Raw genomic sequence first — 142,740 nt, forward strand, 5'->3', positions numbered from 1 at the left:
ATACTGAGTATCTATTCTATTCACATGATTTGAAAGGAGGTTGCTTTTGTGACCAAATTTTCAATACAACATTTGTTTATTAAGACATTCAAGTATTGGACAAATTTATCTAGAATCCTGACTATTCATTTTCACAATCAAACTTGAAAAAATCATTCATTAAAAAAAAGAATGTTTCATTATGATTGACACACTAAGAGAGGTATTGTTTTAACAGTTTATACAATGTATGTGTATATGTTTGTATATATAACGGCTGAGGAGAAGCACCTGTGGCTAAAGACAAGACTGTGGCAATGTTTTTACTTTCTGGACCTGGATTTGACACCTCTGTCAGATAGGAGGACTTGCATTTTGGTCGTCAATTTTTTACTATTCATACATAGGCTACTGAGCGAGCTATAAAGCTGGCATGCCATCAGTTATCTCAAATACCTCTAAATGCAAAAATGCACTGCAGTGTGAAAGTCATTAGCACCGTTTCAGTGTCTTTGTTGTGCCTCTCAGGACAATGTGAGGTAATCCAAGTGCTAATTTATCACAGGGCCAGTACTGAAGTCCAGGCAATGAGTAGGGGATCTCGTAGTTGGCATCCAGGTAGGCTATCAGTGTGCTCCCATATGCCACAGCAATCACAATTAAAATGTGCCTGAGGGATAGTTCAAGTGGATCAAGGGCTCAGTGTTTACAATAGTGAGGCAGACACAACACAAACTTACCAGATACTGTGCAAATAGCAGAAGTTTAGCCTCTGCCAAAATCTGCAGCCAAAGCGATCACTAATCCAGCAGGAGATAGCCAGTATCCACAAGGCTACCGACCATTTGGCCAGTCTCAACGCCTTCTGGTCAGTACAGCTAAATAAATAGGATGAAAAAAAATGATGTCACTATCAATTAGTTACTGTATGAAAATGCCCAGACATATCAAGACAAATAGTCTTTGATGCTAGCGTTTACTCCAGAGCGTATTTTAGCAATCTCCAGAGACAATGCAAATGTCTGTGAAATACATAAAATTAACTCAGCAAGTGCTATGATTTTCTGGTGTTGACATTGCTTTTCTGGGCGTAATCTTGCGTCTGATCTTTTTATTGAAAATAATCTGAAAGTAGTGTATTATATTAAAAACAGTTCAGTCATCCTAAAAGATAAATCATTTGATTAATCTGTGAAACAACCAAGGTCCTCTTTCAACTAGACCTTGCAAAATTTTAACCTAATTTCAATCCCATGTAATATCTGACCAAGCCAGGTGACTGGGAAGATGTTCCCTCTTACAATTCTCAATACCGTAGTGAAAACAGAAAACTGTGAAAACCGCGCCATGTTGAAATTTATAAGACGGAAGGAATCACACTAACAAACAACAATGAATCGATTGTTAGCATGATTTCTTGGCATGCTGCTTTTCCCCATAGTCTGCAGATTATTGCCCACATTATTCATCTAAAATTACATGTATTTTTGTTACAATGTCACAGTGCAAGTGACGCCAAATATAGTTTGTCCAAAAAATATGGTTCTGATTCTGACTACAGAATTACAGAGACAAATTTCATTCAAGAAAAGACTGTGGGCAGTCAGAGGACTGCAGCAAGGTGGAGACTGCAGGGAAAAATATTGCAGTCCCTGAACCAAAGCAAAAAAAAAAAAAGGGTAAGATATCATTACATTTGTAGTGTGTCTTCCAATGAGTGCAATTGTGAATAGGTACTCTAGTTATCGCTACTGAGAAGGTTGTTTTTTCTGGATGATGGGCATCTTTGCAAAATGCTTAAATTGAAGCAGTAGGAGCGGTATTTAGTGTCGAAATAAATCACAACTGTATTCATGACCCAATTTTATTCTTGCCCAATTTCTTCCATCCATCCGTTATCTGAACCGCTTATCCTCACGAGGGTTGCTGGCGTGCTACAGTCTATCCCAGCTGCCTTGGGGCGACTAGCCTGATTTAGTTGCCAGCCAACCACTTTTATTTCTTGTCTTGGTAATATCACATCATTTTCACAAATGCAAGTTTGTGCATTCATGCATACATCAAGGTTATTCTGTTTATTTTATATAACTTCTTCTTGTTAAAGTAGCTGTTCAGCTGGTACTTTCCCGGCTGATTCTGGGCGAGAGGCTAGGCTCATTGTTATTCGAAACCTCATAGAAGCGGGCACTAGAAATAGGACCTCGTCGGAACTAGTGTTGCAATGAAAAAGTTTTGATAGCGAGTAGACAGAAGTCGAGAGTACCTAAATACTGTAAATCTCACAAAAGTCATACTTAATCCCAGAGAAGCTGCGATTTCAATATTAGTCTCATACCATCTCATCTCAATAGCCAGAATGTAGAGCATGTGCAGGCCGAAGCAGTTGAGAGCATAGGACGACACTGAAATGATGACAGTTACCACCAGGATGAGCCTTGAGAAAGTGGACCTGTTCATGACACAAAGAGAAGTCATCAAGAAAATCAAATATAGACCCACAGGATAGTTTCAGGCATTCTTTAAAAATTCATTCAGCTTTCCTAGTCATCTCAGGGTTAATTATTAATAAAGGTTGAGGCGGGGCTCCATTGTAATAAACCCAGTTTCTGTCAGTTTCTGTTTAAGTCTTGTTGACAGTGACTCCTGTTGGAGCTGTCGGACAGGCTCCTCAGCCAGCACAGGTTAGGTTTCCGATTGTCGTATGTATAATAAATGAATAGCTTTTCCTTTTATAAGAAGGCATTAGAGCAAGCAAGTCTAAACAGAATGATGACACGGATAATAAGTTGCTGTTGGGTTGTTGTTGCTTTACCTGTCCTTTATAAAAGAAGGGAACAGCCTGCGTGGGAACCATATGGCATATCCCACTGCCAACACCCATAAGATTGACAACTCATCCAGCATCTGGCCAACAAAGCTGAGAGTCATGTGGAAATAGGCAGAGAAGATACCTGAGAGAAGAAAGAACAAGTCAACAAAAAGCCCAATTTAACTGACATATCACATCACGTAGAAACAGTAGTAGTAGAAGTATAAGAAGCTAGGCTAACTGTTAGCATATCTTTTACATTACTAGTGCATTGCACCGCAAAACCCTCCTCCTTAATAATAATAATAATAATAAATTTGATTTGGAAGCACCTTTCCTTGTCATTTCTATTGTGGTAAATGACTTGGGAGATAACATTAAACCAGCACTTATTTCAACTAGTTGCTCCTCCATTTTTGAAGTCCAGCAACGGCACAAGCTTATGGTCACTTCCTATTTGGCTATCATTTTGTCTCATGTCACAATCACAGAGTCTGTGAATTGTCCATACTTGGTACTGACCAAACCCAGCAGGATTTTTGATCATAAATGTTGACCATGTTTAACATTATGATAGCCAGCCCAGACTTTTTTTTCTGAGCAGATCAGGTAAACTATGAATTTAATTAAGGATGGATGTAAGAACATAACTTACCTACAAATAACATCATGACCCAAACCAGGTGGATTGCCAAATTCCTTTCTTTGGCGTAAGGGTGAAGAAGATAAAGCATGATGGGAGATACAATGAAGAAAATGAAGCTGCTCATCTATGAGGAAAATACAAACAAACAAGCTTTGAAGACAAGCAAGTCCGTTTGTCATCTTTGGACTTTCAAAAGAATCTCACAGTGTTAAAGAACTCCACCACATGTTCAGAGTGTTTGTAGTTGTCTTCACACCAGTCGACTTCTGAGCTTTCATAGGAGAAAACTCCAGCCATCCTTTCACTGGAGTCCACACCTCAGAGACAGATAGACAGATGCTCTAAGTAAACAAAAACCTGAACAATAAATGGTCAGCTGCATATAAAAAACAAACATGGAGGTGGATTGGGGGAGTTTTTGTTAGTGGTTTATGGAAATTGACTCTCCTTTTGTGTCCCTGTATTCAAATATGCATTTGTTCATTTTCACAAAGCCTTTGTGTATTTAAAATGTCCTGCACTGAATGAAAATGCTTCTTTTTCTCCTAGCTGAGAAGCTGTGTTATCAAAGCACAATGTTATAGTGAGGATTTTAGAATTTATGATCACTTATAACTGTCATAAAGTCATTCACTACCAGCCGAGTTTAAAAAATAAATAAATAAAAAGGATCTTTGACGTCTTTAGCCATCAATGGGAGTTAATGAGTTAAGGTATTTTTATAAGTTTGGATCTTGAGATTAAAAAAAAAATTCTGAAGAAACCATGTTCCGTATGGTTACGTACAAAGTAAAAGTTATGTAAAATCAGTTTAGAATAGATACAAATTTTTCCTCTACTGCTTTGTATTGACTGTATCTAGCGACAGACCGACCTAAACTACCTATAAAGATGGATGAGCACAAGTTTGTAATTTCGTACCTCAGTGGCAGCTCTAATTTGAATGCAATACACGAACAGAATCGAGTGGGGAATATTTTACCTACCTCCCATGCCTTATTTCTTGCTTTCAGTGAAGAAGTGCTGCGAGGCTCCAGGTGACTCAACAGGTGAATTTTGACAGGGTGGAGCACTGAAACGCTCGCGATCCTGTTGCACCAGACTGTGACATCACTGATGAGCATGCACAGCATTTTGATGCCACTAGACAATCCATGTGGAAAAGAACAACGCCCACCCCCACACTCCCTTTTAGGTTTCTTTGCTGGACAGGCAAGCATTATAAAGTAAAAGAGACTAATAAGTGCATCTGCACATCCCAGCACAAGTCTTTGTGAGGAAAGAAGGATCAACCGGTCCATCTGCCTGTGTTGTGTTTGTGCATGTGCGTGTGTATCTGTCTCAAGTATTCCTCATATATTGGGGCCATACATTTGCAATCTATTGAATAGAAATTTGACGTACGGTTTATAAAAAAAAAAATAAAAAATAAAAAAAACTAACTAATGTAAGGTTTAGGCAAATCTGTCACACTGTATGCAATACCTTGATTAACAAAAATTATCTCAACATATTTTATATAATGAGCAAAACTATAAACTACACTTGGTTTTTTTTTAAGTCAAATGTTGAATACTTTCCGTATGTACACAAAAGGTCTATTTCTCTCAAATATTGCAGAGAAAAAAGATGTCTAAATCTGTTTTAGTGAGCACGTCTTCTTTGAGGAGCTAATCATCCACCTCTCATGTGGCGTATCGAGATGCTGAATAGATAGAATGATTATTGTATGGAAATGATAAAATACATAAATAAAATGGTGCAACAGCAATACGATATGGGTACAGTGTACAGATAAACAAAAGTTTAATTTTATAAAACCAATTTTAATATCACACTTAATCAACAAGGATATATAAAATGCGGTTTCTAGATGATGATTTTATTTACCAAGGTAGGGAAAACTATACAAACCTAACTGGCCCTATGTGAAGTAATTGCCCACCCTTTGTTAAACCACCAAGCAAATGCGACTCGCCACAATTTTTTGAAAGCTGAGCTCAATTTCACAGGCAACACTCAACCACCACATTTGTTGAATCAAGAAAATCACTTAAATAGATAAAGTGAAGTAGGCTACAAAATCTCATCAACGATCCAAAGAAACTGCTGGGAGAAAAAAATTGGAAAAGAAAAGGGATTGAAATCAATCAGTCTGGAAAGGGTTACAAAGTCATTTCCAAGGCTGTGGGGCTCCAGCGAACCTCTGTCAGAGCCATTATTCACAATTGGAGAAAACTGTTCCCAGTCAGTGACAAACCTTCCCAGGAGTGGTCGACCAACGGAGATTACTTCAAGAGGGGGAACGACGACTCATCCAGGACGTCAGAAAACAACCTAGAAAAGCATCCAAAGAACTTCAGGCCACGCTGGCCTCAGTTAAGACTCCACTACAAGAAAGACCCTGGTCAAAAATGGCATCCATGGCAGGGTTCCCAGGCAAAAACCACTTCGGTCACAAAAGGACACAAAGCTTTGTCCCACAGTTGCAAAAAAGCATCCTGATGATTCTCAAGACTTTTGGAGTAATATTCTATGGACTTTTGAGTTAAGAACTGAACTTTGTGGAGGCTGTGCAGCCCATTACATCTGCGTAGAAATGGCACAGCATCCGATAAAAAGAACATGATGCCAACAGTAAAGTGTGGTGGTGACAGCGTGATGGGCAGGGGCTGCTTTACTCCCTCAGGATCTGGACAACCTGTTGTGATTGTCGGAAAAAATAATACTGCTGCTTACCAGACGATCCTCAAGGAGAACGTCCGGCCATCAGTTTGTGCACTCAAACTTAGGTGCTCTTGAATCATGCAACAGGACAATGATCAGAAAAAGCCGACCAGCAGGACTCAAAAAGAACAAAATTAACGTTTTGAAGTCCCGATTTAAATCCAAACGAGATGCTGTGGAAAGAAATTCAATGGACAGTTCATTCAAGAAAAAACTCCAATATGGCAGCATTGAAACTATCCTGCAAAGACGAGTGGTCCAAAATCCCCCCACAGCGGCGTGGAAGACTCATCATCAATTATTGCAAACGTTTGATTTCAGTTATTGCTGCCAAAGGTGGCAGAACTCGCGATTATTTTGACGGGGCAATCACTTTTTCACATAGGGCCACATAGGCTTGAATTGTTTTTTTTTCCCCCTTGGTAAATAAAGTCATCATTTAGAAAATGCATTTTATGTATCCTTGAGTTGTCTCAGTGTGATATTAAAATTGGTTTGATGAAATTAAACCATTGTGAGGGATAAATATGAAAAAAAAAACAGAAATCAGCAAGGGGGTAAATACTTTTTCACAGCACTGTAGATAGATGAATAGAGAGATCGATAAAACATATGCACGTGTGTGAGTGCGTGAGTGTGTGCATGTCACAATCTTCAGTCATTTTTGTTTTGAGAAAAATTAGGATAAATTGAATCTACTTTATTGGGAAATACAAAGTCTCCACAACCAGCTCTCAGCTAAAGGCTTTAATTTATTCCCAGATTATGTATATGGCTAAACTGTTACGTTGCTCTTTCCGTCATAAAAACATGAATAATTGAATTCTCAATCCAACATACAGTACGGATGTAAACAGTGTTGACACCATAATGCAATGCAGCAATTAGGCTCATCTTTCTTGATGGTCTGTAACTGAATCTTAAATCCATAGAAAGCTGCAAGGCACGTTTCATGGCAAGAGGGGGCGGGTAGTCAAAGATCTTGTTGCTAGGTCATTTTGAACAACATCGTGCCAGACAACAACACAGATGAAACCTAACACGTGTGGTTGAAGGGTCTATGTTTTAACCGCCGGGAACATTTTGGCACTGTTTTCAGTCTTCTGAGCATCGACCACCCAACCAGGTTCGATTTACTTGACAGGCAGTCCTCGTTAAATCTTTTCCACATAGTTACCAGGGAAGAGACCTTCTCTTCCTCTAATTCTGCCGGTCCACCATCCTGATGGATCTAGAAAATGAAACGACACAAATTATTATGGTAACTTTATTTCATCTCAATATTATTTGTAGAGCACTTAAAAAACAACCATAGCTGCACATCTCCCATATACGCTACTCCTCCCAAAAATTGGGGACATTGGGCTTTTGGGTGAAATGTCAGGTTGAACCTAAATTGTACTATAACATTTACATGTAAACTTAATGTGACCTGGTCCAAACGTTTTAAAGCAGGTCTAATTTTAATTTATTTTGAATAACTAAAACTCTTCATCCTCCATCTTAATAATCCACACACCTTCTTTGACGAGGTCAAACACATCATTCAACTCAAAGCTGATTTCGTCTGTGTCCTGGCCGATATACTGATATAAGGCCCGACAGCGGGGTCCCTGAGGGCGAGGCTGAGGCTTGGGAGCAGGAGGGGGCCGCTGACCGATGCTTTGCTTCCTTTGTTTTCTGTAATGGAAAGAAAGCAGCGTATGACGAAGTCGCTGCAACACATTTCAGCTTTCCTCATTCCATATTGACAACTATGCGCAATGGCCAAATAACACCTTGCTACAAATTTTTAAAAAAAGCAAAACAAAAAGCAAAAATTGCTACATGGATAAACTTGCAATTGTAATGTGAGATTACTTTGACCGCATTTGAAAAACGCTTCCTAAACAATAGTTTTGGTCGCATGAGGCTTGAGAGCTGCAGATGGAAGAAAAATCTAAACTTAACTTTAAATGTAAAATTGTATTATTCTACTTTAAAGGTATTTGAATTAAATTGTTCATCATTGCCCTTGAAAAAACTGAATATTTCAATCATTTTAAATACAAAAATTAAATATTAACCTAAAATCATTACACTCTGGACAATCAGTTGCATGGATTTTTTTCTTGTTGGTCAAATCCAACATTAAGCAACATTTTATATCTCAATGACAAAATCCAATTAGAGGCAAGTGGTTGACGGAATAAATATGAATATATACTTTTGGGTAGAGTTAAATTTTTTTAGGGGTTTTCTAACCGGAAGAATTGATAACCAAATACATTCTAACATGCCATATATATCAAGGTGTGACGCTCCATCATTTCCAACTTTTCTCACCCGGACATGCCCTGGTCGGGCACATTAAGGAAGTCCATGTTCCCCTGGCTAATGCGATTTTGGGTTGACATTCTGGGAGCTCTCTGAAAGTCCAGTTTGGGCAGGGCCGTTTGAGGAGGTCTGCTCTGTTTATGCGGTGAGGAATACATAATATCCGATTGTTTGTGTCCTCTGGAGAACTGGGTCGCGCCATTCTGGTGTGCTATGGAAAATTGGAATAGAAAATGGATTATCATCAATCTTCCAAACAATAAATAACTTTGTACGGTGGTGCAATGATTTATGAATTTAATTTGTACCGTGACCATGCTCGTAATTCAAAACATTCATATCCCAAATCATCTTTCGCCATTGGAATGAATGGGAATGGCATTAATCCATTCCAATGTCACAATAAACACCAGCAAAAAATGTTAAACTTGCATTTTGGTAAGAAAAATAGCATTCTGTAGCTTTTTCTCCAAGCCGTGTTTTAGAAAATAAATATGCTGGAATAATATGTAGTCTCAAATTACTCACAAATTGAAATATTGAATGTGAGTCTCTTCGTATATATTCCCATGAAGTATTCTGGGCATTAATGGGAACAGGTGGATGCACAGTTTTATTGTACATTCTGACATCTACGGTAATAGAGGGGCATTTAATGGTTTGTTCTAGTAGATAATTTTCCACAGCAGCGCCCCCCCTATCAGACTCGTCACCACAGGTGGGCCATAGGGGGGCCGTGCCCACCCACCAAGTTGATCGTGTCCCACCCATTTGAAGCCCGGATTTGTAAAAAGAAACTTTATTAATATTTTATTTTATCATAGTAGTTATTTTTGTGTCATGTAAAACTAATGATGAGTTGCTTATCGCTCATATCATCTAATCACCATATTGCCTATAGAGTTTATAAAGGTTTTATGATGGTGATCGTTCCAATGGAAAATGTTTTTTTTTTCCAAATTGCAACAACCTGCAAGTCAATCAGTGTCACAGAATGCACAGTGTTCAACCTTTAAGGTTCGCCTTCATTACCGTAAAAAAAAGGTAATACTCATATTTGAATTCAGGACTTTACCTTTACTGTGATTTCGGCTTCCACCGCGTGACTGCTGAGCGCCCTTCCTTGTTGGTTCTGGTTAAACAAATGTTTCATGTTTTGAATTTTCATGAATGGCATTATTTTGGCATTATTTATGTACAGTAGACTTACTGGAAGACTTGGGTAGTCCATTCCTGATTGTGATGGTGAGCGTCTTCCCTGAAGGTTTGAGCTGGGCCTGGTCCCCTATTCCGTTCTGGATCATCACCACCCTGGAGCCGCCTCCACCCCAGCCATCTTTCTTCACTTTGAACTCCAGCCTGTGCAGGGAGCAAACGGAGTCCATGGATGTGATTTTTGAATGCAAACCAATTCTTAGTGTGTGTTTTCGCTTCACCTGTCGGTGAAGGATATTGCTAGCTTTTTCCTGGTCACGTCCTCGTAGCGTTTGGACAGCAAGCTGAGAAACTCTGTCTTAAAGTTTGATTCCAGCAGACTGTCGTACTGCGTCTCATGCAGAATAAAAAAGTCATCCTGTTTCGTACTGAAAGCAAAACCCACATCATGCTCTGAGAATTTCATTGTATTAGGCAATAAATAAACATCATTTTGTTTAAACGACACACTACACATTTTATTTCATTCTGTGGCAGTTGTATTTTTAAAGCAATGAAATTGAGCACACTCAGTAGACCAAGCACTCTATTGGATGTAATGTTAACCATCTTGCAATTCTTTATTTTATAATTCATTATCCTTATTTAATTACTTTTTTCTTCTTTGGGTACTCTGGTTTCCTCCCACATTCCAAAAACATGCATGGTAAGTTAATTGAACACTCGAGATTGTCTCTAGGTGTATGAATGTGAATGGTTGTTCGTCTATGTGAGCCCTACGATTGGCTGGTTACTAATTCAAGGTGTTACCCGTCTACTGCCCGAAGACAGCTAAGACAGGATCCAGCATATCCGCGACGCTTACGAGGTTAAGCAGTTCAAATGGATGGAATTATTATGTGAGGAATTTAGTAAAATTGAAGTGAAACATGACAAATTGTCTATAAAGACAATATGTATAGCGTAACACCTTAAAAATAAGTCCCGGACCCTAGCAGGCAAACTGATTTCACTTTTAAATCAGATTTTAAGATTTGTAACTGTCATTTAAATTTAAAAGGAAACTAATAATACAATGTTAAAACAAATATGACATGCACTCAATCATCCATCCCTCAATCCACTTTCAATAGTGCTTATCCTCATAGGGTCAAGGTGGGGTACACACCTCCAAGACTACTCGCCAGCTAATTGCATGGCACATACAGACGAACAACCATTCACACTTCACGCGTATTGTCAATGCAGCTATGATTGGAATTTGCATTAAATTTGGAGATGTCTTAAAACAACATTTTCGATGTCTCTACCTGAGTGAGATGCCATTTATGCTCCCAAACTCCAGCTTTCGTTTCAGCACTTCCTTAATTTGCCCTTTCTCCGGACCTTTCTTCACTTTCTCTCGACCAATCAGATAGATGCCCTTGGGTGTCAAGATCAAATCTCTCTTGATGGCCTGGGTTGAGAGAAACATGAGCAAAGTCAGAAAGAAAAGGCTCGTCCTGCCGGGAAATGTAATATCTGGTAACAGCTGGTATTTCCAAATAATCTGATATATCTAATATTCACCTTGAACCGTCGATCAAACTTGTTGACCAAGTCTGCAAAGTCAACCCGCTCCCTCTTGGCCAGGAACTGTCGCAACTCAGGCCTTTGTTCCAGACCCAGGTAGTCACCCACAAAGTTTCTGTTGATACTGTTTTTCCTCCGCTCTTTTGAGTTGTACAGGATGTCTGAAGCTGTTATGTCAGAATAGACCAAGATTAATAATATATGTGAATGCGTTGAACCGCCCCCGTACTGTTACAAATGATATATGCATTGTTGCATGCTTGGAAATGTGGCATTCATTCATATTCAATAGTATTGTATTTGGAATTGTGTTGTTTTCACAGATATTTTGTTTTGATTACTAGTGCAAGCCATGTTAAGAGGGTGATAGTTTCATGTTATTGCTTATTCGTACATTAGTTGCAATGACTAACTCTGACCACTAGAGGACAGCGTTCGCTGCTTGCGTGTGTGGCAAAAGGGGGCCAGCGCATTCTAGAGCGAAGAAGAGCTACACGTAAGCTGGAAACAGCAGTACAGAGCGAACGTTGTTTATAAATGTTAATATTTTGTGTTTCAGCAACCCAAAATAAAACCCTTCAAAAAAATTAAATGTGTAGCGACAGATTGATAAGGACATGTCATTCTGCACCCCGCTACAGAAACTTACCCTCTTCTCTCATCTGCTCATACTTCTTTCTGGCGATATATCTTCTATAGGCCTTCTGAATGGTCCTGGCAAAAGTGTCAAATTTCCTCTCCCTCATCTCCTCAAGAAGAAACAACTAACAAGAACACATTGTACATGTTAATCATGCGTCCAAAATATGTGCTCTTAATGTCGCCTGTTCCTGTTCTACACAAAGTGCAGTGTGAAGAGCTACAAAACCATGAACACATCACAACAAATTTTTAAAAAGCATGAACAGTATTTCTTTTTACCGATTCTGGGTTTTTAACAAAGACCTTAGTACGGCCCATCTGGTACTGGTCATTATCCATGTTAACAGACCGCAGTAGGTGAAGGACCCCCTGCTGCTCTGGACCCCTCCAGTGTGGCCATGTCTCAGCAGTCAGGATGGCGTATCTGGATATACAAACATTCGGTATAACAAGCAGCAAAAGTCAGAATGGGAGTGCACTGTGTTTTTGTATGCAGGCATTCAGTTCAATTGCAACCAATTCAGATCACAGCGATAAATCCTGAGCTGACCTTTAACTCCGCAAACAGTGTGACACCTCAGAAAGTTGCCAGAGTTTACGACTCCAGTAAAGAAAAAGAAGGTCGGAGGAAGTAGGTTGGGTGCCAAATAGTGGTGTAGTACAAATCAGTTATTTTGGTACCCTCCACAAACAGAAATTAAATGTACTGATCCAAATGGGCTTTTTCAGACCTTTGCAGGAATTTAGTGAAGACCCTGCGGTATGCAAAGCCAGCCCTCCGTACACGGATGTTTTCTCGTAGTCCGAGATATTCCACCTGATGCTTCGCCCTAAAAATACATAAAAGATGTAAAAAATGGTTTTGCGTGTGTGCGTTTGCGTGTGTGTTGATAGCACTAACCTGCTCTCCTCCCAGTCTTTGGGCCTTTTCGTCTCGTTGGGTTTTATACAGCGGATGTAATGAGGAGTACACCTCATAAGCGTGTTCACCAGGTCATTTGCTTGTTTCTGCGTGAAAAGTAAAAGAGTCAGCCTTAGCAAAAATGTCATTTCGCTTGTCATTGATTCTCCTTGTCATTCCCACCTTGATTTTGGATCCTGCTGTCGTTGGCCTGCTTTTCTTGTCTGTGTTGAGGTTTTCAGGGAACAAATAGCGGATGAAGTCACTGTCGAGGCCGCAGACAATTTTTAGAGCAGACTGTATGTTGCACGTTGACTAATGAGCGTGATTCTAATGGTGGAAGAGACTCACTGATGACTGCTTTGCAGGAGCTCAATAAGGTCAGGGAAAAGCACGTCACGGTTTCGCTCGCAGAAGCCGTTGATATCATAAGACACCTAAGGTAACAGGAGAGGGACTGGAGCTATTCCAAAATTGCAAATCAGTTTCAACTCAACTAATATTAAATAAACACATGACAGGGTCATTTTAGTTCAAATGTGTAATATTTGCCAACAAATATTCTTGCACCTTTTTCAGGTCAGTTTGAAGTGAAAGCATATTCTCAGACAGAAATAGACGATCGGTATTGCTGCTACCGGAGAGTCCGTCTGTCTAATTGGTTGCTGTCACAGTAAGTACCTTTCCAGCGTAGTGATGTATAACAAAGCCTGAGTTCCAGCTGTTGAAATGCTCGTGTGTTCCCACGGCAGCCTGCAGTTTTTGCAGCAGAGTAACATCTGCGCCCTCGCCTTTGGCATGCATGGTGGCACACACATCATCCAACACGCTCATCACACCTGGAGGGTTCTGAAAGACGCCCCAACAGAAGCAATATATTACTTTCAGGCAATGGCAATTGAAGTCAAAAAATAATTTTTTGGAGTTGTTACAGTCCTACGCTTTTCCAAATCAATGATCAATCGGAGATTAAACAGTCATCAGTGATCGTTTTAGAATCGTACCAGTTTATTTTCAATTAGGTCACAAACAATCTTGTTGTTAAAGTATTGAATTGCAGTCCACTTGATGCCCTCCTGAACATACTCCTCCTGTAGAGTGTTAAAAAAGATTTTAGTGAGCATGTTTTGCAAAAGGACATGACTGCAATTGGATATGAATATAGTAATAAATATGATGGATGACATCACAGAGTGAAAATGCCATAAAATGGAAAGTCACTACATTTTACAGTTAAGGCATAAACACAAACCAATAATAATAAAAAAACAAAAAAAACAATAATTATGTCTTAGTGCCCTGTGACTGTCATGAGCATAGATAATGAATGGATGGATGGATGTGTCTTTGTGGAATGCCTACCTAAGTTTGAATTTCTTTTAAAACCATGTCAGTACACCGCAAGACTCTATCTCCTTTAGTCTTTAAGATAGTAAAATAATAAAACGGTCAACCCACCAATCTGATCGTTATCGTCAATCAGCGCTATGCTTTTTGGGTGATTCCTTGACATCATTTCCAGGCACCATGTGCACCAAACAGCAATATGTTACCCACCCACCTGCTCTGCCTTCAGGGTCAATTCAATGAAGATTTGTTGAAGCTTCTCATTGACAAAGTTGATGCAGAATTGTTCAAATCCATTTCTCTGAAGAGGAAAATAAAAGTGATCAGTCATTATTGGAACATAAAGCCTTGTCCATGTTTTATACACATCAGTAATTTTAAATTGGGCGCCTCTGAGTATCAGTCAAGAAGGCCAAGGTGGTATTTACCTGGAATATCTCAAATCCATAAATGTCAAGCACGCCGATGCTGAATTCTTCATGCGGTTTTTGGATGGCTTTATTGATAGCCTGTACACGGCAGATAGATATATAGAAAAAGCATAGAAGCGATAAACTATCAAGTAAATCAGAAGATTCATCAATCATTCTGTAACTGATGCGCCATGTTAAATTTGACAACCTCAACCAGGTAGTCAAAGACGCGTGCGTAGAGTGCTTTGGCCAGGGCGTCTCTTGTGTAGTTGGCCTGCTCTTGGTTCAGGGTCACATTGATGGACTCGGACTTCCCTCCCCACTTTGAGTCCATTTTACGGCTGGTCAGCTTCTCCTGCAGACGGTTTGGGTCGACGGCAAACAAGTAGGCTGGGAAGGCGAGCACTGCAGTGAAAGCAAAGAGAAGGCCGTTACATGTTTTGTTTTATCTCAGTGGAAATTGAATGTGATGTCAACAAAGGATTTTAAATTGCGGCTAATTGATATTACACGACATTTTGCAGTGGGTGAGCACCAAACATTTTCTGTAGGACTCATTAGGGTTGCAGATGAGGTGGAGACTAACCCAACTGACATTTTTGGACCGTTCTCATGTTTGTGATGAGGGAGAATTCAATTGACCTAACTTGTGTGTTTTATTAATTAATGTCGGATCAAGCCACAGTACTGATTTTATTTTACTCTACTTGTAGTATTATTAAGTAAGAACAGAATCGCATAAAAATTGGTTTCCCTATGCGATGCGTTATTTTTTTTTTAACCTATTTTGTCACTTTGTTTCAGGGTCCTCTGTTCAGTTGAATCATTATTTAAGCATTGGCTTGTGTCAGAGGTCACCATTATTGTTCCAGCAGGCACTAGGACCCAAGGACTGCATGGGTCTGTTAAAAAAATTCTCACACAAGTCATTGTGATGTCCTATGAATGTTGTAGATGTGATCATTTGAAAGAGATCCATAAAAATAAAATGAAAAAACAATGATATCTATTTGTTTAAATCCTTGCTATACCATTGTTGACCATTATCTTCAGGAACTATTACCACGATAAGGTTTTCACATAGATTAATAAAACTAATTATTAATAGTAAGATGTCATTCAAGGTTAATTATTTTTTTAATTTCAGAAGTGTGTATCAAACTGGTAGCCTTTCGCGATTAATCAGTAACCAAGAATAAGCTCTCATCTTAAAAAATGTTTTTTTTTTTTTTTGTTCTTGCACGATTACATAATTTACGTCAACTTAATTGTATTTATAAAGCACTTTAAGACAACCACTGCTGTATACAGTCTTGTACATGGACCGAGATCAAGAAACTCAAACGCCGGTCCTTGCAATACCACTTTCCTAAACGTTTTAAAGGTTTCCTCCTGCAACACACCTGATTCAAATTATCAAGATCATAGTTATCAGACCGCTGCAGGACTTGCTGATGAGTTATTCATTTGAATCAGGTGTGTTGGAAGTGGGAAACTTTAAAAACACGCAGGGGTTCGACACTCCTGTCCTAGATCATATTCATTATCTCACTTTGTTCTTCATAACTTGGAATGTTGTGTAAATCAAGCCCCGCCCTCTGTGGTACTCTAACACTGTTGCAACACATGAGCAATAGTCAATATTACCGGAAGAAATAGTGGGCCTAAAAATCAAATTTTGCTTGGGGCCCCAGAGACGCATGGTCCATCTCTGCCCAAACCTCATAACCTTTAGCTGACATGCTAATCACTTGTCCATCGTGCTGCCTGTGAGTGGCCTCCCTGGTTGTAAACAATCAATTTTCTGTTGAGGAAGGCACTGCCATGCAACAACCACAGCCAAACAAGTGCTGCTGTGTATAATTTACTCACATCCCTCTGTGGGATGAACCAGCCAATTATCTATTCCCTGAGGGACTACATGTGCACTTGCATGCATGATACATGAGCAGGTGTGCGCGTGCGCCTATGTACAGTATGTTGGTGACTGCCACTCACAGTCCATGCTCTCCACCTGTCCGTAATTGCCAGCCTCTATGAAGCTGATGTTCCCCAGGTGGAGGATGCCGGCAACAATCTGCAGCACCTGGGCCCGGATGTCACCTGGGATTCCAATCACTTGCATGGCTTCCTGCAGACCACACAAATATTGAGGGTGCCTCTTTTGGGGACGCTGTTATCTATTAGCATTTGGAGTGGCCACAACCTTACATACACAAGCACATTTTAATAAGACCCAATACAAGAAATGCCTTCACAAAGATAGCAATGGTTCTATCTAATGAAACAAGTATTCATTAAACAATATACATGAATTAGATACATTTTGCAACCAAGAGTAGAGTAGCGAGAACAAATAAAATTTACTTGACAAGAGTATTGTAAAAATGGGAATCTTCTTTCAAATCTTTTGACCCACGGGGTTCCATAAAATGTATTATTTTATTTTACTTCATTTTGCTGGCTACAGACAAAGACACTTTTCTTTCGAATCATCCGATTTAACAAGATGCATAAAAGCTAAATCAGGGATGTGTGGTCAGGGGAGGCACATTTGGGAAGATGGGAAGTGATTCAGCGCGCTAATAGGCCCACCTATGATAACAAAATTTCCTCCAAAAAGCAGAAATATCACAGTGCATTAGCACCATCTAGTGGTAATATTACTGCACTACAACAACTGAGGATCTTGACAACCGCCTGTTCCGTAATATATTTGGTATTTGCGTTTCATATTTACTTTGTTGATAGCAGAAAACAAATGCAGATAAGTGAGGTGAGGCAGACAGCATTCTGCCTTCATACTGAGTCAGCCACACTGACTCGGGGCATCTGAGTGTACACAGGTTTAAGGTACATCGGTGCCATTCTTCTAAAAGGTTAATCTCATCAGGCTGTAGGCATACGACAAAGGTTGGGAATGAACACTAAACTCCAGTACAGCCTGTCATCATTTGGGGTGAAAAGGCTTTTGGATTCATTTTAGAATTTTTGCAGAAGTATTTTTTTAAGTGGCTGGCTGTTAATTTAATGGAAAATACACCACTTTGTTTGACAACAATGTGTTACACTGACTAATATTAGTGATTAACCACGTACCTCACCACAGGTCACAGATCTAAGTTTAATGTTATACTTGACTTCTAGTTTAATATTTAGCTTTATCTTTTTTCCAAAGTTAGAATACGCTCAAATACCACCATATCAGTGTGCAGCATTTATCCAGCCATCCATTATCCAAGCCACCAATCCTCACAAAAGTGTGGAACCTATTTCAGCTATCTTCAGCAAGTAGGCGGGGTGCACCCTGAACTGGTTGCCAGCCAATCGCAGGGCACACAAAGACAAACAACCATCCGCGCACGCAATCATACCTAGGGACAACTTCGGAGTGTTCAATCAACCTACGATGCTTATTTTTTGAATGTGGGAGGAAACAGGAGGGGGAATCAGGAGTACCCGTAGAAAACCCACGCAGGCACAGGGAGAACGTGCAAACGGCACACAGAAACGCCACAGCCCGGAATCGAACCCTGCGCCTCTGTACTGCGAACCAACTTATATTTTTGAGGAAATCAAATTTGGACATGGCAAAAAAATAAAATAAAATCAAAGTTGGTTATATATCTGTCGTATCACATATTGAACATTTGTGAAACTTTGTGAAGTTGGTTAGAAAATATATAATAATTTGAATACATCATTGGAATTGTGATTGTCATTTGTTTCAAGAGGACAATAGATACTCGGATATTCAAATTTTAAATTACATGGAATTTTTCCAAGTTAAAGACATTATCTGTCGAATACGTACCATAGTCTCATGGAAGTCCTTGCTGTCATTAGTTCCATCCACTTTGTAGGTTCCAGACTGGTTGAGGTAGAAGTAGTAATCCGGAGCCATGATGCCCAGGGCCTCCTTTTGCTGAGCACTAGCGCCCTCTATCAGCTGAAAGCCGGTGGTGCAAGGGACAGAAAAAAATCATTTTTTATTTGCACAAGAGGAAGACGTTAGATGTGTCAAAGCCTGGGGAAATGTGACCTGATCATGCAAGCCTCTCATCTGACCTGATAATAAATGTGGAAGTTTCTTTCGCTGTCATTCTGGCTCACCACCCTCGACTTCTCCAGCAGAAAGTTGGAGATTTTGCCCCCGTCAGGTTCTCCCCCTCTGCTGAACTGAATCTCAAAGTATTTCCCCTGTCAGATGCATGACACAGCACAAATGCTCAGTCCGATATTTTGTCTCTGCAAATATTGCAATAAAGAGGAAAAACAGGCGAGGATATAAATGGCTTTTATTAGCTTATATACACTACTTAAATGCTCTCATGTACAAAGAAAAAAACTCATACAAGCACTACTGACATCCTTCAGTGGTGTGACTTAATGCATTTCAGTAATGTGTATGAGAGCATGTCAGTAGTGTGTGTAGGAGTGTTTTAGTAGTGCAATTATGTGTTTCCATAATTGTGTGAGAGCACAGTGCAGGGCATAATTTCTATTGTGTATACAACGGGGGAAAAATACATTTGTATATGTGAGAGTGTTTCACTAGTGAATGTGAGAGGTGAGTTATGTCCCTAATGACTTTGAAGAACTCTTTTAAATAAGGTATAAACTGGACTTCATTTAATTACACACATGTAAGACTTTTATGTCTAGTCACGGTCAACCTTTTTCTTGTGGTTCTTGTATAAATGCGAGATTAAGGACATTTATACATAGATAGGTCATGTTGTTGAAGGTTGCACCAAACATGCAAATAAGGGTGCACTAAACACTTCCCGCAACTACCTGATGAAAACAACCAGTCTTGAGTACCAAGAGGAAGCAATGTGATGCCATTTCAGATACACAAATATGCTTTGTGTTTATGTTTTTTTGGCTGTTCGGTAAGGATATGATTCCCCCTGAGATCGCTGAATGCCTCACCGCCAAAATAATGTTTGTAATAGCAAGTCAAGTCAAGCATTTTATTGTCAATTGTGCAATATGTGTTAGAAATACAGAGGATCAAAATTTCATTTCTCAAGGGCCCACATTGCTACAATAAACAAGTACATTAAGTATAATAAATTGTTTCTTTGGTACGTGTCATTGCGGGACTTGTCCTTCCCTGAATGTCCATCTGGCTCCTTCTCCTTAATGAGTTTCTATTCCTTGAAGCATTCTCTAAGCATGTCATCCCTTGGGGGCGATCATCTTGATGTGCTCTTGGAGGCCTCTTGTTTCCGTCTATACAGTGCTCATGATGCTCACTAGCCCACGTTTCCCCCTCTCTGTAATGTTGTGCCTCTGTTTGTCCTCAATGCAGTAACGATTCAATAGTATTTATCAGGGAAAGCTGAAGCCAAAAGAGAAAATAAATGGAGGACCAAAATGTGCTTCCTTAAAAGGTAGGAAAAAGTATAAAAGTAAAAGTCTAAGCAACACTGACAAGTACAACAAATAGTTATTTATGAAGTACTAAAACAGAATGAAAAGAAAGCGTTAAAAAAAGTATGAGGAAAAAATTATAAAGCACAAACAAATTATGATCAATCAAGATGGAAATAAATCAAGTTTTAATACTAGAAAAAAAAAAACTACTACTAAGAACAAAGGGGACTAGACTGTAACCAAACAGGAGTAAACTAGAGTTCACACAGGACAAAGAAATGATCCCGCAAAAAGCTTTTGTGTTGGGAAGCCTTAAGACAGGTTTGCACGCCCCGGCTAAACAGCACAGGGAAACAGATAAAGAAAAAATAAAACATTAAGGAGACTGAACATGACCCTCTCTTTCTGCTTTGTGTACATCTTCAGGATACTGGATTTGGGGTGGAACCCTCGTTGCATTAAAAGCAGCTTCCTTGTTTCGATATCAACGGCGTGCATCTCTTCGATTGGCCAGGCTAATACGTCATAAGGGGGATCAGATTATTGACAGGGCGTAGGTGTTAATGTCTTGGATCTTATTCTTGCCGCACAGCTGTCTATTCAGGATTTGCCTCACCACCCCGGAAATTCTGGTCACCCAACAAGCTGCCTCCTTATGGTCGCTATTTGCCTGTGAAATTCCACGGTATTTGGAGTTGTCCTGAACACCTGTTAAGCTGCCTTCAAGTAGTTCAACCCTCTCCGGTTGTGATTGTCTTCCCTCACCGAGATATCATTCACCCGCACTCATCTCCAAATTGTCATTGCGGTATAGCCTTTTGCGGCCATCAGGGAGTTGATGTCACGCCCGTTTTTGGTATACAACTAGACATTTTCTATATAAAGGTGGTGACTGATCATTGTTCCACTTGTGAACCAGTACCCAAAGCAACTCTTGGTTATGATCGGACTAAGTGGGTTCCAGACTATGCAGAACAGACGGAGCATCTCCTTGGATTATGCCACATTTGATATTCACCTGTGCAACTGGTGTTGAGTTGGTCTCGAGAGTTTTATTCCACAGTCTCTTTGATTTCTTGATGAAGGTTCTTTGGATCATGTTGTGGTTATACAGTTGCAGACGCTCTTGTATCCACGTGTGGGGCATTGAGTCACAGTCTTTCTTATCGTCAAGGAAGACAGTGCATAGGTTGCTGCTTTTGGTTTTACAGTATTGGATGATTTGATTGTCATGTCAACCAGTAGTTGGTATTTTGCTCCCCTAGTATTATTATCAGAGTGAGTTTGACACCCCAGCTTTAAAGATAACTTGTGGTTGTTTAAAAAACACATTTTAAAAGACTTTGTTTTATGTTTAGTTTGATCGTAAAGTTCAACTTGGAGTGGCAGAAAACATCTTGAAGTCTTGTTTTAGAATTGTTTGTTATCTGCCGAACTGCTGTTTGTTGCGATGTTTTTTGCTCACAAGTGAAAGAAAAAAAAAACAAAACAAAAAGAAAATCAGAATGATGGCTTTCGTCCTCAAAAATGTATAAGTTGCATCACTGAAAGCACTACAACAGACTTTTAATTGTCTGTTTTCAATTGTCTGTCAGAAATTAATAAAACTCCCAAAATTAATAGGACACAGAATCAGAAAAAATACCTTACAATGCAGAACCTATGTCTTGCAGGGAAGTTTGATGGACTGAACTGTGGCCCGATGGCATGCGCCATTTATTGCCAACGACAATTATGTGTTAGGCAAGCAGTCAGACTGATTCAATCCCTGCGACAAAAACTTTACATATCGCTGGTTTGGAAGTCTTTCTTTTCCGACAACTCAACAAATGACAATCGCGTTTTATTAGCAGAGTTGACTTCTGTACTGGCCAGACATACTTTTCATGTTTCTCTTTCCTCAGACAGCAATTTGTAGACCTTATTCCAGAATATAGCCCCAAAAAATAGAATAATTTTGTTTTCAGATACAATCCACTGTTATTTTAAAATGCATCACCAATCATTTTGTATACTTCATCTGTCAGTTATAAATCGCACCAACACAATCCCATAAAATCAAAACTACGGCACATCAATAATGGATAATATATGAATTGACTGACTCTGCAGTCAACTGGGGAGAAGCATGAAAAATAATGGAGTGACTAAAACAAATTAAGTGCGAGTTGTACTCACAAAACGGCTAGAATTGTTGTTGCGGACAGTTTTGGCGTTACCAAATGCTTCTAGTAGGGGATTGGACTGCAGGATGATGTCTTTTACATGCTGGAACACAATGAGAAGGAGACCATGGCAACATATACTCGTTGCAAAAATGACAACATGTCAAATTAAAGTCAGTGTCCCGACCTGAACTTTTGCTCCTCCTCCTGATACTTTGGATATGTAGCCCATGATGTACTTGGCTGCCACAGTCTTTCCTGCACCGCTTTCACCACTAACATAACACAAAATGAAGAAAAATGATGAGTAAAACACACTTAAAAACATACAAAGAAAAAACTCTATGTAATAACGTGGTAGCGACCTGATAATAACACATTGATTTTCTCCTTCGATCATCATGTTTCTGTACATGTTGTCAGACAAGGCATAGATGTGGGGTGGATTCTCGTACTGGGCCTAAACACACACAAAAATGATAGCGAGTTCAGGTAGAAGAATACAATATTCGTATAATGACAAAAGATAAAAGAAGCCAACTCACCGCTCCTTGGTAGAGTTCAATTTCTCTGTCCGAGAAATAGGGCATCTGTTTGAATGGGTTTACTGATATCAACACAGGGCCAATGTAAGTCTGTGCAGAATTGTTAAGAAGCAAAAAAGTAGCTAGCAGGCATTTGTTGACAGTGCTACTGAGCTCGATTAAATCCACTTATTCCTTGTCCTCTGTACTCTTGGATAAATGTTTTTCTATATGTGCAACCCTCATGACGATAAGCCGTGTAAAAATGCATGGATGGATTTACTATTAATCCATAATTCTGTGTATGCTAACATATTCACCCACAGGCTTGGCTGTTAGTGATTTACTTCCACTCAACAACACTGTAAAAAAATGGGGAGTGATATTTACTTGAAAAACGCTAGTAATTTTTTTTTCACTCAGAAATTTGAAGTAAATTTTACAAGAAGAGTTTTTAAGTAAATTTTTCAAGTTCATTACATTTAAAAAGTCACTCCAATCTTGAACCCATTTTATTTTTTTGTGCAAATTCATACACAAAGGAGCTCAATGCGGCAGGTGATCAAACCCATAACCTCAAGGTTGGAAGACGGCACTCTACACCTGAGACATGCCACTGCTTTGACCCTTTAGTATATTATTGGTGTCAGATGCAAACCTAAGAATCCTTCCTCTAAAGCGACTTTTTTGCCTCCTTTTGGAGAGGCCAGCAATATACTCCTCACTCCACGGCACAGAGCCGCAGCTTAGGCGTAGCGCAGCCAAACCTGGAGGTTGTCGGTTCAATCCTCATTCAAATTGAGTAACCTTGTGTATGAAATGACCTGCGTAAAGGCTAACTTCCCTGGAGTGGCTTTTTTTTTTAAAATTCAATAAACCAGTGAAATTTACTCAAAAAATCTTGTAAAATTTACTTGGAATGCCTGAGTGAAAAAACTTAGTAGATTCTTTCAAGTAAATATCACACCCCATTTAACATTCATAATTCTTTTGAAAAGTGACATCATGTAATATACATCTATAGCATGCAGCTGACACTTTGTTATATTATTGAAAAAGCCAAAGCTTGTTGTGGGAGTTGTGTGTCATTTTTTTGCAGTGACCGTCTGTAACAGCAATAATAATTACAGAATCACAAAGTAAGTAGGGATACAAAAATGTAATCATCCATGTATCGTTTCTTGAGGTTTTCCACGATGGCGTCCTCTGTGATCTTGGACAAGAGGACCATGTCGTCCACTCCGCTTTGCTTCACATTTTGACTTTGCCAGTGGTACTTTGCCTGTACCATGGAAGACACAAACGCAAACACACCAATTAAAGTAAAAAAAACAAAATTTTGTCGTTCAAATAGTACTTGACAAAACTTGAGATTTACTTAACACGAAGTAGAAGTTCAAAGTATTTGTGTGTTTTTACTTCATTTAGTTGCTTGAAATTCCTTTTAAATTTGAATGCCATTGTACATCCTTTGTCCAAATGCTCGTATGCAGTTCATACCAGAATATAAAAAGGTTTCAAATGTAGAAAATAAACAAACAAATAAGCCTGCATATTACTTTAATTAATTAGATGGCACTTCCTAAATATAAATGTGAATGTTACAAAACACTTGAGCGTTTTTGACATGTCAAATGTATCACCAATTATTTCCTGTATGACACGTTCCAGCATTTATTCCGTTTACTACTTTCTTTCAAGAACACCTTATTTAACTCACATTTGCCTTCAACATTGAAGGTTTTATATCAACTTAGAGCGATAGAGTTGTTAATGAAGGCTATAGACACTTTTATATGTTTAAATCAGACCAATCTGCATAATGTGTCAGCCCTCACTCTCGTTTTTGTTTATTTTAAAGAAACAGCCCTGCCATAAAATGATTTAAGATACTGTATGGACACTGCGCCAAGACATGAGTATGAGGAAGTGATGTGTCAGAAACTATAGGCCGCACTCGTCTTCCACTTCCTCCTCTGACACCTCATTGCAGCTTCCTGTGAAACTTGACTACGATTTTCTACAGACTGTATTCATGCCTCTCATTGTGCACAAAGCACAAATCACAAAACAGTTTGACATGCGTGCATGCATGACATATTGGATCACTGAATTAGTTCAGTGAGGTTAGGTACTGAGAGTTCCTGAAGAAAGATGGCGGATGTAGCGGCATCCGAAGCAAATATCGCAGAAAATAAGTACTGCGCTTGAAAGACACTGTTTGGAATACTTTTGAGTGAATTTAAAGTGGCAGTTTGGGGAATGGAGGTGGTGTTTGTCAGCCAAGGTGTCAAAAAAAAATAAAAAATACGGAAAACTATTATTTATAAATTACGTATAAATTCTATTGATGCCAGAGCAAATAAATGTTGGTCCATTATATGGCAGAAGATACAAAAAAAACAACAACAACAACCTGAGTCTCCACCTGTTGCCATTCTGACAGAAGTCGTCATTTCTACCGTTACTTCATCAGCTTTGTGTTAGATTCTACAAGGCTCGATTTCATATGAGTAAGATCATTTGAAAGTATAGTGAGATGACATCGTAGTTATTTCAGTATTCATACGCTTGCTAACTTATTTGTTAGATCTAAAATGGCTGAATTGGCCCAATACAAGTTGTGAAACACCGATTGAGTTCATAATCAGGACATACACCCTGCTGGGAGGAGCTTTTTGACTTTCTGATAGACAAATGTTCTTCATCGTTCCATTTGGCATTTTCATTTCGGACCTTAAATGATGATAAAATTTGACTCCAAATTTGATTCCAGATGAAATGCAACTAGAATATCCAACGAGTACAGAGCAAACTCTTTGGAGAATTGCTGAATCCTCAAAAGAGGAAACTGACTCCACTCCTTTATACAACCTAACAATCGCTTGAGGCTTGTGTTTTCAGAAAAACAGCTTCGCATCATTAGACACCCGGAAATCATTATGAATAAGGCCGGAAGTTTATAAAAAGGATAAAACTCTCATAAAAAAAAATAAAAAAATAAAAATAAAAAAAAGTGGTGCACTGTACCATTGTTCTTGTGGGTTTCTCCAGTCCTGCTTCAGCCAGGTGCACACTCCCTAGTTGAAAAATATCAGATGGCCATCATGCAGCAAGAAGCGCCTTCCGTCTACAAGACATCCAGTGTAGCTTTGAAACCTTGTTCCTCATACAGCCTCAGCCGCTCGATGTGAAACAAGAACTGCTCGAGGGTGATACGCACACAACATTGCACACACTTACCACACGAGCGAAAGTTGGGACTTCTCCATTTTTGTCGCACAGCAATTTCTCAGTTTAAATATATGATGAGCTAACTAGCAGGCCTGCAAAATATCCAGTACGGGAGGTATAGGCTACTTATTTTTTGAATCTTGTAAAGTGATTGTGCAGCCATCTCCACCCAGGCTGTGATTACTTCTTGTTGTTTGTGTCATGAGAGAATGCTGAGTGCAACGGCCACAGGAACTGAGACAGATGCACAGAAAAGGGCTGTGAGTGAGGCGACGTTAATATCAAAATTCGACGTAAAAATGTAACACTTACTGGGAGTGGGTTACAATGCAGTGGTGCGATGGAGGACACAAATTAAAACCTGATTATGGTTTAGGGGATTTTCTGGTAACACTTGATAATAAGTACACACTAATATGCAATAGCTAAGCATCTGTAAATACTGAAGTAATTGTTTATAACGAATGTTTCTGACATGTATAATCATTTGCATATAGTTTAACTCTTAACTATAATGTTTAACTCATCATTAATAAGGATATTAGTAAAGCATTGGCACTTAGTGAGTTTAATAATTTATAATGCATGATAATGACTAGTATGTAGTTAATAAACAGTTCTAAATGGTTTACTCACTATTAATAAGCTCACCCGTAATATGCTTCATGATTGCATTTTCATACTTTATAATTGGCAGATTCAACATGATTAGATTATGCATTGCATCATTTACCAATCAGTCCTTTAGGAATAGTTAGTAGTTTGTAGTGCTTTGTAACCTCCAAACTCGATGAACTCCTGTGTTAAGTGTTAATAACACATTCGTTGGAAAATAAATATGTCCGTTTTTATAAAACATCAACTCATACTTAGCAACAAATAGAACATGTCTGATTAATTTGTGTATGAGTGCATGCATGTATATCTAAATAGTTTGTTAGTCATTTGCGTACGCTTTCCAAATGAGCTTACAAACTACTAACTATTCCTAAAGGACTGATTGGTAAATGATGCAATACATAATCTAGTCATGTTGAATCTGCCAATTATAAAGTATGAAAACGCAATCATCAAGCATGTTACGGGTGAGCTTATTAATAATGAGTAAACCATTTAGAACTGTTTATTAACCACATGCTAGTCATTATTCCTGTAAAAACATGCATTATAAATTATTAAGCTCACTGAGTACTAATGCTTTACTAATATGCTTACTAATGATGAGTAAAACATTTGTTGTTTGATTTACAAACTTTATGCAAATGATTATTCATGTCAGAATAATGCTTTATAAACAATTGCTTCCGTATTTACAAATGCTTAGCTAATCCTTATTAGTGTGCATTTATTATAAAGTGTTACCGATTCTTCCAATGGATCTCATTAGATTTCTTTTGTAATTTTTACATGCATATGGATGTATAATTCACACCAAAAAAGGAAGATGTACTTTTTCCAGAAAACTGAACTACTTGACATAAAAGATATTCTTATTGTGTGTGAACATAATATCCTACTAAGCCACAACCGTTAAAGTAAAGACACATGTCATTTATAAATAATTACATTTAATAATGTACCAAATTGGAGCACAGACAGCTCATTTTCATTCCACAATGTACCATGTTTAATCAGTTTAATATTCCATTTTAAAAACAATGCAAAAGGGCAGATTGGGGTTTTAAGAAGCTACAAATCAGACATTCTTCAACTTCAAGCTGGCCCTTCATGAATAGTTCCAGGTAGGATGGGGAATGATTTCTGAATATATGATTAAGCTGGAAAAAAAATATATAATTTGAGCACAAAATAATAGCAATGAATTAATAGCACCTTTCCAAAAAAGCACCACAATAAAGAAAAGGATCAATGCAGAGCTGCAATCTGTGAAGGTCACGGACACAAAGCAGAGTGATGCCGTCAGAGATGATTCTCTTAGCAGCATTTTCACAAATACAATTCAGATTTCAAGAAAAAAAAAACTGTTCCACTAATAACAATTTGGAAAAACATGGCAGAAACACTGAAGAAGTTCCAAATGTGTGTGTGGGTGCGTGTGCGTGCGTGTGTGTTTGGGGCACCAACATCACACTATATGGAGGTATTGGGACAAAGCGTCACCCTGGGAAGAATTTGGAAAGATAAATAATTAGCATATTATACAACTAAGAGGTCTTGTTCAATTACACTGCCCAACAGCAAATTTTAATCAGGCAAGAATTTATGGGTCCCCTAAAACATATGTTTGATGCCAATTTTAAAAATGTCTATACTTTTTTTCTAACTCAACAGCGTTTTGAAATACAGTATTTAAATTTTTTGAACAGTAGAGATTTGACCATGCTTGTGTGATTTATAGCTGAGGTTTCAGAAAATCAACCTATTGCCGAATCTGACCCTTAATTCACAAATATTAGTAAATATATTATTCTATGAGGCGGCACGGTGGACGACTGGTTAGCATAGTGGGCTCGCAGTGCTGAGGTCGCGGGTTCGATTGCGGCTGCGGCCTTCCTGTGTGGAGTTTGCGTGTTCTCCCCGTGCCTGCGTGGGTTTCCTCCGGGTACTCCGGTTTCCTCCCACATTCCAAAAACATGCATGGCAGGCCGATTGAACACTGTAAAATTGCCCCTAGGTATGAGTGTGAGTGCGGATGGTTGTTCGTCTCTGTGTGCCCTCTTATTGGCTGGCAACAAGTTCAGGGTGTGCCCCGCCTACTGCCCGAAGATAGCTGGGATAGCCCTCCCCCCCCCCCCACAACCCTTGTACAGATAATGGATGGATATTATTCAATGAGATATCACATTGTTTGTCTTATTCTGATTATTAAGAAAACTTGATGGGCTAGAGAAAAAACTAAAGCAGATTTGGAATCGGTGCAAAAAAAAAAAGAATCATGAAGAAAATTTTAATTGCATCTTTGATTAAATAAAAAATTGACCAGTGTTATTTTTGTGTAACACAAGACTTTTTTTCTTCTTACCGATTTGAATGATGATCATTAATCATGTGAGTAACCCACAGAGGAGACAGTGTATAATTAGAAAATGAGTCACAATGACTCGCTTACTCTGACACTGAATTTCCGCTTATATTTAAAGTCACTTAGACTGTCCAGCAAGGGATTTAATGTGACAAAAATAGGGAGTCTCAGCACGGGATTAGGCTTCATGACCTTCTTTTGGAGATTTCATTTTAAGCTGCCATGCTCTACTACAGTTGCAACATAAAATTGCATCCCATAAAAAATTAGATGGTAATGCTACAAATGTGGCTTTCTGTCCTGTGCGACAGGAAGGTATTTTCTAGAATTGATAGAACATACGAATAGAAGATGCTGAAGAGTGACAGGATGAATGCTGCAGGGTCTCTACAGACAACATTACAAATGATATCAAAACAAAGCAATTGTAGTGTATCCTGTACAAGTCCTGTGACTGATGTCACTTTGTGCAAATCAAATTCTGCTCAATTGACTTGATGAACATTTAAGATATACATAACAGACTATTAGCAAGAAAAAAAATCACTGTGGTCAAGTAACAACTATCTAGTAACTTGAACAAAAACTTCCATAATATATGATATTCCTTCTCATGAAGGTTCCTTTTTTACAAGTGGATATTTAAACACATAGCTGAACAAAAATATGCCCTCTTTACATTGAAGCCGAAGCAAACATAAAGTGGCCCTCTAAACACCGAAACCTGTCCTGTAGCCAACAAGCGGCTGCAGAAGTAGCACCAAAAATATTACAACAGAGGACAGGTTTCAACAGCCTTCCCGCCAGTGGAATGTAGAACTCAGTTCAGGCTGCTTGGGAATTGGGAGGGATCTGCTCTCCCATGGACTCTGGCTGGTAAGAGGTCCCTCTGAACTGTTAAGGCACCGGAAATGTGCCATCCTTCAGATTGCTGACACAAGGCTCATTTTGTGAGAGTGTGTGTTCTTGTGGGTGTGAGTTGTGAGGTTCATCGGTCCAGATCAGTGTCCTTGGCATGTCTTGCAGCACATTTGTCTAAAATAAGGCCGGCTGCAGAACTTGAACCTGAGCACTAGAGGGCAGTATGCCACAGTGTTCACGTCTTTGCACTCTGCAGGGAGACAAGAAAGAGTTTTAGAATAATATCTTTGTATGATTTATTTATCATACTTGCAATCCCGAATATTGGTTAACTATTTGGTAGCTCATTCTTGAGTAGTCAAGCTTTAGAACCAGGGACCAGAGTAATAGTTTGTGGCCCAAAGCAGAGAAAATATATCGCAGCTAGTTGTTAGAGAGATGCTCGTCTGCATCCTAACTATTTTTGAGGTTCCCTTGAGCAAGGCTCAAATCTGAAACTGAGCTCTGAGACTTAGCACACCCAGTCACATCTCTCCTTGCATGCCTGCCTGGAGACCACTTTGCATCCTTGATCATGTGCCAGAGTTTGAGCACCCACCCATCCATAATTGTACCATGCAGCACCCCCTGTGCTATTAAAATAATGAAGTGATTTTTACAATAATTCAGGGGGAGTGTCCTACCCTGTTGTCATATTTATGAATGACTAAAAATATTTGACCAAATATCCCATCAAATAATCGAGTAAACGAATAAAACTCATTTATGCATTAAAACATTGCCAATACAAAAAGTGCAGTGAGGTGCTTCTGAGACTTTGCATGTGTCTCGTTTTAAAAGGCAGTGTCTGGCCTTGAGAGTGACGTACGTCAGCGAATAAAAATGTAAGCTGTTGTTAGCTCACTGGACTGGCTTGGCTACACTTTTACCACTAACCATCAGGATTGTCTGTACTGATGGGCATAATGAGGTCACATTTGCTCTTGCACTGCTGCATGGAGGCTGGTTTCAGATGTTCCAGACATTCGTTGGATGGCATGCCGGTGTGGGTCAGACATTGCACGGATCGCATCTCCTGACCCAGTCCACACTTGGCAGAACACTGCGAGACAAAAACATACGTTCATGCCAACTGCCACTCAGAGTAACACCGCTATTTGAAATATGGGGTACAGGTAAGTTGAAAACATTCATGAGGTGACATTGAGGCCAAAACCAATATTTTATTCCCACATACACCGGAAAAAAAAAATCCAACATTAATCAAAAGGAAATCTCTCACAATCACCCAAAAACATCCCAAACATTTCAGTAACTCCCCCTAAAAAATCTCATCCACATAAAAAAAGAAAAAAAATCAATCACTCAATCTGTCTCTCACCCAAAAGCTCCTCTCACTCACCCACAAAACTCACTCTGCAAAAAAACAAATATATCTCTCACTCATATAAAAATGCTCTTTGTCTTTCTCGGCGTGGGGATTTTTATTTTAGTCAGGAGGTTTTGGGTGAGTAAGATATCTTTGATTTTAATAAGATTTTTTGGGATTGTCGAGTTGTTTTTTTCGTGTGAGTTTTTGGATGAGTGAGAGCGAGGCTACTGGGGGAATTGGAGTTATCTTTGGTGAGTGTGACTAAGTTTTTTGGGGTTTATGTGAGAGGTTGTTGTGGTTGTGAGATTTCTTGGCCAACATGGCATGTCTTAAATCAGGGATTGGCAATTGGGGGGCCACATGCATGAACAAATAATTTTTAAAAAAATCAGCGAAAAATCGAATCCGCAGGTGCCGAACCAATAAATATACAGGGTTCCAACTGTAGTTTTAAGTTGTAATATTACCAATCACCATTAGATGGCAGACATGTCTTAGCATGTATTTAGCATTAGCATTAAGTTTAATTTAAGTTTTCCATCCCTGTCATATATGGCGAACCGCTTACCTCTCCCCAAGGGCCCATCAACCACTGAGGCGGAGGGCATCGCTTCAGGTTACAGCGCACTCTAGAGGTGGGTCTGCCATGCTTGGGGCACTTGGCATCTGGCAGCGCGTCTCTACTCTCCCCACTCTTGCACAAAACTACTCGGTGTCTGTAGCCAGGACCACAGCTGGGTGTACACTGCAGGCGGAGCACAAGAGGATAAAGGGAGAGAGAAGAATGGGGAAAAAAAAAGAACACGGGGTTCACTGGGGTCACAAGCAACACAAAGCTTTGTCCACTCAAAAGAGGGCAGCAGCTGTACAAAAACACAGAGGAAAGCCTGCTCAGTTTCAGTAAATCAGCTGGTTATAGTTATTTCTTTTGCATGCGCCTTAGTCTTCTTGCAAAAGACGTCAGCGAAAAGCCACACCACGTCAAAAGGCAGTTGTGCAACTCTGAAGCTTTGTTTAATGATTGAAGTTAGTCGTCTGCTTACTTGTTGTGCTGTTGTAGTTATAAAACAGGGTACAGAAACAAAGTGAACATATGTAACAGAGATTCTGAACAGTATTCGACCAGCAAACAAGCATCATCATCCTCATCAAGGGACATCCAAGGGTATGTTTTACACGGTGATGAACATATTTGAGCAAAATAGCTCATAAGAACCTGAGCTGGATACTTTCCGAAACATGTTAACTTGCAGATAAGAATGCGAGAAGACCCACTCAACGTTGTGTTACTGGAAGTTTGTTGATCCAAACTTAAATTTAGGACAAACATTTCAGGAGTGAGGAGAATTGTAGTTTTCTGTACATCGTTACACAATACTCAGTGATCTTGCACTCAACAAGTCCTTCACAGAGTTCTCCCACCTTACCTGCGTAGGTTTTTTCACGGTGCTCCGGTTTCCTTACACATTCCAAACACATGTGTGGTAAATTACACTCTAAATTGTCCCTAGGTTGTGATTTTGAGTGAATATTTGTTTGTCTGGGGGGCGTGTTCATCAGATTCAACCTGTAGAATCGGGTCGGGCTCGCAGAACAAATGATCACTGTGATTTGCTTTCAGCTAGCAAAATAGTGCACTGGTTAAGAACGTGAAGTGACGAAAGTGGACAAATGGTGAAATTTGCAGCTATTGCTCAAGAACTGAATCCGCTTTGCTCATTTTTCACATCTCCTCCAAAAACATAACGCTTGGCTGGACAGAAGAGCGCAAAGACAAATGAATCACTCTCATTCAAGAAAGACCGCCGTTATTGGACATCACTGTCAAAGGCCATCCTGTTACTAGAGCCACCAATAATATGGAGGCGTACTACTACTTCTCACGCAAAAGGGTGTAGCCTATCCCAGCTGACTTCGAGCAGTAGGCAGGATCCGCCGTGAACTGGTTGCCAGCCAATCGCAGGCCACACAAAGACAAACAACCAGATCGGTCCAGGTTGTAGTCCACCTCTCGCCTGAAATCAGCTGGGCTAGCCCCCAGCTCACTCACGACCCCCATGACAATAGTGGATGGATGCATGAATATAAAAATGTGTTTAATATGACATCCATCTGTACGTTGTAGATTACTAAAAGTAAAACTAAAGCAGTATAATTGGTGCCATGTTATCTTGTACTCTCCAGTTCCATCAGCAATTGCTGCCCCCATCAGGAGTTTATGAATGGACCAAAACTCAAATCCTACCTCTGACCAGTTCAGGGCCATCCATTCGGGAGGGCAGCTGTGATTGTTGCAGGGTTCAGTGAATGAAGGGCGTGAAGGGGGGCAGGCGGAGTCATCCAGGACTTTCTCCTCCGATGCAGAGATCCTCCTTTTGCATAAAACCTCACGTGTCCTCAGGCCGCCATTACAGCTGCGACTGCACTCCGACCACACTCCAGTCCACCAGCTGGCCAAGACAACAGCGCTTATTTAAATCAAGACTCTGCTGAAACAACAGTAGTACAGCACGTGCAACATGAAAAAAAATGTCCCAACACTCACGTTGGGGAACATGGCTCAGTATTGCAGAATCTGCGCCTCTCTTTGGGTTTGTGCTTCTTATCACAGAAGTGGTTGTAAACAATGGCGTGATCTGATAGCTTCCGACACACCACCTGCTGGATTTGCTCACCTGAAGGTGGAGGCAACACAAGCATGGAGAAACATTCAGCATGTCAGTTTCACTTTCACAGTAGTAGCAAGGTGTGATATATTTTCCAATTGACATTATTAAAGGGCCAAAATGAGTTTGCAGGCCGAGGCTCACTCTTGTCTCTGGAGATAAGGATACAAGTTTCTCCAGCATTCTTTTGGCAACTACCATGTGTAAATAGTTTTCCTTCTGCTTCTTTCTCCTGCAATTGATGTGTTCCTGCCAAACAATTCTAGCAACAGGCATTTGCTTTGTTTTAGCTGGTAAATCACGTCATTTGGTGTCCCCATGGATCTCTTTTGGGACTTCTGTTATTTAAATGTTAAATGAGATCCTAGGAAATAATAAGGCTTGATGCCCCTCGCAGAGTCACTCATAGTAAACAGGTCCTCGGTTAGGGACCGGACAAAGTATGCCTCAGAGACCCTTGATGATGACAAAAAACTGGTCCAAGATTTCCCTGTTGTATTGTATTGCGTGGACGCGGGTTACGGGGCCCCCATCGGGGGCAACAAACAGCAAAAGCCTTAAGGCTGGTAGATATCGGCTTATTTTAAGGTGTGTCTACCTCCAGCACAGAGAGCAGAGCAGTGTGACCAGGATGTATGATGCCAGGCAAAACCAGTCAGTGGTTCTCGGTTGACAGGAGGATTAAAACGATAGTGGATTCCAAGGTTCTCCTCCTGGACCATCACCTTTACACAGATTAAAATAAAATAACATCCACTTTTGTCTTCTTATATGCATACAGTGCAATTTCTAGTGAACAGATTTTATTGTTACCATGACAACAAGGGTCATGTTTGTTGGTCCCAGTGCCTCAAGTGCTTCTGGCCCATCAGTGGGTCTCCTGTAGTGGAAAGTTGTTCCCGCAGCATCAAACCTGTGTGGTGCCTCAGTGGCCAGCTTCTCATTGAGGAAGAACTGATCGCTTTTACTCTTTAGCACTGCAACACAGATGAGAGGGAAGTACAAGGAACAGAACAAGGAACAGTGGACAGTACTGAAATGTTCCATGTAAATTGAGCCTCCTGCGGCTAACATTGCAACATTGCAATTCAACCTTTTTCGCCAGGGGACCAGTTCATGGGAGTACAATGTTTTGGGACCATTGCTGTACAAGACAAAACTATGTGATCAAATGTATCAAGCCAATCCTTTTTTTGATTGATTAATTAATCAAAAATTTGTGTGTGTTTAGTTTAGAAAACATTATTTGACTTAAATTACCTAAATTCCAATGGTCTAAGATGAAGTACAGTAGCGCTTACCAATGTAATTGAGAGAAATGTTGAGCTCTTGTATGTGGATGAACACTGAGCCTTTGGGGATTCGGATGACCTCTTCATAACCTGAGATATAAACACATAGGTCAGATTACAAATAAATCCTAGCAGTGGACCACACCGCCTGTAATATCAGTCCGTATTATGACAAATATGAGCTTTGCCACTTTTGATCTCTCAAGTATACACCTGTAAATTTTGTTACTACATCCTTGCCAAAAAAAGAACACCAAGAGACAGTTACAAACGATTATGCACCTACACACGCTCACACACATCCTGTCAAAGCTGGTAAAAACGAAAGCAAGAAGGAGCTCTGTTTTCGGAGCAACGGGAGATGTGATGCATGAGTAGTGTTTAACTCTGTGGGATGCCGATGAACTGAGCAGAAAGCTTCAGATTCCGACTACATTCCCGGGCAGGCTGCCTCAGCCGCCCTTTTGGACACTAAATGCCAAGAAACGACCTCTTCACGCGATTCCCTCAATCTTTTTTCCTGTCCCTTTAATTTTTTTACTGGCATCAAATTCACTTTAGTACTTTTCAGTACCCTGCCAGCTCGCTGGCCACTGCAGCCCTGCAAATAACTTCAGTCTTACTTGAGGATGAAGGAATGAAAATGGAGGCATACAATAATTCCTTCCAGTGCTTCAACCACAAGAGGCAAGGAGAGGCTTGGCAGGAAATCTCTTTATGGAGCTCTGAGAGGTGAGAAAGGCAATGTTGTAAGTGTCTAGATGAAGGCGCGCGAGATCAGGATGACATAGTCCCAAGGTTTTGGCTGACGGACAGAATGACAGCGAAAGTGGATGGAATCCGTTGGTCTTTGTGGAGGACTTGGAGCGAAGAAGCAGCAAATCTTGAGCAACTCGCCACCGCTCACCACAGCTGTGGACTTGTTGAATGCAAAGAGTCTGACAGACAATATTTCAATGCTTTTATGGCACATTATAAAATAAAGCACTTCACTTCGATGGATGAATCCCTGGAGACGAGACGTGCTGTCCTTTTTTCTATTTTGTAATAGTTTGGCTCATTCACAATTATGGCCATTGTTGTCTTTCACACAAAGAAACCCGAAAGAATAGAGAAGGACTTTAGAGTATTCCAACTTGCTATTGGCATTATCGGGGGATTTCGCTGGTCATTAATTGGACTAATTTCTGCAGGTGTTACTTAAAGGCTCAGTGGTCGAGTCGTTATTTCCCAACCTAGAGATTGTGGGTTCAAGGATCCTTGAGCAAGATACTGAACCCCCACTTGCTTCTTATGCTGTGTCATGAGTAGGTTGATGCGACATCAGTGTCACATGCTTTAAGCGCTATACAAGTGAAAGACTATTTACCAGACATGAGTCAATCTGGGGATTGGCTTCGGGCTTTCTCAGACTACAACTTTTAGTTTAGTCGCGTTGTCAGACTACAAGATGAAATTCTGTCTTGGACTGGACAAGACATCACACTCCAAGTGCTTCAGCGACCACACCACTCCCAGTCGTCGCATGTTTCCGTAAAGATTCTGTCCATCAGCACAAGTCCGTCGGGCAGCTGTGTAGGCATGCCGACAGAGGCATATTCTGTGTTGTTGTACAATGTATGATTAAGCCACTGCTATGGAGGCAATCATCTTCCAGTGAATGGAAATAGGCAATGTGCTCGTAATTTCACTTTGGGTTAACCCCAAAAAACACAATAATTGAATACAATAATTAATAATAAATCATAAAAGCGGTGGTTTGAATCTGACAGGTATTTCCAGTTGCTGGTGTACCTCAAGGGTTCATGTTGAGCCCCTCCTCTTTTGTGCAGGATTCCCTTTTGTCAAAACAGTTCGACTGAATTTGAGTGAAACACAGATACATTTTCCAATCAAACACTTGATGGCCAACATTTTAAAAATTTGAGGTGACGAAGGACACAGGTGTCAATGTGAGTGTGAATGGTTGTTTGTCATGTGCCATGTGTTTGACTGGAAACCAATCCAGTTTACAGATAATCTGCAACGATGGATTCAAGGCTGGATGGATGGATGATAATGACTCCAGGGATCCATTTCAATATTGCCTGTCTTTTAATTGACTTTTTTTTTCTTAAATTGATTTACTGTGTGAACTATATGTTCTAGATATTGTGCGTCATGTTTTGCGCAAAGAAATGAGAAGCGTTTCACCTTCTTCAGCCAGAGAGTCATTGAAAACTCCCTCCACAGACTCGCAGCTGCTGCCGTCACCCCCGCAGAGCCGACAGCGGTCCTCACGAACCTCTGAGCTGAGAATGCGATCGCAGCCGACGTGCTGCGAGAATAGACGAGAGAATGAGCCGTGGGGTCACTCGGGGTCACGGGTAGCGGGGCGTAGTCGGTGAGTGGAGAGGTGTCAGAGACCAGACCGAGGGATTACCTCTAATGTCTTCCAGACCCTTTTCCCACAACACAACGAGATCAAATCACATATCCAGATGTGTTTTCTGATCCTGGGCATACATTATGCTAAAGTCTAGGGTGTTGACACCAATATACTTCATGATGAACAAAACAGGTGGTTTCCTCAAACTTCTCAATAGTAACAGCTGCTCTTTTATTAGTCCAAGTGACATTTGCTTATCATCAATTAAGGGTTCTGTTTATCATTATTTTCAATTGATTAGATCACAGTTTATCACCAGATTTCGAATTAAAGACTCTGAATTATCCCTAAGTTACATAAAGTATGAGTGATCTGGTAGCTTTAGAATGAGGGAAGTGAATACTCAAACTTTTACAGTACGTCTCAATTGGTCGTCACGGCTTGCCAGATATCGCTCAGGACATTACATAATTCTTATTTTACTATTTAATGTAATCTCATGCTGTGTTTGCTAGCGCTGTGTATTCCTTTCCAACATCGTGGAGGTCCAAACAAGTCAGACAAAAATGATGGTTCGCTCACAGGTGACCCTCTACCACCCGCTAACAGCAACATCAGATTATCAAAATATTACAGACAGCAGTTAGTATGATGCAGTGTCGTCGTACCGTCGCAATCTGCAACCACAATAAGAAAAAAACAGTCAAATCAAGATAGTGTCAATCAAAAAGGAGAAAAATTGGCAGCTCTATTCTGAGTCGTGTTTTGTATGGGGTTCTTTCCTCCTCAGTCTATTCATTGCGATGAATAAGTCTTCTTTCAAGGATGTGCCCAGTAAATGTGTATGACAGTATTATTATATATTTTTTCCTGTGTAAGCCTGAGTGGATATTTACCCTCTGGAGTCTTTTGGCTATCGTTGTAATAATAATGATACAGATATAATACTTATTTTGGTACCCTAACATGTACAGAAGCTCAATTGATTTTCAGAGGGATTGCTTTTTAAACAGTTCTTGATCTACTCTGTAGTCTGTATTTTACAGTGAATTAAGTCAGCAACAAATCAGCTTCATGTCTTTTTCAGTTGGGCCTGGAAACTGGAACGACATGCCTTTTGTCTGTAACAGCATGTTGTGTTTAACTGGACCATCTGTTTCTGGGTTATTTTCCTCCCTAGATCCGCCCCCTCTTCTATTTCTGCCTTGTCAGACTCCAACTTTGGAACTACAGTCAGCATGTCATTACAAAAGAAGACAAATATTTCTCTGTGTTGTCCCCAGAAAACCCACGAGCATTAACATAATGCAAAAAAAAAAAAAAAAGAAAAGCCTCTTTCTAGTCCCATACAGGACAGTGTATCGGTGTGCTAGAGGTGGGAAAAGAGATAGTGATACGATGCAACTCGGATTAAGACCTCAACAAAGAGATCAGAACATATTACTCCAGTCCTCCCAATTCACTGTAGAATATATTTAAAAATTCTACTACTGGTCCACAAATCACTTAATGGTTTGCGTCCTAAATACATGAAAAAAACGCTGATTGAATATAAACTTACATCTTCAGACAGTGGAGCACTGAGTTTAAAATAAACATGGTGAAGCTGCATATAGCTGTTATGCTGCACACAAATGGAATAAACTGCCTATAGAAGTGAAGTCATCCCGAGTGTAAAAACATTGATTTTTCCCCCACTCACACCTTTGATTAAGGTCCTCTAATCAATTTAAAATATTTTTCTTTCAGCTATTTTAGCAACCACCGTTTATTTCTTTACTTCTGAATTTTTTAAAAGTTTTCTTTTTATGTGTTAGAATGGTGTCAATGTACGTTCTAGTACGCTACTTTTGTTTTTCTCTGCTTTGCTTCTGAATGTCTGTTGTGTCTTTGTTTGTGTGAAGCACATTGAGGCGCCTCGTGTATGAAACGTGCTACATAAATAAAACTGTGTTGCCCTTGCCTTGATAATAACAATGAAAGTGAATGAAAAGCCAGCGTGCGGTGTGGACTGACTCACAGCTTAACTGCAAGGTCACAGAGTACAGGGGAAAACAGAGAAGAGGGGAGGAGGAGGTTGAGAGAACAAGAAGGATGCACATAAACAAAATCCTCGTGTTGGATGAGTGCAGGGACTGCAGCCTTCCTAACTTAGCCACTCTAAGAATGAGTGGCTATGAAAGAATGTGCTCTGTGTTCAATTCCTCTGACAAGTATTGACATTTCTAGCTATGGTGCGCTTGTACAATACACCTAGATGCCCAGATTGCTCCACAAGCACTGAAAGGCCGCCCACTGCTTCACTCGATTATAGAAAGGGTTCAGGTTTCTGATCTATAGACTAGTCCAGTGTATTCCATTGGATAAATGACTGGAGTACAAGGGAACTGTTGTAAGCTTCTCCAGGGTTAAGTCGAAGTCATGAGTTTAAAAACAGTGCCATTGTTAAAACCATAAAAGTAAAATGTTGCACAGTGAGAGTGTGCATTCACAACTGCGCGAGTCAAATGTCAAGCAATGCATGTCGTAGACACACATACAGCTTGTCTAATCTTAGTTCTGTTCCTACTGTAATTTGTATATTATGTCAGAGCACGGTAGTCTATCACTGACCGAAGATAAAACAGTATTAAAGCCACAATCATGCAAAAAACCCCAAAATGAGAAGTATGGCAGCAACTTTTCCAATCTGGGCAATTTGTCCCTGGGTCGCAACGGTCCTGCCCTCCGGCCTGGCCGGACTCCCATTTTTGGGGCGGGGCTTGACAAATTTGAAAAAAAAAAAAAAGGGTTCGATTAACAAAGGCCACGACTCGGCCCTCGTGTGTGTGATGAACCTACTCGCAAAATGGGCAAATGACAAAAATTCTCCGTCAAAAGCGCCACCATCAACTGTTTATGTATGAAGAGACATGAGACAGCAGTGTGCGTTCAAGCATGCCGATTTTTCCTTATTCTGGGGCAGACCATTACAAGAGGGGCGGGGGGGGGGGGCAATACCGCAATCCCTATAACACCAACTGTGCGTACTTGCTTGCATTGGGCACGTTCATGGAGAAGAAGATGAATAATAAGACCATAATATGCACATAATGTAAGTAGATTTGAATAGTAAATTAGCCAGCTATGATGTTTAAATAAACCTACGACGTTAGCATCCCTCCCATGGCGAGGTCATGCATGTTTTTTTTATGCTTGTTTTTTGTCTGGGGCCGACATTTTTTATGAATAAGGCCGGAAGTTCGAGGCCGGAACGGTACAGAGATCGCGGCCGGGGTACTCTGCAACTTCTTATCCATTACACTGTGTCTTAAGCTTCCATGCTAACAAGCTATTTTTACATTTTTAAAAAAAATATTATTTCCCATCCTTTTGCTGAGAATAATCACTTTGTAGTGTTTTCAGTATACAGTATGTTATGTGAAGAATGTGTGTATGGAACCGATTACAAGGAATGCAATTTCATAAAACAACAGTTTCTATTGGTTAGTATGACATCCACTTACTGTACATAATCCAGGAAATGAAATGGAATTTAATTGTTAACACCTTTATCTTGCTCTCCTGCTTATTGTTTTTACGGCGTCATCAAAATGACTGTTGTTCAGGTCAGTGAAGCACAATAGAGTACAGTACAGTGCAAGCACAATATTGCACATCTAAAAGAGAGTAAGAACAGTGGAAAAAAAGAGACATGAAAGTCACCAGACTATTAGTCTGATCCTTTAAATAAAAATGAGCTCAATATTTTGCTTTAATTTCATTCTTAATGAAATCAAAAATAACAATAAGCCACTAATAAAAGAAAACCCGAGTTTCCTGCCTCGGTTATTTTTTAAAATGAAGCAGCTGTTGTTTCAGATCATCAGTTGTGGCAGCTTTCCAACATGCAAAAACTGTAAGAGTGGATTCTTGAAATGTACGCCGTCCAAGCATATCTAGTCACTGTCAATCTTAAACTTCAACTCACCTTACACTCGCCATTTACACACACATCCAGAGAGTCATCTCTGCATGGTGTGCCGTCTACCACTGCTGGTGCGCGTTCTGTGTAGAAGTTGTATCCCTCCGCCTGGCAGTTCAGAGAGCATGTTTTCACCCCACCTACACACAACACGCACATTTGAAGTTCATTCACAAGGACTTCAAACAACTAGAGATACGCAATTGTGATTTCTTCAAAATTATCTACGAGATAAACAATAAAATCAAGTTGGCTTGAATTCTCTTTTGTTGTCAATGCCAATTCTGTAGCTGCAACCCAGGTGTGCAAAATATTTGTCATAATCCTGTTCATTTGTTCTTGATGATTTGCACGTTGTTGCTCATGCCCAAATGCCAACAACACAGAATTTATATGCATAATTACAATGACGGTATTTGACACAAGGAGAATAAAATCCCTTTTGCAATCAGTATTTGCTTATGTGAGTAAAAATCAGTGGAGAATACATAGTCATGTTTTAAGCAAAATATTATTGAAGTTGGTAAAGTCACTCTTCACCCGCTCAACTTATTCATACAGTACTTTTGATGCAATGACAACTTTGCACAAACTATTTAAAAAGTGCTTTCCAGCAGACTGGTGAAGTGGATTTTTTCATTGATGCTGCTCTGCAGCAGTTCCTCTGAGGGGCTGTTGACATCCGTCTAAGCTTGGTTTGTTTGTGCTGGCAGTGTTGAAGGAGGTAAAGTATGTACTGGCAGGGTTAAAAAATTATAGCGGTCAAAGCGTGGAAAACTGCAATTCCCATAGTGCCTAGCTTTGGCAGGGCAATCACTGCTTGCAGCTGTGAGTGCATTACAACTTGCAGGCTTGTCCCATGGTGTATGGGGGTTAAGTGTGAAGGATAATCGTTCTTAAATAGAGCTTTCACTGCGACGGCCTTATTTAATGAGCTGTCCTTGGCTGTCTGGACTGAGGGGTGACGGCTGTTTCTGTGCTGAGAGCGAGTGATTGCATAATCGTGAACTAAACACGGTGCGACAAAGAGAGCGGTTCAGCTAGAGGAGCAAGGAAGAAAACGAGTAAGAGAAATGTGATCCTGAGGAGTGAGCCAGGCCTGACAATGACGGTGCAGTGCGATCTGACCTGAACACACTGATCCTATTTGAACAGCTGCAACAGATTTGCATTGTAGGATCAGCTGTCTGAAGTTGCAATTGGCTTGCCACTTATCTCTGTGAGTCATTATGCTAGTGGAGGCCAAGATTAAAGGCACTTTTGTAGCTAAAATGATTTAACTGTCACATCCAGTGCAGAAGAGCAACACATTGTGGGTTACAGGGGTCTCCGAACGCTGCAGCATCTGCAGGTACTCTCTTATTTGGTTTTGAATAGCAGATGTGCATGTTCACACCCCCAAACGCACATGAAAAATCCTCCTGAGTATCACTTTGCCATTTTTAATGCATTTTCAGAAGTCAATACTTATGTAGCTTGGTAGGTGTTAAAATTGAGAATTTAATGACACATGAAATTAAATGACAAAAATGTGCCAGACGAGTCCTAACATATATGTTTAATCTTAATGTGTAACTCTTTGGCCACGGCAAATTAGTACTGTAGAAATAATTTTATGGAATTTGATTCAGTTGGCTTATTTATTGACTAAATAGCTGATTTACTATTGTTCACACATCAAACATACTCACTCACCTCCTCTGTATGGCTTCCATGTGTAGAATTTCCCTCTGAAAGTAACACTATCGAAGTTAGAACACTGCATCTCTCGAAAGTCCCGTGAGCCGACAGGGCAGTCCTTTTCGAGACAAACAAAGTTTAAGTTTTGGATCCTACATGATGAGCAAATGAGTGATGATGACAACGGGACTCACGTCAATATTACAGGACCTGTAGCGTTTTCTCTCCCCCAAACAGTACTTCCCACCAATGGTTGGCCTTCAATCAGACACAGACAAGCTGGCCAGTCAGACACATATGAGTGCAATTTAACACTTCAAACTTCAACACAGCGGTGGTTTCAGAACTGTATTCTGACTGTTTTCATAAGAGGATTATCAATCTCACAGTTATAAAAGACTTTGGCCACATCTCTGGCGACAGACCATTATATGGCTGAATTATGCCGAATTACAACCTATGACACTCGTACAACTTGGGTAGATGGGCAAAAATAGAAGCAGAATCTATTTATTATTATAAATTATATAGGCTTACTATAGGTATAATTGAAGACTCAATTGATAGTTATGATAAAGCCGATGTGTACCTCGGGCTGTCGCAATATCGCATAGAGGACGACACGCCACCTCCACAGGTCCTGCTGCACTCTTCCCAAGGCGACCATAGTCCCCAGCCCCCATCCACACCCTCTGGACGTGTCCCATAGGCCACACAGATCCTCTTGTAGCACCACTGAAAGACATAATACGCATTTGTGCAAAAGGCTCATATTCACAGGAAGGAGGAAATGGGTTCAAAATATCAAGGATGTAAAATTGAGCCAAGTGACTTCTATGTGATATTTTGGTTGTCTTTCATTGGATGCTTATATATTATTTACCCCTTTCTCAATGGTGTTGGTCTGACAGATGGTTCCCTCTGCAGCAGGAATACTACTGGTGATGCATCGGTTGCTCTTGCTCATGCACCATAGCTCACTGCAGACCTCCTGTGTGTGCGTGTGTGAGTAAGAAAAGACACACAGTCAAGGAATTGTAACGTTACTAGACAAAAATATTTCCAGTGCTATACAATCCGGCACGGTGATTGATTGGTTAAGATGTGCATGGTTCGATTCTGACTCTGGCCTTTCTGTGTGGAGTTTGTCTCTGCGTGCCCTGCGATTGGCTGGCAAACAGTTCAGGGTGTACCCTGCCAACTACCCGAAGACAGCTGGGATAGGCTCCAGCACGCCGCGACCCTCGTGAGGAGAAGCGGAATAGATAATGAATGGATGGATGTTACATAGTCTTCTTATTAAGTCTAATCGTACTGAGTGACCAGGATCCTAAAGACCAGGGGTCTTCAATCCTGTGCCTTGGGCGCACTGTCCTGCCTGTTTTCCATCTCTCCCTGCTGGTTCAAATGATCAGGATCGTTATCCAGCTTCTGCAGACTTTACTGATTATATGATCATTTGATTTGGATTGAAGACACTTTCTGAAGAACAATTGTAGTCAAACTCCAAAGTCGAGGGCAGATTTACTCGACCCTTTAAATTTTACATTAGCCAGCACGAATCGGCCACTTTACTTGTAAAACTGAAATGTGGGGCTGCAACAGAAACAGGAAAAAAATGCTGACAAGAATACTCACTGCATATTTACATTGTCGGGATCTGACTCCATACTGGAAGCGGCACTGTTCGTCTGCGTCGTAGGCTTGACCCGGAGCTGTGGTGGGGTAAACAAACTCCTGCTTTGGGGGCACGTTGTTCAGACAGGATCCCATACCTGAGCTGCAAGAGACCAAAAACACACAATTATGTGAGTATTTCAAACAGTAAAATTGAATATTTCTGGCAAAATGCTTTCACTGAGCCATCCTAATGAAGACGAATCATTGCTGATCTAAGCATACCACTGTAATAGGCGTAGTTTTCTGACCATAAAATGCTTAGGAGACATGTCGTGATTGTATCCACATTTTTGTGGTGTTGCTGATATCTAAGAGGCTGACTCACTCCAGAAAGCTGGTGATGTAATCCCTGCTGCAGGCCGACCAGATGAACGGGTTTGTCTTCATGGTGATGTGGTCGGCCATCAGCTTGGCCGTCTCCTGGGTACGGGGCCCACACGAATTACCAATACCGTCATGGTTCATTCCAAACCTTAAGTTTTTGAAAAAAGCAATGATAGATAATAATAGTTCCCTATTTTATATGTACAGTCATAGCCTTTAGTAATGACCTCTTTTGACATTTACATTTGAAGATTGTAAATTAACTGTTTGCAGATTCAGCGACCAATCCAAGGATACTTAACGCTTTCACTGCCAACCCAGGTAAAATGAATGTATTTTTTGACGTCTATACCCGTCAATGGCAGGAATAAAGAGTGATTAAGAGCCATGGTTCAAAATGCAGTACAATGTTCGGGTTGCTTCGGAAAAGACTAAATGGGTATTTGATGATGATATTTATGTCATTGCAAATTGTATCTGTCAAGCTTGGAAAGGAAGACGAGACCTTTTTTGACATGTTTGTAGTACTTTGATCCTGGTGCAGTCATTTCGTTTGGTGTCTTTTAAGCAAATGTGGGCTCGGTGCACTATTATATGCATGACTATATGTATTATATTCATTCATATAGAACTGGTCGCATGTCAATCACAAACATTTTAAACACAAAAAATACAAAACCACTCAACCCAAATCAGCTATATTTGTCTTTTAGTTCCATTCTGTCTTTTATTTTTTCTATGTTAGTATGCATGTGTGCCTTTTACTCACGTATGTCCAATTTCATGGGCAATAGTGAAAGCCGTTCCAAGGCCAATGTCTTCGTTGATGCTGCAGCTCCTCTCCGGCTCACACATTCCTCCAACGGGAGCAAGACCTGCACAACGCAGACACACATTCAAATAGACACTCCTTGGCGAATGATCGCGATAAGTAACAAAACAACAGATCAGGCCAACGATTGTCCAAGTTATGCAACTGAGAGAGTTGAGACACGGAAATATGTTTCAATTTAAGGCAGAAATATGACAACAGTCCACGTTTTAAAACATATCCTGTTGTTACCTAAAGTTTCACAGGGCTTGTTTTTTTGGATGCAGATGTCATATCTGGGGACAGTAAAGACACAAACCAGGCTGTTAAATGTTTCATACAATAAAGTGTATGCACAAAAGTACACAGTTGTACATTGCAAACAATATCACACTTTTGACATAGAGTAAACAACTAGACATATAGAATGTGACTGTATTTAAAGAACAATAGAAAGAAACTTGGAGCCTCATCTTGATTAATAACACACATTGCAGGAAACCAATTTGACTTCTAATATCCTGCAACATGAAATGTCCTGCATTCTATTCGAAAAGAATAGGAAAATATTTGTGCAAGCAGTGGTTGTGTTGTTTTGTGCAGCACATTCCAGAGGCAATAGCATCAGGTTTTTATCGGTTTAACATGCCATTGTCTTGTGTTTTACTCCAGCAGTAACAATGACCGAAAAAACTGTGAAAGCAATAAACAAGAAATTCACACGTGAACAAATTTGATTTACTTATAATCTTTAGTTTTCCTTTCCCCTTTTCCTGGTCTGTTTAAAAATACCGCATTTTCCTAGGTAAAAATGCTTCAGCCCGGTCACCCGGGAAGATTTTCCACATGACCTTGTGGCCACACAACAAGCAATCTGAGGGAGATTGAGCAACGTGAACCAAGTCATTCCCGAAATGCTTTTCAATGTCTCAATATCGATGATGACGTTGTGCGGCCAAGCGGGGATTGGCCAGTGTACGTGGCTCTGCGGCTTAAAACTCGGAAATGCATTTGTGGCGCAAGTGGAAGAAGGTTGGCGAAGGCAACCTTCACGAAATGTGCCAAACACAACTCAATTCTGGCCGGCTGATTTCTAACTGAGCCAACACAATAACGCGAGGTGGCCACAAGACACACATATTGGTATCTAACCAATCAGAAGAAAGCTGTTTTCCATCGCAAATCAAGATGAACCTAGACCCAGTAGGCGCAAAACTTCGTTGCAATTTGAATATTTTTTAATATGAACGAGAAAACCATTCAAAATCACAGTTATTTCTGACCAATGAAAATAGCTTGGAAAAGGGCATGTTGCTCATTTCTAACCCAAATTATCTTGAAAACCAATAAAAACATACTGAAGATCATAAAAATAAATAAATAATAAAATAAAAAAACATACATTTCTAATGACGTTCCACTATTTCTATATTTCAGCAAATAACATTTTTCTACAGGCCTAATAAATGAAAAGAATACATCTGTTTTTTGATTCCTTCCATCCTCATATAAGTTATTGCCCGTTATGCTGAGGCAAGCAGAGCAGACGCAGCTGTTGTCATAAGAGAAAGGACAAGACAGAGTCAGATTCTCTCAGGTAGGTCATCTTTAAAGAAACACTTGTTTGGAAACACATAAACATTTTCTTAAACATCCAGAGCCATTCTCTTCCTTGTGAGATTAAGACATAAAAACTGGTATTCCTGACCTGGTGATGAGTACCGCAGTGTCATGGTGAGCGATGCCATTGTCAGGAATAGCGTTCCCATAACTGCTCCGGTGCTGGATAGATTTCTGCCATTTGCAGAAGCTGTCTAAAGATTTGCCTGCATGGTGATTAATCTCTAATGTGGGCTGATGATGGAGACAGAGAAAAGAGAGAGGAAATGTGAACTAGTGGGAAAATCCAACTTGAATTTCACTCACTTTTGAATTATACTCTACTTTATCATAGCTCGCACAACCTGTTTAACAGACATCAGAAATATAACAGAAACATGATTGCGTGTCATTTTCTACCGGTGACAGACTGAACGCTGGCTTCAAACATTCATTTTAATGTATTATCCTTTCCCAGGTCTGCCTAATCCTATTTCCATCAAGCAATATAGAAGTAAACCTTATGGATTTAGCACCTGCGTCAGCCTACTTAAATAGTGTGGCTATGACGTCACACGAGCGTGACACAGTGGTGGGCGGTCAAAGCTGACCGAGCAAAATCAAGAAATCATGATCATATTCATGAGTTTATTTAATTGATATAGAATTCAGCCAGCTTGTGTTGCTTGTTTTGCTGTGTGCGTCAACGGGATTTAAGAGTTGATAGACAGTTGCAATAGCCAATCAGATCACAAGTTGGTTCCGGTGCGCCTTCTCGCAGGCCTTATGGTGAAGGTGCGAACGCATTCTGTGATTCGATACTCACTTGTGACAGGGAGGCGCCATGTAGAAATCAACACCAGACGGTCTTTCCCGGCGATCGTTCGAAAATCTAAAATATATTCTTGCTTTTTTAACCCACGATGGCCGAAGGAGGGATAAGTGAGGATTTTATTGAAGATATATTTGCCAGGCCATTCTGAAGACGAACCTTTCAAAAAGTGAGCCGAGATGAGTGCGTCTGTATTTATTTCTAGCCGTGGCATCATAAATGATGGTGCTATGAGGGGGATTTATTCAATTTGGGCTAAGTAGAATTTCACTGAAGGTCTTCGTCTGACCTGCACGGCCAGCCACTGGTAACGCAGTATATCGCAACACAGAATTAATTAGTGAGGAAAGGAATGTTACACCGTAATGACAACTACGGACACCCAACATTTTGGGCTCTATTTGCGTAGAATGGTGCCCATGCACTCAGCGTAAAAACTGGCATAACCTCATTTTCATGCCAGCATAAATCAAGTCTCGCGTGTTTGGATCCATGTTGTGCCCATCTGGGCCTTTCAGCGCACATAAGTTGCCTCGCTCCCAACACATCCATCATTTGGTAGTCTGTGCTCGGTGTAATGGATTGGTGTGTAGAGGCCTTTGAAAATATGAGTGAGACTCCTCTTTGGCTTAACTTACGGCTAGTAAGAAATTCCTTAATGGCACACTTGACTCCAAATGCTTAATGTCTGGCTGTCTTGGAAAAAACTCACGAGGTTTTGGAAGTATGTTGGAGAATTTGGACATCGTATTGGCAACTGATGCAACTGCATCAGTTGTTGTCGGGCTGTGTAGAGACAATCGGAGGCTTGTACAACGGTTAAGCATCTCAGTGTCATCACATTTGGCAGCAGAGGCTGCTGCTAGACCTCAACTTTCCATTTTACTGCTTTAAATCACTCTCTGCATCCAATCACACGCATGGGTGAATGATAAGTGATAGGGTCCGTTCTGGTTTAATGCAATTACATTGAGCAGAAGGAAAGGAGTATTCTGCTGGCCACAGCTGGCTACAACTTGTAACCCAGGAATGCATGTGGTGACATAAAAATGGAATTGTCTCATCCCGCAGTCCCTCTTTTCTGGGCACACTGCGCTCCTGATTTGTCTTTCCAAGGGCAGAGCACTTTTTCATACTTGGAAACTAGTCATAGAACCGTTGACCAAAACTGCTTTCAATATCCTCCCAACCTCAATCCAACAATCCTTGGAGCAAGGATAACGGCACTAATGAGTCTAACATTTATTTCCTCAAGCCAAGTGGTGAGTTATGGAGCTAATTTTTAGGCTGTAGGTAAAGAATAAATCATTATTCTTTCCCTTTTGGGACAGCTCTAGGAAACCTCAAAGCCACACAGTAATGACAGTTTAATACATCTTCATCCATGAAACCACAAGCAGGTCAACATTAGACTGCATTCTGCGGCACTGTCTCGTCACACACTGTTAATGGAAAGCTAATACATTTATTCATCCCTGGAAAAGGGCCACGAAGGCACAAGTTGAACGCGAAAAGAGAGGTGACTGTATGTACCTGGTCCTCCATCAGCAGAATGAGTCGCGTCACCACGATGTTGACTGCATTCCCCAGGCTAGAATCCTGGAACAGTTTGGCAACCTGACCTCCAGGGAAACAAGAAAAGACCAGTCTTAAAAAGCTGACATACTAGTTCAGTTCATCAAAATGGGGAAGAACTACGGATAAATGGTTATTGACGACCACAATCTCTCCTATTGAGTTTTTTGGATTTTTAAACACATTTTAATACATTAGTAAATAGGGATGTGATGATATCCATGCATCACAATGCGATCTTATCATGATATAAATCTTGCAATACGCTAAATATCACAATATTGTGGGAAGTTTGGCGATATTATTAAAAAAAACTCATGAGATTGTTAAAAAAAAAAAAAAGCTCATACTTGAAAAACAGCACAATATTGTGTTTTTGTGCATAACAGCAATGACAACGAATTCGGCTGGGACAGTCTTATTCCTTATTGACCCTTATTCCTATTCAGCGGCAATAGTAGATTGGCTATTTAGTTCGCAACACTGCGCTCAGCTGAAGTGGGCAAATATGACGACAACGATATCGTCGCAATTTTAAAATCGCAATATCGACTTTATTGCTACATCACTATAAGTAAATGAATGCACAGTAACACTGTAGCTGTTCTACAAAGACAAATTTCACCACCATTTCGACTACATTACTTACTGATATTTATCTGTTGACATCTCAACGACAGTAATAAACAAAGAAATAAACACTATGAATATGAAACTGGGACTTGTGTTTGTGAAGAGTGTGTGCGCAAATATCAATAGCTCCTAAATAAGACGACTATGCCTGTGAGCATTCCAAATTAAAGTGCCAACAGTGATGAAAAAAGCTGGTTGCCCAAGCTGCACGCTTGTCATTACAGGTATCAACTGCAACTTGGCATACTTTGCTCCATAGAACTACAACAGCTTGCTTTTCAACAATAGCTACTAAACAACCATTCATTAGGCGCATTCCAAATGTGTGTGTATTGGTATAAGTGAGGAGGTTGGTGATGAGTGATTCCAAATGGTACAAAATACAGTATACCGCCCATCCTTGGCAAGCCCAGTTTTAGCTTATACAGGGTGTCCCAAAAATGTATACACATTTTAAAGAATTGTTAGGTCGGTCTTTCTTATAATTTGTTTAATTTCCAACATGTAAAGGAATTTACAAACATCATTCTACTGTTTTGCCACCGCCTGTTCTCCAACTGATGTGCACGCTGGTCCAGGACACGAAGCAATGGAATAGCACACATCATGAAACAATTCCCATGGTATTTGCGTGCATTCATGCTCAATTGTTGCTCTCGGTTCAGTGACTGCAGCGGGTCTCCTTGCACAAGACTTTGACTTTGTGTGAGGTTTTGTGAACTTCACACTTATCTTTAATTCGAGTGATGTTAACTCGTGTTGGAAATTCTGCAAAGCAGCAGGTTAAAATTCCTCCACATTGTAACTGTTAACATGTATCTTGTGTGTAGTAAAACTTACAATATTCATGAGGGCCAGGATGTACTGTTCAATGTCCTTGCGGCCATGGTAGCCCACCATCATCTTGTCAGCCACCACCAGCGTCTCCACGTAGCGCTCCCAGCTCACCGAGCGCTTCAGTGGCAACTGGCCTCGACCCACATGATGAGGAGGCGTCTTCAGTGTCCGCTGCCACCATGACGAGCTCTTCACAGACTTCTCATCTAAGGAACAGGATCCACATGTCAATAATATACTGCAGACTGCATCGTCGCTCAACAAAGTCATAAGAATGATTTCTGAAAAACCAATTTCAAGAATAGTGGTTGGATAAAGGCTGAATTTGATGCTATTTTAACTTTTATTTGTCATAAACTGAATCATATATTTACTCAGCGACGCCCTGTAACACAGACTGGGTCACAAGTGGGAACTCAGACACCACCGCAGTCCACAATGCAGCTGGCCATGTGGTTTGAGTCTGGAACTCACTGCTACTTCTAAAACTAGCCAGAATGATTCCTATTCTTACCAATGACTCCACAAGATTGGCCCTTGTATTGATGGCGGAGAGATGAGCGCTTATAAACCACATGGGGGCGCCCCTCAGCCCGGTCCCCTCGCTCCGTTTTGGTTTGGTTAGCTGATGAGATAAGGGGTTCAATCAGGTACTCTTCTCCCCCAGCAACAATCACCCCCTGCTGCAGAGACAAAAACAACACAATCCAACAATCACATCAAAACGAACATGAAATTTTGAAATGCCGTGCCAGTCCATGAAAAACATTTGTATTTGAGAATCCTTATTTCGATGGTTTAATGCAAGTCAGCACACGATTGTGTCGTTAAGTGTCCAATCCAGTTTACAAGAAAAAAAAAAACGCATCAAGATAATTACACCATAGTAGATCTATTACTGTGTAGTCACAATAGCCCTCACCGATACACTCTAATCAGGCTATTTGTAGAAAAGCACATACAGTATGAATGGGACACATGCAACACATTCAGACAAACCCATGTGAAAGCATGCATGAGAAGAGCGAGATGAACCCATCACACACAGGGCGACAACACTTTTGATTCTGTTTAGAAGTGCCCGCCTCAATTCAGAGACAGCATCGCCGTTCCATCCACTGCGGCAGCTATCAAAGAGTATCTAATCCCATAATAAAGTTAGTGATGCTCCCATGGACATACCACCCGCTCGCTGGATGAATGTGTTCATGCTGGCCTGCCCAACAGTAATTAAGTGTGCGCTTTATTAACGCTTTGTGACCACATCTAATCCTCAGCTGCGCATGCAAGTGTTATTGCGGGGCCTGCTGTGTGTGGTGAGAGGATACACAGCTACACTGAGATATGACTGTAGGAAAATGCACTCGGACAAATAAAATGATCAGCGTCAAATTTCAAAATGGAAGTCAATGCCAACCCTCTGTTGTGCTGTCCGGAGGTGACTTCATCACAGTATGAGGCAGCACAGATGGAAATAATAGTTTACAAAAGGATAAACAAACCTACCGCTGCTTTGGAAGGTTGTTTAAATGTTCAGTGTTAATAACAGGTCTTCAGTACATATTTAAGTCTTTTGAGAGTTGTTTTGTTGACTACTGTAACTTTAATTAAAGGGGAAGTCAACCTTTACTAGTCTAAACTTGGCATTCTGATTAATATTGTGTTTGTGGAATATCACTTAAGCAGCAAAATCCACCCGTTTTTAGCCACTTTCTGTTGACTGAAAATGACATCACAATTGCTCAAGTCTCAGGTAACGATCAATCACGGCGCACCTGTTTTCTGAAGCTGAGCCATGATTGGCCGTTATTGGAGCCCTGAACAACTGACAAAACGGCTAAAACGCAGAACACAGAAATGAAACACAGAAATGAGATTTTACTGCTTGACTCATATTCTACAAATGCAAAAATTAATCAGAATGCCATGTTTTAAATCGTGGACCTGCATAGAACATATTTTCCGGATCACAATTTTCGGGGATGACTTCCCCTTTAATGATTTCCCACATTACCCAAACTGTCTTTGAACAACCTAAGAGATTCAGCAGTGTTTAGCAACGGGGTATGGTATATTGTGCAATTTTCAGAGCCTTTAGATGTGTCCTTGTTGTGGTTCAGGGTCGGGACAAAGTAAGAATGGTTTCTACTTTCTAGTGTGCCTGTAGTCGGCATACACTTAAAATCTGATCACAATACGCCATCCACTGGACTGTTTGTCAGCCGATCTCGGACGAGCAAATAGTGTAAATAATTTGTTAATCCATCGGTGCAATTTGCATGTTCCCCCTCTGCTTGCGTGGGTCTTCCACGCACTCCGGTTTCCTCCGACATTCAAAAGCATGCAGCATTCATTAGCGACTCAAAATGTTCCTTAGGTGTGAAAGTGAGTGTGGATAGTTGTGTGCCCTGCGCTTGTCTCGCCAAAAGTCATCTGGGGTAGGCCCCAGCTCACCATGACCCTCATCAGGATAAAGGACTTAGAAAATGGATCGTGAATTCAATTTCTATTATTTTATATGCTGAAAATTAATCTCAGATTCAAAGTCTAATATCTGTTTCAGTTTATGCATAAATGATTTGGATTTTTAATTTTCATCCTCACTTTGTCTCTTGGAAGTTGCACGCTTACCAAGCCGTTACAGTTGCTGAGAGCCACTTTGCTGGAATGCGGCTGGCCCTGGAGGTGTCCGACATAATGGCAGTTGGGCGAGTAAGGATGACTCCAGGCTAATCTGCCTCTTTTCCAGTACTCCACCCTAAACTGGCGGGATAACAGGCCTCCCTGCAGCGTCAGGTTCAGCAGGAAGTTGTTGCGTGACGTAGATAGCTGGTAGTAGAGCTGAGAGATAGACAAAAGTCAGGGCTGCACATGAAGCAACATTTGATAGCTATAATAATACGAGTTAAAAAAAAAAAAACAATTATACAGAAGTGTCAAGTGATGCTGTTTCTTCTGTACTGCGTCTTCTTCTGTGGTAATGAGAATCTTTTGTGTGCAGCATCTCTCCATTGGGTCCGACACGTACTGGAATTGCAATCTCATACTGGCCAAGACTAGACAGGAAGGTCGCTATGGAAGGAGGCAAAATGAGGACATAAAACTGAAATAACGTCAGGAAGAATTCAGATTTTGCACACATTACTTTGAAAATTGATGGTGAAGTGGTACATTTGCCTGATTTCAGTGCAGGCAGTTCCCACTCAGTGACAAGGCGAGCGTAAATGTTTGTCTGTCTTTATATTTACTACTCTGCGACTGGATGACAATAAACCCACAGTGTCCACCTTTTGGTCGAAGTCAGCTGAGATAGGCTCGAGCTTCTCAATAGCCTGGACAGTATAAGCGGAATATAAATTGGACGGAATGATATTTTAATATTATTTAGATGAGATTCAAGTGGTCAAAAACAATGCACGTTATACGTTTAAAATTATTGCTGACGCTCATTCACGCTTGCTGGCTCTTGGGGTCTGGTGGAAGAGATTTACAGTGTAAAAACATAAAGTAGCATTGATTGCATCCACACGGTTCAAGAATTTCTCCTTAAAAGAGAAGTATTTCCTATTCTCATGAACAATCAGACAGGTGCTATTATCCAAACACTTTTGGCAATAACTGGGAAGGTGTTTATTCGTAGTCATGACAGTTAATGAGACCTCACAAGAATAAACTCCACAAACTGTCTGTCACAAATAAGGCAACAATGAAACCCAGTCACGTGGCCTCTAAAACGTCTCAATTGAATTTCATTCAAATTAATTTGAAAAGATCCTCATGAGATGTAAGTAAAAAATAAAATGACTAAAAGGTAATAATTGTGCATGTGCAGCTTTTACAGTTGTTTGAAGTCACATAGCAATAAATATGCAACAGATGTTGCAGTGCAGTGCTGTTTCGGTATTTTAACAGAACAACACAACAGTGTCTTAACCACATTTAACCAATTAGAGGGAGACATTTACATGCATGGTTAGACAGTGATGACAGCTCTCATGTTCAAATATCGATTGGTTGCACATGATTCCACAGGCATGCAGAGGCACACCCCTTGACTTAATATTTAAAAGAAAAGAAAAGTGTGACAGGAACATCGGTTTTAAACACTTTCAATGATGTTTTCTGGAGAAGCATTTTTGCACAAGCCTTTTCTAACTAAGAAATCATTTTTATTTGCCGAAAAAAGATGTCCATCATCTGTACCACTTGTCCTCACTAGGGTCGCTGGAGCCTATCCCAGCTATCTTCGGGCAGTAGGCGGGCGACACCCTGAACTGGTTGACAGCCAATCGCAGGGCACACAGAGACGAACAACCATCCGCGATCAAACTCATACCTAGGGGCGATTTAGAGTGTTCAATCGATCTGCCATGCACGTTTTTGGAATGTGGGAGGAAACCGGAGTACCCAGAGGAAACCCACGCAGGCACGGGGAGAACATGCAAACTCCACACAGGATGGCCGGAGCCGGGAATCGAACCCACGCCCGATGCTGTCTCTCACTGTGAGGCCATCGTGCGAACCAGTCGTCCACCGTGCCGCCTCGAAAAAAGATGTGTATTATTTAATTGATTATACAGGGTGTTGTTTTTTTATTTTATTTTTTTAATTACATGTAATCTCATTTTTCAATCCTAAGATTTTTTTTATTTAATTTTAACAACATTACATTCTGTTTATGCGTGCACTATCCGCAGAGGATCAGAGGAAACTTTTGGATTTGACCCCACATGTGATCGCATCATCAAGATAAAACCTCAAAACACAAAGTACAGTTGTGTATCTATTTTGTTTGCCAAAAGCAAAATTAGAATGCTTTTTTTCACTGCAGTTTAATCTTTTCATACATCAAAACTCGTGAGAATAGAAATGTGTTTAAGTGCTAAATTTAGGCCATCTGATGAATGCTCCCAAACATCTATGAGCAGGGCATCACCCTGGTTTCTCTTATCAGCAGTGGAAGGAAATACTCTGAAAGGAAAATGGTCCTCCCTCTACGAGGGCCATGAGGTCAACAGCCACTCAGACCAAAAGCCTCTTTTCGAAACAATAGTCACCAGAGCTATAATCTACAGTGATACACTATCAACTCCAATAAATGTGGAGGGAGTTTTCAGCATATTAGATCCCTCTAACACACTTTCAAAGTACTGGAGCGCTTCATTTATGTTTGTAAAAGTATAGCCAATTAGTTTTTTTCTTTATTTTCAAGCAATTGTTATATTTGTGCATCTTATAGTCTGAAACAGTTTTAGCTGTCTCTATTCTTGTTGCAGCGATGTGAGAATGGTCCGCCTACTGTGCAGCTCAGTCAGTGTGTTTCCCTTTCAGAGTGGAGGGCAACTTGGTTACTTTGTGCTGATACAGCAAAGGTTTTAATCGGAGAAGCCAAATTGCGTCATTTTCTTATGCGAGTCAATGAAAAGCAGACCCCAATATTTGTGTATTTTGAACATTATGTACAATATGCTATGCAATATGTTCTTTGATTAAAGCTATCACGGATAAAAACGTCACTGGTACCGGCCTTTAACAGGCTTTTATTTTGTAATACTGATTTTCTTCAGCTGGAGAATTGCTCTAACTTTAAAATAGATCCTATTCATACAATACACTACATTTTGGAGTGGGAATGACATTGGTTCTGTTGTTCCAAAGCAACAAAAGAGCAATACAAATAAAGGTACCCAAAAAGCCCAGCACTTTAACTATCCGACAGAAATACACAGACAGTAACAAATTAAATCATAAACTGATCACCCAAAAACACAGAAAAGTCACTTTCAACAGCCTTTTCTTTTTGCCCATTATACATAATTTGCCACATGCTCAAACAGCGAACTTGACTTAATCTGTTATAACGTGTTTTAGGATTTGACAAAAATTACAGTAATACAGTTGCCAGGATGTTGCTTCCTGGCCCCGTCCCTCATGCTTCTCATGTTCTGTCAAGGCTTTCTAGAGATGAAATGTGGCTCCATAATTGGTGTCAGTGCAGGAGGCACACCTCAAAACATCCAAAAGAGCCCGTTGTTTACGTTGCACAGTGCGTTAACACGCATGCTTTTTCACACAAACACGTTCAACATTAAGCCTCATAAAAAGGTGAACCACAGTGAGCACTGTACAAAGTCGGTAAATTAATCGCGTGGCTTAGCATTAAAGCGTTTTAGGAGGCAAGTGTGGGATGGCAGTAATATATAAGCTTCCCACTCCATTATGGACCACCTCCAAGTTTTGATGCATGCTATTAAGTTCTGTTTTACTTTGGCTGACCAGGTTTCATATCCACACCGAGACTGACATGACAGTTTTTTTGGACATTTTAAAAATCTTGTAGAGCATCCACAGCAATCACGGATTGTCATGTTTGCCCATCTCACCACTAATGTTGTCTCCCATTCTATTTTGTCCACAGTGGCTGTCGTGGCTACGGCGAACGTTGTGTAAACACAGCCAAGTTGAAGTTAAAAACTTACTGTAGGTGAGCAAACACAAACACCTCTCTATTTATGTGTAAATTGAAATGAGCCTTTACCGTTAGTTACAGGTTTGAAAATTATTTCATTGTAGTCCCAGGATAAATACATTATTTAGTATTTAGTGTCTATGCTGAATCACTGATACTTCATATTAAACTAAAAAATACTAAATATGTGACCTCTAACAAAAACTTCCAGCAAAAGAAAACCTATAGCATGAAAAAGGTGGTTCCTTAAGAAGTAGAATGGCAGATGTTTAAGACAATTGGCTGTGAGGGGGTTAGATGTTATGTTTAGGAAATCTACAAGTACATCCTTGTTCTGGGTGACAAGACACATAGATTTGTTGTCTTTGGGGTATTTTGGTAATTCTAGACCAGGGGTGGGCAAACTTTTTGATTGGTGGGCCACAATTACTTCTAAAATGTGACCAGGAGCAGATGGATGGAGTGTTTTGTTAACCTCACCTCATCTGAGAAAAAAAATACATTTAATCTTAAATGAAAATGAACAAAAGCATTGCAACAAAATATCTGTGTTTGACACACTAGAGTATTTAGAAAATAAAACATTAACAAGGTTTAGTCATTAAATATTTTTCAAGTTTGGAGGGCCGGATTAAAACGTTTAACGGGCCGCATGTGGCCCCTGTGCCGTAGTTTGCCCACACCTGTTCTAGACTGAAGTATATGTGAGGTGGGCGGGCATAAGTCTGTGAAACGAATGTCAAATTTGTGAGGGGTGGGTTGTTGTCTGTAAATGCAGGGAAGGCAGGGGATTCAAGCTTCTAGATCTTTGGTGTGTATGAGCCATCAACCATTTAAGAAGCCCTCCATCAGAATGTCTAGTATTTTAGCAAGAGGAGTCAAAACAACAAAATAATTACACATGAAAGATGAAATATTTTGTTTGTTTATATAATATAAAGTGCACTGCAATTAGCTGGCAGCGATTACAGGCTGAAATTTTTTTGGGGGGGGAACCCATGCGTCACTGGAATCCTACAGGATTTCCACAGGAAGGGAATCAACTTTATCTTTAATCGCATGATTGGGACGTTGCAGGATGAAAACTTCATGTGATCTGATGGGAGCGGGATTATCCAGTATGGGGAAAAAAAACTTGGAAAGATGTGCCGCCATTTTTAATGTAGCTGACCTCCATAATGGGAGTGACAAGGGACTGGGAGTCATTGTGTCTGGGAGCAGGACAGCGGGAGGGAGTTATTTTCAGCCAACACATAACGAGGCAGGTTGTTTTTTTTTTTTTTGTTTTTTTTTTTTTTTGGTGGTTATGTTTTTTTAACCATGGGACAAGATTACTTTTTCTTCCGTAGAAATGGGATGGGAGTAACAATCCACTCCGGTGCCACCCTCTAGTGACCATTGATTTTGGGATGGGCTACAACACACCCGTGACCCTACTTAGAAAATAGAAAATGGATGGATGGAATTCTAATTCAATATTTTGACCTCTATAAACCTCAATTACATCAGATGCACAAAACATGATGACCTACAAAGCTACTGTAGATTCGAAAAATCATTCAGAATAATTGCAGATGTTGTATAAATGACAATATTAACTTTACAGTCAGTTTCCATTCCATGTTTAAGAGACGATTGCATAAGGAATATTTATTTGTTTGTTATAGATAGAATGTTTTGTCTACTTTTTATTTTTTTTCATGCAAGTTTTCTTTTTTTTAGCTTTGTTTTAATATGAATGGTCACAGGTACTGCAGGTGATTCTAGGGAGTGTAACCTCACTGCCCGAGTTCATGTTAGGGATTACAGATAGTAGCTAAATCGTAACCGTCTCCTCTCACCTTGTGACTGTGCAAACTCATCTCTGCGACCTCCTGCGACCTCTGCGGCAACCATAATGACAACGACAGTGCAGATCAGAGCAGTCCTCCATAGAGTTTCCATGGTTACTACAGAAGTAGCTATAGTAACAGAATTCAGTGCAGTGGTCCCCGGGCCTCGGTCCCAACATGTCTCCTGCCCTCTCTGGCGCCCCCTCGCCTAGCAGTGGGACAGCTCAACAGTCTGATTGGCCACGGCCTCAGGAAGTGTGGAGTCAGACATGGTAGTCTCTCTCAGCAAGTATTGATGGATCCAGGAAGAGGCCTCCAGACGTAAACAGACCCACGAGGAAACCAGTCCGGAGGCAAATGTAGGAACAAACTCCTCGTCGAAGCCCTGGAAAGGGAAAGTTTAACGACATGAGGGAAATTGGAGAAAGGGATGAAACAAGTCGAATGTTGGCTTTGTGAGAAATAAAGCTGTTCGTAAACCCAGACTGAAAGGGTGAGGGTCTTGAGCTCCGAGTATTGCGTGTCTCAAAGCTAATCAATCCTGGCTTTGGCAAAGGCCAAACACCTTATCTTTCACTCTGATGGTCAAAGACAACAGCAAGTTCAAACCTGAGGCCCCCTGGGCCTCACTCCTTAAGATGCCTGCCCACCGGAAAGAGTTCAAACACAAAGGAAGCATTGATGCTGTAAAAGCTGTGCTTAATGCCCAAACAGGGACTTAAGTGGGTATTATGTCAGAGATCTGGGGGGGGGAATGAGCCAATTTGAGAGGAGCAGCAGGTTGCCATCACCGCTATGCTGGCTGGCTACACTGTTGGTTGCATGGCTGAGTGAGTTGCGGGCTGAATGCTTGACTGTGCGGCTTCTAATTGGCTAACATTTAGGCAAGTCAACTGTTACTACAGTAGAAAAGATAAGAGTTACGACAACTGCAAGGCTGACTAGAATGACATTCAGAAGGGTGCATACCTCTGAGAAGTCTGAATTTTCAACAAAAGTGAACAAATATTTGTGGAGCACCAAGCGAGTTTGTTGATGTGTTGTCAGTTAGCAGGTTACTTGCTAGCACTCAGAAGATGATGTACATTACCAACAGACCGTTTAATTTGAAAAAATACATTTCTGAATATCAGAATCTATTTTTTTTAGTTCTTCCTTCACCGATATGCCATGCCTCAACACGCAACAAAGTTTCAGTTTCAATTACGTGGTCTAGCTAAAATCCTGTCAAAAAAATAAAAATAACTAAGCCACCGCACACCTACATTGAGCACCTCAACTCTACTGACGCAACCCTGTATCTGATTTTGAGGCTCCACGTCAGATATACTTTACTATTTTCTATTGAACCAAAAAAACATGTTGCAATTGTCACTGAAAAAGTGGATTGCTACAAAAGAGAAGAAACGGAGGCCCGAAAGGGGAGAGTTTGTATACTTTTTCATACTGAAAGGCCACACCATTCACTGACTGCACCCATCCATGCATGGCAGTTGACTCATGTTTCGGCCTTATCAGTTGGTGGGCGGCGGACCTTACAAACCAGCCAACAGATGGTGAACAAAACAATAATTCCTGTATAACTTGGGAACTACAAAAGCAAGGTCATAGCAGAGCATAATGTAATCCACCAGACAGCTTTGAGATAATCCGATGGCTTTCTAAAAGTAAATGTATGAAAGCACACGTACAAGAGTGTAAGATACAGTTTCAGCAATACCCAAACAGCCGACATCATACAGAGCAACTATGACTATCACTCAAATTTGCACTTGCGGTTAGGCGCCAAAATATCTTGCGCTGCACCATTATGGGCGGCTACTATGGGCTGTACGGGATGGTCTTCTGTGCTATAATAATGTAACGTATCCTCGCCTCCATGCCAGCAAATAAGCTACACTTCTAACAATTTACGCTATCAAAGGCGAGCGAGTAGCGAAGGCTACTCCAAACACACCAAGCAGCAAAGGAGAACACGCACCGATAGAGAAGCTAATGCTAATTACTAAACTAAGTCTTTATTTTTTTAGGTCGTGCTTCATTGAACTATTTTAATAAACTTGAAAAAGGACTGCGTCCCTCACACAACCTCTTTAGTGTCCTTACATTATCAGCGCAAGACATTTTTATGTTTAGGTGGTATGATGTAATTTTCTGTCATGTTTGTAAATGATACCGCCGTAAATATTGCACTGAAGCTTGATTTGAAGAAAATGGTGAATTGAATGGAAATCGCAATATCTGTCAGAAAAAAATTGCAATTCTATCTTTTACTAAAATATTTTAGCCATATCACATACATTGTATTACAATCAAATTTACATAATTACAAGGTTAATGTGGAAAAAAAGCCTATTTCCACACCCTGTTCCTGTGATAATAACAAACAGTTCACATTTGATGATCGATGGTGCTATCTGAGTGATATGTTACCCCATTGATTATGTAACCCATGGTGGCTTTGAATATATGGCAAAGAGTTAAAGATGGAAAGCAGTGATGCATATATAAATGTCACAGCGGCGATTATAATGATGTATAGCTTTGGGATCTTTCAATTGCAGGATATGAATGGCCACAAAGTTGCACATTTAAACGTCATTGAGCATGATGCCAGAGACATAAGTTGTAGCAGGTTTTCAATGTGAAGCGTTACCATCGTCTGCAGTTGCTTTTGTCAACTGCATACCATTACCCAAAAATGCAAAGGCCGTTTTGCAGTGTGGCAAGGGGGGGCAGCTGCTATCCTTGTCAAATGCCTTGACCACCCCCCCCAGTTGAGTTGGCAATGAGTCGATCAATACTAAAATTAAAATGTTCTTATGAATGTTCCTTACATTGTCTCCATAGTATGTAAAACAAACATTTCCTATGGGCTGATATTCGTGCCACTAGAAACTGAATCTGAATATTAGCGATTTGAATTTTAATTGCTTAATCTGAATATTTGAATTGAAAACTGAATTATTCAATTGAAAACTGAATTATAGAATTACATAAATTGTAGATGGAAAAATTCTGATTGAAATTAAACAATAAATATACAATTTATTCAATAATTCAGTTTTCAATTCAAATATTCAAGTTAAGCAATTCACATTCAAATCAATAAGTTCCAGTATCTAGTGCACAAATATCTGCCCATAATTTCCATAGAAAATTTTAAGGCCACAATATTGCCCAAGTTGCACCATAATTTCTAAACATGTCAGAAATGTTGCTACAAGCTGCAAGATCTGATTCGTTGACTTATTGCAACTACTATTAGAACTATTAAAACCACCCGTGTAAAACATCTGTGTCATAATAAAAAAGAAATTACATAAACAGCACTATCAAAATCACGCTGCATTTTCAATTAAGCACACTTATTCTGCTAAAGCTCCCTTCCAGATTAAAAGCACCGAGACTTTGTCTATATATATAGTCATAACTGTGCCGTGTTATGTCAGGTAAGGTTTCAAATGATCTGCTCCACTCTAGGACTTGTTGTGATGGCCTTTGTTTTTTGTTTTGATTTTTTAAACAACCAACCACATCCCAAAATATGCAGAAATCCACGAAATTGTGAGATAATTGTACTTGGATACCATTCGGTTTATCTTGGTGTTTCTATGACGATGTAAATGTATCACATGCGGCCGTGACTCGAAAGTGAAAGAGGATATTTGTCAGAGGTCAAAGCTGGACAAAGAAAACATGCGACACTCTTTCGCCTTCATTCTTCGAAACTACTCTCATTTCCACGCTGCTTTCGACGACTATGAAAGCAATTCAAAATAAATAATTGCTGTATTGCTCTCATCTTCCGCCTGTTTCAAGAAAAAGGGAAAGCAAGTCAGATAAGAACCAGGATCAGGAATTTCATTTTGATAGGCACCCCTTTTCTTTGACTGGACTCTCATTTTTCCGATTCGACATTGCAGTGTCAGCGAAACTCCTACACTTCTCACTCCTCGAAAAGTCTGCCGCTCCCTCCCTTTCCTCCTTCCCTCAAAGCCGTCTGGGGAAGAGAAGAGCAAACGGAGACGCCACACGGGCCCAGATGGCTGGCAGCACACCAACTGCAGCCAAAGGTAATCGGAAGCAGATGGGAAACCTTTTGGTGACGAGAGCAGGGGAGCAAGTTTCCTTGTGAAAAAAGGGGGGGGGGGATCACAGCAAAGCCCTGGGGAATGGAAGGAAGACAGCAGAGTGCAAGCTGCTCAGGGCAGCTGAGAGAGTCATTCTTCAGTGTTAATTGGCTGAATACAGAACGATGGAATGGCAGCGTGGACGTTATTGTCTTATGGTCATTTTAAGCAGCACTTGGATGTTTGGGTAAAAAAAGAGCTTAAAACACTGAGTGCTCTTTGTACTGTTACTGCTTCCATTCTGCACTTTGTGGAAGAAGTGAAAGTCTCTCTCTTCCCCTCCCTCAGGCTTTCTCACAGTCATTTCCTGCACAAACCCAAGTCCACTACGTTTCATTAGCTCTGCTCTCGATTTATGGAGGGGCTTATTAAACTTCCAGCTTGATATCAAATGCTTTTCATTACCTCAACTCACATCTTTTTTTTAGACCTAGAGGGGGAAACTAGACCTCCCCAATGCAGTTGCCTTTCAAGTTGAGCTTTTTAAAACGATTTGTGGACACACAACATGCATGCACTTATTGCACTATTTGACAAGTCGTTCCCTCAGTGAGAGATAAAGTCCTAAAGAGACGTCTTGCATATGTGAGGCAAAAGAAACATGTTGATCACAAGGTAAAGCGAGTGCATGGACCATGCTTGGAGGAAGACGAAGCTTAGAATAGACTGGAGCAAGACGGGAGAAATTCAACCAAGTTGCAGACAGGCCACACAGTTTTCGGAGCAATCACAATTTGCAAAAGAAAAAAAAAAGGGGGAAAGAAGAAGGAGAGAAGAAAGGGGTCGTTGTTTTAACGAGAGGGAGAAAAGTTGGACCACTCAGGATAATTGGGTGGGAATTTAAGGCTGGGCCAAATTCGCCCGCGCAGAGGCCATTTGACAAATCTTTTTTAGGAAGCCGGTGCAGCACTAAGTGGAAGATGGGCTGGAAGGTGAATTTATAGTTTATGAAAAAAAATTAAGGTAACTATGGTGTCTTTGTCTTGCCAGATAGTGTGCAGCTCTCCTAAAACTGGCTCACTAATCTGAACCATATGACTGAGCCAGAGTAAAGTTTGTGTGGCGCAAACAGATGCTAAGTGTCTCTCAGTCTCACTTCAACTCAAGCACCCACTCACCTCTCTCTCTCTCTCTCTCTCTCTCTCTCTCTCTCTCTCTCTCTCTCTCTCTCAGGCACAGTCTGCACTTTGATCAGAGAGTAGCCCATGAATCTGCTTCAGGTTCAGTTTATTATTGCATTAAACCGGCAGTGCGGCTTCCCTTCTTCTAATAAGACCTTGAGGCTGTCGGATCAAATGGCCCATAAGAATGTCACAAGTCAGATGCAGCGTTTCATTCAGACTGCTTCAGCAACAATTATTCCCTCATAGCCATCTGGAAAAGGAACAGACAGATATTCTAGGAGATCTCCACATGAAACCCTTGAACAGGTGATGGGAGTAATGCAGAGCAGAGGGGGCTCTATCTCAGACTAAACTCTCACTCTGTCTAGTATAAAGACAGGCAGGCATTCCTCTCTCCATTTCCCCAAATAAACAAGAGTGCAGATGAAAAGTGGGAACATAAACAGGCCCGAGAACCTCCAACATGAACCCCTCACTCTGAAAATGTGCCTCGTAAATCTGAAACAATATTTAGTGAGAGAGAGAGAGAGAGTGCTGACTCGACATTGACTGAGTCAGGCCACGACTTTGCACACACAGCAGAAGCTCATATTCGCCATCAAATGTTATTCAAATCATCAACACAAATCTTTTTTTAATACTTCCATCTAAGTTGTGTCTACAAAGTACCAACAGTGTTGAAAGACAGAATCGACTTAACTAGACCACAGTTGTGGGCAATGCAAAACCTGGAAAGTGCTTGTCAGTGTCCTCTGGTGGAGAGCACTAGCATGTCTGCGATGAAAATTTGTGTGTCCAACATTCAATAAAAAAAGTCTATCTATTTTCTCTAACGGTTACTCTCATTGGGGTCAAGGGTGTGAGCAGCTGACTTTGCGTGAGAGGCAGGGTACAATATATAAATATAAATGCACGGATTTGAAACAGCATCATCAGAAATGTAAGGGAGATGAAAGATTTGCCGACTGTACCAAATCATCTGATCAAACCCAATATTTGCATTACACAAAATGTGCAAATTTTGCATCCGCATAATTGTCATATAGCATGAAGATAAGGATACACATCATTTAAGACACACAAAAAGACTTAATAATACATTTATACACCAACATCAACTATTACTAATCAAACAATCCATCATAATCATTCAGCTCCAAGTTCCTCCCTGACCTGGTTGCCCCTTCACAGGTATATCTAATGTCAGCTGTTGGTCACCTCTGCTGCCATCCCACCTATCTCCCGCGCACACGAGCGCGCGCATGCACACGCACAGTGATTGCGTGCCGTGCGGCAACGAGGAGAGACCAACTGATACCTTTTCAGAAAAAGACACGAATTGAATTAATAATAGCCACAGCGCTAAATGACATTTTAACGTATCATAGCTATATGAATATTAAAAATACTGTGTAGGCAACCCAAAAATATCAGCCGAATGAGCCTCTAAACTTGGGCCATTTGACCAGGTTTTGAATCTCGCATTGCATCAGGAAGAGTACCTGAGCTTGCCGACCTTACCTCTCCGTGTCCTCGGCACAAGTTTCCGCTGTGCCTGCTGTCTTTGCAGTCTCAGATCGGAGGAGGTGCCGGCGGCGGACTGAGCTGAGCTGAGGGGACTTGACTCCTTTCAGCCCGGGACCATTGAGGCTCTTCGGGTTAGCTACAACGTTACATCTAAACTTCCGGTTAAAATTACAAAATAAAACGGATTTAGGTCATGTGAATGCAATCTATTTGATGTATGTACTTGAACAACACCGTATTCGACGTGAGGTTTTCATTCCACACAGCACCCATTTTTATTTTTCTGCTGATCATACCGTCCAATCAGTATTTTAAATAAAAGTCCACAAGGCTTTTTTCATACTAAAATAATGTAATATTATTGATCAATAATTAATATTAATGATAATCATAATAATAATAATAATCCTCCTACCTTTGTCCGGGAAAAATATGTGAAAAGTTTCTTGCTCAAATTTTTATGCGTTATAGCTTACAGTGAAACTTTCCCTTTTTTGCTGTTGAATTATTTATATATTATGTTATACTGTATGTATTCCTGTTCTTCGGGTTACAGCTCCAGCTGTTGAGAAATGCGCCATATAAATAAAGTTACATTATATTTATGAGGTTACACTGTCATCTTTTGAAAATGTAAAGCAGAGATTCATTGATATGAAGTTTTGCCTGCTGATATTTATCTGTTTTTTACTTTGTTAAATCATCGATGATAATTATTGTAGTCTCTTAATATCATTAATTATTATTAATTATTAATTACAAAACACTGCCAGTCGGATGAATCCAAGCATCTTCAAAATAATATTTTCTTAGGAAACCAAAAAAAAAAAAAACAGCATGATTATTGCACCATTAAGGCTGGCGCAAATAACACTTTAACTTTTTATTTTGGAAAGTACAATGTTCCGTTTCGGTCTCGTGTTGAAGTGGCTTGATTAAAATAAATAAAATAGACTGTCTGCTCACTCTAGACGCCAGACCAGCAGCTGTCATCAGTGAATGACATAATGGTCATTCTCAAACTAAACGTGTAAAGGCCAGGCGGAAAAAGAAAGAATAATCTTTTAATGTATTTGAATGCCAAGAAGACTCTGGCATAGTCTTTTATATTAGCATGAACATGTATTCAAATCTGCATCATTATTTTCATTCTTCAAGATGACAAACCGATTCACATAAAAATGTTGCCGCATCAAACATGTATATTTCCAAAATGCGTATTACTGTTCTTCATTTAAACATGAGCATGTCCCATTAAGAAATGCAGTAATGGTTTTCTGAGGCAATATATCCATTACACAATCATCCATCCATCCATCCATCCATTATCTGTACCACTTGTCCTCACTAGGGTCGCGGGGGTGCTGGAGCCTATCCCAGCTATCTTCGGGCAGTAGGCTGGGGACACCCTGAACTGGTTGCCAGCCAACCGCAAGGCACACATAGACGAACAACCATCCGCGCTCACACTCATACCTCGGGGCAATTTAGAGTGTTCAATCGACCTGCCATGCATGTTTTTGGAATGTGGGAGGAAACCGGAGTACCCGGAGGAAACCCACGCAGGCACGGGGAGAACATGCAAACTCCACACAGGAAGGCCGGAGCCGGGATCGAAACCCACAACCTCCGTATTGTGAGGCCATCGTGCTAACCTGTCGGGCCACCGTGCCGCCCCCATTACACAATCATGTCGGATTTAAATACAATGCTGCCTTTGGGATCTTAGGTCACAGCTATTCAATGTTGCTTTTTGGCTCGCATGCAGAGATTTCTTCAGGTTCTCTGAATCTTTTGATGATATTATGGACAGTAGATGATGAAATCATCAAATCCCTTGCAACTCCTTGTTGGGAAACGTTTTTCTTAAAGTGCTGGACTATTTGCTCAGGTAGTTGATCACAAAGTGGTGACCCTCCCCCTTCCTTGCTTGTGAACGACAGCGCCTTTCCGGGATGCTCCTTTTATATGAGACTTGACTCACCTGTTTCCAATTAGCCTGTTCACCTGTGGAAGGTTCCAAACTGGTGCTTGTTTGAACATTCCACAATTTTCCCAGTCTTTTCTTGCCTAGTCTCAGGTTTTTGGAAATGAGAATTACATCAATAAATTTCAAAATGAGAGAACATTTGCCAAAATAAAAGATAGACAAGACTGATCATCAATTTGAACATGAAATATCTTTAGATTTACTGTATTTGTAGAGTCATCTGTTGGATAGAGGTTGAGCGGGATTTACCATTCAGTTTTTTTTTAAATTCATTTCACATAACATTCCAACTTCTTTGGAATTAAGTTTGTAAAAAGTATTTCCGATGTGTTTATAGCCTAAACAGTTTGACTAGCAGGCATGTTGAGATGCATTTTTCACATCTGTGAAGCACATCGAGTTTCCTCTTTAGAGAAACTTCGGGCTCTATTTTCAAGACTGGCGCAAGTTTGGCGAGACGCGTCGCAAATCTGTGTGGATGTGGGTTAGGCCAGATTTTTGGTAATTTCACAGAAGCTGGTCTATTTTTAAGAACAATGGTAGGTTTGCGCCGTTGTGGGCGTGAACACTGTTGTCTTCATTCACCGTCAAAGCGCCTCCCTCAAATGTGGCACACTGACAGTCTCCCAGGGAGACATTTGTGTTCAAAAAAAGACAAGCACTACAGAAAAGGGATGGCTGTAGTAATAAGTCATTTGAGGGCCATCACATAAATTGGTTATGTCATCCAAGCATGGGGCCGTTGCAGTCAAAACAAGAGATGCGGTTTGTTGATGTCATTCAAGGGCATAAGCTCATGGGAGTCTCACAGAATTTCAGATGATGCAACAGAATGATAGACTTTAATATAATTTCCAAGGTTTCATCAGGCGAGTACACACCCTGCAAAAAGCAAGCTGAAGTTTGAAGTTCATGTGTTGTGCGTCACTATAACCAACAAACTGACAGGAGGAGAGTAGTCCCTCTTATATGTCACTGAACTGGAAGTGTAGAATACCCTCAAATGTCTGCTAGAAAGCTGAAGACCTTCACCTTTGAACCTGGCAACATCCCAAAACATACATTTGAAACAAACAGAAGAATTCCTTCACCACAAGAAGGTACAAGCCATTCAATTCTGATATATTTGTAGTGCTTAAAATGAGCTGTGCTGTCAAGTCGAGATGTTCTCCTTGCTACCCAATAAGACTGAATGATGTCATGAAAACAAAAGAAATTATGCATTTTGGGGCGTGCACACTGGTGCAACCAAGTCAATGTACAGTGTCACCCCCATGACAGATTTATTATTAATTTAATTTTACACAGTACATGATTAACATTGTCTTTGAGTGGTGGGGGGAGCCTTTTCTCCTGTTAGTTGTTTAAATGACATAAAATGTGGTAATTAAAAATCAAATACCATATGTGATGCTTGTAGTAAGCTTAAAAGTCGGGCAAATCCTTTGCCACTCGCCCACCCCTTCATCACATTGACTTGATGAATGCAGCAAGTTCAAATCCAGCAGCTAGACCATAAATTATTCCTTTTCAAACAGGAAAGCAGTCAAAGATGACAGTGTGTAACCCTTCTGAAGTGTACGTGAACTGTATTGTAGATGAACACCACTCATTTAGTATTTTTACCATAACAAGGAATAATACTATTGATATTTTGAAATCATTTAAAAAACTGTGACTCGTAGAGGGATGAGTTCTGTATGTTATAAATCGGTCATCTAATATGTGTTATTTATTGAACTCGTCCCCTTGTTTGTTTTGCAGTTCCGTTATGTTAAGACTTTTTTTTTTGTTGAATATTTACATTATTTAGGACCCTGAAATGCTGCCAGAGATTTTTCACTTAATATTTAACATGATGTCCCATTAGATTCGTTAAATAAAAACTAAGTGTATTTTTGACAATTTTTTAACCTTAAACATATATTTAAGTTAAAGGTTGGATGGATGCTTTTGTTTTGGTTTTCATTTTGATTAAGCTGCTCTGCAACAACAAGAAATAAAATAGAAATAAATAACAGAATAAAACAGTAGAGAAGATATTGGGTGGAATATCAGTTGTAAAGTAAATATTTTTGCTGATTAGCCAACCAGTTTAGTCAATCACAACCACTCGAATCACGTTGGCTTGACACCACTCTCTTGTAATTTAGTAAGATAAGAGATCAGTAGTTTCACTTCGCTGCCATCAATAAACTTCACAGTTCACATATTTTATTAAAAGTACACAAATAAAAAATGTTCCATTTAAAATATATATTAGAATAAATTCAATATATATTTTTATCTAATTCCTGACCCATGCAACATATAACCGTATACCTTCACTATTACTGTCAGTATTTAAATTTTTTAATTTGCTTTTCCCGTTGCGAGTTGCTGGTCGCTGATGCTTATCCCATATGACATTGAGCAAAACTCAGAATATACACTACATATATATTAGTGTTTCGAGGCCATACAACCTTCCAGTTCCCAAGACATGTAATATCCATTAATTTTCATTACGAGAATACAGTATACCGCTTGTCCTTATTGTCGTCACAACCTATCCCATTTAAGTGCGTTGGGCTACTGCCACCAAGTGGTACAATGTTGTAACATCAAGTTTTCTCAGACACCTCACTTTCTGTTCTTTGTGACGTTTGCAAGTCTACTCTCCATTAAAAAAACACACCAATTTTACACATGTAATTACTTTTGAATTGCTCTAATTCCAAATATGTTGAGAGAAATTTATAGAGCAACAAAAACAAATAAATATGATGTTTATTTTTAAATATTTCTCAGTATTTTCCATCTTACGGCTGTTTCTTATATGCATGGTTGTGGAATGCTGGAGAAAGCTTGAGCACCCACAATTGAAATCCAAAGCACAACAAATGTGATGGAAACATTCTAACCACACGTGCACCATGCTGCAGTCAGACAGACAGACAGACAGACTGATAGGTAGATAGATAACTTCATCTGGTGAGGGAATTTGGTAGCTTCATAAAGTTTTTCAAACTGTTCCACATTGTTTTCAAACTGTTACACTTAGTTTGTTAATTAGTAAAAGGTGCGTGCGCTGCGTCTAGGAAGCGACGGTCTTGCCTATCGTATCGGAAACGCCAAAAATATATATATTAAACTTTCTCCCTTTTATGGAAACTTTTGGTATACCCTGTATAGTGGAAGCTCCAATGATGATGATGCTGTTTGACCTCCAATTTAAAAAAAAAAAAATCCAATTCAAAAATACTACAAATTAAAATAATCTGTGACAATCTTCGTCAAACCTTTTATTTACTGTGCATATATTTTTTGTAATATTTTAAAGTTCTTGTGCAATTGGAAATTTAAATTGATGTTGTGACCCACATGTTTTTTTCGCACTGTTTTTTTTTTTAATAACAGCAGCCAATCCAGACACAAAACTTTGTTTTATTTATTATAACCGTTTTTTAAACATTTGTTTTTTAATTGAGATTCAAACCTGAAAATGCAGTACCCTACTATTGTAAATGTAAAGTGGATAGAAAATGTCAAACACCACGTTCAAATGCCAGGATTTTCTGATATAAAAATATGAGGCCAAGGTGAAGCATTCCAAACCACCATTAAGGCGACTCAACCAGTGCAACTCAATTGAGGAAAAAAATATATATATATTTCAAGATGGCAATTAAAAATAAACACCCGAGGTAATGCGTGTGCACAAGTGTACACCCCCCTTATACAGCAACTAGGGATGTGTCTGTGTTCAGAATAAATCCTGTTCAAACTCATATTAAATATCAGTCAGCACATACCAGTGCCACTGATTTACCACCAAAAAAGTTCACCCTTCTTTTATTATTTTTGTAGTCACATCTTACATCATATGTTCACAAAGTGCTTCCAACACATCAAAGGGACCTCATGGGTCAACAAATTTCGAAAATATTAAACATGACATGGATCATAGGAAAGATGGCCATCGGTGGAGAAAATAATCCTCGTAAATATGGAGAGTAGTGTGTCTGCAAGTGAGACCGACTTTCGCTCGCTTGCTGATGTGACAGCACCTGACACTGCACACATTCACAGATGCATCCTATCTCTGAAGCAACAACCTTGGTCTACTTTTGAAGGAAGAAGTAAGTATGTTTGTCACTTTTCTTTTTTAATTCCACAATAGTTTTATTAGAAAGTACATTTTACTCAAATTAGACTCTATTTGGTCCCAGTAAACAGCGTGAAATTTGAGAGTAAAATATTCCATGTAAAATTGTCTCAGTAAATTTTACGCTAAACATTTTACTCTCAAATTTTAATCTGTTTTCTGGGAGCAAATATAGGTCCCAATCAAATTTGACAGAATATGGCATTGCGTATCATATTATGTATTCTCAGAGTAAATTTTTGGGTCCCTATAAACAGATTGAAATTTGAGACTAAAATATTAAGTGATAAATTCTCAGAGTAAATTTTACACTCAATGTTTTACTCTCAATTTTTACTATGTTTACAGGGACCAAATGTAGGCTTTCATCAAAACGAGAGCAGCACCATGCCAAATAATGAAAATTAAGTAATTTAGTAATTGACATAATATTCATCCATATGATATGCAACGCAATAATCTGTCAAATGTCTTATATTTCTATTTCCAATTAGTGTGCACTTCATTTCATTTCAGATTTTTCTACGTTTTAATTGATATTTGATACTGAGTGTCCATATTTTAAAGAAGTGCAATGTTGTATTTTAGTTTAAAGGTGTGTGATTGTGTAGTGGTGGGAGCATGGGATCAGTGCCCATTCAGTCATTTTGAACATGCGTGTGAATGGTTGTCTCTCTCCATGAACCCCGAAATGGACTGGCAACCAGAATTGTAGTCTGAACAGCAGAAGCAGTGTCGAAAACAGACTGATGGAAGGTGGAAGGACAGATGGATGCTTGCGGATTTTAGCTACAGTTGACAATTAGTGCATTGATGTAAAATCATCCCAATGATACGCAATGATACTGCATGCTTTGGTTAGTGTCCTAGATGTGGTAAGCAAAGCAACCACGAAAAAAATGGTCCGGCATACTTAATAGTGTTGAGCTCATCTTGAAAATGTAGAGCATGTTCATCTTTTTAATAGACTGATTGGCTAGAGGATGCTGATTTCATTTAGTCAAGTTGAAATTAAATTTTGTGATTCAGAGTTATCAAGAGGCTAGAGTCAAATTTAGTTCTGACTTCTAAAAAACAAATTTGCATGGGAAGGTGTAATGCAAAAAATAAATAAATAAATTATACTGACTTACCTTACCTTCTTGTCTATGTATCAAATTAATGTGGGTTTGTTTGGGAAATAAATCATCCTAAAAATGTTAGTTTTAATTTTAAATGAGTTTCATTGACACACAGAATGGTATTTTTCTTCCGGGGGCGCAATCTTTTATGGATTATCCCCCCTGCCCTTCCCTGACCAAGAATAACAATTGGCCGTTTTAGCTTTTTAATCATTTATTCATTACTATGATAATTTGAAGTTCTGAAGTTTTGTTGGTTTGATATTCATCATAATCATATGTAATCTTAATTTGATTATTTAGTTAATAATGATGAACCCTTTTACAGTATTTGTAGCTGTGCATTAAAAGTTTTCAATTTGGATCATCAATTGCATTATTTCTTTGTAATGAATTATTGAAAAATATGTATTTTGATACATATTATAGCCACAAGACTGTAAGAATTATAGTATTTTAAAATTTCTCCTAGGAAAATCACATATTTTCATTTGAAAACATGCGTCCATTTTTTAATATTCAGAGCAAGCTTTAAACTATTTAAAAAACAGCTTAAACATATCCACTCAATTGTGTCCTTTGTAAATGTACGAAAAAGGTCCAAGGTCCATATAAAAATTCAAATTTTCGCCTATATGTGACTAATTTGAATCATGCTCAATGAAAAGATGTGGGAGGCAATTTTTGCAATTTAGTTTTTCTGCCGTCAATCTAGAAGTTTTATTCTGAAATTTTAATAGTCAGACCTTATATAATAAATGTCCTTTTCAGTTTAGACCTTAAAAACTGAAAAGTACTCAGTATATAGCTGGTGTGTAACAAAAATAAAATGAATGTTATGAAAGTTCGAAAAAAATAATAAATCCAAAGGCTACTTTATAGCCAAGTATTGCTTTCTAGAAATACAAATGTGCTGTACTGTATATGGATTAAAGTTCATTGGTGACCAATTCTTGAATACAATCTATTGCTTTTCATAATTACATTATTATTTAACACACAGGGTTGAAAATTAGAGCAATTGATCGGCCAGGTGTTCCTTGTGGTTCGGCATTTGTTTCCATTGACATGTTTTCAAAGTTTTTTCCCCGATGAAAATCTGATTTAAACTTGAGTGCATAAAAATGGAGTTGAGCTTTTTAGGTATTTTTAGCACTTGTTTGTCCATGTTGCGGCCTGTGAAGACATTTGTGGTGGTGAAAAAAAAACTCACCTGTGGCCACTTTGTAGTTGCCCATTGCGGGTGTTGGTGTAGATTTGTGTGTGTTTCAAGGAAGCTGAGGTTTTTACTTTTTGAGAAAGGATCAGACAGCATCAAAATCATTCTGCTTCGCTATAAACACCATCTTTTTGTATAATATCATATCGACAGATATCTTTTATTTTAAATGTGGAAAATAGCCATCGTAGTATTTTACTACAAATTTAGGTATTTTTATTTTGCAAAAGAAATGGCTAGTTCAGCAGAATGATACTGTGTATCTCTGCGAGTACACAATATCATTTGTAATGTTTTTGTTAAACATGAATTTTTCTTTTTTTTTTTCCTCACCAAAAAGCACCTGCTCAACTGAAGAATTCAATTTTATAGAAAGGATGCTGTGAGTGTGGACCACAATTTCCTGTTGTGGCTCTTGTCATGAGTTACTTACAGACTTGTAGTGTGGGTGTTTTCTTGTCAAACATCACATCAAGTCACAAGGGGCCTCACTCTTTGTCTTTGTGACAATGTCATTCACGGAAGAAAAAAACTCTTTTAATTTGAATATGTTAACCCTAATGCCGGTAGAGCCAGAGTTCCCTCTTAGGGTCACAGACTAAATTAAGAGCTACATTGCTTGAAACAAAAAAAGTGGAGTATTAACTCAATTCCCAAATATCAATGAATGAACTATTCCGATTGATATGTACAATTGATTACATCACTTCAGAATTTGTGATTTTCCTGACCACAGTTTACTGAATAATATCACCTTGTGAGCCGACCGGGTGGCCTGGAAACGCACCACTGAAACACACACACACACAAACTACTGATGACTTTTGATGAGTTTTAGTATTAGTTTTTGTTTTTTGTACAGGTCGTATTTGTGAAGTGCAAGATGAAAATAAAGGTTTTATAAGTATTGTGTCATAAAGTGAAGCAAACAAGAATTCGTAAATGAATGTTTGACCTTCCTTCTTCTGTAAGGATGTACAGTTATACTAAAATACATAAATTAAAATTGAACTTAGAACGAATGATTGGCATTAATTCACAGAGAGAAAATTAAGGCAATTTTTGCTATGTCATCTCTGGCCGTGTTTTGCTTTAATGTGGAAGACTTTGCAGTAGTCACTGCTACCCCTGGAATCTGCTTGGAACCCCCACATGCCATTCCAGATAATTGTCATGTCACAGTAACTGCATGGCACACGTCGTGCAAGATTATATTTATTGGCACATAAGCTTATTCAAATGTGCCGTTCAGTTAGTCAGTGTTGAGCCAGATAAGTGGATAGTAAACAGCTGCGTACAGAAGCTGTGAGCGGACCCCGCTCAGCCATCTCACGAGCAGCTTAGAGCAGGATGACAAAACATTAGCAAATAAAATGTAGAAGTGTTTGTTAATGTTTTTCTTAAAACAGTTTATCTTAACCAGAATCCTGTTTTGCATTTCAATAAGGTCCTTGTTTATGTTATTTTGCATAGCAAAAGTTAAGCCATGATATCTTCCGGTGACAGAGCTTCTTCTTTGTGCGTTTAAAAGTGCATTAATTAACACTAAGATTGTACCTTTGGCTAATAAATTGCAATTTAAAGATTTTTTCCGCAGCGTGTCACATAACTGAACAAAAAAATAAGCATAACATCGTCTATTTTCATAGTTAGGTTGAAAATTAGATTTGGTAACATTGTGAGCGTGTGTGCATGTGTGCGTGCGCGTGTGCATGTGCGCGTGTGTGTGTGTGTGTGGGGGTGGGTGTGTGTGTGTGTGTGTGTGTGTGTGTGAAAATTAACAACAAAACCGAGAGGAGAAAGATGAGTGGTCACTCAAGAGAAACAACATACATTACATCGTAATGTATTTTACTTTCTGTTTCATTGTACAGAAATCAAAACCTGTTATTAACTAAAAAATGTTTTTTCTTTTATTCTTGTAACTGGTTTTGCCAATGTTTTAGATGAACGTTCAGGTTTCCTGGGATGTAAATGTAATTTATTTGACAAATTTATCAAAGAAAGTAAAGCTTAGTAATATTAAGACTTCAAAAAATGTCAATGATTAATACAATACAAAACAACTTTATTTATATAGCGCATTTCAGTGCTTTCCAAATTGTGTAATATAAATTAGCGGGAAATTAGCACACACGTTTAAATAAGCACTGTACAGTTAGTACATTTTTCAATTTCTGTCATTAACTTTATTTTTTTTTTTTAACTTAACTTTCAAATTAATTGCCCCTGAGTTTTCAAATGTGAAACCAACCATCAGTTAGACTAAAACATTCCAATAAACTGGTCAACTCTGATCCCAGATTACCAATAGATGTTCTAATTCTGTTTTTCCTCAAATAATTGAACATCAATTTTATTAAAACATGTGAATGTCCGTGTGTGTTAGGATGTGCGTGCATATGTACATGCGTGTGTATGTGTGAATTTTATTCAATATAAAAATGGATGTTGAATTTTGATCACGTTTCCAAGGTTTGTCTTGCGGACCACCTGAGATAGCCTTGTCCTGCCCAAGGACACCGTTGAGAGAAATATTTACTAATTGAATCTTCCTGTTTCCGTCAGTTTGCCGTCCACGTAACCCTGTTCTAAAGATCAACTGCTCATCATGTCCACCGACCCCGCAACAGAACTGCCTTTCTTCTACGGCAGCATCAGCCGCTCCGAAGCGGAGCAGCATTTAAAATTGGCCGGTATGGCCGATGGCCTCTTCTTGCTACGACAGTGTCTGCGGAGTCTGGGTGGATACGTCCTCTCTGTTGTGTGCAACTTGGACTTCCACCATTACCCCGTAGAGAAACAGCTCAATGACACTTATTGCATCACAGGAGGCATAGCCCACTGTGGGCCTGCTGAGTTGTGTGAGTATTACAGCAAAGACCCTGATGGGCTGGTGTGTGCTCTGAAGAAACCTTGCTTACGTTCCTCGGACATGCCCATCCGGCCAAGTGTGTTTGACAGCCTGAAAGAAAACATGCTGAGGGAGTATGTGAAGCAGACCTGGAACCTCGAGGTTGGTTTCTCCTGACAGACTCACACGGTCCATCTGTGTAACCATAATTATGTACAGTACAATGATCCCCACACATTTGCACGTCAGCATTCATAAAACTTAGCGCTTAAAAAAACTGACTTATTCACTCTTTTGTGTTCAAGCCAAAGTCACGTCTAATAATAAATTATTATTTCTGTGCCATCTTTTTATCTAGGGGCCTATGGTGAGGGCAGGAGCTTCCTTTAGTCAGGTTATAGCCTTGCTTAATAGAAAATAGGGTTTTGCTACCATCATGTGATATTTCCAAGCACACAGCATTTTATTTAGATTTTACTATGCAGTAGAGGGGATCTAAACTGGGTCACTTTTTAGGTTACTGTATTGTGTACTGTGTCCTGTATGCTTTCTGAAGATTTTAACTTTGTTCCACATCAGTGTAAACTACTACCAAAATAACAAATGTATTTGTCAATTAATATCCATCTAGCCAGGACAATCATTTGAGCTCTATTAACTTAGCAAAGACATATTAAAAAAAAAAAAAAACTCCTGTGTTGAATCTTACTGCCCATATTTATTTAATGAAAAGACCAGATGAGTGCAAACCACTTGCGATGTTTTGACTATTGTCTATGCGTCTGCTTTTTTTTCACTCAGGGTGAAGCCATGGAGCAAGCGATCTTAAGTCAAGCTCCCCAACTGGAAAAGCTGATCGCCACAATGGCCCACGAGAAGATGTCGTGGTATCACGGCAAAATACCCCGACAGGAATGTGAGAGGCTGCTTTACTGTGGTACACAACCAGACGGCAAATTTCTGTAAGTAGCTCAAGGTGATGTATTTTTCTTTTTTTTTTTTAATGAAGTGCCAAAGGTCTTTACAGCTTGTCTGAGGCAACTTTCCTTTATCAATTGTTTATCAGGGTTCGTGACAGAGAGGAGTCTGGTACATTTGCACTCTCTGTAATGTATGGAAGATCCGTTTATCACTATCAGATCCTCCAAGATAAGTCGGGAAAATATTCCATGCCAGATGGATTGAAGTTTGACACTATTTGGCAGGTGCCTACATGCCTTTAAAATTATTTTGCCATATTTCATTCATAAGTTAATATTGATTTATTTATTTTGCCAGCTGGTAGAGTTCCTAAAGATTAAACCTGACGGATTGGTGACAATTCTTGGCGACGCATGTGTCAACAGAGCTGCTGGAAGTACTGGACATCTTTATATCTCTTTATATGTAAATGTATCGAAATGAAAGTTAATTTTCTTTTTGATCTGAAATACACTGTAACTGGTATAAACTGTCAAAAAAGACAATTAACATCATAAATTGGAAAGGTAATTGAAGATACTTGGTTGATTAAGTAAATCAAAAATTTGTGTCACGATATTTGCTTTCAGCCACACTGAAACAAACTGATGTGTTGACTGCGCAACATAAAAACATCTGAATCCAGATACAGTTTGTAAGTCGGTGGATAGTCTACTTTTTGTCTGTACCTGGATCCAGATGATTTTTTTTTGTGCAAATAAAATTGAGTAAATTCAACCAAAAAAAAAAAAGAGCAGTGCCAAAAAATCTACTTTGTAAAGGCCTATTTTTGATGCATTATGTTTATAATCCACTGCGGACTAAATGCTTTGTACGCCCACTACCCTAACCCCTGTTTGTGTTTTTGTATTTCCAAACAAAAAACAGAGATACCGAGCCTCCCCGCAACAGTGAGTATGAGTGCATCATAATGGGTTTAATTCCTCCTATTTTAATGAAATATTTTGCTGTCACGCTTACAGAGTCGAACAGGCATAAATAGCTACACACCGCCACCTAGAGGTCAGTTGCCTACATTGCACAATTTGGAACATTATTGATATATGTTTGATCTTCCATCTTAGTATCATCGGTGTTAAGAACTGCAAAACAAATGCAAACTATTTTCATATGAGTGCATCAAGAGTTTCTGCAATCAAATACGTTTTCTTGTTTGATAGCTGTAACTATGAAGGAGGTCACATCAGTACCTGATGTTGCTCTGCCAATGGACTGCATTGGCTTCAACCCTTATCACAACCCAAATGACATTAAGAGGTTTAACATTCAGAGGGATCATCTTTTCATTGATGAGCTGGAGCTCGGCTCTGGCAACTTTGGCTGCGTCAAGAAGGGTGTCCTTGTGACTGACAAGTGAGAAAACCTTTGATCAACACCAAACAAAACGTCTTGAATGGAGCTATTCGGACCAAATAATGTTCTGATTTGTTTTCCATCAGGGGCCAGTTAGATGTAGCCATCAAAGTGCTGAAGAGTGACAATGAGAAGCTAATGAAGGAGGAGATGATGAGGGAGGCAGAGATCATGCACCAGTTGAGTAATCCCTTCATTGTTCGGATGCTGGGGTTATGCAATGCTGAGAGTTTGATGCTGATCATGGAGATGGCTGCCTCCGGACCTCTCAACAAGTTTCTCTCCGCCAATAAGTATGTCTGAGTTTGTATAAACCATTTCATAATGCTTGCAAACAATAGGCACCACGGGGAAAAACTTGTGTTTGGGGGTTTGCCGCAAATTGCAGCCCATAAGGTTTCGATTTTTCATGATTTCCTTTAAATAAAAAATCGAAATTAACAGTCAAAAAGTTGCCATTAGCGAAAGACACAAAAATCAATTAATTGGCCCGTATCTTATTAATCATGTTAACTGTTCCCTCACTACTTCACGGTAATTAACGCTATCATTTTTCAATTGTGACCATAACTTCATCTAGTTTTACTGCGACATTTTTGCAGCGTTTCGTAAGTTGCCATGACTACTCCCCAAATGCTTCTTTGTCATCTTTAAAAGAAGCAAAGCAACGTGAATCATGGCAACCAAATTTCGCTTTGCACAACAAGGATTTGAAAGGCACATTAATAAAATCGACTAGGATTGTACATCTGGCTACAATGCGACGCAGGTTTCTTGTTCAGGTAAACCCATTTTAGGATAAAAAGAAAAACTAATAGCCTACGTTCCATCGTCCTCGTCCGCTGCCGGAGTGCAGAGCATGCTCCGCTCACATTCATTTATGAATGCACATGCAGCTCATTATTTAGTTTCAGTTTGCATTTTAAATGGTGCATTTATTAAGTGTAATCACGAGTATTTAGGACTGTGGGATCCGTGTGTGTGTGTGCGCGTGTTCACGCAGATACGAGAGAAGATAACAGAGCTCCAAAGGTGGTATGGAAGTTAAATAAATATATAAATAAAAATGACAGTGCGTTCTCTCTTGAAAAAAGCTATGTGATCCCTCGCAACATTTACGACATAACGCAATTTTATTTTTTTAGGGAACGCTTTTTTTTTTTTAATAGCCGTTTATGTACTTCCGGGTCATCTCGACAGTACGTCGGAAACGGCTGGAATTATGGAATACTAAACTAAACTACACTTGATCTTAGCCAATAGGAATTGGAGCGGTTCCTGCAGTCAAGAAATGTCCTCTTTTGTTTAGTCTTTCGCTTATTTGGAAACCGTGCTTAAAATCAAAAAATGATTTTATGTCCCTGCATTTCAAGGGAATTTCAAAGTAATTTAATTAAACTCACCTGGAATGTGACGAACAAGTAAATAAACGAGCATTTTAAATAAAAGTATTGCCTTGCAAAAAAATAAAAAAAAACCTTTACATTATCTCGCAAAATTTACGAGGGAACGCAAATCCTTTTTTTTTTTTTTTTTTTTTTTTTTTTTTACTTGCATGTCCCCTTATGGCGTAGGTGTCAAACGCTGGTCCCGGAGGGTCGCTTTCCTACATGATATTCATCTGTCCCGGCTTCAAAACACCTGATTTAAAAGAGCAGGATAATTATTAGCTTTCTTCAGAGTTTGCTGATGCACTGATCATTTTAATGCGTTGCAACCGGGAGAGCTTGAAAGCATGCAGGAAAGCAGCCCTCCAGAACTGGAGTTTGACACGTGTGCCTTAGGGGTTCTGTCGAAGAGAGAGACATGGCTGAAATTATCCTTCAAGCCATTTATCGAGTTTTCTAAATCACTCCGCTTGTTTGTCAAGTTGTTGCCACTCAGAAGAACATATGGTGAAAAGGTCTTTATGGAGACCCCTTTTCAGAAGTGAACATATTAATTGTGTCAAATTGTTGCGGTTTTGAACACCTTGGAGCAACTTTTGTTCATGACTGCCTGATGCTGTTTCCTAGTTTCTGCAAGTGAAAACATATTGATATTTGAAAGAAATGTTACCAGATTTATTGTCCTCTCTGAATGACTTATTCCATGATTAATATGTTTGCTTAAAAATAAGTTGACTACTTTTAACATTCTTTAGTGTTGCACCCCATCTCAGTCCATCAAACCATTAATTTTCCATGCAGTATTTGTGCCGATTAGAGTCACGGGTGACCTGTCCCACTTGGACTAAAAAGTGGCGAACATAGACAAACAAACGTTAACAATCACAATCACACATATGGACAATTGAGACTTTTTAATTAACATACATTATACACCTTTTTTTTCAATGACAACGGATAAGTAAACTAAACGCCACCCTCTAATATTGCAATCACCACAGGGATACTGCATCGGTGGAGGATATTGTCAACCTGATGCACCAGGTGTCGATGGGAATGACATATCTGGAAGAGAAAAACTTTGTGCACAGGGACTTAGCAGCTCGAAATGTCCTGCTGGTCAGCCGACAGTTTGCCAAAATCAGTGACTTTGGGCTGTCCAAGGCCCTGGGAGCAGACAGCGAGTACTACAAGGTACAGAGGTCCAATTGTTACAAGGAATTCTAACCCCCGCACAGGTTATCACCATAAAGTGCTATCTTTGTAGGGTAAATACTAAACCTATTTCCTTTTGGCTGATTTACTGACCCTCATTTGAAAGGGATGTGAGAATCACAGAACTGAATGACTGAGATGTATGAATGAGAGGAAGACAGTAATACTCAGGAGGAGGATGAGGAGAAGTGGAACAGATAATGGATGGATGGATGGAAATTCAGTTTACACTCTGTTGTGTACTTTGTGTTGCACCACACAAAAAGAATATGATCACACACATTCAGGTATGCAAAGAGTGATGTCAGAGGGGCTATACCTCTCGCGCTCGGGTTGGCTTGGGGCTATGGTTGGTTCATTTCATGTTGAAAGGCCTCAACACACCAGTCAGACGTCGCCGTCGGAAAGTCGTTACACGTCATCTGTTTGGTGTAGCGCCACGTCGTCAAATTCGAGCCATTGTTGGAGCATCTGGGGGGCGTGTTCGTCCGATTCAACCTGTAGAATTGAGTTGTGCTGTTGGGAGAAATGATCACTGTGATTGGCTGTCAGTTAGCAAATCAGTGCACGGGACAAGATCGAGAAGTGACGAAAGCGAACAAACGGTGAAAATTGAAGCTATTCCTCAAGAACTGAATCGAATTTGCTCATTTTTCACATCTCATCTATGAACGTAACGTAATGGTTGGCTGGACAAAAAAACGCGAAGATGAATTAATCGCACCGCATTTGCTGCGATAGTCAATGCGTAGCATTTGACGTTGATGTCCAATAACGGCGGTCTTTTGTGAATGAGAGTGATTTATTCGCCTTTGCGTTCTTCCGTCCAGCCAGCCGTTATGTCCATCGGAGAGAGGAGCAAAGCTGATTTAGTTCTTGAGGAATAGCTTTAAATTTCACCGTTTGCCCGCTTTCGTCACTTCTCATTCTTGTCCAGTGCACTGATTCACTAGCCGACAGCCAATCATAGTGATCATTTATCCCGACAGCCCAACCCGATTCTACATGCTGAATTGTCCGAACACGCCGCAACACAGCTCAGACTTACAGACCACCAAACAGATGGCGTGTGCCGATGGCCGACCTCCGATTGGTGTGTTGAGCCCTTTAGACATGAAATGAACCAACCACAGCTCCAAGCCAAGCCCAGCACAAAAGGAATTGCACTGTTTTTGCTTGGGGTGTTGAGGCATTAAAGGACACCTTGACACTAGTGAGGCAGACAAGAATTTATTTCCACAGCAACTCGAACCATGACTCTCCGGTTCCAAAGCCTTGGTCATTACGGATGAGCTACTGTTTAATATAGAGTAAACAGTAATCAACAGTAATTTTGGCATAAGAATCCCTCAACAGGCCCGCTCTTCAGGACTATGGCCGCTGAAGTGGTATGCTCCTGAATGTATAAACTTCCGCAAATTCTCCAGTAAAAGTGACGTGTGGAGTTTTGGCATCACCATGTGGGAAGCTTTCTCATACGGCGGAAAACCTTACAAGGTACTCTACATGCAGCAGCAGCAGCTCACAATACAAACTCTGAATCACATAATTGTGTTGTGTCCTCTTCAAATCTGTCCAGAAAATGAAACAAGTGGAAGTGAACAGTTTCATTGAAAGTGAAAAGCGCTTGTCGTGTCCAGCCAAGTGTCCAGATCGAATGTATGCAGTTATGCAAGAATGCTGGAGATACAAGTAAGAAAATTGTATAAAAAATGATGATGTTGTAGGTTTTAAATCATCACTTTACACAGCATGTTTGGAGTACTTCTGTCCTTTCTCACCAGACATGAAGACCGTCCTGACTTCAAAAATGTGGAGGAGACCATGAGATCGTACCATTATTCATTATCAAAAAAGGCTAAGCCATTGGGTGCTGCCACTGCTGTAGAGCCTAACAAGTAGACAGAAAAAACAAAGCACATTCTGTCCCAAGGCTACACAATGTGTCCATTCATCTGATCATTAAATAAGCAAAACAAAGAGCTATTTATGAGCTGTACACATTGACCAACCAGCCTTAACTCCGGCAGCGATACAGCTAAACAGGCTTCTGTGGTGATAATTAAGCATTTGGAACATGAATGTGTTGGCTGTATACAGGATCTTTTTGTCAGGTTGAATGTTTGTAGCTTTACATTGATTATAAAACGGTTTCTACTTTTTTCACCCTTCATTATACTGTACTGTTAGAAAGTCATCAGATTTGCTTTTTGTTGGGGCCTTCTATAGGTTGAATGAATAAATATGATGCATAAAATAAAGGTTTTGTAAATGTACTGAGAGATAATGTGGGATACCTTAGAAACAATCTACTAGACTTGATCAAAAGGAAGAGAAAAAAATCCTTTTGCAGCCATCTGAATATTTACACATGTAAAACATTTGCTGCCAGCAAGTGGAAAACGAGGGTTACGCTTCTGCAAATAAAATTTGACTATCAAACCTAAAGCACCACCTCGTATTTTCCAGCTTGACTATTTTTGCTGATTTTGTCCTCTGACCTTTGAAGCATTGAAACATATCTTAAGAAGCAATTTTATAAGTGCAATTTTAAAATTCCATAATAAAATAAAAACATTGGTAGGCTCGTGTAAAATGAGACACTAACAACTCTAAAGCAATTGCGTTCTACATAATACAAGAATATTCACGTTGTGGTTGACGTTGTTTTGTTTTTGTTTCTTGTTTTGTTTTGTTTTGGGTTTTTTTGTAAAAGATAATATAATAACAATTTAAGAAAATGCCCGGAAAAGGATATGTTGCCTACAAAATAAGTAAAAACCGTGCGAACACTTGCTGTTAAATTGATCGTTTTTTTGTTAGTAGCAGTTAAGCGAGGCGGAAGTCTAAAGCCATTACTTTGAATGTCAATACCGGAAGTTGGAAGAACTCTAACTGTAACTTCTTGACGTTACTTTTCGTTTGAAAGGGAGGAGTCTGACGCTCGCCGCTTTCATTTAACAAAGTGTCATGTTAGCGGAATTTACAGTAAATTTACACCATGAATAGCAATACGCACATGCATTTTAGTACTTTTACGTTGTCGCTGTAACGGTGTCAAGATTGCTGGCAACTTTGGAGAAAACATCGAAGGAAATTGGCGGAAGAGGAAGGCGGAACGAGTAAGTTCGGAAAAGTAGCTTTGCGCTGCGATTTCGTCATCGTCTGATCTGCTCTTTGATATACCGACTTGTTTTCTTTCGAATATATGCACATTATGCTACCTACTCAGTTGAAAAGTAACGCATTTTGTCGAAATATTTTGTCTTTTTGAAGCAACAAGTCTAACCGCGTTTGCTAGCCTCGTTACAAAGTTGGTACAGTCGTCACACGCCTCGCTGTTTAATCTCCTGCTTTCATGTCGGAAACAATCATGGAAATTGTTGACTCCGTATTAAAAAAAAGTGAAATTTTCCAAACGTGAAGATTTGCTGTACCTGCTTTAGGTTCGTGCTAAACCACCAAGAGGCGGTTTAGCGTGGTTTTATTGTCATTCCGAGCATTCTTGAGTTTCACGGCAGGATTAGTGCTTGAAATAGGAAATGAGTCATTGTATTGAACGTCGTAAACGCAATATTTCCCCAATACTATTCAACTTGTTACTTTGAGAGAGCCTTGTTAACGCTCATCTAAACAATGTTATTTTCCATCCCGATAATGTTTTTCTTTTTGCAAAAATGTCGCAGTTTTATTTTTCTCTTCCCAGATTAAAAACATTGCGCATGCATTAAACATGCATGCAAGATTAGGCCTGTCAGTGTCAAAAGTGGGACACAGATGCTGATGTTGTGTAATCTACTCTACACTAGTGCTTCCCAACGTTTGAGGCAATGCGCCCAATTTACATTTGAAAAATCCCACGGCACATCCCAAACATAAATGTGTGTAAAAAAAAAAAAAAAAAGAAACGGGGAAAAATGAACTAATGATCACCTTGTCTCAATTTGCTCACACATGTACTTACTCAGGTTGAAATATGGGCCCGTTTTAAATGAACACCAAGCTGATACACTCACTCGGTGAATCAATGGCAACAGGTGGATACATGTTTACTGTACCTTACGACCTCTAATTAAAAAATATTACATTTTTCCGCCTGTCGCCATATGTCACTGCCCTAAATAGATGAACAAAGATATACTGATAATTAATTTATTGCTGATTCTCAAACCGTTTACACCAAAGAGCCCCTAAATAAATGCAAATTGTGATAATGAATAATCAGTCTTGCACAGAAGTTTAAAAAATTGAGAATGTTCGAGAACAAACATCGGTTAAGTGCAAATGCTTTGTATTTAAGTTACCAGTCGTTGCAACTGAATTGTACTTAAACACGGCCTACAAAACGGTTTATAATGCACTTCTAACTTTTTATGTATCAATATAATGTTATTATTCTTTTCCTTGCGTACTATTGATATTTTATTTGTAATTGTTACATTTTTAAATTAAATTTATGTACATTAGCTTGGCTAACCAACCACCCTTTTTTCATTTTTCTCTCTTCACAGAACATAACCAAACACCCCAAAAACAGCCTTAGAATAACTCTACTGTTTGTGTATTCCATGTTTTGACTGCTTCTAGGAAAATAATAACTAATTCACCCCACGTGTTAAAAACTAATCTCTCCGGGATCTCAGCAAGCAACCATGTCCATGGCCCTGAAACAAGTTTTTAACAAAGACAGGACATTCCGGCCCAAGCGCAAGTTTGAGCCCGGCACACAACGGTTTGATCTTCACAAGAAGGCCCAGGCCTCTCTGAACGCTGGCTTGGACCTGAAGCAGGCTGTGCAGCTCCCACACGGGGAGGACCTTAACGATTGGGTGGCCGTCCACGTCGTTGACTTCTTCAACCGCATCAACCTCATCTACGGAACCATCAGTGACTCCTGCACTGACCAGACCTGCCCCGTGATGTCAGGCGGACCCAAGTACGAATATCGCTGGCAGGACGAGCACAAGTACAAGAGACCCACCGCGCTTTCGGCCCCCAAATACATGAGCCTGCTCATGGACTGGATCGAGGTACAGATCAACAATGAAAACATCTTCCCCACTAATGTCGGTAAGTGTTAAAACAAATTGCAGATAAAATTAGAAATTGTCTTATTATAAATTCTGACTTTTCATATAGTGCTCTCCATATATATTGGTACCCCTGGTTGACACGTGTTAGAAGCCTTCACATTTTTATGCAGAAGCAATGCACTCGTACTGACAATTGTCGAAATGGTTCTCTCCTTCCATGGCCATCTCAGTCACCACACCTCAATCCCACTGAAAACCTGTGGAATGAGCTAAAGAGGAGAGCGGGTTGAACAAAGTATTAACATCAGGTCTGCGGGTAATTGTCGCACCTATTTTTTTTTTTTAGGGGTCCTAGAATATTTAGGAAATAAACTGAATTCTTTAAAAGCTAAAAAATGCATCTTAAACGGAGTTTCCAGTAATTATGCAGGACATTGTATTTGCAATTTAAATGAGTTGAACAAGCTACAGTGGGGCCAATAAGTATTGGGCAACTTGAAAATGAAAAATTTCACCCATTTAAAATGATAAGACAGGTTTGCAATATTCATCATAGGTACATATCAAGCGTGAGAGACAATGTAAAAAAAAAATCCAGAAAATCACATTGTTTGATTTTTAAAGAATTTATTTGTGAAAATGGGTAGCCAATAAATATTGGGCAGATAGAAAACAAACAACTCTTCTGTCCCTGACAGACTAGTCACTTGCTCTTTAAGAAGTTATTCCAGCCTCTACTCGTTAACGGTATGAATGACACCAAACAACTCTGTGAGAAAAGATCAACAGTTGGAAACATTAGAAATTGGAAGTATAACATCATTGACAATCTCCCTCAAAGTGGGACTTGATGCAAGATCTCAACTCATGGGGTTCAAATGATCCTGAGAACAGTGAGGAATTGGCCTAGAACTACACGGCGGAAACTGGTCACTGATTTGAAGACAGCTGGGACCACCGTCACAAAGATGACAATCAAGTGAGTTGTCGTGGGAGCATCATGGTTTGGGGATGCTTTTCTGCAAGAGGAACAGGAAGACTGGTCCGGGCATGTATTGTGACATTTTGGGTAAAAGAAAATCATACTATAGTTCCTGGATTCTGTCTCATGCTTGATATGTACCTGTGATGAAAATGACCTCTCATTCTAAATGGGTGACGTTGCAAATTTTTTAAGTCGCCCTATACTTATTGGTCCCTCAGTTATTTACAACCTACCATGTTTTTTCGTTTCCAATTCTAATTCTAATACAAAGTCTGACCTCTTGACAAGAGACAAAAAAAAAATATCACACACTGAATATCTACTTGTCACACTCTAGGCCATATCGCCATTTTTCGGAGAGGGTTCAATGCAAATGTGGTGTATCATGCTAAGTTTAACTAATTAATTTTCAGAAATGATCAGTTAAAAATGTCCGTGGTTGTGTCATTACCCACTTTTTGGGTGGGTTATTTGTATACAAATTTATTTCTATTCCATTACTGTTCCAATCTATTCTTTTGAAAAATAAATCCCTTTGCACCATGTGATGGGTTGTGTTCGACCTTGGGGGTGGCGCTTTACAGGTAGTATTCTGACATTTTATAAACAGGCTCCGTGCGTGCTGTTCATGCAGGTGTGATCACAAATGCCTCACTTTTGGCCACAAAACCTTGTAAAATTCAAATACTTAAGCTGCCAGGATGGCCGAGTGGTCTAAGGCGCCGCGTTCAGGACCCAGTCTCCCCAGGAGGCCTGGGTTCGAATCTCGAATTTCCCCATTGTGGGTCTAATAAAGGGAATATTATTATTATTATTAACCATTCAGTAAAAGGATAATTCCGCGCATGAGAAAGAGAGACGCAGTTCTGCACTCTAGATAAGTCAAATGTTTGATAAATCTCTAAGGCTACATTCATTTCATTGCTGCTACTGTCCTGTTGCCATGGCATTCTCATTCTCTATTTGTGAAAAGTGAGTATTGTTGTGACTCCGTATTTCAATCACCACAGAAGCATGCAAGCAAAGGATTTATAAAATAGGTCATGTAATGTACAGCAGGCAGTTATGAGGAGAAAAAAAAACACTGGCACTCATGCCCTCTGGAAAAGACTCCAGAGATATTATTGGATGGCTGAGAGAAAAGAATGTCCTTAAATGAGTCACACAGCCTTTCTGAACAAATTGTTATGATTTTGCATGTGGCATGATGCGGGCTCGACAAGGACAAGCAGCGGGATTGTGCAAAATACAGAACTCATCGTTTGTAAAATCCTCTCAACCACATGCTGTTCATTCCTATCTCCATGTGTCTGACCCCAAGGTACTCCATTCCCTAAGACCTTCATGCAGGTGGCTAAGAAGATTTTATCCCGCCTGTTCCGGGTGTTTGTTCATGTCTACATTCACCACTTTGACCGTGTGAGCCAGATGGGGGCCGAGGCGCATGTCAATACCTGCTACAAGCATTTCTATTACTTTGTCACAGAGTTCAACCTCACGGACCACAAAGAGCTGGAGCCTCTGGTAAGTTGAAAGGCTAGCGGCTAGTCACATGACAACAAAGCCGACACTTGTTTATATACAACTGCTCCAAAACAAAAACGAATACAGGTTGCGCTGGAGAAAACTTTTGTTTGGGTGGTGGGCAATGTGACTACTGTTGCCTGTTGAAATGATACAGAGGAGCTTTTTTGTTTTGTTTTTTCCCCTCCCCCTGCTTCATAAGTAACACAATTCAGAGTCATGGCAGCGTAACAAGTAAAGAAAAAAAACGCACAGATTGTTATCTCCAAGTCAGAATTGGGTCAATTTTAAATGTACATACAAATTCTTTGTATCAGTTATGTAATGATGAAGAGTTTTTAATTTTGATTTACGTGACTTTGCCCTAAAAGTTGTTTAAATGAATTCTCAAAATAAATGTAAATCAGCATCTATAGAATCTGGATTAACAAATCGACGCAATACATAACCTTTAAGTGCAGGTGTATAGACTACTTTTTTATATTTGTGCATTTCAGTAGTGCCTTGAGATACGAGTGACCTGACCTACAAGTTTTGCAACATATAAGTTGGCAGCAGTAAATTCTCTTTACTTCATCATCCAGCAAGAAAGAAATGAGATAAAGCCCTACGAAGCCATATTTAATTCTGTAAACACCGCGCCACGTGATTATGTTTTGTGCACATGCATGTCACTTCTAGGAAGCATTCCATTCAGAGTAGAAGTCAAATTGTTTTTGTTATGTCGACGTGTACCATAAAAAGTTTGGATTTGACCAAAAACAATCTGAATTGGGCATCATACTCTGCGATGAGAACATAGCTTTACTTAGTAAATGTAATTTAGCTTTGGCATGTGTATGACTTTGGTTGTTTTATGTATTTTCTGTTGTGCTCTTGTGTGTTCGCCACAGAAAGAAATGACCTCTCGGATGTGCCACTGAGGGGTGCCAAGCTGATCTGTGGACACACACGCCGGACAATCACATCCGTCCATTGAAAAAAAAGCTGCAGTTGAGATTTTAAATGACAAATGCATTCATAAAGAGTCTATTTTTATATTTAAGTACTGTAATCTATTTTAGCTACAGACTGTAGGTTTTAAAAAAGAAGCTCAAAGTTGTAAGTGGAACACAGAAAACAATTCTATCGGAGCAAATATTAAGAGGTCCATGTTCTTATTTGAATTTCAGATCATTCCAGCATGCTTTTGCTTTTTCTTGTCAGAAATGGCAATTAGTCTGGTTTGTTACAGTACAGCTGTATGGTCACTTTGTTGCATTAAAGTTCTTACTGGATTATAACCTGAGTGAAGCTCCATGTTTTATTTTCTACATGTTTACTTTAAATCTTCGCATGCATTTTACAGAGACTAATCTACAAATGAAGTAAACGTGCCTGCCATAAAAGTCAGCACATCTACACCAAACCGATTGAAGACAAGCATAATAACGCACATTCTACGCAACAATGATGACGTTTGTCACCAATACAAACTACTAAACCCAATTCCATTTTAGTTGATATGGTGTGTTAAACGTAAATAAAAACAATACAGTGGACCCCTGCTAGCAGGTCAGTTCTAGTACTTTGACTCTTTCTATGAAGCCATGTAGTTGTAACACATGCAGAATGTGTCTTGGCTTTGTTGTGCTGAAATGAGGGACGGCCCTGAAGAATGGTGGCATATGTTGCTCCGAAATCTGTTTGGACCATCACATACCATACCATCACAAATGCTGGCTTTTGAATTGTGTCCATTGATTCTTTTACTTTTTGGTCTGGAGAACACATGTAAGGACATCCATGATTTCGAAAAACAATTTGTAATGTGGACTCGTCAGACCACAGTTTACTTTCCCACTTGGCGTGAGTCAATCTCGGATGAGCTCCTGCCCCGGGAAGACGGCAGCGCTTCTGAGTTGTCGATGCAGTATATGGCTTTTGCATTGCATGCTAACATTTTCGTTTTGTCGATGAAACGATAACTGTTTCTAAACCCGGGCGCTCAAAGTACTCTCCTTTTACACAAGGATGTCTGTTTTTCATGCCGTGCCGTCAGAAGGATTGAAGGCCACCGACATTCAATGTTGGTTTTTAGCCTTGCTTTTTATGTGCTCAGATTTCTCCAGATTCTCTGCCTCTTTTGATGATATTATGGACCATAGATAATGAAATAGCTGAATTATTTGCAGTTGTACATTGAGAGACGTTGGACCTTTTTTTTCTTGCACGGTTGCAAATGAGTGTTTTTATGACAATTCCTCAACTTTACCAGTCTTTTGTTTCCCACAGGCACTAAATTCAAAATAGAGAGTATTTGAAAAAACAAACAAACCCAATAAAGTTCATCATACAATATTTTGTCTTTGAAAATCATCGTATGTATGTAAACATACTTTCAACTGCGATGTTATAATTAGAGTAAATGTACATTTAAAAAAACATTGTACTACTACTACAAAAAAAAATAATATATATATATATATATATATGATATAATCAAATGAAAAACTATGCATGCTGGTAACTAAGTGTTCCACCTTAATGGGGAAGTCAACGACTATGTGTTTTTTTGCCACATGTTCTATGTAATTGTTCAGTAGTCTAAACATTCTGAAGCATTCTGATTAATATTATTGCGCGTGTGGAGTATGAGTTAATATACATTAAAATAGAGATTGAAATCTTATTGGAAAAAAGACAAAATAATCTAAACATCCACATGTACTGGAAGCAGTACAGCTAAGAGAAACACTGCTAAATGAAGATAAGAGATTGTTGGGAATAAATAATTAATACAATTTCATGGCACAGACGTTCAAGTCCAGCATGTCAGAATTGTAAGGCAGATTTCTCGCATTTTGTGCAACGTCCTGCCCCTACTATAATCATCAAAATCCATTTCCGATTTCAGGTAATTTTCTGATGAATAACCATGAGAATTTAAGCGGGGATTTTAGAAATGTTCCAAATTGGAACTTTTCCATGGAAATGTATGGGAATCCAACATTGTTTGGGGAGTATCATAACTCAAGCATGAATATAAACATTTTATTTTGTCATTAGCAGACATCCATGCAACATAGCTTGTATTGCTCACATGCGAGGGAATAAGCAGAACAGTACCATACTCATTTTCCACATCACTAAACTACTAAAGCTTGATCATATTACAAACTTTGGCTTTTGGCAGGTGATGGCTTGTAACTCGAAAAACAAGGCTCTACTTGCCTGAAATCCATTTGTTTTAGTCAGTTTGTGCTGCAATATATTTACTCCAACTGTATTTAAGTTACCAATTCAACCTTGCCTAAACCTTCACATTTGTAAATTTCTGATGCTCGTTTATTCCCATGAATTCCTGTTTATTTCCATGTAAAGAATTTTGAAATCATGTAGGATTTACAGTATACTGCGAAATGAGAACTAAAAATACAGTCGTAGCTGGCAGGTGACGCTAACCTTATCAAGTTGGGGTTATTGTACACGTTTGGCCTTCTCAGGTGTCAGATGACTGAGATGTGCTGGCGCATGTTGCGCATACCGAACTCCATCAACACGTACGGAAGAGGATTATACGGAGCCCCTCTGGTGCCACAGTATGAGAAAAAAATATTTTTTGCTAATCTGTACCCACAGTTTACTAAACTGTACCCACAGTTTACTAAACTGTACCCACAGTTTAGTAAACTGTACCCACAGTTTACTAATCTGTACCCACAGTTTACTAAACTGTACCCACAGTTTACTAAACTGTACCCACAGTTTAGTAAACTGTACCCACAGTTTACTAATCTGTACCCACAGTTTACTAAACTGTACCCACAGTTTACTAAACTGTACCCACAGTTTAGTAAACTGTACCCACAGTTTACTAATCTGTACCCACAGTTTACTAAACTGTACCCACAGTTTACTAAACTGTACCCACAGTTTAGCTAATCTGTACCCACAGTTTACTAATCTGTACCCACAGTTTACTAAACTGTACCCACAGTTTAGCTAATCTGTACCCACAGTTTAGCTAATGAGCTAGCGTTCACGCCCATGCCATGACGTCAAACGTTTGTGGGTGTTGCTTGATAGAGCAGTACCCACGCGGTCGTATATCTCTCAAGGTAAATTCTATTAGATGTTATATTGATAGTACGAGAGTATAGTGTGTTCTGCATCGCTTAAAGACTTGTAATTCCGTGATTTATGTTCACGCCCATGCCATTCCGTCAAATGTAAGTAAGGTGTACATCGCTCTAGTTCGTGACTGTTGCTTGATAGAGCAGTATTAGCAGCGAACGGCTACATTTAGCCTCCGTGTTTTCTATTCGTGCGTCACGTTTTAAACATTTTTCGCGCATTATTTCGCTCGCCACAAGTCACCCAATCATGACAACCGTCACCCTAGCCACGGTTTGATTTTATTGTCGTCTTTTTGGCGTATCAGCAGGCATCAGTGGTTTTAGTCGAGCCCTCGTCGGAGAAGTGTACAAACACTCACGAATCACCACAAGAGGAGACAAGTACGTCTCTGACATTCACTGTAAGTACATTGTCTAAAGTTACTTTTATTTCACGACAACAATTTGTTGTGTTTACTGCCGTGCTTGTCGTAAATTGCTTAATAACTCGCTTCTGGGCTATGTTGGGTTGCTAAATATGGCTGTATAATGAAACTGTGAAACGATGGAAACAATCATGCATTCTTATCTATTCATTTTGTCAGGATGACATGACATTTTTGTAAACGTGCAGAATCATATTTTCAAAGTACAATACTGTAGTTTTACTTTGCATCTTGTCTCTTTAATTGCCTTGAGACGATGTGTAATGCAGCAGTAGTGCCATTTTACTCCTCTGTTTCAGAAGATGGACTCGAATTTTCTAAAATTTCTCCAAGACCAGCGAAAGTTAGATGATAAAGTCATTGCCACCTTTATCGAGGAGAAGGTATGTACAACAGGCAATAACATGTCATTTAACCAATGTGGGTGTTTAAGGAAAACTGCTTCGGGCATATTATATGTTGTGAGACATGGTTGATCATAAAAAGAAAATTGTAATGATTCAAATTTTTCTATTCTTAATATCAATCTCAATAATCAAGTTTAATCCACCCAAATGGATTTGCATTTCTTTGGGGCAGGTTGTAATTCTAGTAGAAGCATTTAAGTGTAAATGAAGTACACACACATTGACAAAAGTGTTGTCTGTTCATGGAAAGAGGGAAACAACATATATAACAATCATAATACATAAAAATAAAAAGGAAAAATCACCATTCATAATCGGACATTGATTTTTTTAATTGTGGTTCATTGGAATTGTTAAAAAAAAATCAAAAATTTTGAAACAGGCCTTGACAAAAATTATGGTAGAAAACACATTTTGTTGCAGAACCTTTTGAGGAAATCACGACAATCAGATTATTTATGTAATGAAATTTCAATGAGATGTGGGCAGCTCTCATTTTGTCCCTGTCTCCATATGCAAACCACGGCAGTTGTTTTACGTTTGAAGGGTCCTGTCAAATATATATATATATATATATATATATATATATATATATATATATATATATATATATATACAGTTCGAAATGGAGTAGGAAGAATTATAAACTGTGTTCCTACCCCTTTACACCATTTCTAATTCATATTTATGAATGATGTTTAGCGTAGTTAGTACACTATTGGAGGTTCAGCCAATCATTTTTCTACGTTGCTGTTCAAAATGCGTCATACTTTCCATGTTTTAAAATGATTGCTGGTCATGTACTTTGTGTATTTTTAAAACTTGTTTCATTACCAATGTTCTATTTTTCCTCAGATTGATTGCTATGCTGTCAATGCGATGACAGACCAGCAGCTCACAGAATATGTTCCCAAAGCTGGAGACCGAATTGCAATACGCCAATACTGCAGAAGAGAAGTAGCTGCGCTTGAAGGAACCAACACAACAATATCCAAAGCAACTGAGTCTTTGATTTCAAAAATTCAACAAAGGCGGGGTTTTGACAATGGCCGCACAGATGAGCGGGTGAAAAAAATGTCTGGCAACACTAATGCTATGAAAGGACACCGCAACTACCAAATGGGCCTATTTGAAGAGACTCAGGACCGAATTGTGCAAGTTAGAGAGAGAAGAGGAGGAGGCACAAGACATTTAAAGGCCCTGAAGAATGCAACAATGTCAGAATTAATGGAAACAGGCAAAGCACTCTTTTTTCCAAATGGAAAATCAAAACTAGGGAGGGAAAGCGATTTTGAATTTCTAATACGGGACTTCACTGAAGAGATCATTTCACCACAAACAACATTAAATGAGCAGTATGAAAAGAGAAAGGTGAAAACATTACGGCTTTATTTGTCATGCAAAAGAGTTGGTGCTGATGCCCCTGCAAAAGTGCTTGATGAGCCACATGACACCGCTTCTGTGCATTTTACTGCATTGGAGGAAACAGCCAAGGTGCCTCCATTGGACAGTGAAATGGTGGGAGCAGTAGGTGGACTGTTAGAAAATGTTATTGCTGATGAAGAAATAGTCTTCAGACATTCATTTGCTGATTATGCCACTTATGATGTCGATGACACCCTCGACGACACCATCCCCATGGAGCTGTTGGTTGAAAATCCATCCCCAGGGCAAGAATCTCATCCACTTAAAGCAAGAAAACTTAAACTGCACAGGGGAAATGTTTTCCATGAATTAAATGCAGCCTTTCAAAACGGCACTGTAACTACTGATGAGCTGCTGGTGGAGATCGAGATGTTCCAACCCAATGGAGCAATGGAAAAGGGAGAAGATAATGGTGGTGTGTTACGTGATGCCTTAAGTGAATACTGGGAAACATTCTTCAGTAAATGCACTCATGGAAGCACAATGAAGATACCAATGACACGACACGACATGAAAGACAAATGGGTTAACATTGCCAAAGTTATGGTCCTTGGATACAACATTGTGCAATATTTTCCCATAGCATTAGCCAAGCCCTTTATTTTGTATTGTCTCGGCGTTGACCTGATGGAGAATGACCTGCTTTCAGCATTTTTAGACACAATTCCCTCTGAAGAAAAACAAGTGGCTGAACAAGCGATGATTGATTTTTTGTCTATCGCTGGATCTGAGGAGTGGATGGATTTCCTCGAAACTCACGAGGTTAAAGTTATTGTCAATAAGGGGAACGTGAAGAAGACTTTAATTGAGGTGGCACATAAGGAACTGGTTCAAGATCCCGCCTATATTGCTGAGTGCTGGTCCAGTATATTGAAGGAACTGAAATTACCACTGGGAGGCCTGGATGAAGTATATGGTAGCCTTACCCCAACACCAAGAAGAGTAATCGCCATGTTACAGCATGAGGGCCTCAACATGAGAGAAATGCAGAGTTTTGAATTTCTGAAAAAATTCATCAGGAGTTGCAACGAACGTCGGCTCAAGAAATTTCTTCGATTTTGTACTGGTAATCTTTCACATCTTTACGATTAATCCTAATTCTGTCATTTGTTTTCACTTGTCAAATTTGATATATATATATATATATGTATATGTATACATATGGATATATATATGTATATGTGTGTGTGTGTATAGATGCCAAAAGAAATGTGCCCTCAGCTGACTTTGAAACACGGGGGGCAAAATTTTTGATTTGTGGGCCACAATGGGTTCTCTTGACAGAGGGGCCGGACCAGCAACACTTGGATGGAGTGTTTTGGTAACCTCACTTTATCTGAGAAAGAAAATACATATCGTATATGGAGAAAATATATGCTCTAATTTTAAATGAAAATGAATGAAAACATTGCAACAAAATATCTGTCTTAGGGTGTGTCTCCTAGTGGGGACACTTATCAGAATTACGGGGAAAATAAAACATGAACAAGGTTTATTTATTTAATTTTTTCAACTTCGGCAGGCCTGATGTAAACGTTTAATAAATACACAGCTATTGAAGGCAATGATTAGAGAGCCTTCATTTGAGGTGATAGACACGAGTGTTCTAGTATAGAGTTGGTGGTGGTATGTGGTTCTAAACTAATATTTTATTTTTGTTTTCCAAAGGTGCAGATCTTTTAGTGGCTGAGAAGATCCATGTGCGATTCTTTGAGGCTGAGAACCTATTTACACGAAGACCAATGTCCCATACATGTGGCTGTGTTCTGGAGGTGGCCAACAACTATGGGTCGTACCCTGAGTTGTCTGAGGAATTTGGGAATGTACTTGATGCCAACATGTGGGTGATGGACATAATTTAGTGTCTGTTCTGCAAAATCTATTCCCATATACTCTTAGAGGGTTTGGCGGCTGTTTTGTCTGGAATTTGTTCATAATGGTATTTTATAATGTAGTTGCATGGTCTGATTCATGGGGGCCAGATTTACTGTTTTATGCCGGTATTTCATACTCTTGGACTGCAAGTCGAGTTGTTTATATTTACTGACTATTGAGTGAGTCATTGTTTGCATAGTTGATTCTTTGCAAAATTAGGAAGCAATTTTGTTGTGGTAAGACACAATTTTGTTGCCTATGGTTGTTATGCAACAGCTTTAAGACGTGTGTTTTTTTTTTTTGGTTTTTATAAAATTGCTCCACTGCTTGTATTGCAAGCAGATAGTTGTGTCGCTGGGGTCGACTACGATGTCTTGTTTTACACAAATTTTATAAAAATTAAATGTGCAACTGCTCCTATCTGAATTTTTTTCTCAGTTAAGACAGTGACATTCACTCAGCTCTCAGACAGACTGTATGTAGGAGACATTATTTGCTGAATTGAGTACCCAAATCTCAAGTCTACAGTTATCAAGTTGTCACCTTGTTGCTGTCTGATTTGACAGTGTGCATTTGTGTGAATTTGACCACTTCGCTTCACATAAATAGTTTCCACAAATACATTTAAGGATTGAATAGCAGTTTCAACTCAAGATACTTTGGCGACCTGAAAATGTAGAAGACAATCAATTTTACTTTTAGAATTTATTTGAATCACACACATGTATTTTAGCGAGCTTGAATGTGGCTTTTTAAATACCAATCAAAGATCTTTACATGTTGGCTCAATGCATGTCAATATGCGGAGGAGTTTGCAGCAATTTATTTATTTTACAAAACCATAAATCAGCAACAGTTAATTTGGGTAGAACCATCAAGCAAATTACAAAATATATGTACAGTATATATCAAATGAATTTCAACAATTCTCTGTACATTTCCCATGTATGTACAAGAATGGGTGCACACACAGTCACAATAAGTGTACAAAAAAAATTCTAAGTAAAATTACACATGTTGTAAAACACTTGATAAAATCCATAATGAGCAGAATGCTTCAAACTTAAAACAATTTGTCATTTAGTTATGTGAGGGCTCCATATAAACAGCAGTTGAGGTGTGGCGAGGGGGCACACACACCATTAGGGGGTAAGACAGGGCACATTGATTAATGGTGTGATACGTTATGGATTGTAAAAGGACTTTGAAGCCTTTTACACCTGGACTATTAAATACCTAAGAGTGTTATTAGCTCCTCTCTCAAGTTGAGGTAGTTGGCCGTGGCGATATATCCATCCACTGGGACTTGGAGGTTGTTCTGTGACATTATGTGTGTACACAGAGTGAACACATCAGCATCACAAGCAACATCATTGCGGTGGATGCAGTCACCTTCACACCTCAAAAAATCCTCCTCAGTCACTTGGCACAAAAAGTCCTCTGTGCCATACAGCTCCGGGACCAAGAACATGACATCAGGCCGACCATGAGGGACACACTCATTCTTGGATGGACGAATCAGATGGCTGTTCCACACCTCCTTGACTGCATCCAACTCATCCTGCAGGTGATACAAAAACAATTTACATAAATGTTTTAAGAAACATATTAACTGAAAATATAAACTTTTTCGAAGACTGCAAACACAGATGCATTCACGTGGAAGTCACCAAAATATGAAAGTGGCATGGAGAAAGTGAAGGAAAATACTGGCATTAAGTAGTTCAAATATTATCTGATCATCCATCCATTCACTGAGGTCAAATTTATCTGTAGCGTACTTCTGTGTCTGTGTCTATATGGAGGTAGAATTAAAACAAAGTATGGTAACCATAACTGAAAAAATGCATGTTACAGTAAGGTTTGGTATGTTTGCAGTTACCACTGACCATTGGGTCCTCAACTTTTTACCAAGGTAGGCAAAACGAATGCACTGCAGTGTGAAAGCAAGGTGGACATAAATCATCTACAATGTCACGGAAAATGTCTGGATTTTTTTTTTTTTGTAAGGTTCTGAAAACTTTAAAAGCAAAGTTGTATTCATGAGAAGAAAATATAAAAATGCATTTATAACTTGACCATGATATGGCAAAAATTATTCAATAAAGTGCTTGTGAAGTGTTACTACTTGCCTGTATTAAACCAAGAAAGCAAAATAACATGAGGTTCTTGTCCAAGAAGTCACCATCAAAATGTCCTTCATCTTTAAGTCTGTGGAAGAGGTCCAGCCAGAATTCCACACACTCTCGACGGAGAAAGCCCCACCAACTCTCTATTCTTTGATTTGATGTGCTTCTTCCAACAACAAAGCTTTTGCCACCAGCATGCACATCAGTGTGGGTCCGACGAAGTAATTGCTGCATATCACGGATGGAACTGTTTTCTGTCCCCATGTCTGTTCTCACGATGCGCGCACATCCACCTAATTCATTAATAGTTTCAAGAAAGTAGCCACTGATGACTTTTGGATTACTGCTTGTGTGGTAAGCATTCAGCCACAGAATTCGCCTTGAAAATCCATCGATGGCTCCATTGATGCAAATGCCAAATGGCTTTAATTTGTCGTATGAGTCGACATGCCATACAAAATTTGGACCCTTGGCAAAGTATGCTCGCCTGTGCAGTCTTCTTCTCCTTCTAAATGTCGTGCCCTCCGGGTCCATTGCGGAAAGGAGCAGCCGTACATCTTCCTTTCGTACATGCAGTCCTCTGTCTTTACATTTGGTGTACATCCACCGGTAGCCATGCAACGCTCCAGAGCCCTGTAGCTCCTCTCTGATGAATTCCACAACTGTCTCTGGGTGGTCATAATGGATTCGGCGGAACAATCCATGCTTCTTAAGAATTCGTTTGAGGGACCTCAAACTCAGAACAATCCTGTGTTTGGAGCCCAGCACACATAGTATGTGTTTGTAGCTCAGGCCCAAATGAAAATAGAACTCAATGAGCTGAAGTTGGTCCATGATCTCATGCGTGCATTCTGTAGGTGGAGCAAAATAGAATTATGTTTTGATTTCTGATTACATCGTGGAATAGATAGAATATGTGATCAAATTATTAATTAAAATATTAATTACATTTAAATATGTTTACATACGTTAAAAACAATAGTTGTAATATCATATTAACATAAACCTCATGGCGTGGCAGCTATTAAAGCAATACTTTTAGCTAGGAAAAACACGGGAGAAAACGGCAGTAACCACAAACTATTATCATTACACAAAAATAACCGCAGAAAAGGTACTTACAGTGTTTGAAACCCCAAAGACGTAATTGTATCCTCTTGTAATGCGACCGAGTGAGTGTCTCCTTCTCCAGCGAGGACTGGATGATTGCTTGCGCCGGGCGATTGCTTAAAAACGCAGCGAATGTTCAAAACATGACGCACGAAAAATGAAAAGAAACGCGCTGGCTAATTGTAGCCGTTCGCTGCTAAAACTGCTATATGAACTAGGAACTAGAGCAATATTACCATCATATAATATGAGGGAACGAAAGTGAAAGTAAATCACACCATGCCGATTCGACAGAACACTACACTACACTCTAAAACTATCAATAAAAAAACTAATTGAATTTACCTCGACGTGTATACGACGGACCGTGAGCTCATTTGCTGAATTGTGGGTACTGCTCTATCAAGCAACACCCACAAACGTTTGACGTCATGGCATGGGCGTGAACGCTAGCTCATTAGCTAAACTGTGGGTACAGATTAGCTAAACTGTGGGTACAGTTTAGTAAACTGTGGGTACAGATTAGCTAAACTGTGGGTACAGTTTAGTAAACTGTGGGTACAGTTTAGTAAACTGTGGGTACAGATTAGTAAACTGTGGGTACAGTTTAGTAAACTGTGGGTACAGATTAGCAAAAAATATTTTTTTCTCATACTGTGGCACCAGAGGGGCTCCGTAATATTAGGGCCATGAATGAGAAAAAAAAAAGATTGGAAGGATTCTGACTTTAATCTCAGAATTCTCACTTTATTCTCAGAATTCTGACTTTAAAGTGAGAATTCTGACTTTAATCTCAGAATTCTGACTTTAAAGTGAGAATTCTGACTTTAATCTCAGAATTCTGACTTTAATCTCAGAATTCTGACTTTAAAGTCAGAATTCTGAGATTAAAGTGAGAATTCTGAGATTAAAGTCAGAATCCTTCCAATCTTTTTTTTTCTCATTCATGGCCCTAATCCTCTTCCGTAAACACGAGACTGGAGCCACACGTGACGTGATCAAAAGCTGCTACCCAACACGAGACGAGCAGAGCGTTTTTTTTCTTTCAAGGGAACGCTAGGTGGCACCAAACGCAGAAATTCACTGGTGAATTGTCCTGAATCCCTCACCCTGGCTGTGATCCACCGCAGGCAAGAAGCAAGGTTGGGGGTTGCCTGACTCGGGTTAATGAGCCTACTCAACGGCTTATGTAATAACCGGGGAAGTGTGCATCCAGGGAGGGCTGTTTGCTGCTTGCTTTTGTGGGACTGTGTCAACAACAACAACTCAGGGAACACGCTGGAGGACAACTTTGCTGCTTTGGACTGGATTTAGATGCGGGTGACGTCAGCATGGATGGAATGGTGGCCACAAGCACAAGCGAGGAAATGTTAAAATTACAGTGACAATAAATGGTCACATTTGCTTCATAGAACTGATGGAAATTTTTAGCCACTTTTCTCCACATTTCAAACAATATTTGTCATATATGTATACATATACATATATATATATATATATATATACATATATATATATAGTTAATGTTAAATCTATTTTTTTCGTGTGAAAATAGATATTTATCTAACATGCAAGAAAAAAGGTCAATAATGAAAGCTTAAGGAGGTCAATGTGTGTTTACTGTATCAAATATCGAATAAAAAATATTATACGGGAAATATGGACACTTGAACATATAGTGATAAAAAAATACCTCAAATAATAAACACCTTTGGAGAAACTATTTGACGAATATTTTTCAATTTTCGTGACCCTCAACGGAAAAACAGTGGCCTCTAGTGTTCTTATCGGGATGTAACATTTTGAGCATGCGCATCAATTATTTTATTGAACCACGAATATGGCGCCACTGTCAAGCAAAAATCGGATTGATAACATGATCGATGAGGACAGACGTTGCATCTCAGTCATATCAGAACTTTAATTGGCCCAAATGATAAGTTAGGGTGAAGTTCAGTGAATCCACCAAGTGGGCATCTGGTCAACTCAACATCAAAATGACATCTAAAAAAATCATTCAATTGATGTCACATTTATGTTGAATCGACATCCGATGCCTGCTGTGCTTGATATCCAACTTATTCTTAGAACCACCCTTCAAGCATTTGTATGAATTATGGGCACGACTTCCATTATGAACCAGCGTTTTGTTTCCATGGTAACTGTGCGCGCGTGTCCTCTTTCGATGACAGTTACTTACAATAGCTAGGAACACAATTTTTCACACCTTAAAAGAAAAAAAACATTATAACTAATACGACTTTTGTCTGTGCTGAAATTCTTTCATTTTTAACTTCACAAGGACGAGCAACGGTCCTAATACATATAACATATGACCTGTTCTGAAAAAATTTAAAACTACATGTTGTTGTTTTGCCTGACTCATACTAAAGTTTTGTGTTCTCCCCTACACATTAAATTATACTTGATGTTATTGTGACACTCAATCTTTATGCGGCATTTGGTGAATCTTTTCGATGCGCATGTGGGATTTTTGTCCACAAAATGGAAGGAGAACAGAACAGAACATTTAGGTGGGCTTTTTAAAGTAAGATTTTCTGGATAATCCTTTTGTGTTCCTCATCCCCGGGTAGGCGCTAGAAACTGAACCACAAGGACATTCTTGAGGGTGAATGTTGAAAAAAATGTTTTTGTAACCACCCTCTCAACTTCTCCTGGTTGTTAATACAACTGCCAACGAGGTCCCAAGCTGCGCAAGATATTTTTAAATGCTACTCGGGCTTATGATAGTTTAAAAAACGAAAAAAAAACACTTTAAAAAAAAAAAGACGGACTAAGCACTGACGGAAGTGGGTTTTCATCCATGAGTGTTGACCCACCAAACCTTTCCATCTGTCACTGACCGATGCATGTTTCGCTGAGGGTTGACGGAAAAACACCCAGTCTTATGTGTGTTTGTTTGTGAGGCTGTGCCATTTCAGAATTTGAATTAACACTTTTGGGCTTTTTCTGAAAAAAATAAATAAAATTTGCTCCCGCTCTACTGAGCAGTTCAATAGATTGGCAAACAAGTGTATGTGAAAGTATGTGTGTCTAAAGTGCTTTGGTCAGACACCGTATCATATAGATGCATTTTGCCTTTCTATCCACATTTTGTCCCACGTCCTGATACAGTATATTCCGGTAGTGCACTCCATTTACCATATTCATCTAAATGGATTTCTCAACTGGTGAACTATGACGTTTAATAGACGGACTGGAGGACGAGTGAAATTGTCCGCGATGGAAGCGATGACGGAAGAAACTATGAAAATTAAAAAAAAAATAACATAACATTACAGACTGACCGACCGACAATGACAGTTTCATTCAACTTAAAAAAATTGACAACCAGACAATGACGGATGGGTGCTCAGGCCACTGACAAATGATGGACAGGCAACATTTTGTAAATTCCCCGGCTCTGCTCACTGCTTTTTCCGGTGTCACACCCATAATTGTTTTTACATCAAAGCCCTCAGGAATAAAGTGATGCCACAACAAATATCGAAAAGCTGGCCGAAGTCTACTCTCGCACAAAAGTTTGAAATTGCCACAAGATGGTGCATCACTTTTTTGTATTTGACAAAGCTATGGCCTGACTAAATGAAACTCAACCCCTCAGTGCATCACCAGATGGCACCAAAGTATGTTTTCTTTTTTTTTTTTTTTTTTTATTATTATTGAATGACGGAGAATAGTTTGACGCAACAAAAATCCACGAAAAGGCAAATTCGCAAACATTGACTTGCAAATAGGCCGTCCCTCAAATATTGGTATGCATTTTTTTCAAATGATACGATATAATTGAAAATTATTTCATGGACCCACAAGTTACGCCACAAGGAACATACAGAGTTCCCCAGAGCCCATTTTGCAAACTCTTGGGTTAAACACATACATAGCATTGGCATCTTGATTTTAGTTTGAAAAATTCCACATGATGTAACTGCGCCGTACAATAACATCAGCATTCAGGGAGTTCAACGCCTGCAGCAACCCGATCCTCTCGGTGCTCTATTCAATGGACTCCTGCGAGCTTACGCGTGCTACGTGCAAGATGAGCCGTGCTTTGTGTGTCTGGTGCACACTGTCTCCTCCCCCTGCCTGACGTATGTATGTGGGTGTGTGTGTGTGTGTGTGTGTGTGGGGGTGTGTGTGTGTGTGTGTGTGTGTTCGTTCCGCCCCTGACTGGGCTGTGAATTTCGCAAGACGTGAGGGCAAGTGCAAGCCAAAGGCCACGGACAAGTGGGAAGAACTTGTGGCCACCAATCAGACTCAAGAGTGTCCACTTCCTCTCCGAGTTGTTGTTTTGGTGGCACAGTGTCAGTATTTGCACGTAAGAGAAAAATTTGGTAGGTTTCATGACTCAGCACAGAAGCTTGGAAAATGTACACACCCTAACGGTTTCAGAGCTGTGTTTATGCCCTGCGGAAAAGATCTTCTAGGAATCTGAGGACAGAATTAATTTGAAAAAGCTTTGAAATACACTGTCATGGTTATATAACAAGAGTAAAGTGTAAAGCAAAGAATAAAGGTTTTTAGAATAAAGGTAAAAATAAAGGTTTCTTGCAAGTTGGAGGAGAACATATTGTTTATACACCTGCTATGTTTTGCTTCTTATACAATCAACAGATGTACAGTAGTACATTAAACAAGTTCATTTGCTTGACTTACACGTGAACGCAAGTGCAAATGGTTGGACAGTATGTCTCTAACGGGATGTGTACTGAGATTCCCTGGTGACAAGTTTTAGTCCCACTTGTGCCAAAAGTCCACTGGGGATCACCCATGACCTTGACACGATACGCAGTATAGAACTAGGATCTGATTTATGTTTTCAAGCAGAATTGCATCAATTTTGGTGAAGCCTTCCTGTCTGAAATGTCTGGATTCCATGTAAAGAAAAAACACAACTTAAAGAGCACTTTGACCTTACTACTACTTACCAGGAAGGTATGCAACATCATTTGATACTTTACTACTGGCTGCCTTTAGTGCGCTCATCTCAAACTCTGGCAGTTTTATTAGGCTTGCTTGCTCTGTGCTACATGTGAATGCATTCGCACATGCACATGGGGCTCTTTAGATGCCACGATTTTATAGATAGTTCAGTAACATCCATCCATTTTCTGTAGCGCTTTTATTTATCAAGTTCACGGATGAGCTAGAGCCTCTCTTACCTGACTTTGGGCTTTCAGTAAGCTATGAGATATGCAAGTTTTAGGACCCTTATGTGGCAAGAAGCTTGAATACCTGCAGAAAACAACACAAGCACAGGGAGAACATGCAGGCTGCACACAGAAAGAATAACTCCAAAGACAGGTACAGGTAGTCAACCAAAAAGAAACATGCTGGTTGTCTCTGAATGATTTACAGACACAACCACTCCCAGCCCTCCAAATTTGGGACTCATATAGTTTCTGTGAGGCAAACTGTGTTTTAGTACAGTGAGTACAGTAGCTAGCTAGTGGGGCCACGTGCTTGCATCTATATTTTGGCGCTGCTAACTGCCGACAGTCCTTCGCATACAGCAACAGCATATCGACGGGATATATGGAAAATATCAACAGGGGCACACCATGATAAATTTCAAGCATGCTCTCAGAGTTAAAAGCCAAACCAAGAATCTCTGTGTGCCATTAGAGATGACAATGTGGTCACATAAAACTGTTTATGATAAGCTAGCCTACTTCTTTTGACCTGCAGTAACACTGTGCCACCCCCTGCGTGTTGTTGTGTGATCTTGTGTCTTCTCGAAAACGTTCAACTACAACATGTGCTGCCAGATAGAAAGGGAGGGACAGTTGGCCATGCGCTTGCGTAATGTTTTCTATCAAACGGGTGGATGTTGGAGGCGTGGAAGCTCAAACAGGGAGGAGAGGCAAGAAGCCTCCAGTCACAAGACAGCAAACTACTGAAAACAAACCTTACATGGCTTCAGCTTAGACTCCCTTGATAAACAATAGCATGTATTATTCACAGTAGACTAGAACAAAAGTTCATACCAAGAGCAGCCCATGTCTTTACAGAGCAAACACACGGTTTAGGGTCAAAACAATACCAAATTGTCATATATATATATATATATATATATATATATATATATATAGCTAACTAACTAATTCTCATACACATACAAAGAAAATGTATTGAATTAAATACGACGTAAATTAAAACCACTGACTCTTTGTGGACACTAGGTTTCTTCCAGAGTGAGACTGGCACCTAGTGATGTTTTATAGGTATTGCTATTTGGATTTTTAAAGCCTCAGCCTCTTTATCATGTTGCATTTCTGGCAATGTTTTTTTTTTACATCAATCAGCACTTTCCTCATTGTCATCACTGGTACCCTTCGGTGGAGGCATCACACAAAAAAGGAAAAGAAAATGCATTGTGACCCATGGTCACAGTTTGGAAGCCAAGTTTAGTTTGTCAGTTGAGATATATATATTTTCTAGATTTTTATTTTGTTGAAGCCTTTGAATGTTTCACTGTATACATGCACTCCAACTGATATACTACCCCACATGTGCTTTTGTCAAATTAACTTTGCTTTTAATAACTGAATATAGCATGAGTATGTCAGGTCTTTGGCATGTCACAATTAGCGGCTGTTCAGAGAGTCTGCATGTTTCTGGATCGTTAGGGTTCTTGGATTTCTTTCATTATCACAAGCATGAGACAAACTTTGCACGCGGCTCTTAGACAGCCTCATTACCAGGCTCCAAAAAGTGCCTCGTGCACTGTCACACTTGACAAAAACAAGTGAGCTGTAAGGACTCTCCATAACCCTCACCTTGCAGTTTAGCTCACTGGGACGCATTACTTTGTAGAAATCATTTCTACTGTAACTCATGACAGAACATTTTCTATTGATCAAAGTCCAAAAAAAATGAACATTTTATGATTCTTTATTTTCTTTATATTTATGATTGAACTTATTATTGGCACTGCTAAACAATTCAGGAGGTGCTCGGCTTCCTACGTCAGCAACGTTGCATCACCTTCTGTCACTAGTAGCTTATGATGACTATGCTAATGCAGTACGGTTAGCATAGCCGTTAACTTATTATCGTAATTATTCTTATGAAACACACTTCCAGAGCAACAACATACAGCAACCAAATGAGAAACAGGAACTCTACCTAGGCTGTAACTGACCCTGCCTTTGTGTATCGAGTGTCGATGTATTCTATATGCTGCATCCCGAGGCCTTTTGTTGTTGTTGTAATATTGAGTAATATAGTCTTGTGTTCATTTCAGCAAAAAAATATTAATTACACTACAACTATTAATAGAATATTCTTTATTCCCTTCAACTTGTTCACGAATAAATTCCCAAATTTCATGATCAAAACCAGATAGAATGAAATTTATACTTGCCTTTGTTAACTTGCCATATGTCTAGCATTAGTTTTTATTTCTTGATTGCTTTGAATAATACAAAATTAAAATACACCAAAGTGAATAATTCTTCCCTGGCCATGTGAGTCAATATAATTGCGTGTGAGCGTCTGCATGTGTGCATTGTAGGGGGGGAAAAGTCAAGGAAGCTGAGGTCATGTGTGTCAATATGCTAAACCAGCTTGGTTCAATGTCCATCTGACCAAGGCCATGAATGCTGGGTCTGAGATCTCAGAACACACATAGGTGGCCGAGGATTGTATTATGTTAGTGGCATTATCTTAAACATTTACGTGACAGAATGTCAATCATTAACAGGTTCATATTTGCAACAGGTGTTAAGAATTTTTTGAACAAAAAGCATTTATCAAATGAAACTAGAAGTAGCGTGCACAGTAGTGACACATGATTGTGTTCACTGGTTTTATATTATTCTCACATTTCTTTATTCATATATTACCTAGTAAATGTGTTTTATTCCATAGACTTCATGAATTTCACTCCACGTTTGTAACTCACACATGCATCTGCAAATACAACTGATGCCAAACAACACTTGTCAAGTCAAGTCAAGTCAATTTTATTTGTTTAGCCCTTAATCACAGACAGTCTCAAAGGGCTTTACATAACCACAATCGACATCCCCGATCCTAACCCCCAGGAGGGCAAGGAAAAACTCAAAAACCCCATTAGGGGAAAAGTGAGAAACCTTGAGAAGGGACCACAGATGGGGGAATCCCCCTTCCAGGATGACCAGGCTGCAATGGATGCCAACTGGGCAACATTTGACACATATAATGATGCTATGCAATAATAGATGAGATAATGTGAGAGTCAATTGAATGAAGTGCTGCAGGAAGATGACTTCAGTGGAGTGGGTCCTCATCCAGGGCCGTAATATCCATGGCAGCATATCCGAAGATGAGCCTTCGATCTTGTACCGGTCAGTTGGTGTAAATTCAGAACAGCCACTTCCAAGTGAATCACCATCACCTAATTCCCAAATCGGGGAATTGGGAACAGAAAAGAAAGAACAGAAACTTCATATTCTCCCAAAGACACAACAAAATTGAGAAGACAGTATCGTCAAAGAAAACGAATTTGACACTGTCGGGTTCACGAGGACTCAATTGCGAAAAACACATTTTAAGACACGACAATTTGAGATCTGAAAACATACACGCTCACACAGACGAGATTGCAGGATGCCAAGCCTTGGGATAAACTGTGGACCAAACGAGGATCAACTTTGGAATCATGGCCTTTGACCTGTGAGGTGACATTGACCAATGAAAGAGAAATTTGTATCGTGAAAATCCCTATAAAAATGTGAGGGCTGCATTTTAGAACCGCCATTTTTCGATGGATTGATGCGGGTGCTTACGAGGATATCTGACTTGGAACTATTTTCTGAACTCCAGATAATTGAAGAAACTATTGGACCAAATCTTGGTTCGCTGGTTGTGTCTTTATATGACATTTTCCTTCTTCAATATAAAAATGAACATGCGTTGAGTACATTGGATAATCAAGCGTTTATTCCCTAGTAATTTGCATGGTGACTAAATTCCAACAGTACAACAGCACATGACATGACACCCACATCCTTGACATTCAAAAACACTCCTGTGATATTAAGCTTGGCATTGTCAAAACTGGTGGATCTTGTCTGTCGACATGTTGCACCAGCCTCCTGCCTCTCCTCCCCCTTGAGCAGATACATCACAACAATGACGTGCTGGTTTGGTTTGTGCTCCATACTTACTGTTGTTGGGCGGCTGGAACAAAACACTGCTATGTGGTGCAGTACCATTTCGTTTGTATCGACATTATCTCGTGCGCATGCTTTCCTCTAAACACCAGTTGAAGTGTGCAGATTTCAGCAAACACTATGTAAATGGGCTTCTAAATAGACATGCCACCATTTTAAAATCGTTTATAAATTGAATAGTGTCGTGTTTTTACGTCTTGCCTAGTAAAATAATTAACAGTGTCCCGGCAATACGAAATGGAGCGCGGCCACCGAGGCCCGCTTCTAGAAACCACGTGATCCCTCCAGCCTGCTGACGCAACTTGAAGGATTTAGGGGCGCGACCAAGGAGGAGTCAGCCATGAGGTTATAAAAACGCTGCAGCTGCTGTGGTTCCGACACCTTCCACGTCCCTTCAATCGGCCTGTCCCCCCCACTACCGCCCTCTGCGGCTGTCTAAGCAGTGGGTCTGCACGACGCTAAAGCTGGAGCTGTAAAATTAACAATTAGTAAGTTAATCTTTTCCCCTTTTCTATGTTTTAGTAGCCTTTTTAAATAAGACCTGTGATTTATTTACGGTGAATGTTGATTTCATGGGCTACCAATTGTGCAAACGGAGTTTATTTGGCTTCAAATCGAATGTAATGTACGGGCAGTGTGCGAAAATGACCGGGTTGTGTTTCTTTGTTTGGTATTGATTACTAAACACCAACACGAAACACTAAAAGGCAACTTTACGTCAGCAGCTACGCAGCTAGCTTGTAGTTTAGCACATGCTGTTTAGCTTGTGCAAGGGAGCGCTCTTGTCTGCATAATATGACATGACTATGCCTATAATGTGAATGGTGGCCTATGCAAATTAATTGGCACACATGGCAGGATTTAAATATTTTGAATACCTAGATATTTTACTCATCCACCGGGTAATTAACTTTTTAAGATACGCTATACTTGGGTTATTTAACAGCGTTTCGGAGTCAATAGCATTGCATGTTTGCGTTGTCCGCAGGGCTCCGGTAAAGCTGACCAGCCCACGCCAGTGTGATCTCTTGCAACTGTCTCGGAAACACCTCAGTTTCGGAGAAAGTGCAATCGGATAGGACAGACACCACTGCCGCAGCCGCCGCGCATCCTCTAATAACAAATCACCCTAATCAAAGCAAAATGGTACAAAATAAGATCACCGAAGTCACTGGATTCCATCGCTCTTTTAAGGTTTGTGAAGTGTGCGTGTGCGCGTGTTATTGCACGTGCGCGATAACTGCTAACAATCAACACATTTGTTAATCAATTACCTTATGACGATTACTGCCTGAGTAGACATCCAGCTTCCCGAAGTAAGGCATACGTTTCGAAAACCCGCCAATGACTGTATTATAGTTTGACATCGGCCTACATTATTATAGAGTTAATTTATTGAAGAAGTTGTGGCTTTTTGCTTATTCCAATATTTTACTTTCCAGGGCCAAAATCCTTTTGCGACAGATGACTTCACCAAAAATGGATCTCATCTTCTTGATTCAACATTTGATTTTGATTCCTCCCCAAGGCATGGTGGGTATTAATGCTTTAGTTGGAAAGTAATTGTGGCTGCTTCCTCGCCCTCCTAAGCTTTGTAATAATGTATTACCTCTATTGTGACAGATATACCTTCCAGCCAGCCCATAGACATCCCTGATGCCAAGAAGAGAAGCAAGAAGAAGAAGCGTTGCAGGGCAACCGACAGTTTCTCTGGACGATTTGAGGGTAAGATAATTTTCTGTGGATTGTAGCTTGAATGTGTAAATTCTGTCGCATGAACAGAATGCTTAAGATTCAACTTTTTCAACCTCTCACAGATGTATACAGACTACAGGATGAAGTACTGGGGGAGGGTGCCTATGCGAGGGTGCAAACATGCATAAACCTCATAACCAACAAAGAGTATGCTGTCAAGGTGAGACACAGTCATGTCTAAATGTACAATATGTTTATTATTTAAGTCTCTTGTTGAAGGAAGTTTTGGTTGATATGCAGGATATGCGACTCTTTACATTGGCTGCCACATGACTCGCTTTGTGTGCTACTGCTTCTCTGGAATTAGCTGCAGTCAGCAGACACTCCCCTTGCTGTTTTTACATGCTGTTAGCCTATCACAGAGCGGGGAGGGATATACCCTCCCATTCATTCGACTCCTATTGCCTTGTGAGTGGATGCTCTGAGCTCGAGAGAACATTGTGTGCTGCCAAAACAAAACCCTCTTATAGAGGAGGAGGGGTGTGGGCGATGCTGGTTGAACATTGTGACCCAGGCTGTTTACATGGTTTTATTCCTCTTTTTGCTCTCTGCAGTAATTTTTTTTTTTTTACTTTTGATTGACAGACTTCCCTTTTTGAAGATTGCATATCCTCACACAAGGAAGCAAAACATTGCCTCACGTTTTTTGTTACACAAGTGTCTAAAGTGCAATGTTATTTCCTTGCACAACTACCCAAATGACACTGGACGTTTTTGTTGGCATCCACAGCTATTGTATATATTTATGCACAAAATCATTTTTTTGTTCCCTACTGATCACATCCAATATCCATATCGTACAAATTAATAATTAAGGAGACTTGAGGGCAAGCGTTTGGTCATGCGACAATCTGTTTGCTGTTGTTTAAGCTGTGATGCGTTGGTGGATCCCCATGGGACTTTGTCATTCTGCAGGAGCAGGCGTGTGGACTAGGTCATTTCCTTGTTGAAAGGGGGGGCTCAGACTGCTCCTGCCAGATGTCCCGTCTACCATCCCCCCCGACCCCAGACAGTGGAGTTGCGAGTGTGGCCGCCTTGTGTTGCAACTATAACAAAGCTTCTCCGAGTACAAGCAGCAGACTGTGCATATTTAACACCACCCTGGCTCAGCTGCTTGCTTGACACTCTTGCTTTGTAGCATTACTCTCAAAACCCGAGCTCGTGTGTGCGCACATTTGTGGCTATAATGATGACTGGAGCTGTAGACAGATGTGCACCGTAACTGTATTTCTACAATAGATGTGTAAGGTTGTTGAATTGACTCCCCTGTTGTATGAACTATTGTGCTCGGTTGAGCTGCTGACTCAGATTGGATGAGTGCAAGGGGCTTTGGAGTGCTCACAGCGCTCTTGTCTGTGTATTAATCCTAGACGCATGTCTATACTGCTCTTCAAAAGCAACTGTAATCCAGCTGCCCGGAAGAAAGACGTGCATAACAACCAAGCAAACAATAACTCTCCAGGACTGGAACATTCAGCCCTTTTGATTTGGTGTCAGCAGTCTATCATGCTCTTGGCATGACGCTCAACTGATGGTGTCCCTCAGTGGTTAAGCCCTCCATGGCAGAGCTCAGTTATATTTAGAGCGCATGTTTTGTTTTTAACCATAAACAGTTTGGGATTAGCTCACGGAATGTTTCAAATGAAGAATACTTAAGCACCCATGTGATTTAAATAAGACTGACACATGGTACTAAATGTAGAGATGCTTTGTGACTTTGTTCATTATCGTAGTTTGGCTGGCAGCAATCAAAGTAGGTTAAAGTATCCTTGCAAGTGTGTCACAGGGTGGGGTGCCTTTTGGGAAGTGGTAGAAATGAAGGCCCTGCTCTTAACTTGGCACCGCATATGGAACATGTAATCAACTCTCTGCGGACACATGTTGGATTTTGTGCAGCAGTGAGGGGCGCACGTCCACGAAGTTAAGCGTGCCATTCAGTATATGCCCTTTTATTTTTAGCTACAGCAAGTGTATTCCCTGCTTCCCTTACTTGCCAGCCGACTAAAATATGCCTTTTTTTTCAGATAATTGAAAAAAGACCGGGCCATAGCCGCAGCCGTGTCTTTCGTGAGGTCGAAATGCTCTACCAGTGCCAGGGCCACAGGTAGCGATCCTAATCACTAACTCAATGAAATGCAACAAAATGAAAATAAATAAATACAAGTAACATGAGCGCACGTTTAGGCAGAAGGCACTTTGCTTGACTGGCTGCATCTTCTCTTTTAGTAACATCCTGGAATTGGTGGAGTTCTTTGAAGAGGAAGACAAATTCTATCTGGTGTTTGAAAAGCTCCGAGGAGGTCAGTGAATTGCAGCCATTCTCTTCTCACACCAGTGTTCAGTTTATTTTACCATCTGAAATGCCTGGCATGACTTTTTTTTTTTTTTAATGGATCCTCCTCCCCCTGACGTGAATAACTGATATACTTGTTTGCTCCCATTAGGGTCGATTTTGGCACACATTCACAAGAGGCAGCACTTCAGTGAGCAGGAAGCCCGAGTAGTCGTGCAGGACATTGCTCGAGCTCTGGACTTCCTGCATAACAAGGGTGAGCGCACGCTGGTGACATTTTGAATATTCATTTGCATAGGTTATTTTTTGCATTTTTGATTTTCACATTTTCAATATTTGCTTTCTGTTTTGTCTGTGATACACTAACCAAAAGTGTGACTGTGGCTTGTTAATTTCCAGGAATGGCACACAGAGACCTCAAACCTGAAAACATCCTCTGTGAAAGTGCAGACAAGGTGAGTCTGGGAAAACACATTTCTGTTTAGTTCAAATAACGGGAACTAATGTGGTGCTAAATAAACTGCTCTAGTATAATGATTACAGTCCAGGTTTAGATGGTTTCGAGATCTACAATTGTACTTGGGTCTCAAATGATTTAACCGGAAATGAGATCTTTATTCTAATCTTGTATTCCTCTCTCAGATTTCCCCAGTCAAGATTTGTGACTTTGACCTGGGCAGTGGTATCAAACTGAACAGCGACAGCTCACCCATTTCCACCCCTGAGCTCCTCACGCCTGTAAGTTCATGATTAATGTTTTGTCACGTTCTATAAATTATTGTGGTGCTGCATGGATCAGTATGTGTGGGGTGTGGCAATGCGTGGAGGTGAGTCATTGGGATCAAATATACTCCGTCATAAATAGATTAAGAATCAACTTTGCCATTGAGTTCAACAACAAAATGTAGTTTCACATCAACAGAAGTGCAAATAGAGCAGAAAGTGCCGGCTGAGTGTGTATAATTGAGAGTGGCTTTCGACGTGGATATATTTGATAGGAAATTTGTTCGGTAGGAAAGTTTCAAAACACGAAAAAAAAAAAAAAAACTTTGGCCCACAGTTGTGAAATTGTGCAAATCTTAAATTTCGTCTTGGATTAGTCGTTTTGTGCCTTTCCTCTTCTGCAGATAAGCGCTGTTCTTTGGGGCTTTAAACTACCTTTATCATGTCGAAGCTGCCCGCCCATTGGTCATTCTGGATGGTCTGATGCACAGCCAACGGATCAGTTTTTCATTGTCCCAGCCTGGCAGCATTTTCTGTTTTACCTTATCACTTTATGGTATCAGCAATTCCCTGCTAGATATCACTCAGTGTAAGGTACACGTCCTACTTATCAGTTGTAAATATTTAGGCCCAAGAGGTTATGATTGTTCGACCTGCACCGTTGTCACAACATCAAGGCTTCAAAAGCTGTGCCGAGAAAAGTGGGACCCTCGCCATGTAATGGTTCTGGCTTTTGCCATGTGTTGACACAGACGGTCTGTGTGTAGTCTGTGTCCTTGATAGATGGACGATAGCAGGTGACAGAGGGTGTGCTTGAGCCTGCAGGAATGTTGTGTGTTGGGGAGCTGATTGCACTAGTGGTAACTTCATCTTTCTATTGAGGAAACAAATGAATGGAGAGGCCTATACAGGAAAACATGGTTGGATATTAAAAAAACAAAACATGTGACCTCCTGTGGAAGTTAAAGGAAGCAATGTAACGGCCTTGGAATGTACCAGAAGGGAACTTCCAAGGCCGTGTTGGATTGTGAGAGCTTATAAAACCACGCACAAACCTGTGAGGCTGTGTGGAGATATCCACCTATCTCTGCTTATTTAATGCACCACGACCCCCAACCCTACATTTTTGTCATGTTCTTTATACAAAGAAGATAAACAAGGTTTGTTCTAGAATGGTTTCATCTCCCCCTCCCATACCTAGCAACTGAGATGTGATTGGCTTAGAGGAGTGGGAGAGGAGGGGGTTAGACTGCTCATGCACCCTCGCTTAGGTTTTTTTTTTTTTTTTTTTTTTTTTTGGCCTTGGTGTCAGGAACAATGTTATCTGATTTTCATCTTTCTGCCCCCACTCATGCTGATTTTGTAGAGTTGCTTTTGAAGAAGGTCGACATTTTTTGCATCTACTGTATTTGTCTCTGGTGCTATTTTGTATCTAACTTTTATTCAGTGCTACTGTGCCATTTACTTAACGTTTAACATGAGCAATGTTGATTGGATGAACTTATGTAGGAAAAGGCTAAATTATGGTTTACCAAGAAAGCTCCATACGGGTCTGTCAATCCAGCATAAAATAAGCAAGGCTGGTCGAATATCAAAGCTCTCGATGGCTGGGATAGAAGCAGCCTGACTGAGCCATAATTTAAGCAGTTATGCCTGCAGGACCTTTAAAGGCTCCACCAGGTAATTTTGTTTACCAATATCAGGGGTGTGGAGCATGAGTGCCGTCGTTATGGGCTGACAAGTCACATGGTCACAGGAAAGCCCCAGCTTTTGTAATGAACGGCAAATGAAGAAGAGTTTGAGTGAGTAGCGGATATACTGCTTCAGCGAGTTTGTTTGCATTGATGTACTTATTTCACCGGCCCCTTCTGCTTTCTCATGTTATCCGCAGCAGTTGCAAGTGGACCAAGCAAGTTTGACCCTTTTAGCTAATCCACCCCCTTTTTTTTCTTGCTATTGTATTGTATTTTTGTTGAGAATTTTTCTTTCCTCTGTTGAGGCTGGCTTTCCAGACGTGTCCATGGTTTGAAAGTGGGTTTTTTTTTTTTTTTTTTTTTTTTCTCCTTGCGACAGAAGCAGCTTTGTCTAAGCTCAGGTTCCTGTGCCGCATATTTCATGACATAAATATGGAGGAGGAGCCTGAGCAGGAGGAGCTGCCGGGATGTTGTGCAATAGTCTTGCTTAATGTAAACATGCCCCCTACAGATGAGAGACGAGTAGTCTTGCGCTTCCAAGCCAAACTCCACGTTTTATGTTTTGTTTTTTTTAAATGAAGGCTGAAGATTTAAATGAGGTCCATCAAGTCAAGATTTTGCTGTACTCGTGAATTGTCTATTGTGTGTGTGTGTGTCACATAAGCCTTATAGAACTGTAGATTTTTGTGAACTAGTGACCTGTTCCTTTTTTGTTCTATTAAGGCACTGTTTGTGTTTGAAGTTATGTAACCGTTAAGGGCTCGGCCCAGTCTGTGGTTCTGCAGGATGGCCAATCCTCTTTGCTGGGCTCTGTGTTTGGCCTAATTCTTGTCTTGGATACATAACAAGGCAACGTCAGAGCTGAGCCTGTCCGCCTTTGCCCTCAGTCCACTGTGTACTGTGTGCAGCTGGTTGGTCCAAGTTGTGACTCAATGATCCTGCAAACCTGCCCCATTTGATGCTGTGCAGGGATCTTTCACAACATGTTTTTACTTGCCACACAGAGAAAATCTGTGCAGTGCCTTTTTTTTTTTTTTTTTAAACTGGCCCATCCTTCTAGTTAAGCATGTGACTCTAACAGATCGTCCCAGTTTAGGCCTCTAGCTTCAACACGAGGTGTCAGCTGAACTGAGGAATGTGAGCAGAAGCAGCAGCTAAAGAAAACACTTCACTCCCCATGTGTGCTATTTTTTTCCACAAGCCCGTGGCTAACCGATGTGTTTTTTTTCCAACAGTGTGGCTCTGCAGAATACATGGCACCTGAGGTGGTCGAGGCCTTCAGCGAGGAGGCCACTATTTATGACAAGCGTTGCGACCTCTGGAGCTTGGGAGTCATCTTGTACATCATGCTGAGCGGTTACCCGCCGTTTGTAGGCCACTGCGGGGGTGACTGTGGCTGGGAATTGGGGGAACCCTGCCACAGGTGCCAGGTGCGATTGTGGAACAATCACTCAGACCTTTTAAAAAATGTTTTTCTTTGGTTTCATTTTTGATGTTAACAAAACTGCTCCTTTCCTTCCATAGAACACCCTGTTTGAAAGTATTCAGGAAGGAAAGTATGAGTTTCCTGACAAAGAATGGGCTCATATTGCCTCAAGTGCCAAAGACCTTATATCCAGACTACTGGTCCGGGATGCCAAAAATCGCCTTAGCGCCAGCCAGGTGCTGCAGCACCCCTGGGTGCAGGGGGTGAGTGTCCACGCACTACTACTCTGTCATTTTGCTTTAGTGATGGGGGAATATTCATCTTTATGTGCTTGTCTTCTCTCTTAGGGTCCATCTGACACTTTGCCTACACCGGTTTTTCATCAGAGGTGAGGCAGTTTGACCATGCGTGTTGATTTTAATCCTAAATACGGGACATTTTCATATCCTGTGCAACTCAATGTCATTTCATCTGTGCCTCAGAAGCAGCAATGCGAGGGATCTGACATTCTTTGCGGACAAGGCCATGGCTGTGAACCGGCAGCTGGCTGAGCAGGATGGCATGGAGGCGCAGCATCATCTGGAGGCCCCCTTTGTGGTCACTGCTGCCGGCTCTTCCATGCGCCTCTCTCCTCCTTCCAACTCAAAGCTGGCCAAGCGAAGGCAGCGCAGCAGCCAGCCCAAGGGTGGGCCCGTCTCTGCTGCTGAGCTCCGTCAGCTCTTGGCCCCTCTTGTTCTTGTGGGGGACTGTGCCTGAATTTCGTCAACGTTGACCTCAAACCTTCTGCGAAGACCTGCTCCTCTCTTTGCCCATCTTTGACTCTAGCTGGCCTTGGTCCCTCGCCATTCAGGCTCTTTCTGCCTCGCTGTAAGGGGAGACCGCAGCTCTTCTTCGAAATGCCTTTTCACCTTCTCCAGCACTTCTGAAGCACATCAGCCCAGGGCCTGCAAATACAGATGCACGTCCAGGTTTTTGGGGAGGGAGGTTAAGTCAAGTATTTTTTTTGTTTGTTTCCCCCTCTTATCTGGCAACACTTATGATTTAGACTAAGCTCAGACACCAAAGGACAACCTCTCGTGCTGCTCTCACTTTACAACTGGATCCACTGTGAATTAAGTTGTCTGGAATGTTCTCTTTGCCTGTATGTATATGCATGAATGGTCAGTCTGCACATACATACAAGCTTATGCAATATGCCAAGATGAAGGTGTGTATATAGGCAGGTGGAAGAGCTGTAAGCCAATGCTGTATGTGCCTGGTGCAGTTATTGTGTGGCTGGGGAATCGTTAAAGCTATTTATTTTCTTTTTGTTCTCCACTCAAAGCAGTTTTGGAATTCATTTGGCTTTGCGGTTACGCAACTAAAGCTCCAAGAGCAGAGAATGTCTGTAAACTGATAGCCATGATGTAATTTATACAATTTGGCTCAATGCTGTACGATCAGTTGCCATACTGTTGAGTATCACGGGTCGAAAGTATTACTATTTGGTGGCCCCAAAAATGACTCGGCAACCTTGAGCAATGTCTGGTATGTTTCTCGTGATAATGATCACAGTAAAATTAGCTGGGTTTTTTCCCCCCATTTTTTGTGTTAAGAATTTATGTCCCACAGCCACACTCAGTGTTTGTTTTTTCTGTTTTGTATTTTTTTAATATGCGAATCAATGTACGCGTCAGCGCTGACCTTGATATTTTTGGCACTGATGGTTAGAATTCCCTCTTGAAGGGTATGGAAAGCACATTTTGGCCAATGTGACCTTGTCATTTAATTGAATACACTTATTTGGATCATCAGCATTTTTAATGCTTTGTCTTATTTTTAATGAGGCATCCATTTCCAAATATTGAAATAATTGAAGACAGTCCGACCCCACAGCCTTAAAAAAAAAAAAAAATTAAAAAAAGGAAAAACATTCCTGGAAAAACAACAAAAAAAGTCTTCCACAAATGTGTAGCTGTATTATGTTTACCTTATTTTTTCATGTTTAAAAACTCCATGTGAATGTGCCATTGTTTTTCTTTCATTTTTGTATGGCTTTTTTTTTTTTGTATGTTCTACTTGATGATTTATCAAGGGGGTGTGGTTGATTTTTCAGGTGAAGCACCGGCTGGTTTCCTATGTTTGTTTCATGTATGAAAGTCGGCAGAAGTTGTAGTTGAGCTCGAGCCTTCTTGCCCTGACAGTTCCGTTGTATTTTTTTTTTTTTTTTTTTTTTTAAATGTTCACGAGTTGGCAATAATTTTCTTCTCGAGTGAAGTTAAAGTTCATTCTGAGACTGTGATAGGCAGTGAAAAGTGACTAGGTCCGTTTCACTAAAGAGGGTTGAAGTCATGACCTGGCACATTGGATCATGTGCCATAATCTAGCAGACAGGTGCTGACTATCCACTACCAGCACTGCAGTAATGGTACTCTGGAAATAGTTGCCTTTTTGGTAAAGGATCCACTCTGCTGATATCAGGACACTGTAATAGCTTTCGAAATCACCTACAGATGCACCATCATGGGGTTTTATGTCTTATAATAAGACTTGAATTTGTATATGCAGCTGTTTCTTCTCTATTTGGGAAACTATTTTGCTAAATCTGTTGATTAAGGCAATCTTGTGGGGTTTTAAAATGCCTGATATAGTTCAGTATTTTTTTCTTTCTTGTCTCCTTCGAGCATCACAAGTTTTGGACCGGGTTTGATACTTCGCAATCACGCGCGCACCCAAAAGGCCATACTAAAAATCCTTATTGGTCTAAAAAGAGTTCTCGGTCATGATCATTTCTACTTTTTTGTGAAATAGCAGTTGTTTTAAGACTGTCTCACGGGGAGAAAGTTCTATTCTAAGTCTCTCACTTTTTATGTTTGTCATTTTGACGTAAGAAAGTGTTTAATTCATTCATGCAGACAGTGTCAACCCTTCCCCTAATTTGAATGTAGTCCACAGGCAAAGAATTTGCAATCTAGCAATACTTGGCAAAGCCTTCCTAACTGAGCTCAAGTGTGAGGTGAACAATTCCGCCTGTGGCGGATGAACTCTCCTTGAGCTGAGGCATGAGACCCAATGCCTGATTTTAGCACATCTTGATGCCCTTGGGGAAAACATTTGGAATAAATACATCCTTAAAGTACAAAACAAATTTGATTTAAGATAAGCACTTTACTGTACCATGTGAATGATTGCAGTTCACTCAAGGCAACACTTAAAACCAGTTGTTCCAGAATTTTGTATTGTTTTTCTAACAAAAAAAAAAAAAGCAATAAAATGCTTTTTAAAACTCACGTGTCTGTGTGATATCTATTAATCATTGTACTCATTGATTTGCCGGAAGGTTTAAAGGACTTGGCTGGAACTCTGATACTCAGCATGTGCGACCTTCTTCGTCATCCGTTTCATATTAACTAACATTATCTTTTGGCCGGGGCTGAGGCCATACCCACTGATTGTTTGCAGTAAATCATCTTATCAGTCGCACTCGCTGATATTTGAGCTGTGTCACGTGTCCTTGGCTCCAAGTGAATACCATCTCACTTTTCCCTTCACTCACTGAACTATGACTTGTATGTGGTTCGACTGTGCGTCAGTCATCAAAATGGTGCTGTGGGGTTTTCCACAGACATGCCTCGCTATGCGCAACTGATGCAACCTACTGCAAGAGCATTTGCCTTTCCTATGTGGACAGGAAATGACTTGGCTACATAATGCTACCTTGAGTTCTATTTCTAATGTTAAAACGCTATATAGAGAAATATGGAATGCTATAAGTGTTCATAGAGTACCTAAAAAAAAGTGAGTAGAGTAAATCAACTGTCTTTTCCATAAGTCGTCACACAGATAGTGACAATAGTTACAACCCCTCCAAGTGAAAATGTCCAAGTTTTCTCGCCTCAGTGTCATGTGACTTTTAGTCTATGAAGGGCTTCGGCGTGAATGCAGGCACAGACGTTTATGGGGACAGATGTTCAAGCCAAAGAAACAAACGGTTTGCCAAAAGTATCCACACAATTAAGAAAAACGATATTGTATACAGTATGCTTAACTTATGGATATAAAAAGCTAACATGCCACTGTTCAAATGCGAGGTTTTTCTGATAGGCAAAAAGAGACCAAGATAAGTCCAAAATATAACTCAGCCTGTGTTCAAAATTAACCAATCACATTCAAACTTAAGTTAGAGCGGCATACATTTGGCGCCTTTTAGAGGTAACCTCTAAATAACCCCAAATAAATAACTGTGACATTTTTGTTGTAGCATCTTACAACACAACACACTTTCATTGTTCAAAGGTGAAAGGTCAGGGGAGGGGTAAAAAAAAGTTAAAACAAATATGTATACTGTGGACCATGGTGAAGACAGTCTGTTTTTCTTCAGCTTGGACTAGAGCCTTAATTAAGGTGTGGTAAATTACAGAATCAGATCCAAAACAGGAGTCAGTGTCGCACAAATCTTTAAGCCATATGATCGAAAGCAACAACGTGGTATAAAAAGCCTACTAGAACATCTACTATAGCTCTGCGGGCATAACAAAAAATGAATTGTTGCTCTAATCAGGAGTGTCAAACTCATTTGTCACAGGCCACATTGTACTTTTTGTTATATATCATATAAATGTTTGATCGCCTCATCACATAACACACAAGTTATTGGACCACTCGTTTTGAAATCAGCAGTCAAGGAACATAGTTTGTCCAACTGTTGAAGTCAGTGTAAAAAGGTTTGATGACAAAAACATGCTATCAATATTTCAAAGTTATTATTTATTACATTCAAGACAATTTGAAATTTCTGAACAGATTTTATACAATAATCTTGGAAATTGACATTCATAATTTGCTTTTCACAGCCACATAAAATAATGTGGTGGGTCATATCTGGCCCTCTGGCCTTGCGTTTGACATAAAAAATGCCCAAGGCTCCAAGATTGCAAAAACTCTGAAAATGAGTTGCAGGATGATGACCAAAACATAAAGTCCAAAGGCAAGGTAGAAAACGTCTTTTCGAACTTTACCTCCTCTTGCAATGTGCCAATAATATTGACTTTTAGCAATAATAGACATTTCTGATGAAAGTTTTGTACACTGCATTTTGAAAAGTTATACAACAGATAAACAGCCCAAACATTGTGTAAGTTAGTCGCTCAGAAACCGTCTTGATTGCACAACATGTTTCCTGGCATTGCAAATGTAATGGGCAGGAGGGAGGGAATTAACTGATGCAACAGCAGTGTGACTTTTGTAGTCTTCATTGGGCGTGACTGAGCGCCAAGGATCGTGAATGTAGTGACTGTCGCCCTCTTGTGGACCTTCTTATTTTCGCACGTAAACGCTGAGTAATTGATGTTGGCTATACAGTGCTGTGTATGTATAAATATCGTATAACATAAAAATACAGTACGCCATAATACGGTATTATAAAATCCCTTTTAAATGTGAGGTCATTGGATTTTCTCTGTACTTTTGGATTTGGAAAGGCAAATCTGTATCACAGGACACACTAATTGTACTCGTGGCCAATAAGCTAATTAAACTGTCCCCAATTAGATCACCTGTGAGTGGAAAAGAAAGTGCATAAAACCCCGCACATGGTTATGCATGAGCTCTTAATAAACTGCACGTTGGTATCGCAAAGGATTTTTCTTTCCTTTTTTTTTAATTAAAGCCCATTGTCTCGATCATGACGCAACCGTATACAAACGTTTCTTTTAACCTGTTTTGGATCGTCTATGTAAGTTATTTGCCCGCTTTCTGACGACTATTTCGTAGGCTAGTTGGCAAATACCCAAAGTCAATTTTGAGATAGGATATGATTTAAGATGTGTCAAAGTACTTGCACTTGAATTGTATTGAATGTCTTGCATTGTGATGAATGGAAAAAAAAAAAGACATTCAGCTTTTGTGTGCAATTTAACGTGACCCGAATTTTGTCTAACAGCCGTCACAGGTGAACTTAATTTTACATTTTGAACGCACACGTACGACTATTTATTAGTACTTTTTGCGCATGCTCCCTAATGAAGAGCTGAACAAAGTTCTGGACGTGAATAGAAATGGTATCTAAACAGTCTTCCATGCTGTACACGCGTCATGAGAACAAGATGGCAACAGCATCTCACCATCGTGATCGAAGATTTAAACCGGCTTTTAGTGGAGGCAAGGGGCCACTGAGTTTGGAGCTTCTACAACAGGTCTCAACTGAGACTGGAAGAGTCACAAAAAGACATGGAATTTGCTATCTAAAGGAGGAGAGCTTTCATTCAGCTCCTGCAGCAAGTTGTCCAAACAAGTAGTGATACTCTTAACTTTTAGAAATGTGCATTGCTCTCGAAATTCGCCTACAAAGGTTATGAGGCACTTAAGGTTCACCTACAAGTTGAATATCCTTAAGTTTTTTTTTTGTTTTTTTTTAGCAGTGTTTATTGAAAAATTGTTCACGCGGTAATTGCGCAACATTGTCCACGATTCTCTTGCAGACTTGATGATCAGAGGACTTCCTGCTCCTGTGAAATAAATGTATAAACAAGTGTTGATTGTTTAAACGCCCCAACGCACACCCACGCACAAGTCAGCCATACTAGTATGAACGTTACACGTGTATTAGGCTTTATGTGACTAATCTTGTAGGAAAATATGCTTTTAAAATTGGACATTAAGTTTTAGACGAAAGCTTTGAAATGCAATTGTGAAAGAAGAGATATAGTCGAAAAGACATGGTTTAGCATGAGTTATTTGCTGGTTTGCGACACTTCTTTGATCCCATCCCAACTTCCGCAACAACGTTTTTTTTCCATCGTGAACCTGTGAGAGCGTGACGCTACATGACGTCACCAAACAACGCGAGATTTAATTTCCGCCACCGATTCAACATGGCGCCGTAGGGACGTTGTTATTGTTCTAGCACTCATTCAAGGCTTGTTATCTCGCCCGGGAATGAGCGGAACCGGCCCGACAACATTGGCGGGGGCATGAGAGGAATATCTGGAGATAATGCTGAGATCAACCGGCTTTTTCCGTGGGCTTGACTGTCCGTTTTATGCGGAATACACCGAGGGCAATGGGAATGGGTGCAACAGACCCTACTGTCACTTCAGGCACAGCCAGCAGAGACGACAGACCTACGGGGGGGTTTCTGTCGAAACCAAAAAGCTCCACGCCGCCCCAAAAGGTGACTTACAACCTTTAACTGTTAACGAGCGACATGTTAGAGAAATGTGAATGATGATGGCTTTGGTTTCACACGATAAATTTCCAATACACGAAGGTGTGTTGTAGGGCATGTCATGTGTTTCTAAAATGAGAGGTCTTGCTATCCATTGTGTTCTTTTCCAGTATTTTGTTTTGGAGAAGACGTGCCCATCATAGATTCATTCATTAGCGTGTGTTTGTCAAACAAACCTACGTTCTGAACATTTTCTTTGAAATTTTGTTAAACGCTACCATAAGAATGTGATCCAAACCCAGGCAAGCTGTGCATTTGGTAACGGGGCCTTTAGTTGAGACTACTGTACCACTTTTAATTTTAAATTGCCAGTCTTAATCCGCCTATTACAGTATTTGTTTTCTCAGTCTCTCTGGTACTTTTCTCAGATAATTCAATTTCTCCAAAACACTTGTTCCATTTTCACATCATTGTATCACGTGTACACTTAAAAAAACGCTTTCTCATTTATTTGAACAAGTTGCAAATGCTTTGGCACATTCATGCAAATGATTATGTACATTCTCTACAGTTTCCCACATTGTTAATGGCTTATGTCATGTTGATCGAAACCTATCATAATAGTCTCTGTTTCAATTGAGATTAGTTCATCACATCTTTACGTGAAAAATGGTTGAATAAGTTGTCATAATGGGGCAAGGATATGCATATTTTTTTTACATCAGTCTTTTATTCCTGGGCAAATTTGGACTTTATCAAATAAAGAAAAATGTGTGACACATTACATCACCCAACGATCTATACAGTTTCTGAAATAGCTCACAGCAAGTGAAGAATATTGTGATGTGGATCAGAATTTGTGACCCAAGGTGTAAGAAAACTGCCATTCCTACAGTGTTGCATGTACAATTTTTCCTAAGGAGATTGCCACATTATTATATAATATCATATTTTTGTGCTATGCTGTCTTCTCCTTTCTGTATTTATTCAGATGGTTTGTCAACAAATTAAAGTGTAAACATAAAAATGAAATGTGAATATTGCCCAGTCTCTCGCAATTAATCTTCCACAGACACAAAGGTGAAACTTGAGATTTAGAATACTGTAATTGTCATCAAAACTCCATCATTTGAAGTAGTTCAGAATCAATATCTAATAATTTCAGAAACATATTAATAATTGACTAAAATGCATCACACTCACGAGGTAGGGTAATTATTAAATGTATTAATGTATACAGCAGAATGCTGCAGATGTGTTTTACTAGTTGAATGTTCCTCGCTCTGACCTCGCACTCAAGGGATGGAAGAATTCTTGCATTACTGTGTGCTAGTTAGCTGGCCCTTTGAGGCAAATTTGAAATGTGACTGGTTAAAGAAAAACTTCCAATACAAGTATAGTTTAAGTTACACTGGACTGCACTCCTGATTGACATAGAAGCTCTAATTGGACAAAAATTCATAACAACCGCATCGCCTACATGCAGCCAAATGAAATGCTATGAAATGAAGAGAATAGACTTGGGAATAAACCAATTAAATGTCATGGAACAAATACTCAAATCGAGGTTGTAGGTCAGTACTTGTGATATTATTTAGACCTATAGAGAAGGACTTGCTGACTGACAGCTCAACACAGGTTAAAAAAAATAAAAATAACTGAGCTTAATTTTTACCATAAAGCTGCATTTGGGAATTAAACGTAAGCCAATTAATGTGGACATTTTTTGTGTTGGATGTTGGATTCTAAGAGTGCTCTACTGTCTTCCTGCAGAACAAGGTTATGACCCTTTCAAACCCGAAGTTGTCAGGATTCAAGAGCATCAGAATGGAACTTCGCCTCGCTCGGGAGACATCACTGGTGCTTTGGAGATGGTCAACAAGGCCATCGAGGAGGTCCGCAATGAAGTGGAGAGGGAGAAGAAGAAGCTGTCTCGGATTGGTGACGAATCGTATAGTCCCAGTAGAAGTGTGTCTTCCTCTGATGGTGTTAAAGGTAAAGGCCAAGCAATTGCTACCCACTTGGCCTACGATCCTGGCAGTTATCAAATGACATCAGGAGGGTATAACCCCACCCCTGATTCCAGCAAGTACACGCTGGATTCGGACAGTCTGGGAGGCAATAGCAACTGCATGGAGTATGTTCCCACTTTGTTAAAAAAGAATCCATCTCGGACACACACGCACAGAGTCCCCTCTCCACCCCAAAGTTCAATGTACTCAACCAGGACATCTTCCTCAACATGTAAATACACTCTGGATACTTCAAAGCCATCTACAGACATGGAATATGACCCACTCTCCAACTACTCTGCAGGGATTGCAGGCAAGCGCAAGAGCGACGTCAGCGTGTGCAATATTATTTTGGAGGGCAAAAAGGCACACAGACCTCCCACGTCAGATGAAGTCGTCCCATCTTCAAGAAAAGTACAACGACAGCGTGTCGACACAAACAAGTACACCGTTTCTGATTCTGATGGTGAGAGCTCTGGAAGCGAGTACAGACCTACTTCGCTCAGTAATCTTCAGCAGAGAAAAGCCAACAGCATGGCAAAAGTCGGAAACAATGTGGAGAAGGAGAGGAAAGAGGGTGCTAAGGGGACCCTACAAGCACTGGCACAGAGGAATAAGGAGGACTTTGAGACACGGGAACGTTCGGAGGTAAAAATAGGCTCAGAGAAAAAGAAGGTAAAAATTGACAAGTCTGGCAAAGCAAAAGCAAGCCAAACATCTCTTATCAAAAAAAGTGGCGAGGATAAGTCTAAAGAGTCACAAAAGGAGTCTCAGCAAAAAGACCCGACAAAAAAGGAAAACAAGAGTCATGGGAAAAACGATGAGAGAAAAAACACTGTTAAAGTTAAGACTATTGACAAAGTTAAAGAACACAAAAGAAGTGATGGAAAGATGAATTCAAAAACAAATTCCAGCAAACAAGCTACGGACACTGACAACCATGCAAAGGACAGCAGTAAGTCCAAGACTTCAGACAAGGAGCAAAGCAAGCAGAAGGACAGGAAGCATAAAAATGGTCAACTCGATGGTGGTAAAAAAGACAAGAATGGAAAGAAAGTTAACAAAAGCAGCTCCTCTAGCATCAGCGCAAAGAGCAAAGCCAGTTCAGCAGTGAGCAAAGGTAAAATGAAACACAGCGTCAGCCCTAAAAAGGTGAAAAGCCCGGAGCAGAAACAAAGAACTAAGAACCTGAGTCACGCTGAACTTTTTGGGGATGAGAGCGCAGAGGAGGCAGAACCGATCATAGTGGATGATAGCGATGACGATCCGGAAGAAGTTCTCATAAGGAAATCTGCTGACGCTTTCAAGTGGGGGCAACTAAATAAGAGGAAAGCCTCGGAGTTGACTCAGTCTTCCTCTGAAGATGAGGATGAAAGAGGCGCGGAAGAGAGCGGGACGAATAAAGATGCTGTGATAGACTTGTCACTTTTCCAGGATGACTTTGACTTTGACTCAGATCCCATGGAGGAGTGTTTGCGGATCTTCAATGAATCCAAGGATGTTAAGAAGGAGGACAAGGGAAGGCAAGCTAAACAGGTAGCGCTCTTATCGAACATTTTCTATTTTTCTTATTTTGGTCAAACTGTTGGCGTCACATGTTAATCTTGCGTGTTTTCAGCCATGCAAAGATTTAGAGGAGGACAACATTGAGAACACTTTAACCACTCTCTTCCCTGGTCAGAAGAAGAGAGTCTCACACTTTACTGCCAAAGGAAATGTAAGTGAACCTCATCCTCAGTCGAAAGAGTCTATTTTTATTATTTTTTAAAACAAAAGGGCATCTTTTCCGGTATAGGGAAAGAACTTGATGAGAATAAAGTTGTATTTTCAAATTCACTTGACTTTCTTCCCATTGACTTTAATATGATATTCAGCATTTATCAAGATAACAAATTGATTCATTTAAATTTTTTTGTATTTAATTTCATTTTTTTAATTTATTGTAGCTGTGACTTCTCTCTGAAAAAAAATCTAATTGCAGTGTTAGATTAATTTGGCAAAATGCCTCCCAAAAAGTTTGAGTGCCCCTCACTTATAGTACAAAAGATTTCTTGATTAAAAATGTAATACATACATGACTGTAATTTATTAGACACACTAAGTGAGTAAACTCAATCTGGCCGCTGTTCCAACCTGAAGCCATTTAGGATTTTGAATCTAACATCTGAACCGCTTTTCCTTGCTGTCCTTTTTTTGTCAGACTGATGCACATTCAAAGAATGTGGTCCGGCCGTACAGCAGACCCACGGCTCAGGAGGTTTGCTATCAGCGCATGCAGATGGCGCAACAGCAAGCTGCTGAGCTTTCTGCTTCGGTCAAACCACCCTCACAGAGCACACCCAGCCCCTGCTCCTCCGGAGAAAAGAAAAGGATCGCACATCGTCCCAACCCGTTGACAATATCCTCAAAGACAAGTATGTAATGACCATTTAATTCTATTGATGGTTAAGTGGGGTGGCGTCTGTTGTTGCTCCACTGTAAAATCATTGGAAACAACTATAACTGACGCACCATCTGCCATCTTTGTTCGTCCTCTGGGAGAAACGGATGCATTTTGTTAAACCTACCTTTGTTCTACTGCTGATTAAGAAACAACGGACAAATGCAGAATCAAACTTTTTTCCTGGGAAAAGGAGAGAGTCTATTGTTTCATTTGGTTTATATGCCATCATTGAAAACAAAATGGTCTAAAATGGCTGGCAATGAATGTTAAATACCTCTCTTAACATTTCAATCCGAATTACAAATGATTACCTTTATTAATGGATCTCAAATGAATTTGTCATATCCCGTTTAAATATATATATATTCCAGTTCAACTAACAAAAAAATTATTTTGAAGTCTTACTGTATGGCAAATTCATAACTTTAAAATGCCACAGAAATGTTTGATGGGGCTATTATGGCAATTTCTGAAGATTTTTTGCTCTGAATATTTGGCCAGGTTCTTCAGATACTAAACTAGCTGTCAACCTGCCTGTTAGAGCCCAAACCACAGCCGGGATCTTGTCAAAGACCACAACTACCGTTGCGCAAAAACGAGTGGCTCACACACCCACCATGAAGGTATTTAACTTCTATAATGTCTTAAAATTACGCAATATGATTTGGAAATCCAGTATAACTTTGACAATTGCTATCAGACTGATTCTATGTAGTCACTTTTCTAACATATTGTACAGTAGTTTAGCCATGGCAGGTCTGGTACCACTGTTTGCTAGGTACAACCTTTGATTGTGATGACAAATCGGGTGGTGAAAATAAGTTTTAAGAATGTTAAATATGACCTAATGCCATTACACTCCCTGTGTTCCCTCAGAGTTCTTCAATGAAACGTCCCATCATCCCCACTGAGTTTGGGGCCAAAGTCCCGACTGTGATTCGCCAGCGCTACCTCAACAATTTCATAGACGAGTGCATTAAATTTTGCCCATCGGAGGATGTTGCCTTTCAGATGGTAGGAATGTCTTGAAAGTCTAAGCTGCTATCTCAGTTGGTTTGCTTGTGTCATGTTCCTTGTCAACTGAAGCTGTTCTTTCTCGCCAGGGCCTTGATAAGGAAAAGCTGGTGTATGAGCGGAGTAACAGCAAGAAAATCTATGTCAATATAGCTGTTAACACGCTGAATAAACTCCGTAACAACAGCAGCTCCTGCTCCTCGCCTGCCATCAGTATGTCAGAACAGTCATACGTTGATGTACACTTATACAGCACACCATCTAACGTTTACTGAGTGTGTCAAAATTATTAGTCAGGCAACATACCTCTTTTTATTCTGCTAACCTTTGTAGTATTTGTCTATGTTGCTTTGCAGAGGAGGCAAGTTTACCTCCTTCCCGGAAAGCACAGTCTCATCAGGATGTTTTGGGAGGACGTCTTGCAGCTACAACCAGTTTCACTGTCAACAGGAAGGGTAAACAGCATGAAGAGAAGCTCAACGGTCAGCAGTTTTGCTTTAATCCACCTTGTTTCTAATTGAGTGCAGTAGAATTCCTCTATACCTGATTTCTTTAAAGGAGACATTTTGGACAATTTCATGCAATTACTTCCCAGTTATCGCAATGATATTGAACAATTCAGTGTGATAGTGACTCTAGTATGTCACACTGTGCAGGCCGGTGGCCAAACTATTGCGGAAGTACAGAATGGCTTACTCATGGGCACAGTTTCAGATATAGGCAAAAACAGAAGATGGAACAGAGGAAATTTGCATTTACTTGAAGTTAGAGCATTCACTGCATATCATGCACTGGAGTTTTTGTCTTTATTTATATTCTCTGTACAAAAATCCACATTTTAAATAACTTGTCATATTTACAACTAAGCATGCTTGCCAAATTCATCGTAAAGAAGCTGCATATTTGCAGTGTTATCAAAATGCATATTACGTGTATTTGTTCATGCTGCGATCCAACCAGAACGGGTCTGTGAGCTCTTTGCTCTGCCACACTTTAGGAGCTGCACTTTACCAAAAGCTGAAGGCGTATCTGATGACAGAGGAGCAGCTGCAAGAGCACGGATACCCTCGATTAAACCCCAATGCTGTTGGGAAGGCTATTATATACAACCTCCCGGAGAAGAAGGTCATCATGGACCGTAAGTACATACCGACATTTATCTAATATGATGCATTAGTTAGTTTTGGGAATGGATGATTCCATAAAATATTCCCTCTGCTTGATCTAAAAATGTCAATGTAAGTGTTGCCATTTGAAATTTAGTTTTGTGTCATGTCTGTGGCCTGCTCCCCACCCCTACAAATGTAAAAAAATAAACGAACATCCTCTGAGACTGGTAATTCCATAATTCTTGCCAATGGTTTATGTATAGTGGCCGTGGGAGATTAGATTTGAGTGTAAGATTAGATTATTTTCCTGTGCTTTTTGTCCAAAGTCTTTCAAGACGATTTAATACTCTTTAATGTCTTTGTAGCATTCACCAAGATATGCTGCAGATGCGGTGCTGAGTATAAAGTCAATGTCAAGGGTAACTGTGTTCGCAAAGAGGAATGTGCTTTTCACTGGGGACGTTTGCGCAGGCAAAGGGGTAAGGTGTTTGTTAGTTATCCATGAAAAATGGTCAAACCTCTTGTTTACATCAACCTCCTCTGACCTGTTGTGGCAGTGGCTGGAGGCTGGGACACCATATACAGCTGCTGCTCCACACTTGTGGGTTCTCCAGGCTGCCAAATGGCCCAGGTATCTTCCAACCTCCAAACTACTACGAGCGTTTTAAACCCAATGAAAATGGCCTTTGTAATTTTGAATGTGTACGTTAAAATGAATTTATTTGATGAATCTCCACACTGCACATTTCCACAGCAACATGTTCAAGATGGGCGTAAAGAGTCGTTAGATGGCTACGTGACAACATTCAACAAAGCTCTCCCACTCGATGGCAATGGAGGAGTGTTTGCCTTGGATTGTGAGATGGTAGGTCACACGTAATAATTCAAACTTAATTTCTTCTCTCATTACACAGTGCCCTGTTGTTCTCATCCAAAACATTTCTTTCACTTTTAAAAAGTGTTACACTAGGCAAGGCCTGGAGCTGACAAGAGTAACGGTCATAAACTCAGACTTAAAAGTCATCTACGACACGTTTGTCAAACCTGAGAGCAAAGTGGTTGACTTCAACACCCGGTACGTTTGTCCCCTAAATCCTGAACTTAACCGGTACTCTAGTGAAGATCTCTCCAGTCTAAACAGTATTGTGAAGGAACTACTTGTTTTTCTTCCTCAACAGATTTTCCGGCGTGACAGCGGAGGACTTGGATTGCGCCACCATCACCTTGAGAGATGTTCAGGCTGTGTTACTCAGTCTGTTCAGTGCTGAGTCCATCCTGGTGGGACACAGCCTGGAGAGTGACCTCCTGGCTCTCAAGGTACCAACACCTCCTAAGGTCTTTTATTGAGTTATCAATCGAAGAATTGAAAGATCAGCCACCATTTAAATGCTATTATACGTAAAAGTAAATCACTGATGTGTAGTAGACCACTCCCCTGGCTACACAACCTCGGTTCTGTTGCCATTCATGTTACATTGGGCCTCATGTACTAACAAATGTGTAGGAATGTTTACACAAGCCATTTTGTTCGCGCAGCTGTGCATTATGTTGATTAATCACAATTAATCCTAAATAACTGTGCGAGCCAGCGACGCCCTAATTTGCACAACACACACCCATTTTTCTCCCAAAGATGGCTTCCATTTGACGGCACTCAGCCAAAGCACAAAAATTGGGGCAGACGTTCTCAGTCTTTATCCTATTTTCAAGTGGTTGATGTCATCGGAAAGCTTGTTTGGAAACACAACATGACAGAATATAATAATTATGTCAATCATGTTTAATTAATTCTGAATTTTAATGAGAGAATGCTGCCCACAAAATATGCAAGGAGTAAATAAATTATGAGGCGATCAATAAACATAGCACACGTCTTTAAACTAGATAGTAAGGGATACATACAGCACAGAAATACTTTATGAGATTCACGCCGATTGGAGTTACGGCACAGGCAAGTCCGCGGTGACGTGTGGCAATTTAATCTTTTTGACTGTCTTTTGTCAACTGTAAATTTGTGGAAATGTTCTTCTAGATTTGTAACGTTCATGTGTCGGGCTACTTGATTGATACGAATACTCTGAAGCCTTCGATTAGAGCGGCTTAATTGATTTTCAGGTTCAGCGTAGTCTTGTGTTCTGCTCTTGAGTGACACCCGCCAAAAGAAACATCCACTCATATTATGTACAATTAGAAATTAGAAATCCCTTTATTGTCATTGTACTCAAGTGTGCAACGAGATTAGATGGCTCCCCTCTCCAGCTACAATACAGTAGCACATACAAGCCCTTGAACGGAACGAGAGTAAATGTGAGAAGTGTCCTTTCATGTTTCTTTTCAGTCCATTAGTCAACTCATTCATAAATTCTCTATTTAAATTACTTTTAGAATTATTACCATCGCTTATATCTGAGTAGTTCCAATATTTTGTATGTACTGGGTAGAAGTTTTTTTTTGGTTAGTTTTTTTTCTAAATTTGTTTGCATAATACGAAAAAATTCAAACACAAAAATATTAACGAATCACACTTTTGTGCACCAAACATAGGTATGCACGGTTAGTAAACAAGGCCCATTGAATAGTTTGTTTATACGTGACCTGTGACTGACTTACGAGCAGAACAGGATAAATTCTGCCTTTCATCCAAATTAAACTGGGATTGTGTATTTTTTATGAAAGTTTTTTTTTTCCTCACTGATAATTAAAATTATTCTTGTCATTCTCCATGTCTGCCTTTTTTTATCCATTTCAGCTCATTCACAGTTCAGTGGTAGACACAGCCATCGTGTTTCCTCACCGACTTGGTTTACCCTACAAACGTGCCTTGAGGAATCTGATGGCCGACTGCCTCAAACGCATCATTCAGGACGGTGGTGAGTGAAGTTGCACAGACTTAGATGCAGTGTTTTACTGTACCGGGCTTTACAATGCTATATCTTATTGATTTCACTTTCATTTTTGTTTCTAAAAATTTCCTTTCTTTTACGCAAAACAGAGGGAAGTTGAACATTTCAAACAGAGAATTCGATGTGTGAATACATCACTGGTGTGATGTGGTGGTAAAATTGATTACTCGACTCGTACTCCAACTCGATGTTATAAGCTTGAATTTGACTAATTGCTAATCACGTGTTTTTGGTGTTATAACGTTCTGTGGAGCAGTAAAATGTTCAGCCAATTAAGCGACACAGTTGTCATACACATGGGCGGGTTCAAGAGTACGAGTATAAACTGGTGCTGGATAAGAATCGTGGTTAGCCTCGCTAGCTTCTGTTATTCCAATTAGCAGTTCTCTAAAAACGAAATAGTCACACCAACGGGACTGATTGCGAGGAACGAGGGTAACGGCATGACATGAAGTCCAATCTTTGTCTGCAAACTGTGTCAAAATACAAGCAACAACTGTGTGAGAATGAAAACTTAATAATAATGTCAACACACATCAAAATGACAACACTTGTCACTATTCGATTTTGTGTTCTAACAATTGTCACAGGAAGAGGTCGGTAGCATGATCACTTCAAAATATGGAAGTCTATTCTCAATTACAATAAAAGCAAAAGTGAAATAAAACAGTGAAACAAAGAAATGCTGAACTGAATTTTTGGGAGCCTGGCTACGATATCTCGTATGACAACACGGTATGGTAGCGAACACAAGATGGGACTGGTCTCCATTAGTTCCAACAATTACATCCAATGTAATACTGATTTGCATTTTATTTTTATTTTTCTGTTCTGGACTGTCTAGCTGTCTGTATTTCGAAAAAAAAATAATTTTATATATATATATATATATATATATATATATATATATATATATATAATAACATAATATATATATATATATATAATAACAATACTCAGTTTTTTAGATATTTATTTAATAATTTCCTTATTGTAGTAGTAATTATGGTGTCAAATTGCACCGCATTGCATGTTAGATAGAAACATGCGTATGATGCAGTACAGTACACCACTGCAAACTACAACTAGAACATGGAATACCTCTGAGAATGCCAGTCCAAATTGAGCATTAGAATATATATATATATATTTTTAATGCAATTCTTTTGTTGAATCTCTTCAGATAGGAGGTGCCAGTTGTTCAGCATGTTGTGGATAATTTGGCTAAAGCTTGAAAGGCCAGCTAAAACTAAATGTTGCCAGTAGATGTCAGCAGTACATGCTTTTAATTGAGAAAAAAAAGACAAAACATAATTGAAGGCATTTCTTCATAGATTTCTCAAGTGCTGACTTGATTATGTGAGGTTTTCCAAGCTGGTTAAAAGCACAACTCTCATTTCTGAATTTACAGTGGATGGCCACGACTCGAGTGAAGATGCTTCCGCCTGCATGGAACTGATGATGTGGAAGCTGAAGGAGGATGCAAAAGTCAAGAGATGACCTCACGCCACCCCTCCAGGCCTCAAATCACGCCTAGGAAGGGCACTTGGAGATGTTGGGACAGTTCAGCCCAGTTTTGAGCACAAACAGGCCAGAAGCACCTATTGTTGTGGATTCTTGCTTGTGACGGAGATGAGCAATAGAAGCCCTCATTGTCAGTGTTACTTGTATTGAGAATTCAGTCCTCATTTGTATGTTTTTGAGTCAAAATGGATTTGTTCGTCGGTTTCATTGAGTCGTTCTAATGCCCATGGCCTCAAGAACAATCGGAGAATAAAAGACTTGTGTTGTCCACAAAAGGACGTACGACGGGGATTATTATCATTTCTACGGCAGGCTACATTGCACTCGAGGAAAGCTCTTGACGCGTTTCGAGTGCGAGTTCTTCATCTGTGTTCACATGCGTTAACTACCTATGGTGAGGAAGTCACTTATTCCTTGTTAGATTGCTCTCTTGGTCCTTTGGAACGTTATCATGGAAATGCACATGTTGTTTTCCCACATTGCACCGACGTTCTGTTCGTACAAGGCTAGTTGTATCACGTTCAGTTAGCAAAAACCTGACTTAACTGATCATACTTGATCATATTAGGTAAACGCGTTGTGTTTGCTCCAAACTATTTAATAAATTAACCGTAAAGCACTGTACTTTTCAGTACCATCTCTTGTATGTGCTTTGCATGAAGCAATATCCAATAATACATATACATTTCTGAGATCGGCCTGCACTACTAAATTCAGTTTATATGAGGTATCCTGTTATGTTGTCAGGTTGATAATGACCACACAGAATGCTGTAAATAATGATGCAGTTTTCTTTTCTATTTCTGTATTTTTGGTTGTTTATCTTTTCTATTAAAAGGGTATTAGTAGAAAGAGGTCAGTCTTTTTTTTGTTTGGTCTTGTTAGCTGAAATAGTGACAGTCCTGTGCAAGTACAGTGCGGGACCTCTTGCAGTGTGACCATCCTGACCGCGTGTCCTCCCAACAGCAGGTGCAGCTGCTGTAACCCTCCTTTCTCCAGCAGATGTGACAAATGGGAATGAAAGGCTAAAGTGAGAGGCCCTTCCTTTGCCTATTAAGCTCCTCACGTCGCATGTCAGGATGCATTTCCACCGGGCGGGCCAGAGAGCCCAGGTATGAAAAGAGCCAGATAGCCGGGATCAATAGCGACACAATGTTGCGGTGACAGCGAGGGGGGCTTCCTAGTGTGTATTGACTGTTGCAGAGGATTTCTTAAACGTGGGGAGCAAAGCAGCTTAAAGGGGTCGTCTTCATTATCAAATTCGATCAATGCTTGCCTTTCTCTCACTCTCTCTCCCGTGATCACCTTCGAGTGGTGTGGGTCACGCCGGCCGATGTGGGGGCTCTGAAATTGACCCCATGCTGAGGGAGGGAGAGCTCAATTATCTCTGCGTGAGCCGAGCAAAGAAACACTTGACTGAACAATTTTTCTTTATGTAGCAATGTAAATACTGACTATTAAGATGATGTATCTGATAACTAAGGTTAAATAAATAAAATAAAAATTGTGATTAAATAATCACAATTTCCAATCCGCTCTTTTAGCTCTTCTAATCAGTAATATTCTTCAGAAGAAAAGCATTACTTTTTGCATCTTTACTCATTGGTTGGCAGATTCACGCCACATTAATTTAAGTTCCTAGGGAGCGGACCAACATATATAGATGGAGAAGGTAGCATATCTTTTTCCCCCTCTCCCCTGTGGTCCACCGTCACCCGTGCAGCTGTGCAGCCTCACTCATTTTGGGTGCCCTTGACCTCCATTAGACTGACTGTTGCACACCCCTTACACTTGTCTTTAATCTACAGCACTGTGTGCCAAACTGCCAATTAAGAGACTGATCCTGACTCAGTCTCATGTATTGATCTGCTTTGTTCGGCTCCCGAGGGATGAAAATATTAAAAGGAGCTAATTGGACAATAATGTGTAACAAAATTAGAAGACAAACATGTAATGGGATGAATGTGAAGAATTTCACCTATTAGTTGATAGCTGACCAACATGGTGCTGTTACTGTTTATTTACATTATGTTTATTTACTTTCTGAAACTACAATGGCGTGTGTGTGAGTGCGCACACACTCAGTCAATGTCAGTTTAAGCCTGGAGTGTGTCATAGCCAGTGTCAGAGCTCACAGCGTGATCCTGGCTACTTAAAAAAGACCCACTGACCCACCGCCTGCGCTCCCACTCCGTCTCAGGTCAAAGGCCAACCGGCCTTATCGATTCCCCCTCATGAAGGACGCTTTAGCTCCCCCGCCCGCTTGCTGCTCCTGTACCAACATCGCACTCCCAAAGGCCCTTCAATTGTGTTCCACATGCCGATTGATCCAGTCGTTGTCCGAGGGGGCCTTCCATTCACATAACTGACAACTACAAAGGTCCCCTCTTGACAGATCTTGTCAATATAAATTTCCACTATTGATAACTCATTAAAGAAAGCCGCGACATAAGGGGCTTTGCTTTTGAAAACATCTGTTAAACAGGCGACATTAACAAAAAGAGAGCAGGACAAAAAAAAAACCGAAACAGTAAAGGCGGGGCATATAAGCCATCACGTCCCGCCTCATTCCCGTCTGCTCTCTATTAGACAAGTGCATTTAAAGAACTAAAACAATGACTAGCACTTTATTTATTGACTCTCACAAAGTTGATGATTTTTATTTGTGAATTCTTGTACTTTAATTAATTAATATTTTAATATTGCATATTTGAGAACAACTATTAATACATTCTAACTAAATTTGATCCTTGCCAATACAAAATCCACATGAAATATTCTACACTCAAATAACATACAGAAAGTCCCCAGTTGAGATTTGATCGCAGATCCTTTTTTGACTTTGAGGCAGATGAAACGCTCCATCTTGCTGCTCTTATTAAAGTTATATTGGAAAAAAATATGATTGGCTGGTGACCAGCCCAGGTTGTATGCTGCAACCCCGAACAGGAGATGCTGGTACAAAAACAGATGAATGCAGTGATTTCTCAAATACTTTTTCTGAGCATTTGTGGAACTTATATTCCTGTGCTTCAAAGCAACCTCTTTTTTTTATTTTTATTTTTTATTTTCAGCGGAGGAGACTAATTACTCGTGCAACCCACATATGGCTCACAGGTCACAGGTTCCCCCACACTAAACTTGTGAATTTACATTGACTCAAAAAGCCCAATTATTTCCACTTGATGTCATCAAGACGGATAAAATTATATGTTCCGTATTAGGCAGCTGTGGTACAACATTTTGAAGTACATGTCTTCACCTGCTCACTGATGTGACTGTCCTTTTGTCTTTTATGCACTGTAATCCATGCATGTGTAAGTGGATCCCTGAAAAGAAGGATCACTGCTTTTGAGCTCTTTTACACCCTACAGGGGAGGAAAGGATTGGGGTGGGGGGGGGGGGGTGAAAGGATTGTCACTGAAATCCACTAACTACTCATTTTCTTACCCTCCAGTCTTCAATGCAAGCTACTTATGTGCTGGTGATTATATATGCTGCACCAAATCAAGCAGGTCTAAAGGATGCTACAGTGAATCAAACTAATGTGCCTCTGCACACAAAGTGTGCCTTCTGAAATTAACCTGTTCCTCTTTATTCTGAAAATTATTCTACTGTGTATTTTCTACAAATAATGCAGAATAAGGCAGAATCTATTACTGGAAATGCTTTTTCACCAACTTGGCTGAAAGTACAAATAACATTTTACATGTGCAGTGAATATAAATCAGGAAACCCTGCCCTACAATTGACTATTTCAGAACTTGACACATGGCAAGTTTGAAGCCTTGAAAAAGCCTCAGTGACCTTGTCGTTAAATAATTACCTCATAAGTTGTACATGAGTGTTGCTCTCACTTGCCCATGTGGGAACTTGCAGCATCCAGCCCATGAGGGAATTGAGAAGAGACTTGATGGCTATGAGGTGAACTCGGCCAAGACCTTTGTGACCTTCCCAAAGGCAAACGGTGGCGGTGGGATGGGGGGGGGCTGTGGTTCCCGGTGGCAGCGAATTGAGTCAGCGCTGGTGGCTCCGGGATGGGGAGGGTCACACACAAGCCTACTCTTTGTGTGCCTTTAATCCCCCCAGCCAACACAGCTTTGGCCAGGTTTCATCATGAAAGTGCCATGAAATAACTACTTTTTTTTTTCTCTCCTTTCGCTAAATCTTCCCTAATCCTACGGGTTGCCGAGACAAAGGCCCCTGGGACCTAATCCTGGAGCTTTTAGTGGGGCTGAGGAGCTGGCCGATAGAGCCTCTTCTAAATGACTTATTTCTATCGGACACTAATATAGCTTGACAGCCAGGAACAGCGAAAGGAGGAAGACAAAAAAGCGAAGTTGGAGGGGTGGGTGGTGGGCTTGGCAGGGTAAAAAAAAGTCCACAAACATTTTCGCATATTTTCAAAGTCTGAGCTGTTGCTTGTGCGAGTGAGTGGAAGAAGTGGAGTCCAAGTATTCGCGTTCACCCTCTCAGTTAATAACAAGTTTATTACATTTCCCCCCGTGTGACTACATATATTTAAGTTACTAGGAAGTGGCCCTTTAAACTTTAAAAGTTGAGAAACTAAGTGCTTCATCTAAGTTTCATCATGCAACAAGATAATGACACAAACACACTTCCAACACAACAAAGGACTTCATCACGGGGAAAAAAATGAAAGGTATCCGATCATTGGACCTGTATTTTACCTCCTGAAGAGGAGATTGAAGGGAGAAACCTCCAGAAACAAACGAGAACAGAAAGAGGCTGCAGTTCATTCCATTGCATTCTGTTATATTTCTTTTTAAGGTCATGTCTTCCTAACATAAGTAATAGTTGTGATTTTTGCCATCTAAAAAGTAGTTTGTTACACCAAACATATAATGCAGATCAAGAAACACCAAAGCTAAATAATATCATTTATTCAAATAAAGTCACAAAGATGCATTATTTATACAGACCCAAACCATTATTTTTAGTGGGTGCATGTGGTTGCTTGGCAGCAGTTGTCACTTCAATGTAATTCCCATTATTCACACTTCATGTGTACCTAAATAAGGGAACAGAAATATTTGACTAACCATCAAGCATTTTTGATGCAGCTCATTGGATTCTGTTGGTGTACCTAATTATGTGTCCCATAGGTGTATGTCAAACTCACACGGAAAGCATGCACGTATTTGACTTTTGAAAGTTTTCTAACCCTTTTAAACTAGCAAGTCGCCCATATTAACAGATAGATAAACAGGACATGTGCACCATGAATATAAAGTGAAATGACAATTTATATATAATGCAGCTCTGAGCTCTCTGCATGGGAACATTCCTAATTGAGTTTCCTTTGAAGAAGTTCTCAACAGGTTTGAGTTGGGATTACCTTCACACGGTGACAGTTTACCAGGGGAAATATTGTGTGTGTTAGCAAAACAAACCCCCCCTGGGAAGTGGGGAGGCGAGGAGGGGATTGTCTCAGGGGCCGTCAAAGGCGGCAGCATGATGGGAGAACGAAAAGAGGGCTGACTGAGGAGAAGGCTGCTATTTTAATCTGGGCTGCCTCAGAGATTAACCCACCACATTGTTTTAATTGTTTTAACGCTCGCTTGTAGGGGGATCCTTGGCATAAATCTCCCAAGTTCAATAGTTTCCAAAACTTGAGCCCTGTGCCGCCCCCACCCCACCCTCCTCATCCCACCTAATCCCAGCTAATACCTTTCTTTCTATTGGCTAATGGTTGAAGGGAGCCTGGCTAAATGCTTCTTAAATAGTGCAAGCTGACAATGCTTGCCAGAAACTGAGACACACCGGGTGCTCCTGAACTGGGGATATATGCTGCTGCCGTACCGGGAACTCCTCAAAAAAACAAGAT

General features: G+C 39.9%; 10 protein-coding genes and 1 long non-coding RNA gene across 15 annotated transcripts in view; 6 read left to right on the top strand and 5 right to left on the bottom strand.

Annotated features, from left to right (window-relative positions):
• Positions 1–471: 471 nt before the first annotated feature.
• acer1 (alkaline ceramidase 1) lies at positions 472–3,752 on the bottom strand. Its single transcript, XM_088313889.1, has 6 exons — positions 3,639–3,752; positions 3,444–3,558; positions 2,792–2,930; positions 2,315–2,428; positions 720–857; positions 472–649 (listed from the first exon to the last, which is right to left on the bottom strand). The coding sequence occupies exons 1-6, from the start codon at positions 3,729–3,731 to the stop codon at positions 472–474; spliced, it is 777 nt and encodes a 258-aa protein (XP_088170015.1). The 5' UTR covers positions 3,732–3,752.
• Positions 3,753–6,893: 3,141 nt separating this feature from the next.
• myo1f (myosin IF) lies at positions 6,894–25,972 on the bottom strand. The gene is made up of 29 exons (XM_088312366.1): positions 25,822–25,972; positions 25,609–25,708; positions 23,732–23,860; positions 22,600–22,689; positions 22,420–22,514; positions 22,242–22,329; positions 22,068–22,157; positions 18,576–18,707; positions 18,322–18,456; positions 16,506–16,638; positions 14,716–14,912; positions 14,523–14,603; positions 14,309–14,395; positions 13,752–13,838; positions 13,429–13,596; positions 13,099–13,184; positions 12,931–13,012; positions 12,748–12,854; positions 12,578–12,676; positions 12,126–12,270; positions 11,854–11,968; positions 11,202–11,371; positions 10,943–11,088; positions 9,914–10,060; positions 9,688–9,836; positions 9,553–9,609; positions 8,487–8,688; positions 7,681–7,841; positions 6,894–7,392 (listed from the first exon to the last, which is right to left on the bottom strand). The coding sequence occupies exons 2-29, from the start codon at positions 25,609–25,611 to the stop codon at positions 7,316–7,318; spliced, it is 3,258 nt and encodes a 1,085-aa protein (XP_088168492.1). The 5' UTR covers positions 25,612–25,708; positions 25,822–25,972; the 3' UTR covers positions 6,894–7,315.
• A 1,391-nt stretch (positions 25,973–27,363) lies between these two features.
• On the bottom strand, positions 27,364–66,510 carry adamts10 (ADAM metallopeptidase with thrombospondin type 1 motif, 10). Its single transcript, XM_088312365.1, has 26 exons — positions 66,369–66,510; positions 59,600–59,975; positions 54,219–54,361; positions 53,921–54,130; positions 51,804–51,972; positions 51,293–51,495; positions 49,778–49,861; positions 47,522–47,667; positions 46,066–46,109; positions 45,772–45,877; positions 45,004–45,150; positions 44,637–44,778; positions 43,882–43,989; positions 43,588–43,733; positions 43,193–43,256; positions 43,014–43,116; positions 41,325–41,458; positions 37,180–37,303; positions 34,996–35,076; positions 34,508–34,671; positions 34,293–34,419; positions 33,574–33,703; positions 33,274–33,478; positions 31,597–31,773; positions 30,593–30,758; positions 27,364–29,906 (listed from the first exon to the last, which is right to left on the bottom strand). Exons 2-26 carry the CDS (start codon positions 59,700–59,702, stop codon positions 29,797–29,799), a joined length of 3,336 nt encoding a protein of 1,111 aa, XP_088168491.1. The 5' UTR covers positions 59,703–59,975; positions 66,369–66,510; the 3' UTR covers positions 27,364–29,796.
• A 5,868-nt stretch (positions 66,511–72,378) lies between these two features.
• On the top strand, positions 72,379–85,090 carry zap70 (zeta chain of T cell receptor associated protein kinase 70). The gene is made up of 13 exons (XM_088314037.1): positions 72,379–72,485; positions 77,420–77,867; positions 78,507–78,667; positions 78,772–78,910; positions 78,984–79,062; positions 79,554–79,576; positions 79,649–79,688; positions 79,847–80,039; positions 80,126–80,332; positions 82,429–82,621; positions 83,999–84,139; positions 84,222–84,334; positions 84,427–85,090. The coding sequence occupies exons 2-13, from the start codon at positions 77,463–77,465 to the stop codon at positions 84,542–84,544; spliced, it is 1,812 nt and encodes a 603-aa protein (XP_088170163.1). The 5' UTR covers positions 72,379–72,485; positions 77,420–77,462; the 3' UTR covers positions 84,545–85,090.
• A 420-nt stretch (positions 85,091–85,510) lies between these two features.
• Positions 85,511–91,472, top strand: mob3a (MOB kinase activator 3A). Of its 2 annotated transcripts, none has more exons than XM_088313733.1 (4): positions 85,511–85,764; positions 87,230–87,712; positions 89,982–90,184; positions 91,078–91,472. In XM_088313733.1, exons 2-4 carry the CDS (start codon positions 87,295–87,297, stop codon positions 91,105–91,107), a joined length of 651 nt encoding a protein of 216 aa, XP_088169859.1. In that variant the 5' UTR covers positions 85,511–85,764; positions 87,230–87,294; the 3' UTR covers positions 91,108–91,472. The 2 variants fall into 2 exon arrangements, with proteins under 2 accessions (XP_088169859.1, XP_088169857.1); XM_088313731.1 differs by having other exon boundaries at positions 85,513–85,764; positions 87,154–87,712.
• Positions 91,473–94,204: 2,732 nt separating this feature from the next.
• Positions 94,205–98,845, top strand: LOC148324119 (uncharacterized). 4 transcript variants are annotated; one of them, XM_088314145.1, is made up of 5 exons: positions 94,205–94,395; positions 94,608–94,703; positions 95,027–95,110; positions 95,990–97,625; positions 98,228–98,845. In XM_088314145.1, exons 3-5 carry the CDS (start codon positions 95,030–95,032, stop codon positions 98,419–98,421), a joined length of 1,911 nt encoding a protein of 636 aa, XP_088170271.1. In that variant the 5' UTR covers positions 94,205–94,395; positions 94,608–94,703; positions 95,027–95,029; the 3' UTR covers positions 98,422–98,845. The 4 variants fall into 4 exon arrangements, with proteins under 4 accessions (XP_088170271.1, XP_088170273.1, XP_088170270.1 ...); XM_088314147.1 differs by having other exon boundaries at positions 94,611–94,703; XM_088314144.1 differs by having other exon boundaries at positions 94,223–94,284; positions 94,611–94,703.
• An 817-nt stretch (positions 98,846–99,662) lies between these two features.
• LOC148324120 (uncharacterized) lies at positions 99,663–102,026 on the bottom strand. The gene is made up of 3 exons (XM_088313523.1): positions 101,686–102,026; positions 100,567–101,414; positions 99,663–99,995 (listed from the first exon to the last, which is right to left on the bottom strand). The coding sequence occupies exons 2-3, from the start codon at positions 101,395–101,397 to the stop codon at positions 99,663–99,665; spliced, it is 1,164 nt and encodes a 387-aa protein (XP_088169649.1). The 5' UTR covers positions 101,398–101,414; positions 101,686–102,026.
• Positions 102,027–109,645: 7,619 nt separating this feature from the next.
• On the bottom strand, positions 109,646–110,402 carry LOC148324121 (uncharacterized). Its single transcript, XR_015846403.1, has 2 exons — positions 110,262–110,402; positions 109,646–110,074 (listed from the first exon to the last, which is right to left on the bottom strand). It is a non-coding gene; the product is annotated as an uncharacterized LOC148324121 (long non-coding RNA).
• Positions 110,403–111,802: 1,400 nt separating this feature from the next.
• Positions 111,803–122,012, top strand: mknk2b (MAPK interacting serine/threonine kinase 2b). Its single transcript, XM_088313041.1, has 13 exons — positions 111,803–112,046; positions 112,295–112,385; positions 112,476–112,577; positions 112,670–112,767; positions 114,632–114,711; positions 114,834–114,907; positions 115,052–115,156; positions 115,300–115,355; positions 115,543–115,638; positions 118,553–118,747; positions 118,842–119,006; positions 119,091–119,131; positions 119,226–122,012. Exons 1-13 carry the CDS (start codon positions 111,996–111,998, stop codon positions 119,497–119,499), a joined length of 1,428 nt encoding a protein of 475 aa, XP_088169167.1. The 5' UTR covers positions 111,803–111,995; the 3' UTR covers positions 119,500–122,012.
• A 3,286-nt stretch (positions 122,013–125,298) lies between these two features.
• On the top strand, positions 125,299–137,746 carry rexo1 (REX1, RNA exonuclease 1 homolog). Its single transcript, XM_088313977.1, has 16 exons — positions 125,299–125,893; positions 127,661–129,435; positions 129,518–129,616; positions 130,100–130,313; positions 130,844–130,965; positions 131,219–131,356; positions 131,446–131,569; positions 131,713–131,838; positions 132,354–132,494; positions 132,831–132,944; positions 133,023–133,096; positions 133,220–133,330; positions 133,425–133,540; positions 133,644–133,782; positions 135,215–135,335; positions 136,780–137,746. Exons 1-16 carry the CDS (start codon positions 125,716–125,718, stop codon positions 136,866–136,868), a joined length of 3,681 nt encoding a protein of 1,226 aa, XP_088170103.1. The 5' UTR covers positions 125,299–125,715; the 3' UTR covers positions 136,869–137,746.
• Positions 137,747–142,604: 4,858 nt separating this feature from the next.
• dmbx2 (diencephalon/mesencephalon homeobox 2) overlaps positions 142,605–142,740 on the top strand; it is a 6,688-nt gene continuing 6,552 nt past the window's right edge. Inside the window, exon 1 of the mRNA XM_088313631.1 lies at positions 142,605–142,740. This exon is cut by the window's right edge and continues 11 nt beyond it. The gene's annotated coding sequence lies outside the window, so the exon portion shown is untranslated.

This window comes from Idiotropiscis lumnitzeri, chromosome 13 (genome assembly GCF_059441095.1).
Source record: "Idiotropiscis lumnitzeri isolate Australia: NSW breed Sydney's pygmy pipehorse chromosome 13, RoL_Ilum_1.0, whole genome shotgun sequence".
Taxonomy (NCBI): domain Eukaryota; kingdom Metazoa; phylum Chordata; class Actinopteri; order Syngnathiformes; family Syngnathidae; genus Idiotropiscis; species Idiotropiscis lumnitzeri.

Excerpts from the sequence above, each read along its gene's own strand:
- LOC148324120 (XM_088313523.1), bottom strand. The coding sequence starts at position 101,397 with ATGGACCAACTTCAGCTCATTGAGTTCTATTTTCATTTGGGCCTGAGC. Across the intron at positions 99,996-100,566 it reads GCTTTCTTGGTTTAATACAG|GATGAGTTGGATGCAGTCAA; the intron begins GCAAGTAGTAAC and ends TATCACCTGCAG.
- rexo1 (XM_088313977.1), top strand. The coding sequence starts at position 125,716 with ATGCTGAGATCAACCGGCTTTTTCCGTGGGCTTGACTGTCCGTTTTAT. Across the intron at positions 125,894-127,660 it reads GCTCCACGCCGCCCCAAAAG|AACAAGGTTATGACCCTTTC; the intron begins GTGACTTACAAC and ends GTCTTCCTGCAG. Across the intron at positions 135,336-136,779 it reads ACGCATCATTCAGGACGGTG|TGGATGGCCACGACTCGAGT; the intron begins GTGAGTGAAGTT and ends CTGAATTTACAG.
- myo1f (XM_088312366.1), bottom strand. Across the intron at positions 10,061-10,942 it reads ATAAATGGCATCTCACTCAG|TACGAAACAGGATGACTTTT; the intron begins GTAGAGACATCG and ends TTTTGCTTTCAG. Across the intron at positions 7,842-8,486 it reads CCCGACCAGGGCATGTCCGG|AAAACAAAGGAAGCAAAGCA; the intron begins GTGAGAAAAGTT and ends TTTCCATTACAG.
- adamts10 (XM_088312365.1), bottom strand. The coding sequence starts at position 59,702 with ATGGAAACTCTATGGAGGACTGCTCTGATCTGCACTGTCGTTGTCATT. Across the intron at positions 35,077-37,179 it reads TGACTCTCTGGCTGAAGAAG|GTTATGAAGAGGTCATCCGA; the intron begins GTGAAACGCTTC and ends TTTATATCTCAG. Across the intron at positions 34,672-34,995 it reads CATTTCTCTCAATTACATTG|TGCTAAAGAGTAAAAGCGAT; the intron begins GTAAGCGCTACT and ends TCTGTGTTGCAG.
- zap70 (XM_088314037.1), top strand. The coding sequence starts at position 77,463 with ATGTCCACCGACCCCGCAACAGAACTGCCTTTCTTCTACGGCAGCATC. Across the intron at positions 78,668-78,771 it reads CAACCAGACGGCAAATTTCT|GGTTCGTGACAGAGAGGAGT; the intron begins GTAAGTAGCTCA and ends ATTGTTTATCAG. Across the intron at positions 80,333-82,428 it reads AAGTTTCTCTCCGCCAATAA|GGATACTGCATCGGTGGAGG; the intron begins GTATGTCTGAGT and ends CAATCACCACAG.
- LOC148324119 (XM_088314145.1), top strand. The coding sequence starts at position 95,030 with ATGGACTCGAATTTTCTAAAATTTCTCCAAGACCAGCGAAAGTTAGAT. Across the intron at positions 95,111-95,989 it reads CCACCTTTATCGAGGAGAAG|ATTGATTGCTATGCTGTCAA; the intron begins GTATGTACAACA and ends ATTTTTCCTCAG. Across the intron at positions 97,626-98,227 it reads ATTTCTTCGATTTTGTACTG|GTGCAGATCTTTTAGTGGCT; the intron begins GTAATCTTTCAC and ends TGTTTTCCAAAG.
- mob3a (XM_088313733.1), top strand. The coding sequence starts at position 87,295 with ATGTCCATGGCCCTGAAACAAGTTTTTAACAAAGACAGGACATTCCGG. Across the intron at positions 87,713-89,981 it reads CATCTTCCCCACTAATGTCG|GTACTCCATTCCCTAAGACC; the intron begins GTAAGTGTTAAA and ends TCTGACCCCAAG. Across the intron at positions 90,185-91,077 it reads ACAAAGAGCTGGAGCCTCTG|AAAGAAATGACCTCTCGGAT; the intron begins GTAAGTTGAAAG and ends TGTTCGCCACAG.
- acer1 (XM_088313889.1), bottom strand. The coding sequence starts at position 3,731 with ATGGCTGGAGTTTTCTCCTATGAAAGCTCAGAAGTCGACTGGTGTGAA. Across the intron at positions 2,429-2,791 it reads CCTTCTTTTATAAAGGACAG|GTCCACTTTCTCAAGGCTCA; the intron begins GTAAAGCAACAA and ends TGTCATGAACAG. Across the intron at positions 858-2,314 it reads CTGGCTATTGAGATGAGATG|CTGTACTGACCAGAAGGCGT; the intron begins GTATGAGACTAA and ends CTATTTATTTAG.
- mknk2b (XM_088313041.1), top strand. The coding sequence starts at position 111,996 with ATGGTACAAAATAAGATCACCGAAGTCACTGGATTCCATCGCTCTTTT. Across the intron at positions 112,047-112,294 it reads GATTCCATCGCTCTTTTAAG|GGCCAAAATCCTTTTGCGAC; the intron begins GTTTGTGAAGTG and ends TTTACTTTCCAG. Across the intron at positions 119,007-119,090 it reads AGCACCCCTGGGTGCAGGGG|GGTCCATCTGACACTTTGCC; the intron begins GTGAGTGTCCAC and ends CTTCTCTCTTAG.